The 144,179-nt window shown below is 38.3% G+C and overlaps 1 protein-coding gene and 1 pseudogene across 3 annotated transcripts; one reads left to right on the plus strand and one right to left on the minus strand.

The window, feature by feature from the left end:
• Positions 1 to 5,919: 5,919 nt before the first annotated feature.
• On the plus strand, positions 5,920 to 6,360 carry LOC136154453 (ubiquitin-conjugating enzyme E2 D3 pseudogene; annotated as a pseudogene).
• Positions 6,361 to 9,039: 2,679 nt separating this feature from the next.
• On the minus strand, positions 9,040 to 115,593 carry NBDY (negative regulator of P-body association). 3 transcript variants are annotated; one of them, XM_065915745.1, is made up of 5 exons: positions 115,245 to 115,593; positions 113,470 to 113,606; positions 39,081 to 39,217; positions 34,115 to 34,203; positions 9,040 to 13,320 (listed from the first exon to the last, which is right to left on the minus strand). In XM_065915745.1, the coding sequence occupies exon 1, from the start codon at positions 115,478 to 115,480 to the stop codon at positions 115,274 to 115,276; it is 207 nt and encodes a 68-aa protein (XP_065771817.1). In that variant the 5' UTR covers positions 115,481 to 115,593; the 3' UTR covers positions 9,040 to 13,320; positions 34,115 to 34,203; positions 39,081 to 39,217; positions 113,470 to 113,606; positions 115,245 to 115,273. The 3 variants fall into 3 exon arrangements, with proteins under 3 accessions (XP_065771817.1, XP_065771816.1, XP_065771818.1); XM_065915744.1 differs by lacking the exons at positions 9,040 to 13,320; positions 34,115 to 34,203 and having other exon boundaries at positions 38,964 to 39,217; XM_065915746.1 differs by lacking the exons at positions 9,040 to 13,320; positions 34,115 to 34,203; positions 39,081 to 39,217 and adding an exon at positions 105,241 to 105,310.
• Between the last annotated feature and the right edge of the window lie 28,586 nt (positions 115,594 to 144,179).

The raw sequence follows: 144,179 nt of genomic DNA on the forward strand, positions 1-144,179 counted from the left end.
TCTGAGTAACCTTTAACCTCAGAGAAGCTCTTGGAGCTAGAGCTCCATCTAGCTTCCAAACTTTCCATTCCTAGCGAGGCTAGGTGCTTCCTGACTACCAATCCAAGTTTGGGACCTAAGTCACAGGAAACAGTAAAAGCATAGATCACAAGTCCCTTGAAAGTCTACGATCCAGTAGATAAAGTTTGTACTTCTAATTCCCAAGGAGTTATGGAATGGTCAAAGAGACTGAAAAGTTTGACTGAGGAAGAAAAGTTTGGCCCACACGCTTTGCCCATTTCTGGTCGGTCCCCGAAGGAGACATTGTGTGCTTCTTGGCATTGGCAGGTCTGTATAAATGCCCGACAGGTTTCTGCCATAAGCTGTATAAGGTTGCTGTGGAACCCCAGGGCAGGGCTCCTCTCTTGCTTCATGCAGGGCATTTCATTCAGTCACACAAGCACACTGTAGAGTTAGTAAAGTACAGCAGAAAACGTGTTCGCTAGGAGAACAAAGAACTAAAGCTCCAAACATCCTTAGTGTCCTGAAGAATCCTGGACAAGCCCCCAAGATGAAAGGTTGTTGCTGAACCATGAAAAGACGCTGGGATTCTTGGTCTCCAGAGGAGAAGAATTCAACCTGGCCCCAGAGATGAGGCTTGATCTCTCAGAGCTTTTGTGTAATATCGTTTTATTAAGGTATAAAGGAGATAGAGAAAGCTTCTGACATAGGCAACAGCAGGGGGCAGAAAGAGTATCCCCTTGCTAAGGTTAGCAATGGAGTTATATGCTCTCCAATTAGTTATTAAGTTCAGTTCAGTTCACTCGCTCAGTCATGTCACTCATTGCAACTCCATGAATCGTAGCATGCCAGACCTCCCTATCAATCACCAACTCCCGGAGTTTACACAGATTCATGTCCATCTAGTAGGTGATGCCATCCAGCCATCTCATCCTCTGTCATCCCCAACTCCTCCTGCCCCCAATTCCTCCCAGCATCAGGGTCTTTTCCAATGAGTCAACTCTTCACATGAGGTGGCCAAAGTATTGGCATTTCAGCTTCAGCATCAGTCCTTCCAATGAACACCCAGGACTGATCTCCTTTAGGATGGACTGGTTGGATCTCCTTGCAGTCCAAGGGACTCTCAAGAGTCTTCTCCAACACCACAGTTCAAAAGCATCAATTCTTCAGTGCTCAGCTTTCTTCAAAGTCCAACTCTCACATCCACACACAACCACTGGAAAAACCATAGCCTTGACTAGATGGACCTTTGTTGGCAAAGTAATGTCTCTACTTTTTAATATGCTAATTCAAGAGTCATTGGTTCCATAATATCAATCTTGATTCATTAAAACTGTCTAGTCATATCTAATTCTATTCACCATTCTCAAATATCACATTTTAGTGAAAGTTTTGGTAATATAAACAATGTTTCCAATTATGTACTGTTACAAGGAGATTATAGGTGAGTAAGGAATGTTGTTTCTGGAAAGATATAGGAAACACAAGGTATGTGGGAAACTTCAAGAAGATAAGAACTCACTCAAATCTATAGGTATTGAAGATGAAATCTGGTGTTATATTCTTGGCTTGGCTTCCTACCATCAAGAGGCTTTTAAAAAGGCTAATTTGAGATTCTTTATAAATGCTCCAGTAAAGCAAACTCAAAAGGGCTTATGTTATCAATTACCATTCTTGCTGCACTTATGCAAATTCAGTTCAGTTCAGTTGCTCAGTCATGTCCAACTATTTGCAACCCCATGGACTGCAGCATGCCAGGCTTCCCTGTCCATCACCAACTCCCAGAACCTGACCAAACTCATGTCCATTGAATCGGTGATGCCATCCAATCATCTCATCCTCTGTCGTCCCCTTCTCCTCCTGCCTTCAATCTTTCCCAGCATCAGGGTCTTTTCCAATGAGTCAGTTATATGCATCAGGTAGCCAAAGTATTGGAGTTTCAGCCTCAGCATCAGTTCTTCCAATGAACATTCAGGACTGATTTCCTTTAGGATGGACTGGTCAGATCTTGTTGCTGTCCAAGGGACTCTCAAGAGTCTTCTCCAACACCACAGTTCAAAAGCATCAATTCTTCGGCACTCAGCTTTCTTTATAGTCCACCTCTCACATCCATACATTACAACTGAAAAAAAAACGATAGCTTTGGCTAGATGGACCCCTGTTGACAAAGTAACATCTCTGCTTTGCAATATGCTGTCTAGGTTGGTCATAACTTTTCTTCCAAGGAGTAAGCGTCTTTTAATTTCATAGCTTCAGTCACCATCTGCAGTGATTTTGGAGCCCAAAAATATAAAATCTCTTGCTGTTTCCATTGCTTCCAAATATATTTGCCATAAAGTGATGGGACTGGATGCCATGATCTTAGTTTTCTGAATGTTGAGTTTTAAGTCAACTTTTTCACTCTCCTCTTTCAATTTCAAGAAGAGGCTCTTTAGTTCTTCTTTGCTTTCTGCCTTATGCAGATAATCAGGTTAAATTTAATGAGACAACTTATTCTATAAACAAAATCAAAAGTGAGGTGACTGTACAGAGAAATTTTGTTTCAGTTGTAAAACTATATCATGCCCTGATGGGTTCTCAATTCTTCTGGTTTATTCCTACATTGGCCTACAACTCACTAAACTAACGTTTCCATATTTTCTCCCATCTTTTTGACTTAGCATCACTGATAACTGAAACGTGCCCATTTAGACACTTATGAGAACCACCTAAAGAAGCTCATTTGAACTGAAGTTAGAAACTTCCAAGCTCTGCTTCTACAAAAAATTATGACAACAACACTGATATTTTTGCCATTACCAAAGAAATTCAAACTGCAAATCAAGAAATTTACCAGAATGTCACTGCCATTCTTAATTCTATCATCAAAACATGCTTTCATCTCAAGTCGAGAAATATTCTGTATAGTCTACCTTCTGGACTGAGCAACTAGGTTTTCAACTCTTAAACTTTGGTTTTGTTTTCATAGACTATGCCTTCACTAAATACCTAACTGAGCCATCCAGCAAACACCTCTACTACCAAGTTGCAGTAAGTTATTCAGTTCAGTTCAGTCGCTCAGTTATGTCTGACTCTTTGCATCCCCATGAACCACACCACGCCAGGCCTCCCTGTCCATCACCAACTCCCGGAGCCCACCCAAACCCATGTCCGCTGAGTCGGTGATGCCATCCAACCATCTCATCCTCTGTCGTCCCCTTCTCCTCCTGCCCTCAATCTTTCCCAGCATCAGGGTCTTTTCAAATGAGTCAGTTCTCTGCATCAGGTGGCCAAAGTATTGGAGCTTCAGCTTCAACATCAGTCCTTCCAATAAACACCCAGGACTGATCTCCTTTTGGATGAACAGGTTGGATCTCTTTTCAGTCCAAAGGATTCTCAAGAGTCTTCTCCAACACCACAGTTGAAAAGCATCAATTCTTCGGCACTCAGCTTTCTTTATAGTCCAACTCTCACATCCATACATGACCACTGGAAAAATCATACCCTTGACTAGATGGACCTTTGTTGACAAAGTAATGTCTCTGCTTTTTAATATGCTAACTAGGTTGGTCATAACTTTCCTTCCAAGGAGTAAGTGTCTTTTAATTTCATGGCTGTAATCACCATCTGCAGTGATTTTGGAGCCCAGAAAAATAAAGTCAGCCACTGTTTCCACTTTTTCCCCGTCTATTTGCCATGAAATGATGGGACCGGATGTCATGATCTTGGTGTTCTAATGCTGAGCTTTAAGCCAACTTTTTCACTCTCCTCTTTCACTTTCATCAAGAGACTCTTTAGTTCTTCTTTACTTTCTGCCATGAGGGTGGTGTCATCTGCATATCTGAGGTCAGCTACCCTTAATGAAGAAAAGGCAACTTATAAGAAATGGAGTTATATTGTTCAGAGCAAAGAAGGATGTATTTTCTTTCTTTGAACAAGAACAGGGACTGACAAAAATCCTTCACCAAACTCTACTCTGATTCTCCAGACTTTCTTCCCTATTAGGCCCTGACTTTTGGGCTTCTGTGTTTGTCTCTGCATTGTCAATGTTAGAAAGATTGCAGTAAGCAAGATTAGCAAGATTAGCTAGAATTCCCCCATTCTTGATATCTGATCACCATTCATATCTAATTGGGTCCCTCATCCTCCACTGTCCCTCAGGTGATAGCACCCTCACCTGTCTTCACTAAGAATTCTGTTAGGTCAGTTTAACCAGACTATCCCCTTACACCTGATGTTTTCTCTTAGTAATTTTCCATCCGTAGACTTGCTAACTCACTTCTCAGTTATACCTTCTCAATTTTCCTTGCTTTATTTTCTCCCCCACTGCAAGAACCCATTGGCAGTGGCCCTGATACTTATCTCAATGGCTCTGCCTTACTGTCCTTAATAAGTGCCTTGAATGAATATTTTTTTTCCCTGTAACACAGGTCATCCACTTTCAGCACCCAGTCACATTGCCAAGTAAATCTAAATGGAAGCTCTAGGTAGGTAGGCCTAGACCTCTTCTGTGTGTCTTTCTTACTATGAAATTGGTTTCCCAGAGTGTAATTTCATATTGTACATTTTAAAAACTTCACATTATCTTGATTGCTCAGCATTGGGCTGTGAACATTTCTAGATGTTCGGGTGCACCAAAACTGTTTCTAGCTACAAGTTCCTCTTTTTGCCACACCCCCCCCCCCCCCCGTCTATTGTCTCAGGACATATAAATACACCAGTGAAATTTTCTCATGCCTTTTGCTTTTATACTCCACCTCGACCCTTAAAGGCACTTGCCCAGCAGTATTTACTCTCTCTCTCTCAGCTCCCTATCTGCTTAGTCGAGTTCTTTACTTTGGCACTCCTCTCAAATCCTGTGTGATGTGCCATACATCTCTTTTCTAGAACCTGTATGTAATAAGACCTTTATTTTTATACTCTTTTATGAGTGTAGTTTTCACTACCATGTTGGAATAATCCTTAAAGATCCTACAAGGGTGACTTGCCCATTTACAATCTAAATTCATCTCCAGTGGATTTCTCTGATTTTATCTCTAGATTTATGATAATCTAACCTTTATGTTCTAGACATTTCATATTCGTTTAATTCTTAAAACAAACCTTAGCTAGTCATAAGCATAGTTCTTAAAGTTTAATTCTTAAGTTTTTCTTACATTGTGATGTGCTATTAAAATTTTTAAAAGAAAACAGGCAGCCCAATAAAATTATGCAATATAAAATCATTTACAAAGGATATTCTTAGAGATAAAGAAGACTTAACAATATCTCAGTGTTCTATAATAGGCCTGAAAAGCTTTTAAAATGAGCAAATAGTAAATATTTTAAGCTGTGTAGGCTATATGGCCTTAGTCACAACTGCTCAGTTGTCTTTGTTGCAAAAGTAACTGTAGATACATGTAACTGATGGTATGTGACTGTGTTCCAATAAAACTTTATTTATGAAAATAGATGGTAGACAGGATTAGATTTATTGGTTTTATTTTCCGACTTCCTGTCTATAAATGTTTCCTAAAGAAGAAGACTATATACGGTGTGTGTTTGAAAAGGCTGGAGTGGTGGTGAAAAAAATTAAAAGGAGCATAAAAGAGATAGCATTATGAAATATAATTTTTCAAAAGTCAGATTTGATATTTGCTCATGTTTTTAAAGGCTACATTTTGAGAAAAAAGCTTAATACTTTCCTCAATTACTATAATAAAACTGAAGAAAGGAGACGGGCCCCTATCGGAATGCACAAAATTGCCCTTTAGTCATTGCAGCGCGACAGCTCCTGTTAACCAGCTTTGAGATTCTCGCGAGTTCCACCTCCTTAATACCAAGCGCCTGTGTCTGGCAGAACCGATGGGAGAGCAAGAGACAATCCTTCCCAGCTGCTGGTATAATCAAGGGTTTTGGCAGGACCTTTGAGCATGCACTGAGATAGTGAGGAGACAGACTATGGCACAGACTGTGGTACTGAAATGGATTAATAAGGAACTTAGTGATTTGACCCGTGACCCTGGAGCACATGCAGGTCCATTTGGAGATGGTACATTTCATTTGCAAGCCATGGTTATGGGACCTAATGACAGCCATTTCAAGGCGGTGTATTTTTGACAATTCATTTTCCTTCAGACTACCCTTTCACACCACCTAAGGTTGCATTTACAACAAGAATTTATCATCCAAATATTAAAGTAATGGCAGCATTTGTCTTGATATTCTAAAATCACAATGGTCTCCTGCTTTAACTATTTCTAAAGTTCTTTTATCCATTTGTTCACTGCTATGTGATTCAAACCCAGATGACCCCCTAGTGCCAGAAATTGCACAGATCTATAAAACAGAAATAAGTACAACAGAATATCTCAGGAATGGAGTCAGCAGTATGCCATGTGATGCTACCTTAAAGTCAGAATAACCTGCATTATAGCTGTAATAAACTTATATTGTTCCTTTTTTTTTTTTCCTATCTGACTGCTCCCCTTTTAGACCTCAACTTTTTTAATTTTATTTTTTGTCTACCTCCCTCCATTCATTCACATGCTCATCTGAGAAGACTTAAGTTCTTCCAGCTTTGGACAATAACTGCTCTTAGAAGCTAAAGTAGTTATAAGAGAACAGTTGTCCAAGATTCAGAATTGTCTTTATTTTTTTGGTGTTAATTCTTTCTTTAAAAAAAATATTTATTTTAGTTGGAGGCTAATTAATTTACAATATTGTAGTGGTTTTTGCCATACATTGATATGAATCAGCCATAGGTTTACATGTGTTCCTCATCCTGAACCCCCCTCCCACCTCCCTCCCCACCCCATCCCTCTGGGTCATCCTAGTGCACCTGCCCTGAGCACCCTGTCTCATATATCGAACCTGGGCTGGCAATCTGTTTCACATATGATAATATACATGTTTCAATGTTATTACCACAAATCATCACACCCTCACCTTCTCCCACAGAGTCCAAAAGACTGTTCTATTCATCTGTGTCTCTTTTGCTGTCTCGCATGTAGCGTTATTGTTATCATCTTTCTAAATTCCATATATATGTGTTAATATACTGTATTGGTGTTTTTCTTTTTTTTTAATTAATTAATTAATTTTTTTTATTAGTTGGAGACTAATTACTTCACAACATTTCAGTGGGTTTTGTCATACATTGATATGAATCAGCCATAGAGTTACACTTATTCCCCATCCCGATCCCCCCTCCCATCTCCCTCTCCACCCAATTCCTCTGGGTCTTAATATTACTCAGCCATTAAAAAGAATACATTTGAATCAGTTCTAATGAGGTGGATGAGACTGGAGCCTATTATACAGAGTGAAGTAAGCCAGAAAGAAAAACACCTGGCTTACTTCACTCTGTATAATAGGCTCCAGTCTCATCCACCTCATTAGAACTGATTCAAATGTATTCTTTTTAATGGCTGAGTAATATTCCATTGTGTATATGTACCACAGATTCCTTATCCATTCGTCTGCTGATGGACATCTAGGTTGCTTCCATGTCCTGGCTATTATAAATAGTGCTGTGATGAACATTGGGGTACACGTGTCTCTTTCTATTCTGGTTTCCTTGGTGTATATGTCCAGCTGTGGGATTGCTGGGTCATATAGCAGTTCTAATTCCAGTTTTTTAAGGAATCTTCACACTGTTCTCCACAGTGGCTGTACTAGTTTGCATTCTCACCAACGGTGTAAGAGGGTTCCCTTTTCTCCACACCGTCTCCAGCATTTACTGTTTGTAGATTTTTGGATAGCAGTCATTCTGACCAGCATGAGATGGTACCTCATTGTGGTTTCTATTTGCATTTCTCTGATAATGAGTCATGTTGAGCATCTTTTCAAGTGCTTGTTAGCCATCTGCATGTCTTCTTTGGAGAAATGTCTTTTTAGTTCTTTGGCCCATTTTTTGACTGGGTCATTTATTTTTCTGGAATTGAGCTGCAGGTATTGCTTGTATATTTTTGAGTTTAATTCCTTGTCAGTTGCTTCATTTGCTATTATTTTCTCCCATTCTGAAGGCTGTCTTTTCACTTTGCTTATAGTTTCCTTCGTTTTGCAAAGGCTTTTAAGCTTAATTAGGTCCCATTTGTATATTTTTGCTTTTATTTCCATTACTCTGGGAGGTGGGTCATAGAGGATGCTGCTGTGATTTACGTCAGAGAGTATTTTGCCTATTTTGCCTCTAGGATTTTTTTTTCTTAATGGAGCATGTGTATTATGTGGCCTGTGTCTTGGTTGTGAGACTAAAACCATTCCTAGTTGTTCTAACATGCTGAAGAATCATCTGAGAGGGAGGGAGAAAGATGCTGAGTTATCACATCATAGGAAGCAGCATTATTCTAGCAGCATCCATTTAAGCCTTCCATTGTTAAAGGTTTGAGGTTACATGATATACTTTATGCTCATAACTGATGTTGCTGGAGAATTGGTATTGAATTTATAGCATCAGCAAAACAGAAAATGTGATGTATTTTATGCATGTCAATAAAAGAATGACCTGTTCTTGTTCTACAGAGAATAGAAATTGGAAGTCAAACACCCTTTCTATTCCAAAATAGCATCTCAAACATTTTGTAATTTTCACTTAAATTGTTATGAGGCTTGGAGCTCTTATTTGATCTATCTTCCAATACACTGTTTAATATAGCACTGAATAAATGATGCGCGTTGTCAATGGATGAGTGATCAACTAATAGCTCTGCTAGTAATTGATTTGTTTTTCTTCAATAAAGTTGCATAAACCAAAAAAAAAAAAAAAATGAAGGAATATAAGTTTGGATTTTCACATGCATTGGCATACCAAATATTAATTTTATATAAGTTCAGGACAAATGTAAAGGAATGTATTCTATAATAACCCCTTCATTGTATCCTCATCACAAATGCAGATAGGACAATGGATCTAAGACAAAAGGAAATGCAGGTTATTACTGACTGCCCCTATAAAAGTGTTAAGACAATAAAAGAGGGAGCAAAGCAATTTCAAGTCAGTTTTAAAATACCAAACAATGTGTCTTGATAACTATTAAAGAAAATAATATTCAGTGACACTTGTTAAAGATGGTAAGACAGACTTTGTTCAGGAAAGTTGAGATAGGTATAGCAACAACTACAATGTGTTTTTATAATGGGGGACAGAGATTGGTTTCAACTCCAAACACAGGATAGAAAAGTGGGTATTTATAGTCAAGAAGTAGTCTGTGGAAGACAAAAATACTGTGAGGAAAAATCAGGTGTTCTGGTAAACTTTGAATTGTCCATACAGCAGTAGGCTCAAAGGCTGCCTATTTAAAAAATGGTGTGGCAATTATTTAACTTTATGACAAGTCATCAGTTTCACCTTGCAAGACTTTAAGCAAAGGTCAGTTTCAGTCCTGAATGATTCTAAGTCAGGAGGGGGGAAAAAGTGGAAACTTCAATTTGGACGGTTGTAGCAGGATACAGGAGAAAAGAAGGATTTGGTAAGGACTGACAAAATGTGCAAGATGAAATCCACATGGGTACACCATAGTTTTCAGTTTTAAAAAAGTTCCGCCATGGGTGTACATGTCAATGTATGGCAAAACCAATACAATGTTGTAAAGTAAAATAAATAAATAATTTAAATAGAAAAAAAGTAAACCACTGAGCCACCAAAAAAAAAAAACCTCCCTCTGCAATCACCTCCATTTTTATGAAAGATAATCAAAATATTCATAAGACTAATTTGTTTACAAAATGAGTTAGTTTCATTAGACTTGGTTTCACTCTTTACATAAGTGAGGCACAGCGATTGCCCACATGGGCCCTTTTTAAGTTTGCTTTACTGGAACTTTACATATGGAATCTCAGGTTGGGCTTTTAAAAGCCTCTTAAGACTAGGAAAACAAGGCAAAAACTCATCACCAGACTTAGCCTGAAATACCTATAGATTTAAGTGTATTTCTCTTTCTTCAGGTCTTTGAAATATCCTGAGCTTCCTAAACCTGCCAGAAAGTGATATTCCTTACTCATTTGTAAGGCAAGAAAGCCTACAGTCCAGGTATAGACAGTTTTTCTAAGGGGTGACTTCATAAGCATGCCTGTGTGCTCAGTTGCTCAGTCACTCATGTCCGACCTTTTGTAACTCAATGGACTGTAGCCTGCTAGGCTCTTCTTTTCATGGGATTTTACAGGCAAGAGTATTGGAGCTGGTTGCTGTTTCTTACTCCAGCAGATCTTCCTGACCAAGAAATCGAGCCCAGTTCTCCTCTGTCTCATGCACTGGCAGGTGGATTCTTTACCACTGAGCTACCTGGGAAGCCTGGCTTTATAAGCACTGGTGCCTTAAAGTCAGTGGTCATCTGATTTATTGTATATCATTCTAAAATATAACATTCCTTTCAAAGCATTGGTAATAAACTAATGTTTGCAATTGTGTTCTGTTACAAGGAGAACAGACTCTAACTGAATTGATGCAAACAACGATATTTCCATTAAAATAAGAATATTCACTAAGAGTTTCCAAATTCTTGAGGTATCAGTTAAGAGGAAATGATAAAAAGGTTGACTTTTGTTTACAAAGATATGATTTACCAAATTACTCTAAGTTACAGATAGCTTGGGCTTCCCTAGTAGCTCAGTTGGTAAAGAATCCACTTACAATTCAGGAGACCCCAGTTCGATTCCTGGGTTGAGAAGATCCCTTGGAGAAAGTATAGGCTACTCACTTCAGTATGCTTGGGCTTCCCTGGTGGCTCAGATGGTAAAGAATCCATCTGCAATGCAGGAGACCTGGGTTGGATCCCTGGATCAGAAAGATCTCCTAGAGCAGGGCATGGCAACCCACTCCAGTATTCTTGCCTGGGGAATCCCCATGGACAGATGAGCCTGATGAGCTACAGTTCATGAGGTCACAAAGCGTCGAACACAACCGAGTGACTAAGGACACCACAGCAGATAGATAGCTTAAGAAGAAAACATGTTTCCTTAAATCTGGAAAATAAAATATTTAATGTTTTAACCAGCAATATTTCAAACAAGAAGTCACATTCTAAAAATTCCAAAAATACATGTCAGTTCATTTAGTCAAATGTAATTAATTCTTATTTTTCTTGATCTCAGGCTGGAAAATATATGAATTCATGAGTTTCTTCATTAGTTCTGGAAATTCTTACACAGTTCAGTGGTATGGTCCTCAAGTTATTGAAGGCATGCCATCATGGAGCATTCTTATTTGCAGCTAATTCTAAATACTTTCAGAGAATAATTACAATATGGCAGTAACTGAAAATGATGAAAGATAAAAAAATGACCATGGCTAAAGATCTGATGTAAGTTAATTTGTGTAGGAAATTTAGTTATTTCTGTAGCATACAACATGTTAATGTACTAACTGAACAACAAGAATATCAGCATGCTTCTATGAACTTCATGTTAATTTTGAAATATCTACATTAAAAATATATATCTGTACACATATAATGAAAGACAGTTCATCATTACTTCCTTTTTGACAATGTTCTCCATGTAATTTGACATATCAGATAAACCTAAAACACCTCTGTTTTACAAGGTGAGAGAAAAATCCTTCAAGATTTTCTAGGGGGCTTCTGGGAAACCTCAAAGTTAGTTTGCAGATGAAAAGGCTAAATTCAGAATTTTATTTTGAGAAGTTTCAAAATTGTCAAAAAGATTGAACAGTTGACTAAATAGGATCACAGGTAGATGGCTATCAGTTTAATACAAGTTATGAAAAATTTCAAACATTAATATAGATGGTTGTTGTTATTCAGTCACTCAGTCATATCCGACTCTTTGTGATCCCATGGACTGCAGCACACCAGGCTTCCCTGTTCTTCATTGTCTCCCAGAGCTTGCTCAAACTCATGTCCACTGAGTCGGTGATGCCATCCAACCATCTCATCCTCTGTCATCCCCTTCTCCTCCTGCCTTCAATCTTGCCCAGCATCAGGGTCTTTTCCAATGAGTTGGCTCTTTGCATCAGGTGGCCAAAGTATTGGAGCTTCAACTTATCAGTCCTCCCAATGAATATTCAGGGTTGCTTTACTTTAGGATTGACTGGTTTGATCTTGCAGTCCAAGGGACACTCAACAGTCATCTGTAACACCACAGTTGAAAAGCATTAGTTCTTCAGCACTCAGTCTTCTTTATGGTCCAACTCTTACATCATACATGACTACTGGAAAAACCATAGCTTTGACTATATGGATCTTTGTCAGCAAAGTAATGCCTCTGCTCTTTAAAATACTGTCTAAGATTGTCACAGCTTTTCTTCCAAGGAACAAGGGTCTTTAATTTCATGGTTACAGTCACCATCTGCAATGATTCTGGAGCCCAAGAAAATAAAGTCTGTCACTGTTTCCATTTGTTTTCCCCATCTATTTGCCATGAAATAATGGGACTGGTTGCCATGATCTTAGTTTTTTGAATGTTGAGTTATAAGCAGCTTTTTCAATCTCCTCTTTCATTCATCAAGAAGCTCTTTAGCTCCTCTTTACTTTCATAAGGGTGGTGTCATCCGCATATCTGAGGTTATTGATACTTCTCCCAGAAATTTTGATTCCAGTTTGTGCTTCATGCAGCCTAGCATTTTACAGGCTATCCTCTGCATATAAGTTAAGTATCAGGGTGACAATATATACTCTTGATGTACTCCTTTCCCAACTTTGAAACAGTCTGTTGTCCAGTTCTAACTGCTGCTTCTTGACCCACATACAGGTTTTTAAGGAGGCAGGTTAGGTGGCCTGGTACTTCTATCTCTTTCAGAATTTTCCAGTTTGTTGTGATCCACACAGTCAAAGGCTTTAGCATAGTCAATGAAGCAGAAACAGATGTTTTCTGGAACTCTTGCTTTTTCTATGATCCAGCAGATGTTGGCAATTTGATTTCTGGTTCCTCTGACTTTTCTAAATCCAGCTTGAACAACTGGGAGTACTCAGTTCATGTACTTTTGAAGCCTAGCTTGGAGAATTTTGAGCATTACTTTGGTAGCATGTGAAATGAGTACAACTGTGTGGTAGTTTGAAAATTCTTTGGTATTTCCCTTCTTTGAGATTAGAATGAAAACTGACCTTTTCCAGTCCTGTGGGCACTGCTGAGTTTTCCAAATTTGCTGACATATTGAGTGCAGCACTTTAACAGCATCATCTTTTAGGATTTGAAATAGCTCAGCTGGAATTCCATAGCCTCAGCTAGCTTTGTTCCTAGTGATGCTTCCTAAGACCCACTTGACTTCACACTCCAAGTTGTCTGGCTCTAGGTGAGTGATCACACTATCATAGTTATCTGGGTCATGAAGATCCTTTTGGTATAGTTCTGTGTATTCTTGCCACCTTGTCTTAATATCGTCTGCTTCTCTTAGAAGGTTATGGGCTTATAAGGCAAACAAAAAAATCCTTAGTTCTTTTAATATTAAAAACACCCAATTTTCTTAAGTAATTAAAGACCTAATAAAGATTACGCCAAACACAGAAAACCATTCCAAATCATAAAAACTTGATTTCTCAGGCAGGCAACTTAAAAGATAAAGAAATGATTCTGAAGTAACAAATGCCACACCCCTGCATGTTGAACCTGTGAGCAAGTGAAACCAGACTGATCACAAAGGAAAATCACCTCAGCAGGTGATTAGAAAGGCACGGTAACATGCTCGAAGGAGAATTAGGCACCGAATGGCCCAATCTGAAAGAAAGATTCCAGTACACAACCTGAGAGTGAAGAGCGAGGGAAAAGTGACATCTGAGTACGAGTTCCTTTGGGGGTTCTAGGTTGTTGATTGTTGCTTTCACCACTAGTCTTGGGGTTTTGTCTTCTGTGCTATGTGGCCTGTGAAGTCTTGCTGCCACGGTAAGCAACTGGGCCTAAAACCCCAAGATGGGAGAACCAAGTCTAGGACCCAACCCCAAAGAATATTAATCAGAAAGACCTCTCCCAAAGGCCTCCATCTCAACACTAAGACCAAGCCCCATCCAAATGCTAGCAAGCTCCAGTGCCTGATGTCTCATGCCAATCTTTTAGCAAAACAGGAATACAAAACTGCACACTAGCAGACAGGTTGCCTAAAGCCATATAAAGCCCAAATACATCCCAAAACACACTACTGGACACAATTGTCCTCCAGAGAGACAAGATCCAGCTCCATCCATGAAAACAGTGGCACAAATCCCCCAAACCAAGAAATATTCACAATGCATTGGTCCAGCAGACCCATGGAAGGTAGACTACAATTAAGAGGAACTGTGGCCCTCCACCTTGCAGAAAGGAGACCTAAAACACACTAAATTATACAAAATGAAGACAATAAACATGTAGCAGATGAAGGAATATTGTAAAAACCCACAACATGAAACAAATGAAGAGGAAATAGGCAGTTCACCTGAAAAAGATTTTGGAGTAATGATAGTAAAGACTATTCAAAATCTTGAAAATAAAATGGAAGCACAGATAGAGACTGGAGACACGGATCAAGAAGATACATGAGGGAGAACAAGATGGCAGAGGAGTAGGTGGACATGGAGTACATCTATCTCCACAGATACATGAGGAATACACCTTCAGACACAGAAGTGCATACAGAACAACAGCTGAGAGAAGACAGGAGTACCTGACCAGTGGAAAAGAATATATGGAACCACGCAAAACTCGGTAGGATGAAGGAGCTAGGGGGAGAAACAGGAGTGTTAGTAAGGTTGTACTTGCCCTTGGCTGGTGGGGGAACTGAAGCAGGGGTCCGATCCCCATAGCGGAACAACTGTCTGAGTCAGACAAGAAACATTTAAGACTGAGAGTGAAATAGCTGATCTGTGGCAGTCTAAATGGAATGAGAATCAGACAGTTCTTGCCACAGCCATACATACACTATTCAGGAACATGGTCTCCTGGAAGGGGCAGCGGCTGGGAGCTGGAGTTTAGGGATTGTGGAGCAATCCCAGTGCAAGGGCTGCTGTTAACTGTGGAAAGACGGGTCGAGAGGATGTGAGGGAGTGGATCGTGGTGGGAAATGCATGTGGAGGAAAGCCAGGCATCCATGGAAGCAAGGTGATACTGCTGAGTCACGTGTAGGGAGTGGAGCCGTCACCATAGCCCCTCTCTCTCCACACCCCAGCATCGGGCAGCTGAACAATAGAGAGCCTGGCCCATCAAAGGCCTGATGCACTGAACTACAGAGTACGACCCCACCCAGGGTGACCTTTTAAGTGCCTGATGCACCAATCTACAGAATAGGACCCCAGTCAGAAGGGCTCCTTTATGTGCCTGAAGTGCTGAACAACAGAGAAGGACCCCAGGCAAGGGATCCCTTTAAGTGCCTGAACGGGCAGACCTACGGAGAAAGACAGGACAAAGAGGCCTTCTGATTATCAGCTACAAGAGGGTCGATAAAAGACTGATAGGGCCATAACTCCTGCCATGGAGGCAGCCTGTGTCCCCGAACACTTGATGCTGCCAAGGTCCCTGCAAGCCAAGCAACTGCACTACCTTCACGTTCAACTCTCACTGGGGCAGAGCTGCCACACGCAAAAAAGAAAGAACAAGTCTTGTATTTATGTGCACAGGATCGCTTCAGTCCTGTCCGACTCTTTGTGACCCTGTAGACTGTGGCCTGCCAGGCTTCTCTGCCAGATAAGGGGTTCTCCAGGCAAGAACACTGGAGTGTATTGGCCAATACTGGTTGCCATACCCTTCTAGAGCACTGTATTTCCTGCTGCTCTAACCGTCAACCCCCTGAGTACCTCGTGATGACAGAACCCCTGCGACCCAAGAAGCTGCACCACTTCCATACCTGGCCCTCACAGGGGAAAACCCAAGCCCTCCAGGGCAGCCTCAGGAGCTAAACCCCAGCAGACAACCCACTTGTAGGGGTGGAAATGAAACCACAATTGGAACCCAGGGGCAGTGTGACTAAGAAAGAAGACCCAAAACCTTCCCACGAACTGTACAAGCTGTAGATTAAATCCACAAGATCAACTAGGCAGACTCTGTGTCTACGGAATATATAAAAGGCCATTGAGAGCTCCCACAAAAGAAAACACACTAGCTCTGATAGCTGTGGACACTGGAGGCAAGAACATGTAGGAGTAGGATCAGATTAGAATCTGAGCAGCCCCCACAGCAGGTCCAGAGAGCAGTACAGTGTTGAAGGGCATTCTAGGGAGGTAAGGTGGACTGTGATTCCCAGCATGGGAAAGGACTCTGACAGCAGTGACTCAAGAAAAATATTTATTATTCTTATTTTTTGCCTTGTTCTGTAGATTATTTTGGAGTTTTTTCCGCTCTGTTGTAGTTGTCAATTTTATTGGCACTGATAAAACAAATTAAGCTTTTGAGCTTTTTTTCATTTTCCTCAGTCACATTTTTTATTGTTGTCATAAACCTCTGCCTATACATTGGGCTTTGTGCAGTTCTGTGGAGTTTTCCTCTTTTCTTTTCTCTTTTTTTAATTTTAAATTTTAATTTTTTAAACCTATTATTATTTTTTTCTACATTTATTCCTTTGTTTGCTTTTCTTACTGTTGTTTTACCCTTGCAGTTAATCTTTAATGTATATAAATCTTTATTTACTTCTATTTAACTTTGCATGTCTATTCTTTCTTTCCTTTCTCTCCTTTCCTCTCAACATATTTGTTAGTTTTATTTTCATTGCTTTATTCCCCAATTGTCACTTTGTTTTAATTTTATTTTCCAGTTTGTGCTTTAATTAGTTTTGTTCTGGTAGATATCATTTTTGGTTTCTTTTCTTCACCAGGTCAATCTATTGTACTTAATTTTTGTTGGACTGTTTTGATTTTGCTTATGGATGTATATGTAGAAGTGTATATTCAGTCACATTTTCTTTTCTTTTTTTTTACTTTTTTTTTTTAATTTTATTTAGTTATTTTTTTTTCAGTGGATTTTGTCATACATTGATATGAATCAGCCATAGAGTTACACGTATTCCCCATCCCGATCCCCCCTCCCACCTCCCTCTCCACCCGATTCCTCTGGGTCTTCCCAGTGCACCAGGCCCGAGCACTTGGCTCATAACCCTATATGCAAAACAGAGAAAGAGACACAGAAGTACAGAACAGACTTTTGAACTCTGTGGGAGAAGGTGAGGGTGGGATGTTTCGAAAGAACAGCATGTATATTATCTATGGTGAAACAGATTATCAGTCACATTTTCTATTGCTGTTATAAACCTCTGCCTTTCCATTGAGCTTTTGCAGTTCTGTGGAGTTTTCCTTCTTTTCTCCTTTTTTCTTTCCTTTTTTTTTCTCTTTTCTCTTTTTTATAACTTTAATTTTTAATTTTTAAAACCTATTATAGTTTTCTACATTTATTCCTTTGTTTGCCTTTCCTATTGTTCTTTCCCCCTTATAGTTAATCTTTAATGTATATAAATCTTCTTCATCTACCTCTATTCAACTTTGCATATCTATTCTTTCTTTCTTTTCTTTCTTTCCTTTCCTCTCAACATATTTGTTAGTTTTGTTTTCATTGCTTTATTCCCCACTTGGCACCTTGCTTTAGTTTTGTTTTCCAGTTTGTGCTTAAGTTAGTTTTGTTGTTAAATGGTAAATATAATTTTTGACTTTCTTTGTTCACCAGATCAATCTACTATACTTTATTATTGTTGGACTGTTTTCACTTTGATCATGGGTGTATATGTATATTTGTATATTCCATTACTTAACTTATTATATGCCTGACTTTGTAACTGTCATTTGTCTGGGGTTCATCTTTGGTTTCTCATTTTTTGATATTTGTTTTACTCTCCCTTAATGCCATAAAAAACTACTCTTGGAATCTTCATTCCTGAGCAGAGATCAAACCCTGAGCCTTTGGAGTGGGAGGACTGACTCCAAGATGCTAGACTCCCAGAGATCTAACAGTAGGGAGTATTAAATAGTGAGAACTCATACAAAGGAAACCACTTGAATACAAGACCCAGCATTACACAACCACCTGTGCAGGATGCTATATCTACACAACAAACAAAACAAAAACACAAGCCAAATCATTAGCAGACAGGAGTACCACCTCACTTAGCTTTGCCCATCAAAGGAAAAAACAAACAACAAAACAAAAACTCAGCATAAATCTCACCCTATACGAAGCTCACACAAACCACTGGACCAAACGTAGGAGGGCAGAAACAATAAAGAAGAAAAAATTCAACCTTCTTCATGGAAATGATTCAACTTTCCTTGAAGCCTGAGAAAAGGAAACCTCAGACACAATAACTTAGAAAAAATGAAAAGGCAGAGAAATACTGCACAAATGAAGGAACAAATTAGAAACACAGAAGTCCAAATAAATGAAGAGGAAATAGGAAAATTACCTGAAAAAGAATTCAGAATAATGATAATAAAGATAATTAAAAACCTTGAAAACAAAATGGAGAAAATGCAATAATCAATCAACAAAGACCTAGAAGAATTAAAGAATAAGCATATAGAGACAAACAACACAATTACTAAAGTTTAAAATACATTAGAAGGAGACAATAGCAGAATATCTGAAGCAGAAGAGTGAATCACTGATCTAGAAGACAAAAATCAGTGAGCTGGAAGTCAGTGAGCTGGAAATTACTTCTGAAGAGCAGAGTAAAGTAAAAAGAATGAAAAGAGCTGAGGATAGTCTCAGAGACCTCTGGGACCATATCAAATGCACCAACATTTGAATTATAGGGGTCCCAGAAGAACAAGAGAAAAAGAAGGGGTACAAGAAAATTTTTGAAGAGATTATAGTTGAAAAATTCCCCAACATGGAAAAGGAAATAGTCAATCAAGTCCAAGAGGCACAAAGAGTCCCACACAGGATAAGCCCAAGGAGAAACATGCCAAGACACATACTAATCAAATTAACAAAGACTAAAGAGAAAGAAAGAATATTAAAACAGCAAGGGAGAAGCAATAAGTAACATACAAGGGAAACTCCATATGCTTAACAGCTGATCTTTCAGCAGAAACTCTGCAGGCCAGAAGGGAATGGCAGGATATATTTAAAATACTGAAAGGGAAAAATCTACAACCAAGATTACTGTACCTGGCAAGGATCTCATTCAAAATTGATGGAGAAATAAAAAGCTTTTCAGACAAGCAAAAGTTAACAGAATTCAGTACCACCAAACCAGCTTTACAACAAATGTTACACGGACTTAATCAAGAAATACAAGAGAAGAAAAAGGATCTAAAAAATCAATCCCAATTAGAAAATGGCAATAAGAACATATACATCAAAAATTACTTTAAATGTAAATGGATTAAATGCTGCAACCAAAGACACAGACTGGCTGAATGAATACAAAAACAAGATCCATATATATGCTGTCTACAAGAAACCCACTTCAGACCTCAAGACACATATAGACTGAAAGTGAGAGAATGGAAAAATATATTCCATGCAAATGGAAAGCAAATGAAAGCTGGAGTAGCAATCCTCATATCAGACACAATAGACCTTAAAATAAAGATTAGAGGAGATAAGGTAGGACACTGGATAATGATCAAGGGATCAATCCAAGCGGATGACATAACAATTGCAAATATCTATGCGTCCAACATAGAAGCACCTCAATACATAAGACAAACACTAACAGACATAAAAGGAGAAATTGACAGTAACACAATAATAGTAGGAAACTTTAACACCCCACTCACACCAATGGACAGATCATCAAAAAGAAAATAAACAAGGAAACCCAAGTCTTAAATTATACATTAGATGAGATGGATCTCATTGATAACTTCAGGACATTTCATCCAAATGCAGAAGAATGCACCTTCTTCTCAAGTGCATATGGAACATTCTCCAGAAGAGACCACATCTTAGGTCACAAATCAAACCTCAGTAAATTTAAGAAATTCGAAATCATATCAAGCATCTTCTCTGAACACAATGCTATGAGACTAGATATCAATTACAAGAATAAAACTATAAGAAACACAAACACATGGATATTAAATAACACATTTCGAAATAACCAAGAGGTTACTGAAGAAATCAAAAGGGAAATAAAAAAAATTTTAGAAACAAATGATGATGAAAACACAACAACTCAAAACCTATGGGATGCAGCAAAAGCAGCTGTAAGAGGGAAGCTTATAGCAATACAATCCTACCTGAAGAAACAAGAAAAACATTGAATAGACAATCTAATTTTATACCTAAAGGAACTGGAAAAAGAAGAGGAAAAAAGCAAAATTAGTAGAAGGAAAGAAATCATAAAGATCTGAGCAGAAATAAATGAATAAGAAATTAAAGAAACAACAGTAAAGATTACTAAAACTAAAACCTGGTTCTTTGAGAAAATAAACAAAATTGACAAACCCTTAGCCAGACTCATCAAAAAAAAAAAAAAAAAAAAAGAGAGAGAGAGAGAGAAGTATCAAATCAACAAAATTAGAAATGAAAAAGAAGAGGTTACAACAGACAATACAGAAATACCACGGATTATAAGAGACTATTATGAAAAACTAAATGGCAATAAAATTGATAACTTGGAAGAAATGGACAGAGTCTTAGAAAAGTACAATCTTCCAAGACTGAACCAGGAAGAAATAGAAATTATGATCAACCCAATTACAAGCACTGAAATTGAAGCTGTGATCAAAAATCCGCCAAATGACAAAAGCCCAGGAACAGATGGCTTCACAGGAGAATTCTATCAAACATTTAGAGAACAGTTAGTGTGTTCTGTTCTAAAACTTTTTCAAAAACATTGCAGAGGAAGGAACCCTTCCAAATTCATTCTATGAGGCCATGAACACCCTGATACCAAAACCAGACAAGGACAACAACAACAAAAAAGAAAACTACAGGCCAATATCGCTGATGAATATAGATGCAAAAATTCTCAACAAAATTTTAGCAAAAGGAATTCAGCAACACATCAAAAAGCTCATACACCATGATCAAGTTGGGTTTATTCCAGGTATGCAAGGATCCTTCAGTATACAGAAATCAAACAATGTAATACACTATATTAACAAAATGAAAGATAAAAACCATATGATCATCTCAATAAATGCAGAAAAAGGCTTTGACAAAATTCAGCAACCATTTATGATTAAAACTCTTCAAAAAATGGGCATAGAAGGAAACTACCTCAACATAGTAAAGGCCATAAGCCTACAGAAAACATTATTTTCAATGCTGAAAAAATGAAAGCACTCCCCCTAACATCAGGAACAAGACAAGGTGCCCACTTTTGTCACTGTTATTCAACATAGTTCTGGAAGTTTTAGCCACAGCAATCAGAGAAGAAAAAGAAATAAAAGGAATCCAGATGAGAAAAGAAAAAGTAAAGTTCTCACTGTTTGCAGATGACATGATACTGTACACAGAAAACTCTAAAGATAGTATCAGAAAATTACTAGAGCTAATCAGTGAATTTAGCAAAGTTGCAGGACAGAAAATCAATACACAGAAATCACTTGCATTTCTATATACTAACAATGAAAAATCAGAAAGAGCAATTAAGGAATCAATGCCATTCACCATTGCAACCAAAAGAATTAAATATCTAGGAACTTAGCTAAGGCATTGCAACCAAAAGAGTTAAATATCTAGGAACTTAGCTAAGGAGATGAAAGAACTGTACACAGAAAGTTATAAGACACTAATGAAAGAAATCAAAGATGACATAAACAGATGGAGAGATATTCTATGTTCCTAGGTAGGAAGAATCAATATTATCAATATTGTGAAAATGACTATACTACCAAATGCATTCTACAGATTTAATGTGATCCTTATCAAATTACCAATGGCATTTTTCACAGAACTAAAACAAAAAAATTCACAATTCATATGGAAATACAAAAGACCAATAGCCAAAGCAGTCTTGAGAAAGAAGAATGGAGCTTCAGGAATTAAACTTCCTGATTTCAGGTTATACTACAAAGCTACAGTCATCAGGACAGTATGGTACTGACACAGAAACAGAAATATAGACCAATGGAGCAAGATAGAAAGCACAGAAATAAACCCATGCACCTATGGGTACCTTATTTTTGACAAAGAAGGCAAGGATATACAATGGGGCAAAGACATCCTCTTCAACAAATGGTGTTGGGAAACTTGAACAGCTACACATAAAAGAATTAAATTAGAACACTTCCTAACAACATACACAAAGATAAACTCAAAATGGATTAAAAACCAAAATGTAAGAGCAGAAACTATACAACTCTTAGAGGAAAACATAAGCATGACACTTTGACAAAAATCAAAGCAAGATCCTCTATTACCCACCTTCTAGAGTAATGGAAATAAAAACAAAAATAAACAAGTGGGACCTGATTAAGCTTAAAAGTTTTTGCACAGCAAAGGAAATTACAAGCAAGATGAAAAGACAACCCTCAGAATGGGAGAAAATAATAGCAAATGAACAACTAACAAATGATTAATTTCCAATATATACAAGCAGCTCATACAGCTCAATAGCAGAAAAACAAACAACCCAATCAAAAAGTGGGGAAAAGACCTAAATAGACATTTCTCCAAAGAAGACATACAGATGGCTAACAAACACATGCAAAGATGCTCAATATCACTCATTATTATAAAGATGTAAAATAAAACTTCAATGAGACATAACCTCACACTGATCAGAATGGCCCTCATCAGAAAGTTTACAACCAGTAAATGCTGGAAAGGGTGTGGAGAAAAGGGAACACTTTTGCACTTTTGGTGGGAATGTAAATTGATACAACCACTATGGACGATGGCATGGAGATTCCTTCAAAAACTAAGAATAAAATCACCATATGACCCAGCAATCCCACTCCTAGGCATATACCCTGAGGAAACCAAAATTGGAAGAGACACATGTATCCCATTGTTCACTGCAGCACTACTTACAATAGCTAGAACATGGAAACAACCTAGAAGTCCATCAACAGATGAATGGATAAAGATGTTGTGGCATATATACACAATGGAATATTACTCAGCATTTGAGGAATGCTGAGTCAGTTCTAATGAGGTGGATGAACATGGAACTTATCATACATAGTGAAGTGAGTCAGAAAGAGAAAGATAAATACCATATTCTAACCGTATTCTAACACAGATATACAGAATCTAGAAAAATGGTACTGAAGCATTTATTTACAGGGCAACAGTGGAGAAACAGACATAGAGAATAGATGTATGGACATGGGAAGAGGGGAGGAGTGAGTGAGATATATGGAAGGAGTAGCATAAAAACTTGCATTACCATATGTAAAAGAGATAGGCAACGGGAATTTACTGTATGGCTCAGGAAACACAAACAGGGGCTCTGCATCAACTTAGAAGGGGTGGGATGGGGAGGGAGATGGGAGGGAGTTTCAAAGGGGGGAATGTATGTATGCCTATGGCTGATTCATGTTGAGGTTTGACAGAAAACAGCAAAATTCTGTAAAGTAATTATCCTTCAGTAAAAAATAAATTAATTAAAAAAAGAAAATATATGAAATATTTAACAAGGATGTGGAAGTAAAGAATAGACAATAGCAATGAACAACACAATAACTGAGATTAAAAATACCAACCAAGGAACTAATAACAGGATAACTGAGGCAGGAAAATTAATAAGTGAGCTGGAAGTTGGAAATAACTGAAGCAGATCAGAGGAAAGAAAACAGAATAAAAAGAAATGACGACAGTGTCAGAGACCTCATGGACAATATTAAGTGCACCAGCATTCCAATTATAGGAGTACCAGAAGAAGAAGAGAAAAAGGAGAGGTATGAGAAAGTATTTGTGGAGATTGTAGTTAAAAGTTTCCCTAACATAGAAAAGAAAATAGCCACCCAAATATGAGAAGCCCGGAGTGTCCCATTCTCTGAATTGAATTCCCATCAATTCAGGATAAATTCAGGAGAAACATGCCAATACACATATTAATCAAACTAACAAAAATTAAACACAAAGAACAAATATTAAAAGCAGCAAGGGAAAAGCAACAAATAACATAAAAGGAGATCCCCATGAGGCTAAAGCTGATCTTTGAACAGAAAATCTGCAGATCAGAAGTGAGGGACAAAATATACTTAAAGTGATGAAAGGAAAAACTTACAACCAAGATTACTCTATCCAGCAAGGATCTCATTCAAATTCAAAGGAGATATCAAAAATATTAAAGATAAGCAAAAATTAAGAGAATTCAGTACCACTAAATCATATTTACAACAAATAATAAAGGAAATTGCCTAGAAATGAAACACAAGAGAAAGAAAGTCTACAAAAACAAACTCAAATCAATAAAATAAATTGCAATAGGATCATATATATCAATAATTACCTTAAATGTAAATGGGTTAAATTCTCCAACCAAAATACACAGATTGGCTAAATTGATGCACAGAAATAAGACCCCATATATGTTGTTTACAAGAGACTCTCCTCAGAAAAAGAGACACATGCAGACTGAAAGTGCAGGGCTCTAAAAATATATTCCATGCAAATGGAAATCAAAATAAAGCAGGAGTAGCAATATGTATAGGAGAAAATATAGACTTTAAAATAAAGACCATTACCAGAGACAAAGGAGTTTTGGGCAGCCCTAAGATGGCAGAGGAATAGGATGGGGAGATCACTTTCTCCCCAACAAATTCATCAAAAGAACATTTGAACGCTTAGCAAATTCCACAAAACAACTTCTGAATGCTGGCAGAGGATATCAGGCACCCAGAAAGGCAGCCCATTGTCTTTGAAAGGAGGTAGGACAAAATATAAAAGATAAAAAGAGACAAAAGAAGGTAGGGATGGAGATCCATCCAAGGAAGGGAGTCTTAAAAGAGGTGAAGTTTCCAAACACCAGGAAACACTCTCACCGGCAGGTCTGTGGGGAGTCTTGGAATCTCAGAGGGCAACATAACCGGGAGGAAAAACAAATAAATAATTCAAACCCACAGATTACCTGCCTAATGGCAACTCTCAGTGCTCATAGCCCTGACCAGGAAGCGGGGACTGAACAGGGAGGCGCAGGCTGCATTGCTTAGGGCCTGAATGCCCTGAGGGCAATCTGAGGGAACTAACATGAGATAGCAACCCAAACTGTGGGATAGCCAGAGAGCAAGAGAGAGAAAAGAGAGAGAGCAAGAACTATCCCACAAAAAATCCTAACCTAAGACACTGCCAGGCCCGCTACAGAACAAAGGACTGAGCAAATACCAGAGGAGAGCTAGCAGGCTCCGGACCAGCCCATCCCCCACCGGAGACAGGCAGCGGGGGCAGCCAGAGCCGGTAGGAGATAATTGGGCCCCAGAGAGGCATCCTCTACCAAACTGCAAGCAGGCTTCGTTGCTAACCAAGACTTCTTGGAATTGAAAACAATGAAATATCAGAAAGAGAAATTAAAGAGATAATCCTATTAACCACTGGAACAAAAAGAATAAGATACTTCAAAGTAAATTTACCTAAAGAGACAAAAGACCTGTATGCAGAAAACTATAAGACACTGGTGAAAGAAATCAAAGTTGACACAAACAGATGGAGAGAAATACCATGTTCTTAGACTGGAAAAATCAATGTAGTGAAAATGACTAAATTACCCAAAGCAATCTAGATTCAATGGAATCCATATCCAGTTACTAATAGTATTTTTCACAGAACCAGGAAAAATAATTTGACAACTTGAAATGAAACACAAAAGACCTCAAATAGCCAAAGCAATCTTGTCAAAGAAGAATAGAACTAGAGGAATCAACCTTCGTGACTTCAAATTATACTACAAAACAATAGTCATCAAGACAGTATGGTACTGGCACAGAGACAGAAATATAGACCAATGGAACAAAATAGAAAGTGCAGATATGAATACACACACCCATGGACACTTTAACAAAGGAGCCAAAAATATGCAATGGATAAAAGACAGTCTCTTGAACAAGTGGTTTTGGGAAAACTGGTCAAATCTGTGTGAAAGAATGAAATTATACCACTTCTTAACACCACACACAAAGATAAATTCAAAATGCATTAAAGACCTAAATGTAAGACCAGAAACTGTAAATCTCTTAGAGGAAAACATAGGTAGAACACTCTGTGACATAAACCCCAGCAAGATACTCTACGATTCACCTCCTAGAATAATGGAAATAAAAACAAAAATAAACAAATGGGACCTAATTAAACTTAAAAGCTTTTGCACAGTGAAGGAACCTATAAGCAAGGTGAAAAGACCCCCCTGAGAATGGGAGAAAATAATGGCAAATAAAACAACTGATAAAGGATTAATCACTAACATACAAGCAACACAAGCAGCTCAATATCAGGAAAAAAAAAAAAAAAGTCAAAAAGTGGGCAGAAGATCTAAAGAGGCATTTCTCCAAAGAAGACATTCAGATGGCTAGTAAACATATGAAAAGATGCTCAACATCACTCATTATTAGGGAAATGCAAATAAAAACTACGGTGAAGTACCCTCTCACACCAGGCAGAATTGTCATCATCAAAAAGAGTGCAAACAATAAATGCTGGAGAGAGAGTTGAGAAAAGGGAACCCTCTCAAATGTTGGTGGGAATGCAAACTGAGAGAGCCATTATGGAGAATAATATAGAGATTCCTTAAAAGAATTAGGATTAAAGATACCATACACCCCAGCAATCCCACTACTGGCCATACATTCTGAGGAAACCGAAATTGAAAAAGACACATGTAACCAAATGTTCAGTGCAGCGCTATTTACAATATCTAGGACATGGAAGCAACCTAGATGTCCATTGACAGAGAATGGATAAGGAAGTTGTGATACATATACACAGTGGAATATCACTCCGTTAAAAAAAGGGATACATTTGAGTCAGTTCTAATGAGGGGGATGAACTAGAGTCTTTCATAGAAAGGGAAGTAAGTCAGAAAGAGAAAGACAAATATTATATATTTATTCATATATATGAAACCTAGAAAGATAATACTGACAGTACTACTTAAGGGGCAGTAAAGGAAACACAGGCATTTTGGACACAGTGTGGGAAGGAGAGGGTGAGATGATATAAGAGGATATCATTGAAACAATTAATATATCAATATTTTATTTTATATGGAAATGGCTGGTAGCATGTTAGCTTCAGGTGTACAAAATATCTTTATAGATTATACAACATTTAAAGTTATTATAAAATACTGGCTAAATTTCCTGTGCTGAACAACATATCATTGTATCAATAGCTTCTTTATTTTATATATAGTAGTTTGTACCTCTTATTCCACTACCTTTAACTGACCCCTCTCTACTTCCATCTCCTGACTGGTAACCACTAGTTTCTTCTGTATATCTGTGAGTTTGTTTCTGTTTTGTTATATTCATCCATTTGTTTAATATTTTAGATTCCACATGTGAGGAATAGCATATACTGTGTGCCTTTCTCTATCTGACTTATTTCACTAAATATAATACCTTCCAAGTTCATCCATGTTGTTACAAATGTCAAAATTTCATTCTTTTTGTAGCTAAGCAGAATTCTATTGTATATATGTACCACATCTTCTTTATCCATTCATCTGTTGATTGATACATAGGTTGCTTCCATATCTTGGCTATTGTAAATAATGCTACACATATATCTTTTCAAATTGATATTTTTGTTTTCTTTGAACATATGCCCATAAGTGAAATTCCTGGATCTTATTGTATCTCTTTTTAGGTTTTTGAGGAAATGATACTATTTTCCATAGTGGCTACACCAATTTACAATCCCATAATTTAGCATATTTTTAAAGTTTCATAAGTTACAGAAATAAATTTGAACTATTTTACAGTACAGATATTATAAAATACAATTATTGCTAAAAATTCCATTTATAAACTTTTATATCACTTATATATCTTTACTTTATTTTTAAGAATTATGCCTGAATTGATCATGAAAATTTCATGAGATAGTAAAGACTGTCATCATCTTTAGTTACTTTTCTTGGTGGTAAATCAGGTGAACAATAAAACAGTTTTACACAACCAAAGAATTCGAAAGCTTAAACATATGAATTACCACCTTATTTTTTTCTTCTGTGCTTCATAGGCATCGAGCAATTAATTTTTATTGTACATTTGGTTCTTAGTTTATAACTTTTTAATCTTTTTCACATAGAGTAGGTTATACTGGGGTGATATAATATTACCCCAGATGTGAAATAATTTTTAAAATACTGGGATTATTTTTACCTTTCTGACAGTTTTAGGAAAACATAATTTATATAAGTTCTAATTTATTTGTAAACAAATTGAAACAGGTATTCATTAAGAGAATTTATACATTATTGTCACACTACCATCCAGAGACAGAAAAATATAATAAATACATAACATATATATGGACATATGTAAAAACATACACATCGATTCATGTTGACACCTTGTAGCTTTCATTATGAAATTTTAGTGATCAGTCAGCAAAATATAGTAACAAAAATTCACTAGTTTACATCTACCTTTTGTTTTTATTTGAATTGCTTTAAGAAAATAACAAAAAATTACATGTTTATCAAAAACTTTGGAGTAGATTTCACCATTTTCTTTTGCCATGGAGGGTAACAATATAGAGGATGTGGACTAAATTTTAAGAGACTGTAAGGAGAAATACATACCAGTTGCCTAGATATCTCCAAAGCTCATGAGTGAAGTAAACATCCAGTCCTATTTGCAGTTAACCTTTTTTGCTCTTTTCAGAAGCCTCAGATGATGTTTGCCAGCAGGGATACATGAATGCTTAGACAGTACCCAATGAAGAGTACAAGGCAAAAGTGATTGTAAGGATCTGAAGTGAGAAGGGAAAATTCTGCCAGGGATGGATGGATAAGAGAGATGAAGAGGGGAGGACTTCGAAGGCGAACATGTCAAAGGATTCAAAGGAATTGGAGGGGAGATCAAATGTGGTAGGAGAAAGAAGGAGCAGAAGTAACAGGAAGAGAAAGATCTTAGAAGAGAAATCTGGGGGAGATTGCAAAATTCCCAAGGAGGTAAAAAACTTCCAAATTATCATCAGCAAAATCATGCCAACAAGAAAGAGGTGGACAGAGTTGGTAGAACATATAGTGAACAGAGATTCAAGAAAGGGGTTTCAATTAACTGGGAAGTTCCCATTGGCAAAGCAGTATCAATGAGAAAACAGAATGGTTTCACAAAGAGTCAGGAAAAAATCCAACCCAGGAAGGAGGGAGAGAACTGAACTTGAAGTAAGGAGGTTAGAGGAAAGCCTTCTAGTCCAGGAGTCAGGGAAAGAACCCTAATCAAAACAAGGAGCCAGACACAAGGGGGAAAGGTAAAAGAATGAAGCTAACACTTTCTAACACCATACACAAAAATCAACTCAAAATGGATTAAAGATCTAAATGTAAGACCAGAAACTATAAAACTCTTAGAGCAAAACAAAAGCAGAACAGTCTCTGACATAAATCTCAGCAAGGTCCTCTTTGAGTCACCTCCCAGAGTAATGGAAATAAAAACAAAAAATAAACAAATGGGATGTGATTAAACTTCAAAGCTTTTGCACAACAAAGGAAACTATAAGCAAAGTGAAAAGGCAGTCATAAGAATGGGAAAAAATAATAGTGAATGAAACAACTGACAAAGAATTAATCTCCAGAATATACAAGCAACTCATGCAGCTCAATATTAGAAAAATAAATGACCCAATCAAAAATGGGCCAAAGAACTAGACATTTCTCCAAAGAAGACATACAGATGGCTAACAAAATACATGGACATCACTCATTATCAGAGAAATGCAAATCAAAGCACAATGAAGTACCATCTCTTGCTGGTCAGAATGGCCGGCATCAAAAAGTCTACAAACAATACATGTTGGAGAGGGTTTGGAGAAAAGTGAACCCTTTTACACTGTTGGTGGGAATGCAAACTAGTACAGCCACTATGGAGAACAGTGTGGAGATACATTAAAAAATTGGAAATAGAACTGCCATACAACCCAGCAATCCCACTGCTTGGCATACACACTGAGGAAACCAGAATTGAGAGACACATGTGCCCCAATGTTTATTGCAGCACTGTTTACAATAACTAGGACACGGATGCAACTTAGATGTCCGTCGGCAGACAAATGGATAAGGAAATTGTGGTACGTATACACAATGGAATATTACTCAGCTATAAAAATGAAAGCATTTGAATCAGTTCTAATGAGGTAGATGAAACTGGAGCCTATTATACAGAGTGAAGTAAGTCAGAAAAAGAAACAATAGTGCAGTATATTAACATATATGTGGAATTTAGCAAGATGGTAATGATGACCCTATATGCAAGAGAGCAAAAGAGACAATGATGTAAAGAACAAACTTTTGGACTGTGGGAAAGAGCGAGGGTGGGGTGATGTGAGAGAATAGCATTGAAACACGTATATTACCATATGTAAAACTGATGACCAGTGCAAGTTTGATACAGAAAGCAGGGCACTCAAAGCCAGTGCTCTGGGATAACCCAGAGGGATGGGGTGGGAAGGGAGGTGAGAGGGGTGTTCAGGATGGGGGGACACATGTACACCCATTGCTGATTCATGTTGATATATGGAAAAAACCACATTATTGTAAAGTAATTAGCTTCTAATTAAAATAAATTAATTTTTAAAAAAGAAGCCAGAAGAACTTCCAGTCCAGTGAGTGAGGGAATAATCCCCCAGTTAAGAAGAGAGCCAGGAAGAAAGACTTTTAGCCCAGCAGGTATCTTTTAAACAAAGAAGCCTGGGATTCTAACCTGTTTATTATAGAGATCCTCGTACTCTGTCTGGGACTTCTACCTCGACTTCTAGAGTATTACTCAGAATGCTAAGAATCAAAATCTGTCCTTACCAACTTCAACAGAGCAATGGCTTAGGAGTCAGGCTGACAATTGGACACCTGACCAGTCAGTCAGAAGTGAAGCCAAAGGCTGCAAACATACTCACCTAGAGTCCTGAGTAAGAGATCTGGGGATCCAATGACAAATCTGATCCCATCTGGGTTTGGGCACCATAACTATTAAAGGAAAAAATTATTCATGGCCCTTGTTATAGATGGTAAGAAAAACTTCATTCAATGGAGGACTATTGTGGTAAGTATAGGGATCATTGTAATGGTGTCTTGCAGTGGAGGAGGGACATCAGACTTAACTCTGAATACATCAAGGAAAAATGTGAATTTTAAGCTAAGGAACATGGTGGTGGTAATGATGGAAGGGGAGTGGTCAGTGGATGTAAAATCATTAAGAGGAAACATCAGAGGTAAGGAAAGGACTCTGGTTAAACTGACTGAACAGGATTCTTGTTGAAGGCAGGCCAGGGTGATCAGATAACATGTGGGAGATAGTGTGGGAAGAGGAACCCACTTAGATATTGAGGCTGGGAATTCTGGCTAAACTTACTTAGCAAGATTCTTGCTAAAATTGATAATACAGAGATGAATATGAAAGCCCAAATGTCAAGGTCTAGTTAAGAGAGATCAAAAGAGCCTGAGTAGAGTTTGGTCAAGGAGAGAATCTTTGTCAGCAGGTTAAAAGAGTGTCATGTTAAAGATGAAGTTACAAGTAGAAAATTTCCTTGCCAAAACTATGAAAGATAAAAAGCCTGTTAATTAGAGATAAACACCGCCGTATTGACACACATTTAACCCATGTGAAGTGTAGTGTAACGGTTTCTAAACTGCAGTACCAATGGTAGACTGTTAGATGATTGTAGATAATCTAAGGCATAAGGTATCTCAAAGATATCAGAGCAGTTGCCCACATGTCACTATATGGTGCATTATTCTGGGAGATAATTTAGTAGTTAAATGCATCTTCTAAAGAAAAACATGCAGTATAAGTAGTATAAGAGTATGGAAAAAATCATGAAAGGGGTACCCTAATGATGGGAATCATTATTGTATCAGAAAAAGTACTATTATATACATTGTTGGGATACATATGTAGTGAAATTAGAAACATTAGTAGAAAGGGCATTCACTGACTTCAGTTCAGGGTCAAAGGGGAAAAAAATGGGTAAAGGACATTATAATACATCTTAAACATTTTATTTCTTTTTGGGAAAAAAAAATTAGGGAGAAGAAAAGTAGCAGCAGTAGCATCTAGGCCCAGGAATCAAGAAATATTTATTTAAGGACTGGCTTAGTTGAATCTGCCTGCAGTGCAGGAGAACTGGGTTCAATCCCTGGGTTGAGAAGATTCTCTGGAGAAGGAAATGGCAATGCACTTTTTTTTTCTTAAAGGATAATACTATGTGCTCTAAATCCTTTTGCCTCTCTAGACTGGTTTAGTACTCAGTACAATAAGAATTTGAACAAGATAATTGCAAAGGCCCAAACAGCTCTAGAATTCTATTGCTCTGTTCTCATCAAGGGTCCTAGTTTGTGTATGCTTAATGCCTTAATTTCCATGTACCCAGTTAGTAATAATACTTTTGTATGTATCTAACTAACAAGCTGACATTTTATCCACCAGTTCAGAATGAGACAGGAAATTAAAGAGAAAGCAAAAAGGAAATACACTGTCAAAATATAAACACTGAGGTAACTTGGAATTCTGAGGGAAATGGCCTGTAGCATAAGAAGCAGGAAATGGTAGTAAATGGTTCAGGAGTAGTAAATAGTGAAGCTGGAAAGCAGGTCATCAAGAGCATTAGATGTCAGGCTGAGAAAGAGGTCTTCATTCAAGAGTGGGGGTGCCATTTTATGAGTGTCCTGCAGGTCAGAGTCCTCCTAAGCCACACTATCACCTAGAAACTGATTTCAAACATGGCACTTTCTCTTTTCTCTGTTTTGCCACACCATCTATTATTAGAATCCATATCAATAGAGTTAAAGCTTTTCCACAATTGGACGAATGTGAAAGAATGTACTTTAACTACTTCATCACATTTCAATCACAAGAGCAGGCAAGACAATGAATCTAAGATCAAAAAATGCAAATTACTGCAAACTAGCCCTATAAAAGTCTTAGGAAAATAGAGGAAGTTAAAAGCAGGCCTAGGTTAAAAGTACCCTGTAAACCAGGTACTTCAAAAATAATCACAGGCGTTTTCCCAATAAGGCCCACTAGAGAGTTCTATTTTACAGAAACAAAATGAAAACAAAAATCATTCTGAAAAGAACAACAGGTTTGTGCCCAAAGATACTCCACACAGTCATTTACCATGGTACTGCCTTGGGAAAGCTCAACACAAAGGAAGTCTCTAGGTAAACCAAGATATATTTTGTCTGCATTCAGATGGACTTCCCTTGTGGCTCAGCTGGTAAAGAATCCACTTGCAATGCAGGAGACCTGGGTTTGATCCCTGGGATGGGAAGAGCCCCTGGAGAAAGGAAAGGCTACCCACTACAGTATTCTGGCCTAGAGAATTCCATGGACAGTCCATGGGTTCGCGAAAGTGTTGGACATGACTGAGTGACTTTCATATTTCACTTTCACTTCCTTTTCTCCTTTGCCTTTCACTTCTCTTCTTTTCTCAGCTATTTGTAAGGCCTCCTCAGACAACCATTTTGCCTTTTTGCATTTCTGTTTCTTGGGGATGGTTTTGAGCCTGGACTGTAAGAGTGGATTCAGCAGAACTCAAGGCTGGAAAAGGGAGAGCTTGACCATTTGTCACATTAAAAAATGAGATATCTTGAAGCACTAGTCTTTTAAATGTGCCTTTTCTCACAAAGACTATTCAGAACCCAGTTGCCTTCCCCTGATTGCTCTGCTCTTTCCCCGGGATTTTGGCAGGCCCTGAAGTTCTCTTTTCCTACAAGTTCTTTCATCATGTCAGCACAGTGAATAAAACTGAAAATGCAGTGGTGCTTGGATGGGGGCCACCTGCAAACTTCCACTGGGGAATCAGAACCTGGGTGAAGTTTGGGCCTCCAAGGGGGAGAAGGGACAGGAGACATCCTTGTGAAGACGAAGCAGCTTGGGTGCTTTTCAAGGGGCAAGGTCCATGCTTTCCTTGGATGTTTTAAAGGAGTTCCTATTCCCAAAGAGTTAACAAAATAAGAAAACAATATATTTGCCCTTGAATCAATAGGTGGAGGTTGGGATGGCGGAGGTGGATGAGGACTAATAAACTTGCTTTGACTCTGACCTTCCCAAGCATTTTCCAGTTGAGAATCACTGGAACTGCCAGGCATGGGACATGGCCCCTAGACTCGACCCCTTCCCCAGGCTGAGAGATTGTCCATCTAAAACAGGCCTTCAGTTGGGAACTGGACTCTATCGTGTTGTAAATCTCCTACCTTAGGGAAAATGGCCACACCAACACCCTCAGAGACACATGATCTGATTGGCTGAGCTGCAACTTGAGCACAGGATGATTCGTCTGCTCCTGAATAAACAAACAAAATTAGACATATAGATACAGAGAACATACTAATAGTTACCAGTGGGGGAGGGGAGTGGGGGAAGATGAAATTGGTAAAGTGGTCAATTATATGATGGTAAATGAAAACTAAACTTTCTGTGGTGATCAGGCTATAGTGTATAAAGAAAAGTATACACTTCTTATATTGAAATATATTTCAATATTGTATACATGAAACTTACAGTGTTATAAACCAATGTTACTTTAAATACAAGAAATTTAGAGCTCTCCACAAGAAAAAAATACATATGCTCAAGGAATGCTACTCAACAATACAAATAATTAAAACTCACCAATAAAGCAGCAAAAAACTGATTAAAAAATGAGCCAAAAACTTTATCAGACATAGCATCATTAATGATATACACATGACAAAGAAGCATATGAAAAAGTGCTCCACATTATATGTCATCAGGGAAATATAAGTTTAAGCAACAGTTAGATACCACTACACCCCTATTAGCATGACCAAAATGCAGAACACTGAAAGTAGCTAATGCTGGCTGGGATAAGAGCAATAGGAACTCTAATTCATTGCTTGTTGGAATGCAAAACTGTACCACCACTTTGGTCAGCAGTTTGTGATTTCTTACAAAACTAATCCAATTCTTTTCCTACAGTTCAGCAATTGCACTCAATATTTACCAAAGAATTGAAAACTTATGTCCAAACAAAAAACTGCACAAGGATGTTTATGGGAGCTTTATTCATAATTGCCAGAACTTGGAAGCACCCAAGAAGTCTTTCAATAAGTGAATGGATTTATAAACTGTGGTACATCAAAACAGTTGAATATTATTCAGCAATAAAAATAAATGACCTATCATGCCATGAAGACATGAAAGAAACTTAAATGCATATTACTAAGTGAAAAAGGCCAATCTGAATGGAGTACATATTGTATGATTCCAGGGACATAACACTCAGGAAAAAGCAAATCTATGGAGTCAGTAAAAAAGATAAGTGGTTGTCAGGATTTGGTGGTAGGGAGAAGAGAGATGAATCAGTGGAGCACAATTTTTATTGTGGTGTAAATACTCTGTGCACTACTATAATGATGTATGCATATCATTATACATTTGTCCAAACCCACAGAATGTAAAACTTAATGTAAAACACCAGGAGAGAATCCTAGTGTAAACTGTGAATTACAATGGGTCAATTTAGGTTCATCAGTTGTGACAAATACACCACTGTAGTGGGTGATGCTGATAATGGGGGAGTTTATGCACCTATTGGGGTGGGAATGCATGGGAACTCTATACTTTACACTTAATTTTTCTGTGAGCCTAGAACTGTTCCAAAAAATAAAGTGTTTACAGAAAAATAACCTTTTAAAGAAGAAGCCCTGTCACATGGTGCAACATGAATTGAGGACATTATGCTAAGTGAAATAAGCCAATCACATCACAAAAATATATACACTGTATTATTATATTTATATGAGGTATCTAGAGTAGTCAGTCTCAAAGAAACATAGAAAGCGAAATGTTGTCTGCCAGTGGCTTGGTATAGAGGTAAATGAATTATTTAATGTGCATAGAACTTTCATTTTGCAAGATGAAAAGGGATTTGAGATGGATTGTATGATATGAATATATTCAACACTACTAAGCTGTATGTACAGTTAGAAATTTTAATTAATTTTATGTTCTGCATATTTTACCACAATTTAAAAAAGGGAAGGCTTTCTGATACGTTGCTACAACATGGATGAAACTTGAAGAGGTTATACCAAGTGAAATAAGCTATATACAAATATTGTATAATTCCACTGATATGAGGTACATAGAGTAGTTCAATTCATAGAAAAAAAGTAAAATGGTGGTTTTCAGGAAATGGGGGGAAGGAGAAATGGAAAGTTACTGCTTTATGAATACAGAATTTCAGTTTGGGAAAATGAAAAATTCTTGAGAATGGGTGGTAGTGACAATTGCTTATTAACTATGTATAAATGTACAATGTCTGATTTGTGTTGATGTATGGCAAAGACCACATTATTGTAAAGCAATTATCCTTCAATTAAAAAAAATGGTTAGGGCCTTCCTTGGTGGTCCAGTGGTTGAGATCCTATGCTTCCACTGTGGGGAGCATAGATTCAATCCCTGATTGGAGAACTAAGATCCCAGACACCACATGGTATGGTCAAAAACATTTTTTAATTGAAAAAGAGTTAATTTGAATGATTAAATGATACATTTTATATTATGCATATTTTATTGCAATTAAAAAAAAACCCATAGGTATTAAGTTTAAATTCTGTAAAACAGTTTATACAAATCCTCATGATCAACTCTACCTATCACTCCTGTCTGATTTCTCACCACTCCATCTACTTTATAGTTTAGCTAAATTGTTTTTTAATTTGTCAAGTAGGAAATGTTTTCATGCTTAGTGAATATATATATACTACTTTTAATCTGTCTTGTGTCTCTTTGTTTTGGAAATTGCCCCTTCCTCATTCAGTATGATTCTGGTGAGACTGTCAATCAGGAGGCCAACCTTCCTCTCCATAGAGGTAAGAATATAATCTTTAAACTGGCCAATCAGAGCACCCATTCTAGTGGATAGTGATTTGTCCATAAATTCATATGTGACCCAAGCAAGGTCAAACTGAGTACTTTTGGAGCTATTGATATGGGGACTTGGAAAAAAGATTGCTTCTCCTTCTGAGTGTGTGAGCTTAATGTAATATAATTCTGAAGGTACTGAGGTACCATCTTTCTCAGTATGAAGAAAAAGGCTGAAATTGAAGTAAGCAAAGGAATGCTGAACAGAAAGATGAGGAGAGATCACTGAAGGCAGCTTCAGTATGTAGATCCAGACTTGCTTTATAAATTTGTTTGATTACACATGAAAAGATGCTCAACATCACTCATCATCAGAGAAATGCAAATCAAAATCACAATGAGGTACCATTACACGCCAGTCAGGATGGCTGCTATCCAAAAGTCTACAAGCAATAAATGCTGGAGAGGGTGTGGAGAAAAGGGAACCCTCTTACACTGTTGGTGGGAATGCAAACTAGTACAGCCACTATGGAAAACAGTGTGGAGATTTCTTAAAAAACTGGAAATAGAACTGCCATATGACCCAGCAATCCCACTTCTGGGCATACACACTGAGGAATCCAGATCTGAAAGAGACACATGCACCCCAATGTTCATCGCAGCACTGTTTGTAATAGCCAGGACATGGAAGCAACCTAGATGTCCATCAGCAGATGAATGGATAAGGAAGCTGTGGTACATATACACCATGGAATATTACTCAGCCGTTAAAAAGAATTCATTTGAACCAGTTCTAATGAGATGGACGAAACTGGAGTCCATTATGCAGAGTGAAGTAAGCCAGAAAGATAAAGAACATTACAGTATACTAACACATATATACGGAATTTAGATAGATGGTAGCGATAACCCTATATGCAAAACAGAGAAAGAGACACAGAAGTACAGAACAGACTTTTGAACTCAGGGGGAGAACGTGAGGGTGGGATGTTTTGAAAGAACAGCATGTATATTATCTATGGTAAAACAGACCACCAGCCCAGGTGGGATGCATGAGTCAAGTGCTCGGGCCTGGTGCACTGGGAGGACCCTGAGGAGTCGGGTGGGGAGGGAGGTGGGAGGGGGGATCGGGATGGGGAATACGTGTAACTATATGGCTGATTCATGTCAATGTATGACAAAACCCACTGAAATGTTGTGAAGTGATTGGCCTCCAACTAATAAAATAATATTTAAAAAAAAAAAATTTGTTTGATTAACTGCCTTTTCTGTTAGACTGCAAGCTACAATGACTACTATCTTACTCATCCTCATATTTCCATAGTTTGTAGCATTTATTACATCATAAATAAACACCACCTTTGAAAAACTAAATTATTATCTATGGGGTATGCTAACTGCACAATAATATAAATATTCACCAAAGTTTTTTCTAATATTTTTGTGATTTGATGTATTTAATTTAAATTTGTGGTATGAGGGGGGAGATCGAATCTGTTTTTTCCCCATATGATCAGCCAGATATTCTTTACACAATTTAATGAATGATTCAGCCATTCCTCATTCATTTGAAATACTAACTTTAAAGTCTTATATGTGTCCATTTCTGGGGGTTTATATCCTGTTATATTGACTTGCGTACACATTTCTACATAAATAATAGATTTTTTAAATTACTGTATCATTTCTATATTACTTAATGTACATAAAGATCACCCAAAATGTAACTTTAATTTTTTCTATGATTTATGAAAAATACATGAACAATGTGAAAATACTAAAAATTGCTGACTGAAATTTTTCCTTTTATTTTTTATCATAATTTTTATTAATGTTTTTAATTAAGATAACCTATTTGTTTAATACTGTTTTAGAAGTATATTGGAAAATAGCAAATAAAAAGCACAGCAGCCATCTTGACCAAGAAAGCAGTTAAGATGTAGAAGAATAAGGAATACCATAGAATAGATAAGATACCATAAAAAAGTTGACAGTAAAGAGAATGTGCCGGGAATTTAATTATTTTTCATATTTCCCCTCAATCCACCCCCCCTTCATTCTTCTGGTATTTTCACACTATAAAGAATGAGTGAATTGTCATTCTTAGGAAGAAGGTCATACTTTGATGCCAATTTTACTGATACTTGGAATTACTATGAAATCTTTACTGAAAATTCACAATTTACTAGATTGTAGTCATATAGAACAAACAGCAAATGAGAGAAAAACTTTATTGGAAACTTAATGAATTTATAAGAATTCAAAGTTATACAGCAAAGACTTAGTGTCACCAAAAGAGAGCATTGACTGGCTGCTGCAAGGCCACCTCACAGGCATTATTTTCTTTGATGAGGTCACCACAATCCAGGCTGGGGTCTTCAGTTTTAGAGATCTACAGCTTGATACTGGTCATGTCCCAGAATCCATCCAAATTCAGGAGGTGAAGTTTTGCTGATTATATCATAAGACTGAAAGATATAAAAGAGGATAATTTATGCATTTATATTGAGAAATGCAATAATCATACAGACTAGATATGTCTCTTGAGAAGGTAACACCCCACTTTCCCTTCTAGGCAAATTATATGGGAAGCAAAATTAGTGTATTTCTTCATTAACATTAAATCAAAGTCATAAGATGCTGATAACTGGTATCTTATTTATACCTGATGTAAATTTGCCTGCACAATGATTTATCAGACACATAGACCAGATGTTTCCATTACCCAAGGCATTTTTTCCTGAGAAAAGTTCTAGGATGTCTACCTCTGTATTTCTTATTTTTCTAGACTGCCATAATTGATCAACTGGCCCGATTCTCATCCCATTACCCATCAACACGTTCTTTTATTCTCCAGAAAATCTGTATTTATTTACAGAAATAATACATGTTTATAATTGAACAGTATATAATTCAAACAACATAGACAAAATTATCCTTGTCACCAAACTTCTACTTTTCTTCAGTTCTATTTCTAAAGGAAATCACAGATACCAGTTCTTTCTAAATCATTTTCTATGCATTTAAATGTTCATACAGATAGTACTTACAGTAATATAAAAGTTTTGACAGAGTTTGAATATAAATTAGTTCATTCTGCAATTTGTTTTAATTCACTTTAATCCATTTAATAAAATATCAATGCTTTTCTTTATCAAAATAGATCTATCTACATATTTCAACAGCCTCACAATATTATACTGCATGACAGAATACTCATTCCTCTCTCAAAAGGTATTTCTTTGAAATTTTTCTTTATAATAAAGAAGCATATTTGTCCATATGTAAGAATTTTCCCATAGATTCCATAAGTAAATTATGTGTCAAAGAGTACACACTTTAAAGTTTTAATGCTGTTAATATAAAAATACATATTCTCATAACCAGTGTATATATCACCACATCCTCCCAAAATTACATAGATTTTTGATTGTTGCAAATGTGATGTGCTAAAAATGGTATCTTGAATTGTACTTCCAGGATTAATAAAAAAGTTGATTAATTATCATTATTGGTCATTAATATTTTGCCTTCTAAGAACTGTCTGTTCCTTTAACATTTTTCTATCAAGTTATTTGTATTTTTGTGTTATATATAAAAGTGTTCTAAGGACTCAAATCAAGATGGTGGAGTAGGAGGATGTGACCCTCTTCCCATGAACATATCAAAAATACATCTACAAGTGAAAAAATTCTCACTGAAAACTAACTGAAGACTAGCAGAAAGACTCCTGTACAATCAAGGTTGTAAGGATTGGGTAGAAATGATCAGACTAGGACTTGTACCCCTGGGAGAAGATTCAGAGGAAAAGGGAGACTATACAGGCATAGACATTCACTGGAAGTGCATAGTTTGAGCAACATATTGGATGACCCACCCCTGGAGTCTGACAAATGGAAGCGCCCCCTTGGCTGATTAGAGCTGGCAAATGGAAGCGTCTCCTTGGCTGATTGGAGGCTCAGTGGGACTAACAAGAGGGCTGTGGGAAGCCTTGACTCTCTTTGTGATGAGCACTTGAATGCCTGCTTGCTCCCAAACACAGACAGGGAAGGTTGAATTGAAACCACACAGGTAGTTGACTCATTTCCTGTGACCAATCTGGTATATGCCCCAGCCTGAATCAAGCAAACACTCTAGCCCTATTTGCCTCACACTGAAGCTCCCCACTAAAGCAAAAGCAGCCAGAAATGAAGAAAGAGCTCAGCCAAAAGATGCCACAGTGACTCAGACACTAAGGGTGTCTGAGCAGGGACTGGGCAGCCATTGTGGTTGATAGCACAAGCAGCACATCACAGGAAGACCAAATCTCTGAAAGTGGCCAGACTGTCATACCTTACTCTGTGCCCTGACCCTTGTTTAGTACCCACACCATTACCTCTTGCCCCAGCACTGCTCTTCTCTGGGGCTAAGGGAGCCCGTGCTGGAAAGCAGAATATACACTTCAAGGGAACTGAAGTATTTCAGACTCAACCCTCAGGGCTTCTGTTCCAGCAACTTGAGATCTGACCCAACCCCCAATAGGGTGGTGACAGTCACTGAACAGAGGGAGAGTCCCCCCTCGCATCTGCCCTCTGCCCTGGCCCCTAACTCTCCAGCCCCATCTACCATGATGATAGATGCTAGCACACCCTGAGGAAAGATGTGACTTGTGTTCACATCAAATCTAGCTCTATCACCGAAGTCACTGGGCACACATAGACTCACACATAAGGACATCCCTTCAAAATAATTGTTTTACTTAATTTCATAGAGACAGAGAAGAATAAGCAAATTGAGAAGACAGGAATTTTTCTCAACTGAAGAAGAAAAAAAAGAACCAATGAAACAGAAATAAACAATTTACTAGATAAAGAATTCAAAGCATTAGTAATAACAACGCTAACAAAATTATGTAAGAGAATAGATGAGCACAATGAAAATTTTAACAAGGAAGCAGAAAATATATATATAATATATATATTATATATATATATTATATATATAAAGTAAGGAATACGGTTTCCTTGGTGACTCAGTGGTAAAGTATCCACCTGCCAATGAAGGAGACAGGGGTTTAATCCTTGGTCTGAAAGGATCCCACATGCTGCAGGACGACTGAGCCTGTATGCCACAAACACTGAGCTTATGCTCTAGAAACCAGAGCCACAACTGTTGAGCCCACATGCTGCAACTACTGAAGCCCATGCACCCTAGAGCCCATGGTCTGCAACAAGAGAGGCCATGAAAATGAGAAGCCTGTGCACCATAACTAGAGTAGCTCCCACCCACCACAACTAGAGAAAAGCCTATGAAGCAATGAAGCCCTAGCACAAACAGAAATAAATAATTTTTTTAAAGAAGTAAAAATAAAATAAGTAAAAAACACACTAGAAGGAGTGAACATCAAGCTAGGTGATACAGAAGAATGCATACAGAAGAATGCACTCCTTCTAAAAGATAGAATAGAAATCAGCAGCACAATAGGAAAAAGAAAAACAAATTAAAAAATGGAAACTAATTAAAATATTTGGGGGGTAACATCAAGCATACAAACACTCGCACTATAGGGGTCCCAGAAAGAGAAGAGATAGATAAGGAGGTAAAAATGCATTTAATAAAATTATAGCAGAAAATTTCCCAAACCTGGTAAAGGAAAGATATTCACGTATAGGAAAACAAAGGTTTAGCCCAAACAGACCCACAGCAAGACACAGTCATAATTAAAATGGCTAAAGTCAAAGATAAATAATTCTAGGTCATGGAGTAGATAAAACTGTTGGAAGATCTTACTGGAGGCCCCTTCTTTCTCAATATCCCTGGAATATGTATCCACTTGTCATCCCTCCACTAGAAGCTACTCCAAGGATATGGTATTGTGGACACAATATGTTTCTGGGACTATCTGGATGATCTATATACAGGACTGAACCCAATTAAAACCTTTATATACATTATAAAATTCTGGCAGTCAGTGTGGTCTGTTCATCATATAGTGCCCAAGACAAGCCTCATATGTACTGCCAAAGTGACCTTGATAAAGGCTATGCAGATGGCTGACAAAATGACAGAGAAGAAGGACATAAGCAATGCCTTCTCATTAAAATATGAAAATCACAGCTACTTGCTAAAGAACAATCGACAAAAACAGGAATCTACCAAAAATTGATACCCAGTATCCAAAGACAAAACAGAAGTGGCAATGAGACAGAGTGAAAGTCCTGAGCCTCACGTCAGGATTCCCAGCCTGGGGTTCTGTCAACAAGAGAAGGAGACCCCAGAGAATCTGGCTTTGATGGATTCCTGATCACAGGAATTCCATGCAACAGGAGAAAAGAAAATCTGCTATTGGAGCGGGAAAACAAGACCCTGTGAGCATCAGGACACATGGGAAAAATACCTGTTAGTATTGAAGGGTCTGCTGTGGAACTTGGGGTGTCTGTGGCTCACTGCAGGGACAAAGACACTGGCAGACGACAGTTCTGGAAAGTACTCACTGGTACAAGCCTTCCTGGAGGACACCATTTTCTACTCAAGACCTAGCCTCACCTAACAGCCTGGAGGCTTCAGTGATGGGATGTCTAAGGCCAAACAACCAACAGGGAGGGAACAGAGCCCCACATATCAACTCACAGGCTGGGTAAAGCCTTCCTGAGCAGAGCTCTGCCCACCAGAGAGACAGGACCCAGCTCCAACCACCAGCAGGAAGGAACCAGATCCTCTCACCAAGAAGCCTGCAAAAGCCCCTTAGACAGCCTTATCCAGCAGAATGCAGACAACGGAAGCAAGAACTACAATCCAACAGCTTGCAGAAAAGAAACTGCAATTACAGAAAGTTAGACAAAAAGAGATGAAAGTGGAAAATATCCCAAATGAAGGAACAAGATAAAACCCCTGAGGGACAACTAAATGAAGTGGGGATAGGAAATATGGTGAAAATTAATTCAGAGTAATGATAGTGAAGATAATCCAAAATCTCAGGAAAAGAATGGGGGCACAGATTGTGAAGATGCAAAACATGTTTAACAAAGATGCAGAAGGACTAAAAACAAACAAAGGAAACTATAAGCAAAGTGAAAAGACAACCTTCCAAATGGGAGAAAATAATAGCAAATGAAACAACTAACAAAGGATTAATTTCCAAAACATACAAGCAGCTCATACAACTCAATACCAGAAAAACAAATAACCCAATCAAAAAGTGGGAAAAAGACCTAAACAGACATCTCTCCAAAGAAGACATACAGATGGCTAACAAACACATGAAAAGATGCTCAACATTGCTCATTATTAGTGAAATGCAGATCAAAACTACAATGAGATATCATCTCACTGGTCAGAATGGCCCTCATCAAAAAGTCTACAAACAGTAAATGCTGGAAAGGGTGTAGAGAAAAGCGAACACTCTTGCACTTTTGGTGGGAATGTAAATTGATACAGCCACTATGGAAGATGGCATAGGCATTCTTTAAAAAACTAGGAATAAAACTACCATATGACCCAACAATCCCACTCCTAGGCATATACCCTGAGGAAACCAAAATTGAAAGAGACACATGTATCCCATTGTTCACTGCAGCACTACTTACAATAGCTAGAACATGGAAACAACCTAGAAGTCCATCAATAGATGAATGGATAAAGACGTTGTGGCATATATACACAATGGAATATTACTCAGCCATAAAAAGGAATGCATTTGAGTCAGTTCTAATGAGGTGGATGAATCTGGAACCTATCATACATAGTGAAGTGAGTCAGAAAGAGAAAGATAAATACCATATTCTAACCGTATTCTAACACATATATACAGAAGCTAGAAAAATGGTACTGAAGAATTTATTTACAGAGCAACAGTGGAGAAACAGAAATAAAGAATAGACTTATGGACATGGGGAGAGGGGAGGAGAGAGGAGGGGGTGAGACGTATGGAATGAGTAACATAGAAACTTACATTACCATATGTAAAAGAGACAGCCAACAGGAATTTGCAGTATGGCTCAGGAAACTCAAACAGGGGCTCTGTATCAACCTAGAGGGGTGAGATGGGCAGGCAGATGGGAGGGAGTTTCAAAAGGGATAGGATATATGTATACCTATGGCTGATTCATGTTGAGGTTTGACAGAAAACAGCAAGATTCTGTAAAGCAATTATCTTTCAATAAAAAAAATAAATAAAAAACAAACAAAGAGATGAAAAATACACTAGAAAGTATCAATATCAGAGGAACTGAGGGAGAAGAACAGAAAAGCGAGCTGGAAGATAGAATGGTGGAAATGACTGCTGTGGGACAGAATAAAGAAAAAAGAATGAGAAAAAAAAAATGATGACAGTCTGAGACCTCTCAGTTCAGTTCATTTCAGTGCAGTCACTCAGGGGTGTTCACTGGAAGGACTGATGCTGAAACTGACATTCTAATACTTTGGCCACCTCATGCAAAGAGTTGACTCATTGGAAAAGAGACCTCAAGAACAACATTAAATTTATGAATATTTGCATTATAGGGATCCCAGAAGGAGAAAAGAGAGAGAAAGGACTTGAAAAAAATACTTGGAGGAACAGAGAGTTACATTTTAATCAAACTGACAAAAATTAAAAACAAAGAACAGATATTAAAAGCAACAGAGAAAAAGCAACAAATACCATACCAGGGAACTCCATAAGGTAATCAGCTGATTTCCCAGCAGAAGCTTTGCAGGTTGGAAAGGAATGGAATGGTATATATAAAGTGATGAAAGAGAAGAACCTACAAACCAAGAATACTCTACCCAGCAAGCCTCATATTAAGATGCAACAGAGAACTCAAAAGTTTAGAGACAAGAAAATGTTAAGAGAATTCAGCAACACCAGACTACATTTGCAACAAATGCTAAAGGAAATTCTGTAAGTAGAAAAGTCCACTACAAAAAAACAAGACCATTACAAATAAAAAAGCTGATGGATAAAGACAAGAATAAAGGTAGGAAATTAACTACACAAAAGTATGATATAAAAACAAGCAATTGTGAGGAGAGTACAAATGCAGGATACTGGAAATGCATTTAAAATTAAAACACAAACAGAATGATCATCATCAAAAAAAAATCTACAAATAAAAAATGCTGGAGAGGATGTGGAGAAAAGGGAACACTCTTGCAATTTTGGTAAGAATATAAACTGATATAGCCACAGTGGAAAACAGTATGGAAATTCCTTAGAAAACTACCATATGACTCAGAAATTCCACTACCAGGCATATACCCTGAGAAAATCACAATTCAAACAGACACATGTACCCTAGTGTTTACTGCAGCACTATCTACAATACCCAAGACATGAAAGTAACACAGATGTAAACTGACAGATGAATGGATAAAGAAGTTGTGGTACATATATACAGTGGAATATCACTCAGCCATAAAAAGGAATAAATATGAATCTGTTGAACTGAGATGGGCACACATATCATACAGTAGAGCATACATGTAGAATCTAGAAAACTACTGATGAACCTATCTTCATGGAAGGAACTGAGACACAGATGTAGCAAACAGACTTGTGGACACAGTTGGGGAGGGAGAGCATAGGACGAATTGAGAAAGTAGAATTGACACATATGCAATACCATGTGTAAAATAGATAGCTAATGGGAAGCTACTATATAACACAGGGAATCCAGTCTGGCACTGTGATGACCTAGAGGAGTGGGATGGGGGATGGGGTTGGAGGGAAGCTCAAGAGATTACACACACACACACACACACACACACACACATACACACACACACATTGCTTCAGTCATGTCTGACTCTTTGCAATCCTATGGACTGTAGCTTGCCAGGCTCCTCTGTCCATGGAATTCTCCAGGTAAGAATATTGGAGTGGGTTACCATGCCTCTCTACAGGGGATCCCCCCCACCCAGGGATCAAATCCAGGTCTCCTACATCTTTGCAGAAGTTATATATATATATATATATATATATATACACATACACACATACATATACACACACATCCATATATATATATAGTTAAGTCTCATTTGCATTGTTGTATGTTAGAAATTAACACAATATTGTAAAACAATTATCCTTCAATTAAAAAACAAATTAAAGATCAATAATTTAAAACAATCCCATTTATATATTGACAGCTATATTAATACTTCATGGCAACCACAAATTGAAAATCCACACTAAATATACATACAAAAAAGAAAACAAACACTCCAAACACAAAACTAAGTTTAAACATCAAATCAAAACAGAAGAGAACAAAAGAGGAAGGGAAGAAAAAGACCTACAAAACAAATTGAAAAAAATTAACAAAACTAACAAAATGGCAATGAAAACATATATATTAACAAAAGGGTGGTAGAAACATACATATCAATAAATACCTTAAATGTAAACAGATTAAATGTTCAATCAAAATATACAGACTGGCTGAATAGATTAAAAAAATAAAAAAGACCCATATATATGCTGCCATAAGACAAAATAGACCTTAAAATAAACTGTTTTAAGAAACAAAGAAGGAAACTACATAAAAATCAAGGGGTCAATTCAAGAAGAAGATTGTAAGTTGAAAACATATATGCACCCAACATGGGCTTCCCTGGTGGCTCAACATAAAGAATCCACCTGCAGTGCAGAAGACGCAGGAGACCCAGATTTGATCCCTGGGTGGGAGAGAGCCTCTGGAGAAAGGCATGGCAACCCACTCCAGTATTCTTACCTGGAGAATCCCATGAACAGAGAAGCCTGGCAACCTACAGTCCATAGAATCACAAAGAGTCAGACATGGATGAAGAAACTGAGCATGCACGCATGCACCCAACATAGAATCCCAATGTATGAGGCAAAACCTAACAGCCATTAAACAAAAAGTCAACAGTAACACAATAATAGTGGCATTTTCGTCTTTAACATCCCACTTTCATCAATGGAAGATTAGTCACACAGAAGATCAATAAGGAAACAAAGTCTTTAAATGACATTAGATCAGATGTACTTAATTGATATTTAGAGGATATTGCATCTAAAAGCAGAGGGATACACTTTCTTCTCAATTGTACACAGAACATTCTCCTGGATAGATCACATCTTGGAACCCAAATCAAGCATTGGTAAATTTAAGAAAGTTGAAATCATTTAAAAATATTTATTTATTTATTTTAATTATAGGATAATTGAAATAGTGTGATGGTTTTGTCATATATCAGTATGAATTAGTCATAGGTATACATGTGTCTCTGCCATTCTGAACTCCCCTCCACCTCCCTTCCAACCCTATCCTTCCAGGTTGTCATAGAGCACCAGTTTAGGGTGCCCTGCTTCACACATCAAACTCGCACTGGTCATCTATTTTACATATTGTAATGTCTATGTTTCAATGCTATTCTCTCAAATCATCCCACACTCTCCTTCTACCATTGAGCTTTTGCACAAAGAAGGAAACTACAAGCAAGGTGAAAAGACAGCCCTCAGAATAGGAGGCAATAATAGCAAATGAAACAACTGACAAAGAATTAATCTCCAAAATAAACAAGCAGCTCATGCAGTTTAATACCAGAAAAATGACAAACCCAATTAAAAGGTGAACAGACCTAAACAGACTTTTTTTCCAAAGAATACATACAGATGGCTAATAAACACGTGAAATGATGCTCAACAGCATTCATTATTCAGTTCAGTTCAGTTCAGTTGCTCAGTCGTGTCTGACTCTTTGTGACCCCATGAATCACAGCACGCCAGGCCTCCCTGTCCATCACAAACTCCCGGAATTTACTCAAACTCGTGCCCATCGATTCGGTGATGCCATTCAGCCATCTCATTCTCTGTCGTCCCCTTCTCCTCCTGGCCTCAATCCCTCCCAGCATCAGGGTCTTTTCCAATGAGTCAGCTCTTCACATGAGGTGGCCAAAGTATTGGAGTTTCAGCTTCAGCATCAGTCCTTCCAATGAACACCCAGGACTCATCTCCTTCAGGATGGACTGGTTGGATCTCCTTGCAGTCCAAGGGGCTCTCAAGAGTCTTCTCCAACACCACAATTCAAAAGCATCCATTTTTCGGTGCTCAGCTTTCTTCACAGTTCAACTTTCACATCCATACATGACCACTGGAAAAACCATAGCATTGACCAGACGGACCTTTGTTGACAAAGTTATGTCTCTGCTTTTTAATATGCTATCTAGGTTGGTCATAACTTTCCTTCCAAGGAGTAAGCATCTTTTAATTTCACTCATTATTAGAGAACTGCAAATTGAAACCACAGTGAGGAATCATCTTACACTGGTTAGAATGGCCATAATTGAAAATTCTATAAACAATAAATGATGGAGAGGGTGTGGAGAAAAGGGAAACGTTTTACACTGTTGGTGGCAATGCAAACTGATAAAATCGCTATGGATAACAGTATGGAGATTCCTTTAAAAATTAGGAATAAAACTACCATATGACCCAGCAATCCCACTACTGAGCATATACCCTGCAGAAACCAGAACTGATAAAGACATACGTGCCCCAATGCTCATTCCAGCACTATTTACAAAAGCTAGGACATGCAAAAAACCTAGATGTCCATTGGCAGGTGAATAGATAAGGAAGTTGTGGTACATATACACAATGGAATATTACTTAGCTACAAAATGGAATGCATTTGAGTCAATTCTAATGAGGTGGGTGAACCCAGAGCCTGTTATACAAAGTCAAATAAGTCAGAAAAAGAAAGACAAATACCATATATTAATACATATATATGAAATCTAGAAAGGTGGTACTGATGATCCTACCTACAGGGCAGCAAAGGAGACACAATCTAAAGAAAAAGCTTTTGGACTCAGTGGGAAAATTGAAATCTTATCAAGAATCTTTTTCTGATCACAGAATTATTGAGATTAGAAATCAACTGCAAGGAAAAAGATACTGTAAAAATTACAAGTATGTGGAGGGGAAGCAATATACTACTAAAACAACCAATAGATCACTGAAGAAATCAAAGGAAATTTTTAAAAATAAACAGAGACAAAAGGAAACGAAAGCACAATGATCCAAAATCTATGGAATGTGGCAAAGCAGTTCTAACAGGGAAGTTTATAGAAATACAACCTTACTTCAGGAAACAAGAAAAATCTCAAATAAACAACCTAACCTTATGCCTAAAGATACTAGGGGAAGAGAAAAAAAACAAAACCTCAAAATAGTAAAGGGAAAGAAACCATAAAGATTAGAGAAGAGATCAAAGAAATAGAGATGTAGAAAACAATAGAAAAGATCAATGAAAGTACAATCTGACTCTGAAAAGATAAACAAAACTGATAAACCTATAATCAGATTCATCAAGAAAAGAGGGAACGAGTTCAAATCAGTAACATTAGAAATGTTATTGAATATCATTAGAAATGAAAAAGGAGAAGCTACAACAGACATCACAGAAATACAAAGGATCATAAAAGATACAAGTAACTATAAGTCAATAAAATGGACAACCAGGAAAAAAGTGGACAGATTCTTAGAAAGTTACAGTCACCCAAGACGGAACCAAGAAGAACTAGAAAATATGAATAGACCAATCACAAGTACTGATATTGAAAGTGTGACTTTGAAACCTCCAATGAACAAAAGTGGCTTCAGAGGTTAATTCTCTCAAACATTTATGGAAGAGTTAACACCTACCCATCTGAAACTATTCCAAAAATTTGAAAATAAGTAATACTTCCAAATTCATTCTATGAGGCTACCATCACCCTGATATCAACACGAGACAAAGATAACACAAAAAAGATAATCACAGGCCAATATCAGTGATGAATATGGGTGCAAAGATTCTCAACAAAACACGGGCAATCCAAATCCAACAATACATTAAAATAATCAGACACCATGATGAAGTGGAATTTTCCTCACAGATACAAAGATTTTTCAATATTTGCAAATCAACCAGTGTGATATACTGTATCAATAAACTGAAAAGCAAAAACCATATGATCATGCAAATAGATAGAGAAAAACCTTTTGACAAAATTCAACACCCAATTATGATAAACTCTCTAGAAAGTGGACACAGAGGAAACCTACCTCAACATAATAAAGGCCATGTATGACAAACCTACAGCTAACATCATACTCAATGGTAAAAAGCTGAAAGCATTTCCTCTAAGATGAGGAACAAGACAAGGAGACCACCCTCATCAGTTTTATTCAACAGAGTTTTGGAAGTCCTTGTCAAGGCAATCAGAGAAAAAGAAGAAATAAAAGTACTGCAAACTGGAAAATCAGAAGTAAAACTGTCACAGTCTGTTGAAGGCTTTAAACCATACACAGAAAATCCCAAAAGATGGCACCAGAAAACTAGTGGAGTTCACCAGTGAATTGAGTAAAGCTGCAGGATTTAAAATTAATACAGACAAATCTGTTGCTTTTCTATACACTAACAGTTGAAGATCAGACAGAGAAATAAAAGAAACAACCCCATTTACCATCACATCAATAACAGTAAAATGTCTAGGATTAAACTGATCTAATAAGGTAAAGGCCAATACTCTGAAAACTATAAGATCTCAATGAAAGAAACTAAAGATGATACAAACAAATGAAAAGATACACCATGCTCCTGAATCAGAAAAATCAATATTGTCAAAATAACTATACTACCCAAAACAATCTACAGAATCATTGCAATCCCTATCAAATTATCAATGGCATTTTTCACAGAACTGGAATAAAAACATTAAAATTTGTATGGAGATATGAAAGACTCTGAGAGCCAAAGTAATCTTAAGAATGAAATTCAGAGCTGGAGGAAATCAGGCTCCCTGACTTCAGACTCTACTACAAAGCTACAGCTATCAAAAGAGTATGGTACTGACATAGAAACAAAAAAAAAAAATAGATTAATGGAACAAATAGAAAGCTGAAAATAAACTCACACATCTATGGCCAATTAATCTATGACAAAGGAGGTTAAGAATATACAATGCAGAAAAGACAGTCTCTTCAATAAGTGCTGGGAAAACTGGACAGCTACATGTAAAAGAATGGAATTAGAACACTCACTAACACCCTACACGAAAATAAACTCAAAATGGATTAATGACCTAAAGGTTGGGTGGAGTATTATAAAACTCTTAGAAGCAAACCCAAGCAAAACACTCTTTAACATAAACTGCAGTAATATCTTGGTGAACCCACCTCCTAGAAAAATAAAAAGAAAAATGAAAAGAAACAATTTGGACCTCATTAAACTCACGAACTTTTGCACAGATAAGGAAATCATTAACAAACTGTAAAGGAAAACCATAGAATGGGAGAAATATTTGCAAATGAAGCAAATAACAGGGATTATTCTCTAAAATTTACAAAGAGCTCATGCGGCTCAATAAATCTCATACACACACAACTCAGTTTAAAAAAAAAAAAAAAGAGCAGATGACCTTAAAAGATATTTCTGCAAAGAACACATACAGATGGCCAAGAAACACAAAAAGATGCTTAACATCACTAAAAATTAGAGAAATGCAAACCAAAACTACAATGAGAAAAACACCATTTATAGTTTGATAGAGTTTGCACTGTATCTGAGGATTGCTTTGGGTAGTATAGTCATTTTTGCAATATTGATTCTTTTGATCCAAGAACATGGTGTAGCTTTCCATCTGTTAGTGTTGTCTTCTATTTCTTTCATCAGTATATTATAGTTTTCTGCATACAGGTTTTTAGGTAGGTCCATTCCTAGGTATTCTATTCTTTTTTAGAAATGGTGAATTAGATTGTTTCCTTAATTTCTCTTTCTGATTTTTCATTGTTAGTGTATAGGAATACAAGGGATTTTTGTGGATTAATTTTGTATCTAGTGACTTTAATACATTCACTGGTTAAATCTAGTAATTTTTTGGTTTCCTTCATCTTTAGGATTTTCTATGCATAGTATTATGCCATCTGCACACAGTGAGAGTTTTACTTATTTTCCAATCTGGCTTCCTTTTATTTCTTTTTCTTCTCTAATTGCTATGGTTAGTGCTTTCAAAATAGAACTATAACAAAATTTTTCACAATTTGTATGGAAAAATGCAAGACCCCAGACGAAGCAAGGCATGCTGCAGTTCATGGGGCCACAAAGAGTCAGACAAAACTGAGCAAACGAACAACAGCAACAAAGCCAAAGCAATCTTAAGAAAGAAAAACAGAGCTGAAGGAATCAACTCTTTTGACTTCAGACTATACTACAATGCTACAGTCATCAAGACAGTAAGGTACTGGCATAAAAACAGAAATATACACCAATGGAACAAGATAGAAAGCCCAAAGATAAACACGCACTTATGGGCACCTTATCTTTGACAAAGGAGGCAAGATCATACAATGGAGAAAAGACAGCCTCTTCAATAAGTGGCGCTGGGAAAACTGGAGAGCTACATGTAAAAGAATGAAACTAGAACCTCCAAATATTACACCATACACAAAAATAAACTCAAAATGGGTTAAAGACTTAAATGTAAGGCCAGAAACTATGAAGCTCTTAGAGGAAAACATAGGCCATACATTCCTTGACATAAATCATGCCAAGATCCTTTATGACCCACCTCCTAGAGTAATAGAAATCAAAATAAAGATATACAAATGGGACCTAATTAAACTTAAAAGCTTTTGCATAGCAAAAGAAACTATGAACAAGGTGAAAACACAACTCTCAGAATACGAGAATAGTAAATGAAAAGAACTGACAAAGGATTAATCTCTAAAATATACAAGCAGCTCATCAGCTCAGAAACAGGATAACAGACAATCCAATCAAAAAGTAGGCAAAATCCCTAAGTAGATAAGCAAGCATTTATCCAAAGAAGACATATAGATGGCTAATAAATGTATGAAAAGATGCTCAACACTGCTCATTATTAGAGAATTGCAAATCAAAACTACAATGAGGTATCACCTTACACCAATAAAACTGAGAATAAAACTACCATATGAACCAACAGTCCCAGTACTGGGAATATACACTGAGGAAGCCATAATTCAAAAAGACACATGTACCCCAATGTTCACTGCAGCACTATTTACAATAGCTAGAACACGGAAGCAACCTAGATGTCTACTGATAAATGAATGGACAAGGGAGCTGTGGTACATACATATACAATGGAGTATTATTCAGTCATAAAAAAAATGCATTTGAGTCAGTTCTAATGAAGTGGATGATCCTAGAGCTTATTATACAGAGTGAAGTAAGTCAGAAAGTGAAAAAGAAATATTGTATATTAACACATATATGTGGAGTCTAGAAACATGGTACTCATGAACGTATTTCCACGGCAGCAATGGAGACACAGACATAGAGAACAGATTTTTGGACAGAAAGGAGGAAGGAGGAGGTAGGACAAATAAAGAGTAGCATTGAAACATATACTTTACCATATATGAAATAGATAGCCAGTGGGAATTTGTTGTATGACTGAGGGAGCTCAAACCTGGTGCTCTGTGACAACCTAGAGGGGTGGTATAGGGTGGGAGGTGAGTGGGAGGTACAAGAGGAAGGGGACATATGTAGGCCTATGGATGAAACATGATGATGTATGGCAGAAACCAACACCATATTGTACAGCAATTACGCTCCAATTAAAAATCAATAAATTAATTTAAAAAACTACAATGACATATCACCTCATATCATATCACATATCACCTCACAACAGTAAGAATGACCATCATTAAAAAGTCTACATCATTAAATGCTGGAGAGGGTGTAGTCAAAAGTCAACCTTCTTTCAATGCTGGAGGGGATATAAATTCGTTCAGCCACAGTAGAGAATAATATGGAAGTTCCTCAAAAAACTAAAAACAGAGCCAACACATGCTACTGCAATTCCACTCCTAGGCATATATCCAAAGAAAAACATGGTTCAGAAGGATACATACACACAGTGCTCTTTGCAGCCCTGATATGGAAGCAACCTAAATGTCCATCAGCAGAGGTATGGATAAAGAAGATGTGGTACACATATACAAGGGGATAATACTTAGCCATTAAAAAGCACAAAATAATGCCATTTTAAGCAACAAGACCTGGAGATTATCATACTAAATGAAGTAAGTCAGCCTGAAAAAGACAAATATATATTAGCATTATTGCTTATATATGGAATCTTAAAAAAAAATGATACAAACGAACTTATTTATGAAACAGAAACACACTCACAGACTTAGAGAACAACATTATAGTTATCAGGGGGAAGGGTGCAGGGCAGAGATAGACTGGGCATTTGGGATTGACATGTACACACTACTATATATAAAATAGATAACCAACAAGAACCTACTGTATAGCACAGGGAATGCTGCTGAATATTCTGTAATAAACTAAATGGGGGAAAATGAAAAATAATAACAGCATGTTTATATATAACTGAATCACTTTACTATCCAACTGAAACACAACATTGTTAATCAACTATGCTTCAATATAAAGTAAAAGTTTTTAAAAAAGAAAAAAATTATAAAGGTAGCAAGAGAAACAAAATAGATTTATATACAAGGGAACCCCTCACAAGGCTATCAGCTCATTTTTCTGCACAAACTTAACAAGGTGGAAAGGAGTGGCATGAAATACTTAAACTGTTAAAATGAAAAAACTGCAACCTAGGATTATCTACCCAGCAAGATTATAACTTAGAACTGAAGAAGAGATAAAGAACTTCTCTGAGAAGAAATAACTAAGATTTCTACTATACTAAACCCACCATAGAAGTATGTTAACATGTATTATCTAAGTAGAAAAGAAAAGTCTTTAACAAGAAGTACCTAGACAAAATGAAAAATCCCACTACTAAAGGCAAATATATGGCAAAGACTGAGATTCCATCTCTTAAATCAACCAGTATGAAAATTAAAAGTAAAAATAAAATGCAAAATCAAATATAACTGTAATAATCAGTGAAGGGACAAACATAAAGATGTAAAATGTAACATCAAAAACTTAAAGTATAATGGGCTCCAGTTTCATCGCATGAGTCAAGTGCTCGGGCCTGGTGCACTGGGAGGACCCTGAGGAGTCGGGTGGAGAGGGAGGTGGGAGGGGGGATCGGGATGGGGAATACGTGTAACTATATGGCTGATTCATGTCAATGTATGACAAAACCCACTGAAATGTTGTGAAGTGATTGGCCTCCAACTAATAAAATAATATTAAAAAAAAAAAACTTAAAGTATAGTGGAAGATAGTAATATTAATAAATTTATGTCCTTTAGTACTTGCTTCTAGTTCAAGCACTTCCTGTTTAAAACAAGTAGATATAGTAATAGATAAACACATATGAATCCCATGGTAGGCACAAATTAAAAATCTATGATACAAATGAGAAAAGAATGCAAGCATACCACTAAAGAAAATCATTGAATTACAAAATAAAGAAAAAGAACTACAAAAAACTGGAAAAACATGTAACTAAGTGGCAATAAGTACATAATATCAATAATTATTTTACGTCAAAAGACATACATGTGTGCTAAGTCGCTTGAGTCATGTCTGACTCTGTGTGACCCTATGGACTGTAGCCCACCAGGATCCTCTTTCATGGGACTCTCCAGGCAAGATACTGGAGTGGGTTGCTGTGCCCTTCTCTGGGGGATCTTCCTAACCCAGAGATCAAACAGTTGTGAAGGAATACGTTGGTGATGCAGGGGAGAAGAATAGATGGGTTAATGTTCTTACAATGTAAAATAGTTAGGTGAAGGGCAGGTAACAAAAGGACTTCAAAGGAGCTGCAGCAGCTACTTGAGAAAAGGTTGAGTCTGATTAGACTTCAGGAGCGCTTCTACTGCAAGAGGTACAAAAAAGGTTAAAGAAGAATTCACAATTTTCTCATTGGTGTTCAACAAAAAAGCAGTGACCATAATTCAGTTCAGTTCAGTCGCTCAGTCGTGTCCAACTCTTTGTGATCCCATGAATCACAGCACACCAGGCCTCCCTGTCCATCACAAACTCCTGGAGTTTACTCAAACTCATGCCCATCGAGTCGGTGATGCCATCCAGCCGTCTCATCCTCTGTCGTCCCCTTCTCCTCCTGGCCCCAATCCCTCCCAGCATCAGGGTCTTTTCCAATGAGTCAGCTCTTTGCATGAGGTGGCCAAAGTACTGGAGTTTCAGCTTCAGCATCAGTCCTTCCAATGAACATTCAGGACTCATCTCCTTCAGGATGGACTGGTTGGATCTCCTTGCAGTCCAAGGGACTCTCAAGAGTCTTCTCCAACACCACAGTTCAAAAACATCAATTTTTCAGCGCCCAGCTTTCTTCACACTCCAACTCTCACATCCATACATGACCACTAGAAAAACCATAGCCTTGACCAGATGGACCTTTGTTGGCTAAGTAATGTCTCTGCTTTTTAATATGCTATCTAGGTTGGTCATAACTTTCCTTCCAAGGAGTAAGCATCTTTTAATTTCATGGTTGCAGTCACCATCTGCAGTGACTTTGGAGCCCAAAAATAAATAAATAAATAAATAAAGTCTGACACTGTTTCCACTGTCTCCCCATCTATTTCCCATGAGGTGATGGGACCAGATTACTCTAACACAAATGGGGTATCCCTTTGCCACAGGATCCAGATGCTGACTATAACACACTGTGGATCTATGGTGAATCCTGTTTATAGGTGAGTACCCCAAGGGCATCCCCTATCTTTTCATATAGAGACAGGGGAAAATATGATAATTAGAATGCCCAAGTTTAGGTGGGTTCATCAAATTCTACCTTAAGGCCTTGAAAGCTTCATGATCCAGTTCTCCTATAAAACTAGTCCAAATTGTTACAGCTGAGTAAAAATGTGGACATTTGGCCACAAGAGAGAAACTGCAATCCAATATCAGCAACAACTAACCAGGGAAAACCTTGGTGTTGGTGCATTGTATGAGGTTTTAGAAAAATTAGGGCAACATAAAGTCTATCTAAATCTAGTTGAAACCCTTTTTCTGACATCAGAAACCCTTTCTGAGGAATTCAAGCCTCGGAGCAGCATTTAACATAGCTTTCTCAAACATGGATTTGGGAAAACTGTGGTTTTTCTTTCGCAGCATTATGACATTTTAAGGTTAAAAGCTTTAGCAAGTGGATGCTGTCTTTCTGTGAGGAGGCATGAGAAAGAGAGCAAAGAAGCATATCATCTATATATTAAAACAAAGTAAAACTTCTATGGAGAGGGGAGGAGCCAAGATGGCGGAGGAATAGGACGGCGAGACCACTTTCTCCCCTACAAATTCATCGAAAGAGCAATTCAACGCAGCACAAACTTCACAAAACAACTTCTGATCGCTAGCTGAGGACATCAGGCACCCAGAAAAGCAGCCCATTGTCTTCAAAAGGATGTAGGACAGAACATAAAAGATAAAAACAGAGACAAAAGAGCTAGGGACGGAGACCCGTCCCGGGAAGGGAGTCTTAATAGAGGAAGTTTCCAAACACCAGGAAACCCTCGCCCTGGCGGGTCTGGGGGAAGTTTTCGAATCTCGGAGGGCAATCTAACTGGGAGGAAAATAAATAAATAAATAAATAAATAAATAAACCCCACAGATTACGTGCCTAAAAGCAACTCCCAGCAGAAAAGTACCCCAGACGACCGCATCCACCACCAGCAAGTGGGGGCAGAACGGAGAGGAGGGGGCGGCATCGTTCAGGGTAAGGACTTGACCTGAGTGTCCTGAGGGCAATCAGAGGGAGCTTTTGTGAGATACCAACTTAAACTGTGGGACAGCAAAAGAGAGAGAGAAAATTAACCAGCCTGAACACACTGCCAGCCGTTCGCAGAACAAAGTTTCTGAGCAAGTCCAGAGGAGCTAGTCAGCTGCGGACTGGCCCAGCCCCGCCGGAGGCAAGAGGCAGGGGGGAGGGGAAAGGGGCAAACTCGGCCCCAAAGATGGCATCCCCTACCGCACTGCAAACAGGCCTCCAATTTCTAACCAAAGACTTCCTGAGACTCTGGATGGTCCACATCCGCTGGGAGGGTCACGGCTAAACACAGGGCGCATGTACCTGATTGGCACGGGGGAAACTAAGGCTGGGCCCATGGAGGGGAGAAGGCACACTGCACCCAGGGAGACTGCGCCCATCAAGCTCCTGGCTGCCTGAGCTGCTCAGGCGGGGAAGGCACAAAACACAGGCATGACCAAGTCCACGCTTTTGTGGAGTACCCGAAAACTGGAACCACACGCAACACAGGGCATGCTTCATAGAGAGCAGCCGAGAGCATGAGCAGTATAGAAGGGGAAAGCAGTGCCCCCCCACTGCCCGCAGCGCTACGGAACTAGCGAACCTGAACAAGAGACCACCTCCGCCCGCCTATGTCAGGGTGGAAATTTGGCACTGAAGAGACCAGCAAACAGAAGCCAAATAAACAAAGGGAACCACTTCAGAAGGGGCTGGTGCAACAGATTAAAATCATTGTAGAGAACACCGACTACACCGGAAGGGGCCTGTAGATATCGAGAAGTGTAAGCTGGAACGAAGAGCTATCTGAAATTGAACCGAACCCACACTGACCACAACAGCTCCAGAGAAATTCCAAGATATATTTTTACTTTTTTTTTTAATTAAATTTTTTTTTCTTTTTTATTTTTTCCCTTTTATTTTCTTTTAAAATTCCCTATTGCTACCCTATTACTCCTTAACTTTTATTTACATAGATTTTTATGATTTTTTTAATTAGGAAAAAATTTTTTTTCTTTTTTTTTCTTTTTCACTTCTTTTCTTTTAAAGTCCTCTATTACTCCTCTACTACTCCTTAAGTTTCATTTTAATTTCACTATAACATTGCAAAAAAAAGAGAGAGAGAGAAGCCCTATTTTTAAAATGAACTTCATATATATTTTTAAATTTTTTGTTTTTGTTTTTGTTTTTAACATTGTATTTTTAAGAGTCTAACCTCTACTCTAGATTTTTAATCATCTTTGTTTTTCAGTATGTGATATAAATTTTGGACATTTAAGAAGCCAATATTCAGTTCCCATTTTTACTCAGGAGGGTGTTGATTACTCTCTCCCACTTTTGACTCTCCATTTTCTACCTCAGAACACCTCTGTTTCCTCCTTTCCCCTTCTCTTCCCAATCCAATTCTGTGAATCTTTGTGGGTATCTGGGCTACGGAGAACACTTTGGGAACAGACAACTGTGTAGATCTGTCCCTCTCCTCCTGAGTCCCCCTTTTTTCTTCTCCTGCTCATCTCTATCTCCCTCCTCCCTCTCCTCTTTTTCATGTAACTCTGTGAACCTCTCTGGGTGTCCCTCACAGTGGAGAATCTTTTCACCATTAACCTAGAACTTTTATTATCAGTGCTGTGTAGTTGGAGAAGTCTTGAGACTACTGGAAGAATAAAACTGAAATCCAGAGGCAGGAAACTTAAGCCCAAAACCTGAGAACACCAGAAAACTCCTGACTACATGGAACTTTAAGTAATAAGAGACCATTCAAAAGACTCCATACCTACAATGAAACCAACCACCACCCAAGAGCCAGTAAGTTTCAAGCAAGACATACGATGCAAATTCTCCAGCAACGCAGGAACATAGCCCTGAGCATCAACATACAGGCTGCCATAGTCACACCTAACACATAGACCCATCTCAAAACTCATTACTGGGCACTCCATTGCACTCCAGAGAGAAGAAATCCAGTTCCACACACCAGAACACCGACACAAGCTTCCCTAACCAGGAAACCTTGAAAAGCCAATCGTCCGATCCCACCCACTGGGTGAAACCTCCACAACAAAAAGGAACCACAGACCTCCAGAATACAGAAAGCCCACTCCAGACACAGCAATCTAAACAAGATGAAAAGGCAGAGAAATACCCAACAGGTAAAGGAACATGAAAAATGCCCACCAAGTCAAACAAAAGAGGAGGAGATAGGGAATCTGCCTGAAAAAGAACTTAGAATAATGATAACAAAAATGATCCAAAATCTTGAAAACAAAATGGAGTTACAGATAAATAGCCTGGAGACAAAGACTGAGAAGATGCAAGAAATGTTTAATAAGGACCTAGAAGAAATAAAAGAGAGTCAATTAAAAATGAATAATGCAATAAATGAAATGAAAAACACTCTGGAGGGAACCAAGAGTAGAATAACGGAGACAGAAGGTAGGATAAGTGAGGTAGAAAATAAAATGGTGAAAATAAATGAAGCAGAGAGGAAAAAAGAAAAAAGAATCAAAAGAAACGAAGACAACCTCAGGGACCTCTGGGACAATGTGAAATGCCCCAACATTCGAATCATAGGAGTCCCAGAAGAAGAAGACAAAAAGAAAGGCCATGAGAAGATATTCGAGGAGATAATAGCTGAAAACTTCCCTAAAATGGGGAAGGAAATAGCCACCCAAGTCCAAGAAGCCCAGAGAGTCCCAAACAGGATAAACCCAGGGCGAAACACCGCAAGACACATATTAATCAAATTAACAAAGATCAAACACAAAGAACAAAGATTAAAAGCAGCAAGGGAGAAACAACAAATAACACAATGGGATTCCCATAAGGATAACAGCTGATCTATCAATAGAAACCCTCCAGGCCAGAAGGGAATGGCAGGACATACTTAAGGTAATGAAAGAGAATAACTTACAACCTAGATTACTGTACCCAACAAGGATCTCACTCAGATATGAAGGAGAATTCAAAAGCTTTACAGACAAGTAAAAGCTGAGAGAATTCAGCACCACCAAACAAGTTCTTCAACAAATGCTAAAGGATCTTCTCTAGACAGGAAACACAGAAAGGTTGTATAAACGTGAACCCAAAACAACAAAGTAAATGGCAATGGGACCATAACTATCAATAATTACCTTAAATGTAAATGGGTTGAATGCCCCAACCAAAAGACAAAAACTGGCTGAATGGATAAAAAAACAAGACCCCTATATATGCTGTCTACAAGAGACCCATCTCAAAACAAGAGACACAAACAGAATAAAAGTGAGGGGCTTGAAAAAATATTTCATGCAAACGGAGACCAAATGAAAGCAGGAGCCGCAATACTCATATCAGATAAAATAGACTTTCAAATAAAGGCTGTGAAAAGAGACAAAGTAGGACACTACATAATGATCAAAGGATCAATCCAAGAAGAAGATATAACAATTACAAATATATATGCACCCAACATAGGAGCACCGCAGTATGTAAGGCAAACGCTAACAGATATGAAAGAGGAAATTAATAGCAACACAATAATAGTGGGAGACTTTAATACCCCACTCACAACTATGGATAGATCAACTAAACAGAAAATTAACAACGAAACACAAACTTTAAATGACACAATGGACCAGCTACACCTAATTGATATCTATAGGACATTTCACCCCAAAACAATCAACTTCACCTTTTTCTCAAGTGCACATGGAACCTTCTCCAGAATAGATCACATCCTGGGACATAAATCCATTCTTGGTAAATTCAAAAAAAATTGAAATCATTCCAGTCATCTTTGTTGAACACAGAGCAGTAAGATTAGATCTCAATTACAGGAAAAAAATTGTTAAAAATTCAAACATATGGAGGCTAAATAACACACTTCTGAATAACCAACAAATCATAGAAGAAATCAAAAAAGAAAATATGCATAGAAATGAATGAAAATGAAAACACAACAACCCAAAACCTATGGGACACTGTAAAAGCAGTGCAAAGGGGAAGTTTCATAGCATTACAGGCTTACCTCAAGAAACAAGAAAAAAGTCAAATAAATAACCTAACTTTACACCTAAAGCAACTAGAGAAGGAAGAAATGAAGAACCCCAGGGTTAGCAGAAGTAAAGAAATCTTAAAAATTAGGGCAGAAATAAATGCAAAAGAAACTAAAGAGACCATAGCAAAAATTAACAAAGCTAAAAGCTGGTTTTTTGAAAAAATAAACAAAATTGACAAACTGTTAGCTAGACTCATTAAGAAACAAAGGGAGAAGAACCAAATAAACAAAATTAGAAATGAAAATGGAGAGATCACAACAGACAATACTGAAATACAAAGGATCATAAGAGACTACTACCAGCAGCTCTATGCCAATAAAATGGACAACTTGGAAGAAATGGACAAATTCTTAGAAAAGTACAACTTTCCAAAACTGAACCAGGAAGAAATAGAAGATCTTAATAGATCCATCACAAGCAAGTATATCAAAACTGTAATCAGAAATTTTCCAGCAAACAAAAGCCCAGGACCAGACGGCTTCACAGCTGAATTCTACCAAAAATTTAGAGAAGAGCTAACACCTATCTTACTCAAACTCTTCCAGAAAATTGCAGATGAAGGTAAACTTCCAAACTCATTCTATGAGGCCACCATCACCCTAATTCCAAAAGCAGACAAAGATGCAACAAAAAAAGAAAACTACAGGCCAATATCACTGATGAACACAGATGCAAAAATCCTTAACAACATTCTAGCAAACAGAATCCAACAACATATTAAAAAAATCTAACACCATGACCAAGTGGGCTTTATCCCAGGAATGCAAGGATTCTTTAATATCTGCAAATCAATCAATGTAATACACCACATTAACAAATTGAAAGATAAAAACCATATGATTATCTCAATAGATGCAGAGAAAGCCTTTGACAAAATTCAACACTCATTTATGATTAAAACTCTCCAGAAAGCAGGAATAGAAGGAACATAACTCAACATAATAAAAGCTATATATGACAAACCCACAGCAAGCATCACCCTCAATAGTGAAAAACTGAAAGCATTTCCCCTGAAATCAGAAACAAAACAAGGGTGCCCACTCTCACCACTACTATTCAACATAGTGTTGGAAGTTTTGGCCACAGCAATCAGAGAAGAAAAAGAAGTAAAAGGAATCCGAAACTCTCGCTGTTTGCAGTTGACATAATCCTCTACATAGAAAACCCTAAAGACTCCACCAGAAAATTACTAGAGTTAATCAATGAATATAGTTAAGTTGCAGGATATAAAATTAACACACAGAAATCCCTTGCATTCCTATACACTAACAATGAGAAAACAGAAAGAGAAATTAAGGAAACAATACCATTCATCATTGCAACAAAAAGAATAAAATACTTAGGAGAGTGTCTACCTAAAGAAACAAAAGACCTATACATAGAAAACTATAAAACACTGATGAAAGAAATCAAAGAGGACACAAACAGATGGAGAAACATACCGTGTTCATGGATTGGAAGAATCAATATTGTCAAAATGGCTATTCTACCCAAAACAATCTATAGATTCAATGCAATCCCTATCAAGCTACCAACGGTATTTTTCACAGAACTAGAACAAATAATTTCACAATTTGTATGGAAATAGAAAAAAACCTCGAATAGCCAAAGTAATCTTGAGAAGGAAGAATGGAACTGGAGGAATCAACCTGCCTGACTTCAGGCCCTACTACAAAGCCACAGTCATCAAGACAGTATGGTACTGGCACAAAGACAGAAATATAGATCAATGGAACAGAATAGAAAGCCCAGAGATAAATCCACGAACCTATGGACACCTTATCTTTGACAAAGGAGGCAAGGATATACAATGGAAAAAAGACAACCTCTTTAACAAGTGATGCTGGGAAAACTGGTCAACCACTTGTAAAAGAAAGAAACTCGAACACTTTCTAACACCATACACAAAAATAAACACAAAATGGAGTAAAGATCTAAATGTAAGCCCAGAAACTATAAAACTCCTAGAGGAGAACATAGGCAAAACACTCTTCGACATAAATCAGAGCAGGATCCTCTATGACCCACCTCCCAGAATATTGGAAATAAAAGCAAAAATAAACAAATGGGACCTAATGAAACTTAAAAGCTTTTGTACAACAAAGGAAACTATAAGCAAGGTGAAAAGACGGCCCTCAGATTGGGTGAAAATAATAGCAAATGAAGCAACAGACAAAGGACTAATCTCAAAAATATACAAGCAACTCTTGCAGCTCAATTCCAGAAAATTAAATGACCCAATCAAAAAATGGGCCTAAAAACTAAACAGACATTTCTCCAAAGAAGACATACAGATGGCTAACAAACACATGAAAATATGCTCAACATCACTCATTATCAGAGAAATGCAAATCAAAACCACAATGAGGTACCATTACACACCAGTCAGGATGGCTGCTATCCAAAAGTCTACAAGCAATAAATGCTGGAGAGGGTGTGGAGAAAAGGGAACCCTCTTACACTGTTGGTGGGAATGCAAACTAGTACAGCCGCTATGGAGAACAGTGTGGAGATTTCTTAAAAAACTAGAAATAGAAATGCCATATGACCCAGCAATACCACTTCTGGGCATACACACCGAGGAAACCAGATCTGAAAGAGACACGCAGCACTGTTTATAATAGCCAGGACACGGAAGCAACCTAGATGCCCATCAACAGACGAATGGATAAGGAAGCTGTGGTACATATACACCAGGGAATATTACTCAGCCATTAAAAAGAATTCATTTGAATCAGTTCTAATGAGATGGATGAAACTGGAGCCTATTATACAGAGTGAAGTAAGCCAGAAAGATAAAGAACATTACAGCATACTAACACATACATATGGAATTTAGAAAGATGGTAATGATAACCCTGTATGCAAAACAGAAAAAGAGACACAGATGTACAGAACAGACTTTTGGACTCTGTGGGAGAAGGCGAGGGTGGGATGTTTCGAGAGAGCAGCATCGAAACATGTATATTATCTATAGTGAAACAGATCACCAACCCAGGTTGGATGCATGAGACATGTGCTCGGGCCTGGTGCACTGGGAAGACTCAGAGGGATTCGGTAAAGAGGGAGGTGGGGGGGGTTCAGGATGGGGAATACATGTAAATCCATGGCTGATTCACGTCAATGTATGACAAAACCCACTACAGTATTGTAAAGTAATTAGCCTTCAACTATTAAAAATAAATGAAAAAAGAAAAAAAAAACCTCCATGAAACTTTATGTCTTTCAGAACAGTCAAGAGGCTGTGTGAGGAATAAGGACACTCAGTATAACCCTGAAGCATTACTGTCTAGAAAATTGATTCTGTTCCCAAGTAAAGGGAACAAAATATTGAGTACATACTTTCATTAGCTGGAAAAGTAAAGAATATGCTGGATAAATCCATTATGGTAAAGAACTTACTTCCAATAGGAATGGACTTTTTAATGTATGAGCATTATAGATCATAGGAATAACAATGTTGTTATCTCCATAAAGGTTGCAAACAAAGTTCAAGACTCAGCTCTTACGTTTTATCAACTGTAAAATGAGTGTTATCTTAGCAAGTGCAAGGGATAATGAGGATTTCAACACTGTAAACTTCTTTCAATGGCTTAATGGAGAAGGGATTATTTATAGGATATTAATGAATGCTGGGAATGGACGATAGAGTGTTCCAAATGAATTTCAAGGTGAAGTTCTCTGTAATTTTTATGAAAATCAGTTGAATATTTTGCCAAAAAGGAAAGTAAATAGCTGATACAATAGTGAATAATAATTAGTGTTTATGCAAAAAAATCCACAATAAATAACCTAACTTTATACCTGATGCAACTAGAAAAAACAACCAAAAAATGTTAGTGGAAAGAAATCATAAATATCAGAGCATATATGAAGAAAACAATACAAAAGATAAAAGAAACAGCTGGTTCTCTGAGATAAAAAAATAAGAATAAACCTCTGGTCAGACTCCTCAAGAGAAAAAAAAAAGGGTTCAAAAAATAAAAGTAGAAATTTAAAAAAAGAAGTTACAATGGAAACCACACAAATAAAAAAATCATGAAAGATTACTACAACCAAACATGGGAATGAAATACACAATCCAAAACAAATGAACAAATACTTAGAAACGTACTCCCTACCAAGACTGAAACAGGAAAACAGAAAAACTGAATAGGTCAATGACAAGTGAAAAATTGAAAATGATTTTAAAAACCAGCCTAGCTAGGCTACTGGATATGGAGGCAACAGTCTGTAAGTATACAGTGAAATGTGTGTTGTTCCCTTCACGCCCTTGGTCTTGGGAACCTAAAGGGAGCAGGGCATGACTCGAGGAGGCTCCTACTGGCTCACCTTTGGACTCCCATAAGCATGACAACTGTAAGGAATGCAAAATTAAGAGATGTTTTTCCAAGCCCTGAGCTCCTCTTGCTGTTTCATTGCCACGTAACTCGTGGAACACCTTCGGTTTTATTTATGTTTGGTTCTTGGAGTTTTTCTGGAGGATGGCAGGGATCTCCACCACCAGAGAAGGGAGGAGATGTCGATGATGCAGGGAGGAGTGGAAACTGAACCACACTACTTACTGCTTTCTCCTACACACTACTTACTGCTTTCTCCTACACCTGTACCTCTCCCTTAACCAAAGAGCAGAAGGGCAAGGACACTGAGCACACTAGTCAAGCTAAGAAGAGAAAGTGAAAGGCAGAGTGGGAAGCAGTAATTCACCACCACCGTAGCCATGCCACCTCCAAGCTCCAACCTGCAATGCTGCCTGCCCCTGGGCCCTGTGCAATGGCGCCTCATTGTGTCTCTCATGCAACATACACAAGGAGTGACAGGTAAACACAAGCTGCCTGGAGACCAAAGGACAGGCTGCCGGGCAGCCCCTTGTCAGGAGCAGTCCCTCTTGAGTCCCTTCCAAGGCTCCAGACCCACCGACTGACCAACAAACTAACCAAACAACTGGGCAGTAGGCCTGGCGGAACTCCAGAAGGCAAAAGGAGAGGTGTGGTCAAGCTCAGATGCCCTGAGCATGTCAGGGCTAAAGAGCCCGGGACATGCACGTGGGGCTCAGAAAGGCTAGGGAGGACTCTGGGAACTGTAGGTTAAAAGCGGGAGCTGAAGGGCACACACGAGAGGGATGAGGTAATAATCTCTGATGGCAATTAAGGGATGGTTGTGAGGGAATGCCCCTCACTCCCACAGGAAAAGTAAAATTGTTGGTGGGGTTGATGCTCCCAGGCACCCGCCTGACCCTGCCTTCAGGATACAGGGAAGAACTGAAAAGGAGCTGAAAGTGGAGAGCAAACTGAAAGCACAAGAAAGAATCACAGTGGAGGTGAAGTGTGAAGGGGGTCTCCAGTGCACTGTGTCCCAAGTAGGTAGGTGGAACCAGCTGTGGCCTCCTAAGAGACAAGCTTATCAGCCAGAGAAGAGCCATCAGCCAGGGCAGAGCCTCAGCTACGTAGGCAAGGGGCTGAACCCTGTCCAGAGAGAGGCCTGTTCTGCAATGCCCTTAGTGCCCAACTGGAAAGTGGAAAGACAAACAGAAAAGGGGCAAGGAGGAAAGACAGGGAACAAGGAAGGAAGGGAAACCATCAGGTCCGCTGAGACTTGGTGGAGTGGGTGCCAGCATGGGGGTTAGGGGTGTGGTGGGGCCTGAGCAGGTGTGTTTTCAGGAATGTAACCCTGTGTGTGGGTGTGTGCCCCAGTTCAGGACAGTAAGCTCGGGCAAAGGCAGGGGAAGGTGTGAAGTAATGCTGAGAGTAGGGATTCCACCACTTGCTGGTCCCAATCCCTGCCCTCCTTCCTTCCTCCCTGCATCTTCCCCAAGTAAGTGTCCCACGAGTCCTGATGTTTAATGCCTGGGAAAGATCCACCTCAGGTCCTACCTGACAGGAAGGTGGTGACTTTGGTTTTCGTGGGTTGTTGGCTGTGTGTTTGGTTTCTCTCACCAATTTTGAATGTTGGCCTACTTCCTGGGACAGCTTGGCATAAGTAGAAGAATGTCTGAAACAGCCACTCCTCAGTTCTAAGAGTCCTTAAGATACTTACAAGTGTGGGAAATCCCTGGGACGTGGATTTCCTTTCCTTTGGAGCTCCCTCCTGTTCGGGTTACACACCTAGGAAGACTTTAAAGGAGCAGAGAAAGGAACCATTGAGGAACTTACAAAAGAGACTCGAGATCACCTTCCACACTGATCTCTCGTGAGGCACTGGGTGGCATGGGCACGTCATCCTTAAATACTCACGCCACGGTGACCACTTGCTTTCCCTTGCACCCGCAGACCAAAAAAAAATGTCCCTGGCCTTTTCCGTGAACAAAGACTGTGGCCCTGCCCTCAGCCACTGCAGCTGCACCCAAAGGTGTCCCCCTGAGAGGGATTCAGGATGGGGAAGAGCAGGATACAGGGCCTGGATAGTTCAGATGTGGATCTAGCAATGATTTCAATGGGCCCAGACTTTGGAACCTTCCCACACAGAGAATGAGATGTCTGTCTGTTTTCTGTGTATATATGTATGTACGTATGTATGTTTGCTGGCTTTTGCTGGCCTGGGGTGGGGGGAATGGGGTGGGGGAGGGTTGGCATGGGGGGGGGTGGACTATCAGTAACCTTTTAGTGTTTCCCCACGTTTTAATTTTTTCCTCGCTGTTTTTTAACAAAAACTCCTAAAATAGGCTGGCTCCTTCCTCCCTTACCTCTGGGGAAACCCTTCCTCAGTTATTGGAGCGGCTGTGGCCCTGTGGCTGTACACCTCAGGAAGGTTTCCAAATGAAAGGAAACTGTCAGCTTTCAGGTTGTGTGTTTTCCTTCTTTGCACACATCCCAAAACTCTCTGGATAAAGGCCCTGATTCCCTTGTCATGCTTGCCGTGCCTGCTTGTGTGTGTGTGTGTGTGTGTGTTTAAGGGGGATCCATAATTCCCCTGGGGCAGGGGTGGGCTTCCAGGGTGAATACTAGGTTACTGTCAGGGTTAGGTTGAGAAGCTGAGAGATCTACATGGCAAACCAATCCACCAAGCTCCCTTATTGCCACCTGACCCCTCCAATCCCCAAGCTTGCCTCCTCTCTCCCTTCCCCCTAAACTCCACCTACTCCCCAGAGGATAAAAATTAATAAGATTGCTAGTGGGGGGAGGGCACCTGGAAAGATTGAAGGTGACATGTGGACGGGCTCCTGGTGCAGAAATGGAGCCTGTGAGAGCCTGGCTACCAAGGCCTGTGAGCAGTAAAGACTCAGATGGTAAACCTGTGGACAAATGTAGGCGAGGCCAAGTAAGGCATTCCCAAAGATTCCACCTGTGTGAACCATGCCATCCCCCAAAGTCCCACCCATGGGCACAGACTGAGTGCTCAGAGGTACCATGCAGGGAGGCAGCCTGGTGGCCTCTTCCAGACCCTCGAGACTCCTGGAAAGATTCCCCCTTATTACAGAAGGGGTCAAAAACTTCTGGACCTCCCTGGGACCTGCTTGCCTCAGTCCCACCAGATCCTCAGGAGAACAGGGGTTGATGCCTAGGAAGAGGCACGGTGAAGACAAGCAAGAGGCTGGGAAGAGCCCCAAAATACAAAGAAACTGTAAGCCTACCTGTGGGATCTCTGCAGGGTTGTTGGTGTTCATGTATAGGCAGTCAAGAACAGCCTAACTACACCTGCAGGTTATCCCAAAGTGGCCAAGGTTATGAGGAGCCCAGCTGAAATGGAGCTGGGTGCTGTGTGAGCTGGACTATCGACGGTGATGAGGATATTGGGATATCATTTCTGCTGCTGGTGGTGATGATGGTGATGAGGCGGGTGGGGAGGAGGAGGGGGGATGGCGGGAGAAGCAAGAAGAGGAGGAGGAGGAAGGTGACCTGAGCATTTCCCCATCTCCAACCCCATCCCATACTCTGGCTGCTAAAGTAAGGAAAGGAAGGCTTGCTGGGGGCTGGGAAAGGGGCGACTGCCATTTCTGGAGCCACAGTGCTATCCAGCAGAACGTGTATCTCAAAAGTCCATGCAGCAGACACCTGTCTTCTGCCAGGCCTCCAGGGATCAACAAGGCTGTGCTGGGCCTTCTGAGCTCTGCCCAAGCTGGAGGTTCTCTTCCTCCACCCCAACCCCACCCCCACAAGTTCAGAAGCCTAAAAGGACCCCTGTCCCGCCATGGCAAAGACAGGAGCTCTAGGATCCTTGGATCCTGCCTACAGCGCCGGGAACGACCAACTCAGAGGTCGGAGCTTCCCCCGTCCGCCATTTTGGGCTGGACCCAGAGGGATTCTGCAATTTTTCCTGTGGTGTCCCTCATTGGGAGTGACCGGATGCCCTGCCTGGGACCACACTGGGGGTCAGGCGTCCCCTTTCCTCACTGGGAGCTGAGGGGCTTAGAGGATTTGGAACCAGGGCCAGTTACACTTGGCACTCCCAGGGGCAGCCATCTCAGGCTGCCCCTGGGGCATCTGAGGGCCTTCCGCAGCTGTGGAACCATGGTCCAATTTCCCATGGAGGGACAGCTGGGAGCCCATTGCCCAGGCGCACCCTCAGGATGACAAAACACCCATTCCCAACCCCCGCAACTCCCACTGGGCCAGTTTCTTTCCACTCCATGGCTGTCTCCATCACATGAGCCCAGGTAACTGGCTTTGACAGAAACAATCTCCGCTTGATGGCAGTATGGCTCTGCAAATGCCAACCGAGGGCCGGACCCTGCTCCCATCATCCATCAGGCCTTGGTCCTCCTCCCCTTCCAAGGAAAAAACACTATCAGATCAACACAGACAACCCCGTGAAGGAGGGGACAAAAGGACAGAATGACCACTGGTCAGGAGGCTGGACGTTCTGCAGGCCTTTCCCCCTTCTTTGCCTCCAACCCGTTTTTTTTTTTTTTGTTTTTTTTGTTTTTTTTTTTTCTTCACGCCTGCTCTTAGGAGAAGTAAAAGCCTAAGTAACTTTCAGAAGCCTAAGGGGATCCCCTCCCCGCCATGGGGAAAACAGGAGGTCTAGGAGCCCTGGACCCTACTGGCTTTTACATAACTTTATATCTTTCCTACTTGCTTGTCTTTTCTTAGGTGTTTCGTAGAATGAGTCTCCTCTTCTCATGACTTAGTTTGTTAAATGTTACTTTTTTTTTCTTTTTTGACTTCTGATTTATATATGCATCTTACTTAAGAGTATTCTTTTCCAAATAGTTACTATTTTATTTCTTCTTTATTCAATTGTGGTTAAAATGCATGTATCATAAAAGTAACTACTTCTGAAGTGAACAGTGGCATCTATCACATTCACAATGTTGTGCGACCTCCACCTGTATCTAATTTCTTTTTTTTCTTTTTTTAAAAAATTTGTTTAAATTGGAGGCTAATTGCTTTACAATATTGTAGTGGTTTTGCCACACATTGACATGAGTCAGCCATGGGTGTATATGTGTTCCCCATCCTGAGTCCCCCTTCCACCTCCCTCCCCATCCCTACATTTTAGCAGGCAAAGGAAATTCCCTACCCATTAAGCAGTTTTCCACTTCCCTACTCACCACCCACCCCTGGTTGCATTCCATCTCTACAAATTTACCCATTCTGGACAGCTCATATCAGTGGAATCATACAGTAAGTGACCTTTTCTATCTACATCCTTTCACTTACGTTTTTGAGGTTCATCCATGTTGTAGCATGTATAAGAACATCATTCCTTTTTATGGCTGAATACTATATTTGGGTCTTCCCCAGTGGCTCAGCAGTAAATAATCTGCCTGCAGATGCAGGAGACATGGGTTCAATCCCTGGGTCAGGAAGATGCCCTGGAGAAAGACATGGCAACCCACCCCAGTTTTGCAAGAAAATCCCATGGACAGTGGAGCCTGGTGGGCTACAGTCCATAGGGTCCCAAAGAGTTGGACATGACTGAAGCAACTGACCACAAACTATAATATTTGATTTTATGGTATATACCACAATTTCTTTATCAATTTATTTCTTCATTTGAGTTGTTTCCACATTTTAGCTATTGTTAATAGTGATGCTCTGAACATTAATGTGAAAGGATTTATTTCAGTATCTATTTCAACCCTTTTGGGTTACATCTAGGAATGGAATTTCTGGGTTGAAAAGCAATTCAATGTTAACTTTTAGAAAAACAGGAAAAACTTTTCCCCTACCACCTGCATCATTTCACTTTTCTATTAGCAATTTTATCAGTATTCTAATTTCTCTATGTCCTCCCCAACACTTATTTTCTTTATTTCCCCCCAATTATAGCCATCCTAGTGGGTTTGTAAAGTTTTGGTCTAGATTTGTATTTCCTTTATGACTAATGATGTTCAGCATGTTTTAAAGTCTTATTGACCATTTGTATATCTTCTTTAGAGAAATGTCTAATTCAGGTGTCTCCATCCTTCTTAAAATTGTACTGTTCACTGCTCTGTTGTTGAGTTGTAAGTTTTTTATTTTTTTCATATTCTGGATATGGGCCCTTGCCAGATATATGATTTGCAAACATTTTCTGCCATTCTGTAGGTTGTCTTCTCTTTTTTTATAGACCTTTGCTGAACAAAAATTCTCAATTTTGATAAATCCATCTATTTTTGTTCTTTTATTGCTACTGCTTTTGGTGTCCTATTCAAACATTATCAAGTCCAAGGTAAAGAAGATTTATATTTGCTTCTAAAAATTGTATGTTTTAGCTCTTGTAATTAGGTCATTAATTCATTTTGAGTGAATTTCTTATATTCATCCGTACATGGATATCAAGTTTTCCCAACATCATTTGTTCAGCAGATTGTGCTTACTCCACTAAGTGGTCTTGGCACCCATGTTGAAGTTCATCTGACCCATATAGGTTTATTTCTGGACTCTCTAGTCTATACTACTAGTCTATTTGTCTATCTTTATACCAGTACTACACCATTTTGATTACTGTAGTTTTGTAATACATTTCAAAATCAAGAAGTGTGAGTCCTACAACTTTGTTCTTTTTCAAAACTGTTCAAGCTGTTTGGGATTCCTTTAAGTGTTCATAAAAATTTTAGGATGCATTTTTTTCTATTTCTACAAAAAAAATGCCATTCAAATTTGGATAGAGATTGGATTGAATCTGTATATCACTTTCAGTAGTATGACTATCTTAACAATATCAAGTCTTCCAATTCATGAACATGGAATGTCTTTCCATTTGTCTTTTTTAATTACTTTCATCGATAATTTGTAGCTTTGAGTGTACAGGTCTTTCACCTACTCATTTAAATTTATTCTATGTATTTATTTTTGGGGGATGCTATTGTAAAGAGGGCTGTTTTCTCGATTTTCCTTTTGGATTGTTCATTGCTGGCATATAGAAACGTAGCTTAATCTTGTGTGCTGATTTTGAATCCTGCAACTTTACTGAATTATTAGCTCTAGCAGGTTTTCTTTTTTTGTTTGTTTTTTGGGGGGTTTTTTTTGGTGTGAGAATCCTATGGGATTTTATATAGCATTATGTGATCTGCAAATGAAGACAGTCTTATTCTTTCTTTCCAATTTGGATTCCTTTTATTTCTTTTTCTTCACAAATGCTTTGGTTAAAACGTCCAGTGCAATGTTGAACACCAGTGGTGAAAGGCAGGATCCTTGTCTTCTTGATCTAAAGTGGAATGCTTTTACTCGCTCATCATTAAGAATGATGTTAGCACCTATCTTACTCAAACTCTTCCAGAAAATTGCAGAGGAAGGTAAACTTCCAAACGCATTCTATGAGGCCACCATCACCCTAATTCCAAAACCAGACAAAGATGCCACAAAAAAAGAAAACTACAGGCCAATATCACTGATGAACATAGATGCAAAAATCCTTAACAAAATTCTAGCAAACAGAATTCAACAACATATTAAAAAAATCATACACCATGACCAAGTGGGCTTTATCCCAGGAATGCAAGGATTCTTTAATATCTGCAAATCAATCAATGTAATACACCACATTAACAAATTGAAAGATAAAAACCATATGATTATCTCAATAGATGCAGAGAAAGCCTTTGACAAAATTCAACACTCATTTATGATTAAAACTCTCCAGAAAGCAGGAATAGAAGGAACATAACTCAACATAATAAAAGCTATATATGACAAACCCACAGCAAGCATCACCCTCAATGGTGAAAAATTGAAAGCATTTCCCCTGAAATCAGGAACAAGACAAGGGTGCGCACTCTCACCACTACTATTCAACATAGTGTTGGAGGTTTTGGCCACAGCAATCAGAGAAGAAAAAGAAGTAAAAGGAATCCAGATAGGAAAAGAAGAAGTGAAACTCTCGCTGTTTGCAGATGACATGATCCTCTACATAGAAAACCCTAAAGACTCTTCCAGAAAATTACTAGAGCTTATCAATGAATATAGTAAAGTTGCAGGATATAAAATTAACACACAGAAATCCCTTGCATTCCTATACACTAACAATGAAAAACAGAAAGAGAAATTAAGGAAACAATACAATTCACCATTGCAACAAAAAGAATAAAATACTTAGGAGTATATCTACCTAAAGAAACAAAAGACCTATACATAGAAAACTATAAAACACTGATGAAAGAAATCAAAGAGGACACAAACAGATGGAGAAACATACCGTGTTCATGGATTGGAAGAATCAATATTGTCAAAATGGCTATTCTACCCAAAACAATCTATAGATTCAATGCAATCCCTATCAAGCTACCAACGGTATTTTTCACAGAACTAGAACAAATAATTTCACAATTTTTATGGAAATACAGAAAACCTCAAATAGCCAAAGTAATCTTGAGAAAGAAGAATGGAACTGGAGGAATCAACCTGCCTGACTTCAGGCCCTACTACAAAGCCACAGTCATCAAGACAGTATGGTACTGGCACAAAGACAGAAATATAGATCAATGGAACAGAATAGAAAGCCCAGAGATAAATCCATGAACCTATGGACACCTTATCTTTGACAAAGGAGGCAAGGATATACAATGGAAAAAAGATAACCTCTTTAACAAGTAGTTCTGGGAAAACTGGTCAACCACTTGTAAAAGAATGAAACTAGAACACTTTTTAACACCATACACAAAAATAAACTCAAAATGGATTAAAGATCTAAATGTAAGACCAGAAACTATAAAACTCCTAGAGGAGAACATAGGCAAAACACTCTTCGACATAAATCACAGCAGCATCCTCTATGACCCACCTCCCAGAGTAATGGCAATAAAAGCAAAACTAAACAAATGGGACCTAATGAAACTTAAAAGCTTCTGCACTACAATGGAAAGGTGCACTACAGTAAGTAAGGTGAAAAGACAGCCCTCAGATTGGGAGAAAATAATAGCAAATGAAGCAACAGACAAAGGATTAATCTCAAAAATATACAAGCAACACCTGCAGCTCAATTCCAGAAAAATAAATGACCCAATCAAAAAGTGGGCCAAAGAACTAAACAGACATTTCTCCAAAGAAGACATACAGATGGCTAACAAACACATGAAAAGATTCTCAACATCACTCATTATTAGAGAAATGCAAATCAAAACCACAATGAGGTACCATTATACGCTAGTCAGGATGGCTGCTATCCAAAAGTCTACAGACAATAAATGCTGGAGAGGGTGTGGAGAAAAGAGAACCCTCTTACACTTTTGGTGGGAATGCAAACTAGTACAGCCACTATGGAAAACAGTGTGGAGATTTCTTAAAAAACTGGAAATAGAACTGCCATATGACCCAGCAATCCCACTTCTGGGCATACACACCGAGGAAACCAGATCTGAAAGAGACACGTGCACCCCAATGTTCATCGCAGGACTGTTTATAATAGCCAGGACATGGAAGCAACCTAGATGCCCATCAGCAGATGAATGGATAAGGAAGCTGTGGTACATATACACCATGGAATATTACTCAGCTGTTAAAAAGAATTCATTTGAATCAGTTCTAATGAGATGGATGAAACTGGAGCCCATTATACAGAGTGACGTAAGCCAGAAAGATAAAGAACATTACAGCATACTAACACATATATATGGAATTTAGAAAGATGGTAATGATAACCCTATATGCAAAACAGAAAAGTGACACAGAAGTACAGAACAGACTTTTGGACTCTGTGGGAGAAGGTGAGGGTGGGATGTTTTGAAAGAACAGCATGTGTATTATCTATGGTGAAACAGATCACCAGCCCAGGTGGGATGCATGAGACAAGTGCTCGGGCCTGGTGCACTGGGAGGACCCAGAGGAGTTGGGTGGAGAGGGACGTGGGAGGGGGGATCGGGATGGGGAATACATGTAACTCTATGGCTGATTCATGTCAATATATGACAAAACCCACTGAAATGTTGTGAAGTAATTAGCCTCCAACTAATAAAAAATTAAAAATAAATAAAAATTTAAAAAATGGTAAAAAAAAAAAAATGATGTTAGCTGTTTGTTGTTCTTATGTGTGTGCTTGCTCAGTCTCTCAGTCACTTCTGGCTCTTTGCAACCCTACAGACTGTAGCCCCCAGGCTCCTCTGTCCATGAGATCCTCCAGGCAAGAATACTGAAGTGGATTGCCATTTTCTTCCAGGAATCTTCTTTACCCAGGGATCAAACACAGGTCACTTGCATTGTCAGGCAGATTCTTTACCACTGAGCCACCTAGGGTTTGTAGATGCATTTTATTACATTGACAAAGTTCTTGATATTCCTAGTTTTCTGATTTTTTTCCAATCGTGAAATAGTATTGGACTTTGTCGAATGCCTTTTCTGCATCAACTGTGATTATTGGTTTCTTTCTTCATTTTGTTAGTGTGATGTGTTACAATGATTGACTTTCTTATAATGAACCACTCTTCTTTACTTCTGAGATAAATCCCACTTTGTCACAGTGTATTGTTGTTCAGGCACTCAGCTGTGTCTGACTCTGTGAACCTGTGGACTACAGCACACTAAGCTTCCCTGTCCTTCACCATCATAGCTTGCTCAAACTCATGTCCATTGAGTAGGTGATGCCATCCAAACAGCTCATCCTCTGTCATCCCCTTCTCCTCCTGCCTTAAATCTTTCCCAGCATCAGGGTCTTTTCTATTGAGTCAGCTTTTCGCATCAGGTGTCCAAAGTATTGGAGCTTCAGCTTCAGCATCGGTGCTTCCAATGAATAATCAAAATTGCTTTCTTTTATGATTGACTGGTTTGATCTCCTCCCTGTCCAAGGGACTCTCAAGAGTCTTATTCAAAACCACAGTTCAAAAACAGCAATTCTTTGGCACTCAGCCTTCTTTATGGTCCAACTTTCTCATCCACACATGACTAGATGGACCTTTGTTAGCAAAATAATGTCTCTACCTTTTAATATGCTGTCTAGGTTGGTCATAGCTTTTCTTCCAAGGAGCAAGTGTCTTTTAATTTCATGGCTGCAGTCACAGTCTGCAGTGATTTTGGAAGAAAATTAAGTTTGTCAGTTTCCATTTTTTCCCCTTCTATTTGCCATGAAGTGATGGAACTGGATGCCATGATATTAGTTTTCTGAAAGTTGAGTCTTAAGCCAGCTTTTTCACTCTCCTCTTTCACTTTCATCAAGAGGCTCTAGTTCCTCTTTGCTTTCTACCATAAGGGTGGTGTCATCTGCATATCTGAGGTTATTGATATTTCTCCCAGATATCTTGATTCCAGCTTTTGCTTCATCCAGTTTGGCATTTCTCATAATGTACTCTGCATATAAGTTAAATAAGCAAGGTGACAATATGCAGCCTTGAAGCACTTCTTTCCCAATTTGGAGCCAGTCTGGTGTTCCATGTCCAGTTCTAACTGTTGCTTCTTGACTTGTATACAAGTTTCTCAGGAAACAGGTAAGGTGGTCTGGTAGTTCCATCTCTTGAAACATTTTCCAGTTTATTGTGTTCCACACAGTCAAAGGCTTCAGCATAGTCAATGAAGAAGAAATAGATGTTTTTGTTTTGTTTTGCTTTTTCTGGAATCCTCTTGCTTTTTCTATGATCCAATAGATATTGACTATTTGATCTCTGGTTCCTCTTTCCTTTCTAAATCCAGCTTGAAAATTTGGAAGTTCTTGGTTCATGTACTATTGAAGCCTAGCTTGGAGAATTTTGAGCATTACTTTGCTAGCATGTGAAATGAGTGCAAATGTGTTATAGCTTGAACATGCTTTGGCACCGCCTTTCTTTGCATCATGGTGTATAATCAATCTATTTCTCTCTCTCTCTTTCTACATAAGTTTCCCTGTTATTGATTTCTAGTTTTATTACATTGTCATGAGAGAAGATACACTGTATGATTTAAATTTGTGAAGTAACACATGGCCGATCCTAGAGAATGTTCCTGGCACTTGAGAGAAATACATACACTGCTATTGTTGCATGGAGTGTGATATACTTGTCTGTTAGGCCTACTTGTTTATAGTGGTGTATAAGTCTGCTATTTCCTTATTGGTCTTCTGTCTACATGTCTTATTAATTATTGAAAGTAGAGTATTTGTCTCCAACTATTATTGTCTATTCCTCCCTTCTTCTCTCCTCTTACAGCATAATTTCCCATCTCCACTCTTGATCTCATATGATCTCACTTCTGTCAGACTATCAATTATTGCCACTTTCTCCCAGCTCCCTTTCTATTTAATCTTTCCCATAAACATTTAAATATGCTCGTCTTTTCCTTCTTAAAAAAAACCAAAAAACAAAAAACAAAAAAACAAAACTTCCCTTTACCTTATATTCCCCTTCAGTTATAACTTTCTCTCTTTCTTCCTATGTATCATAGCTCAGCTTCTTGAAAGCACTGTCAGCCCTCTCTTTGAATACTTTCTCACATTCCCTCCACAAATTCCTTACCTATTACAATCTGTCTCCTCAGTGAATCTGCTCTTAACAAAGAGCAGATTTGTCACAAACCTCTTGACAAATTCAGTGGTTGTTGTCTCCTTTCTTCCCCAACATCAATGGACACTTTTAAGTGGGCTTCCCTGATAGATCAGCTGGTTAAAAATCCACCTGCAATGCAGAAGATCCCCATTCAGTTCCTGTCAAGAAAATTCCCTGGAGAAGGGATAGGCTACCCACTCCAGTATTCTTGGGCTTCCCTGGTGGCTCAGATGGTAAAGAACCCGCCTGCAATGTGGGAGACCTGGGTTCAATCCTTGGGTTTGGAAGATCCCCTGGAGGAGGGCATGGCAACCCACTCCAGTATTCTTGCCTGGAGAATCCCCATGGACAGAGGAGCTCAGCAGGCTACAGTCCATGGGGTTGCAAAGAGTCAAACACGACTGAGTGACTAAGCAAAATGACAAAAATATTTGACATCGTTGATTATTTCTTTTTTCTTGAGATAATCTCTTCCCTCAGGTTTCAAGACACTTCATTTCCTGCTTTCCTTCCTTACTTCTTTGCCTATTCAGTTTCCTTTGCAGGATCTTCTTCTTCTGTCAGTCGTTTCATCATTGGTGTTTCTCAGAATTCAATTCTTGTGTTCTTCTCACAACATACATTCCTCATGACTGCAGCTCCCATATATATGCTGACAACTTCCATCATATGCTGATAACATCCAAAGATGCATTCCTTGTCTATAATGCTGACATTCTAATGAACATGCACACTTGAATATTCCACAGGTATCTCAAATTCATCATGGATGAAAATTAAATAACTTGTCAAATTTCTTCACCTGGGTGTCCCCCAATTATAAAGTAAGTTTAATTAAAACATTATCTCCTCCAAGAACCCTTCTCTTAGAGCTTATGATCCCTCCTTTGTGCTTCCTATCTTTATCTTCTCCCTTACAAGATGATTTTTTCTCCAGCACTGGACTGTGTGATCTTCAAGGCAGATGCATGGTTTAATGAGCTGTGTGCCCAACACACAGTAAGTTCTCAGTAAGTATTGATTAAATAGAATCAGTTATACCTCAGTGTTGTAGCAGCACTGTGGTGTCTGAAGAAAACGATGCTTTGACCTAATCGTACCCATTGTACTGACTGGAAAGACCTAAGCCTTTCTCTTTCTGAGTTTGAATCACAGCTTTGACGTGGTCTTTCTTGTTTTTTGTCCTTGTTCCTAAGGTAAAAGTGTTTAACTGCTTCTTGGTTGTATTGGGTGGCATTGGAATAAGATTTTAACTGAGTATTCTTGAATTGCTTTTACAATAAACCAATTTTATAATATTTAAATTTATCAGCTTTTTGCATTTGTATAAAAGAAAAATAGAAATAAAAAAATAGAACTCAATTAGCTTAAAATCAATATCTTCTCTACCCCAGAAAAATGCGAAGATCTCTTGTACAGTTTCTTCAAAATTTTTTATATTTAATTTTGCATTATCATAGATAATATATGCTGTGCTGTGATAAGTCACTTCAGTCATGTCTGGTTCTTTGCAACCCTATGGACTATAGCCCACCAGCCTCCTCTGTCTATGGGATTCTCCAGGCAAGAATACTGGAGTGGGTTGCCATGTCCTCTTCCAGGGGATCTTCCCAACCCAGGGATGGAACCTGCATCTCTTATGTTTCCTGCATTGGCAAGTGGGTTCTTCACCACTAGCACCACCTGGGAAGCCATGTACCAGATCGTTTTATTTCAGCATGGGGATATCCATCCAAATGTTCTTAGACTTTTTGATTCTTCTGATCGAAGAGTGGTTAAAGTCTTTGTTTCCCTCTTTGAACATTACCCTCATGGGCTATTTCAGTATATTGTGCCCTCATAGGCACCATTATGGTTTTTATAAGGCTTCACATAAAAACCTGTCAGACAAAAGAGCACATATTCTGTGATTCCATTTATGCAAATTTTAAGAACAGGCGAAAACTAACCAATGGAAATAGAAGTCACAATAATGGTTACTTCTCACGGATATTGACTTGGAACAGGCAGAAATGGGCCTTTAGAGTTATTGGAAATGTTCTATATTTTGTTTTAAGTGATGATATTTATACAAGTGTGTGTGTGTGTGTGTGTGTGTTATACACAAATTCACTGAACTACATACTTAAGATATATTACTTTACTATGAGTTATATCCCAAGTAATAAGTAAAACAAATACAACAAACCTATGAATTCCTGTTGTGTACTTTCTTTTTTACATTCCTAATCAACTAGATGACAAGATACTACACTGAGAATTTGATTGAAATCAATGTGCACCTACCAAATGTATATATGATATGTAGAGCAACGGACAAATACCAAGCAGAGAAGTAGCAAAGAATTAGTCACTTCTAGATGCAGAGGACAGGAAATGAGGAAATATTTCCCTGAGACTAGCACAACTGAGCAGAGCTTGAAGAACAAAGTCCATGAGGTAGACATGGGTCTAAAGGCATTGGAGAGAGTGAAATGTACAAAAGATTGAAATGAAATAACAAAATATGTTCAAGGAAAGCCTAGTGGAATATAATACACAAGAAGAAGGTTGGAGAAGTCTGAGATGGAGTATAGGAATTAAAAGCAACAAGCAAGGCTAGAGTAAGAGGCTTATCATAGAGAATCTTAGATCATGCTAATATTATATAAAACAGGAAGGCATTAAAGGATTTTGAGTAGGGAAAAATATGATTAGGTATTTATTCTAGAGGCTGTGCCTCGGGTCAACAAGCAGTAGTGGAACAGGCTGGAGATCAGTTAGAAAACTATTATTGTCATTTAGGAGAAAAATAGTAATGGTACAAACCAGGTTAAAGGAACGGAAATCTGAGAATGGAAAAGAAGACCAAATGGGTGGCTCCAAAAATAATCTAAAGCCCATCAATTCTTTTACCACTCCCAAAACCTTTCTTATTTGTCTTCAGAAGCTTGTAAGTATTCAACAAAAGAGGGACAAAATCATCAAGGAAGACCTTGCCTTTCTCCTCTCATGCTTTTGAAATGAAAATATTCTACCTGTTTTTCTAGAGGAACCCTTATCTCTGCCATATTTTTAAAATACAAATTTTGTAATGTTCTTTATCTTTCTGGCTCACCTCACTCTGTATAATGGGCTCCAGTTTCATCCATCTCATTAGAACTGATTCAAATGAATTCTTTTTAACGGTTGAGTAATATTCCATGGTGTAAATGTACCACAGCTTCCTTATCCATTCATCTGCTGATGGGCATCTAGGTTGCTTCCATGTCCTAGCTATTATAAACAGTGCTGCGATGAACATTGGGGTGCACGTGTCTCTTTCAGATCTGGTTTCCTCGGTGTGTATGCCCAGAAGTGGTATTGCTGGGTCATATGGTAGAGAAGGGGAGGGTGGGATGTTTCGAAAGAACAGTATGTATATTATCTGTGGTGAAACAGACCACCAGCCCAGGTGGGAGGCATGAGTCAAGTGCTCAGGCCTGTTGGGCTGGGGGGATCCAGAGGAATCGGGTGGAGAGGGAGGTGGGATGGGAGACCGGGATGGGGAATTCGTGTAGCTCTATGGCTGATTCATATCAATGTATGACAAAACCCACTGAAAAATAAAAAAATAAATTAAAAAAAAAATAAAATAAAATAAAATACAAATTTTGAAAAAGGGTAGGTTATTTGGAGCTTGTCGAGGACAAATAAGTCTTCAGTGTTCTTCATAAATGCCAGTAAAAAAAAGAGTTAACCGAGACAGGTGACCATGATTTGTATATAAATACTCATAAATATGAAGGAAACTAGTGAGAGTAAATTTCATGTTCATGTGATCTAGAAAATATTCAGTATTATATTAACATCTAGTATGAACTTTTTAGTTTGATTAATGTTTTTATATACTATCACGTGTAAAATAGATGGTGAGAAGTTGCTATAGAACAGATAGATCAGCCTGGCACTCTGTGATGACCTAGAGGGGTGGGATGGGCAGGGGAAGGGGGACTCAAGAGGGAGGAGATATATGTGTAATTATGGCTGATTTTTGTTGTTTTATGGTGGAAATCAACACAACATTGTAAAATCAATTTTCCTCTAATTAAAAAATAAAATGTTGTACCTAGGTTTACTAGAGCTCAAATGAGACCTTTCTATATCTGTTGCAAATCTGACAGTAAGAAAAATAACTTGGTATGATAAATTTTTTTTTTTTTTTGGGGGGGGGGGTGCCCGCCGCCGCCACCATGCTGCCGGCCAGCGCGCGCACAGCGGTCGGGGGCGGGGCCCCTTGGTATGATAAAATTTTTATAAGTGAATTAAATGCAAGTGAAGTAAGAGCTTTGAGGTGAACTTTTTAGAAGTAATTATGTTTTAGGAATAGCTACTTAAAAATAATCTCTCCTGGATGATAGGGATAGAATGTTGCAAAGAAGTCAATACTGACTCCATATTGGAACTGTTTCTTTGACTTGCTTTTGTTATTACAATCATACATAATGGCCTGCTTCAAAGGACCCTGTTATTCTGCCTGACTATAAACTAATGTGCCTTTGTTCAGCTCATAGAGAGACAATCAGACCCTGCCCACCTGTGAATTAAAGAGATTAACATATCCCTTCTAAAGGCTGACCCTTCCCGCAGATGCTTTCTAAGACTGAAGACCCTTTTTACTTTACTTCCTCACTGCCCCTCCCTCTCTATTCTGCCTTTTAACTTTAGTTCCTCATTGCTTCTCTCTGACTCTATAAAAGAACCTGGCATCCAGACACCAACAAAATGGTTACTTTGAGACATTAGTCTGCCATCTTTTTTGGTCAGCTGGCTTTCCAAATAAAGTTGTATTCCTTGCTTCAACACCTCTCTTGGATTCATTGGCCTGTTATGCAGCAAGTACAGTAAGCTTGAACATGGAAACAAATTTGGTGAGCCAGCACAGGAGCCTTACTACTCATGGCTAGCTGGTCCCGATCAGGGAATATTAAGACAAGGCCCTAAGCAGCTTCTAGGACCATTTATCCTGAGGATCTTTTCTTCAAGATTCCCTGAAGTGGCACCAGCTGCCCCAGCACTTGGCAGCTGAGACAAGGAACCAACAAACTTCTACAAGTCAACAGACTTGATTTTGTTTGAGGGTAAGTCTACCCAATTTGATAACCAGTTAAGCCAGTTAGCTTGTTTGCCGTTTTGTGTTGAGTCAGTGGGCTCAATTTTGGAGGTTAAGTCGCTCTGCTGTACACACCAGGAACATATCCCCCCCCCCCTTCAATTTGGGCTTTTCCTTTATGGGAAAAGCCAATTTGGTTGGGGTATCCTGTTGGAAAGGGGAAGTGTTGTTGGAATCTACCTTGAACCAGTTCATTGGGGAATTACTTCTTGTAAGACAAGCCTACCCTCATTGGAATTAGTTAATTTGTTTCATAGGGTAAATTTACCTACCTGATTTGGGAACTGGTTCATCTGTGCATCGATGCTGGAATTTGTTTGTGCTGTCTTTCTTGGAATTTGCACATGTCTTTTTTGTTTTGGTGTTACTAAACTTATAAAAATGGGAAATATTTAATCTATCCCTAAGGAAAGCTCTTTAGGGCATATATTAGAAATATTAAGATCAGAAGAGCAATGGTCCCAGAATGGCTCACAATTATACAGTCTCTCAGATAGAAGTGCAAAGGAGAGGAACACCTGTGAGGCTGCCAGGGCTAACACCATGACAGGCAGCCCAGACCTAAGTTTCGGTTTCCCCTGAAATGGTAAGATTCCCTACCCCCATCAGGCCTCCTGGAGCCAGCCAATCAATATGCACCCAGTTAGAAAAAGGGAATCTATCAGGGGAAAGTTGAAAAGCCCATGAACGCCCAAGTTTGAAAAAAGCCCGTGAAAGTTTGGACCAATAAAATTGCTTTGCAAACATGTAACCAATCTGCTTAAGCCAGCTACCAACTGCTTATGCTCACCCTATAAATTTGTGTAACAGCTTGGGCTCAGGGCTCTCTGACCCCACACCACTGCGTTGGATGCGGCAGAAGCCCTGACTCAAGTCAGCAATAAACTTCCCTTTTTGTGAGTTGCACTGTCTTAGAAGCCTTCTCTCTTCCCGCTTGGGGATTCAGACATCGGGCATAACATTTGGGGGCTTGTCCAGGATCCCTTGACCGGGGGAAAAGAACACTTCCAGGACAGAGGGGAAGGATAGATTATAGCACCGGTGCTCAGGCAGGACAAAAAGTCCAGTGCAAATCCGAGGCCCTGCTGTGAGGCAGGAAGGTATCTGGCACAGGAGAAAGCGTTCTATAAAGGGGGGAATGGATTGGATGTTCCAGCCAGCGTAAGACCGAGGCCAGAGGACACGCTGGAAGGCAGCCGGCTCTGCGGGAAGGAGAGTTCCTCTCCTGATCCTGAGTCTGGTGAGCAGTGGACGCCATTCGGTAAGGTGAACCTAGTACCGGGGAGCAAGAAAACTCAGGGGGCCCGAAAACCCAGCACTGTGTTGTCGGCCGATATTTGTCTGTTCTTGTGTTTGTCTTTGGCTCTCTGTGTTTTTGTGTGTGCCGGCATTGTCTCTGGTCTCGTTCTCTTCTGGTGCATCGTTCTTTTCTCTCTCTTCTGACTTATTCTCCTCTTCTTCTCTGATCTGCCCTCAACTCCTTTTCTTTTCGGGAGTTTCAGTGAACAGGCGAATGGTTGTGGGGCAATTGATGAGTCCCGGCCAAGGCTACACTCTGGCAGACTCTGAAGGCCCTACAATAAATGAGCCTCAGTAACTAGAGCCCCACCGGGTGAAACTCTCCTTTAACATCCCTAACTGAGGATGTGGCCTAAAATTTTTCGTGTGGGCATGGGTCAGGCACTTAAAGGCCATTAGGGCGCCTGCAACTTGAAGACTCCCATGAGAGGATAAGGGGGTCACAGAATGGGCTAGAAACCCCTAGGGTGCCCACCCCCAGCAAGAAAACTTCCATGCAACGACGCAGGCACATAAACAGTTCCAAAAGCATACCATAAGCCCAACCTCTTGGCCGCCACCACTCCCGCTAGGATTTTTGATGGTCGTTCTCAGTGACTTCCTCTCTCTCTCTCTCTTCCCTACCATTTATTCTTTGACCATGGGTCAGGGAGAATCCACCCCACTTTCCCTCATGACTGACCATTTTTCGGATATCAGGGCCAGGGCCCATAACTTGTCTTTGCTAGTCAAGAAAACTAAATTAATAACTTTTTGCACTGTAGAGTGGCCCGCCTTCCAGGTTGGATGGCCTCCGGAAGGCACCTTTCAACCGTCCATCATACAGGCTGTGAAGGAGAAGGTTATGGCTCCTGATCACTGGGGCCATCCGGGTCAGGTCCCCTATGTCATGGTTTGGCAGGAACTAGTGGAAAATCTGCCTAAGTAGTTAAAATCTTTCATTCACAAACCTCCTAGTTCTTCTAATTCACAGGTCCTGGTGATGGAGACTCCCCCAGAAGAAACCAAAAAGAAAGAGGACCCAAAACTAGTCTTTCAGGAATCATCTTATCCAAACCTGATAGATCTAAAAATGGAGATGAGGTCTCCGCCATATGTACCCCCCTTGCAATTCCCTCCGAGGAGAGAAGCTCCCACAGGTGAACCGAGAGGACTAAGAGGGCCAATGGGAACCGACAATGAGGGGGGACCAGCACTGGGGACCCGGGAGAGGACTAGGGGAGATAGGGGTGGGCAAGACCCTGGGGACCCAGAGTTACCTTCATCCACTGTTCAGACGCTCCCCGTCCAAGTGGGACCAGCTAACTCGGATGGAGAGTGAACCTATCAGTACTGGCTCTTTTCCACGAGTGACCTGTACAATTGGAAGACCCAAAACCCTCCTTTCTCAGAAAAACCCCAAGGCCTCATTGACCTCTTAGATTCCATTTTGTTCACTCACAACCCCACCTGGGACGATTGTCAGCAGCTGTTGCAGGTGCTCTTCACCACAGAAGAACAGGAGCGAATTCTGGCAGAGGCACGGAAACTGGTCCTGGGGGTCGACAGGAGGCCAACCTCCCAGCCTCATCTCGCGGATGAGTGGTTTCCTCTGTTGCAGCCTAACTGGAATTTTGAGCGAGCGGAAGGTAGGGAGCGTCTCCGAGTGTACCGCCAGACTCTGATGACTGGCCTGCGGGCCGCAGGAAGAAAGCCGACAAATTTGGCAAAGGTAAATTTTAGTAACGCAAGAGCCCACTGAGAGCCCGGCAGCCTTCCTAGAGAGGCTGATAGAAGCTTTTAGGCAATATACACCTATGGACCCCCAGGCTGAGGAGTCATGCGCTGGAGTTCTGTTAGCATTTGTAAATCAGGCAGCCCCAGATATTAGGAGGAAATTACAAAAGATAGAGGGATTGGGAGAACAGACAATACAGGATTTACTGAAAGCAGCTGAAAAGGTATTTAATAATAGGGAGACCCCAGAAGAAAGGGAAGAACGAATTCGACGGGAGGAAAGGGAATTAGCTGAGAAGATCAGGAAGGAAGATAGGGAACATGGGGTGAGGGAAAACTGGAAGAGCCAGAGGGAGCTAGCCCAGATTCTTTTTGCGGGGATAAAGGCCGGAACAGAATTGAGGGAACCTCGAGACCCCCGGACGGGAGAAAAAGAGAGACCAAAAAGGCAGGCCCTAAAGAAAGATCAGTGCACCTACTGCAAAGAACAGGGGCACTGGAAAAACGAGTGCCCTAAGAGGGATATGAGGGGAGGAACGACCCAGAGAGAGAGAATCTCCCCTGGAACTCGAGTTCTATATGCGGGGGAAGACAGTGACTAGGGGAGTCAAGACTCAGCACCCCTCCCCGAGTCCTGGGTAACCATACATGTGGAGGGGAAACCCGTTGGCTTCATGGTAGATAATGGCGCCCAAAACTCTGTTTTAAATCAAAAACTGGGACCAATGTCTAAGAAAACCAGCTTGGTGCAAGGAGCCATGAGGACAAAAAGATATTGTTGGACCACAGAACGAAAAGTAAATCTGGGGACCCACCAGGTGTCCCATTCGTTTTTGGTGAATACCAGAATTCCCAGCCCCCCTACTTGGAAGAGACTTGTTGACTAAAGTTAAAGCTCAGATTCATTTTGACCCTGGGGGAATGTCAGTCACGGATGGACTTGGACTGCCGATACATATCTTATCCCTAGCCTTAAGAAATGAATACAGACTTTTGTGCCTAAGCCCTCAGAGACCATAGCACCAGATGTACAACCGTGGGTCCATAAATAAACATTGGCCTGGGCAGAAACGGCAGGAATGGGACTGGCCAAACAGAGACATCCAGTCGTCATCGAGCTAAAGGCCGAGGCAATTCCTGTGAGGGTGAGACAGTACCCCATGAGCCAGGAAGCTCAGCAGGGGATCTCTCTCCACATTCGACGTCTCATGGATGCCGGAATTCTCAAGTGGTGCCAATCCCCCTAGAACACCCCCTTACTGCCGGTGAAGAAGCCAGGAGGGACAGATTACAGACCTGTCTAAGACCTGCGAGAAGTCAACAAATGGGTGAGTGACATACACCCCACTGTCCCTAACCCGTATACCCTCCTGAGCAGTTTGCTGCCTGAATACACTTGGTACACTGTGTTGGACTTGAAAGATGCCTTTTTCAGCCTACCCCTGGCGGCCCAGAGCCAGGAGATATTTGCCTTTGAGTGGACTGAGGGAAAAAGCCAGGGCAAAACTGGGAGATAGATTTCACTGAGGTAAGGCCAGGCAAGTATGGGTATCGCTATCTGTTGGCTCTGGTAGATACCTTCTCGGGGTGGGTGGAAGCTTTCCCCACTAAGGGAGAGACAACAATAGCAGTTGCTAAAAAGATCTTAGAGGAGATAGTGCCTAGGTACAGGCTGCCAGTGACTATGGGCTCTGATAACGGACCTGCCTTTGTGAGCCAGATTGTACAAGGGCTGGCCCAAGCTCTGGGGACGAAATGGAAGTTACATTGTGAATATAATCCCCAGAGCTCAGGACAGGTTGAGAGAATGAATTGGACCCTAAAAGAAACTTTGACAAAGTTGGCAATAGAGACTGGCGGGGACTGGGTGACCCTCCTCCCCTTCACACTCTTTTGGGCACGTAACCCCCCTTATAAGCTGAATCTTACCCCTTTTGAGATTCTGTATGGAAGACCCCCTCCTGTGTGTCCTATTTTCAAAGGAAAATGCCTGCCACCCCCTACTTTGGGACAATTCCAGCAAACTCTGATGGCATTAAGTAAGGTGCATAACCATGTTTAGAAATTGATTCGAGAGATACATGAGGGCCAAAATAAGAGGGCCATCCCCTCACATAATATTGGCCCAGGTGACTGGGTTTGGGTAAAATGACACCAATCTAAAGTATTAAAACCTAGATGGAAAGCCCCTTATGTTGTTCTCCTTACCACTCCTGTATGCTAAGACAAAAGAGAGAGCCAATCAGTGCGATCACCATGGCAGCCTTGTTCAGTCTTGGGCTGGCAGGAGCAGGGACAGGAATAGCTTCACTATCTCTGCAAGGCCAAGGGCTTTCCTCCCTACGAACTGCTATAGATGAAAATATAACTCACATAGAAGAATCAATCAGCCACTTAGAGAAGTCTCTGACTTCCTTGTCTGAGGTGGTCTTGCAGAATAGGAGAAGATTAGACTTGATTTTTCTCCAACAGGGTGGGGTCTGCACGGCTCTGGGAGAAGAATGTTGTTTCTATGCAGACCATACAGGAGTGGTAAGGGAATCTATGGCAAAAGTGAGAGAAGGACTGGTGCAATGAAAAAGGGAGTGGGAAGCCCAGCAGAGATGGTTTGAGTCTTGGTTTCAATGCTCCCCCTGGCTGATCAGCTTAGTTTCCACCCTCCTGGGCCCACTTTTAGTGCTATTATTAACACTCACGTTTGGCCCTTGCATTTTAAACCGGCTAGTGTCATTTATTAAAGAATGTCTAAACACCATTCAGATTATGGTATTGAGGCAACAATATCAGATGGTAGCCCCAGATGAAGAGAAGGATTCCTCTACAGAAACAACAAGACAGGGAGGAATGTGAGGCTGCCAGGGCTAACACCATGACAGGCAGCCCGGACTTAAGTTTTGGTTTCCTCCGAAATGGTAAGATTCCCTACCCCCATCAGGCCACCTGGAGCCAGCCAATCAATATGCACCCAGTAAGAAAAAGGGAATCTATCAGGGGAAAGCTGAAAAGCCCTCAAACGCCCAAGTTTGAAAAAAGTCCGTGAAAGTTTGGACCAATAAAATTGCTTTGCAAACATGTAACCAATCTGCTTAAGCCAGCTACCAACTGCTTATGCTCACCCTATAAATTTGTGTAACAGCTTGGGCTCGGGGCTCTCTGACCCCGCACCACTGCGTTGGATGCGGCAGGAGCCCTGACTCGAGTCAGCAGTAAACTTCCCTTTTTGCGAGTTGCATTGTCTTGGAAGCCTTCTCTCTTCCCGCTCGGGGATTCGGACACTGGGCATAACACACCCTGAAAATGAAGAGGCCCTAGGGCTCCTTTGGACTTCAGGCATCTGATTCTAGTTTCCCTACAGGAGCTCCAAGTAACTTTGACAGTGGGGAGCATCAGCTCCAGTTTAGGGAGCTCCCCCTGTGAGGGAAAATTCGGACCATTTGGGCAAAGGTCACTGGTCTAATGGGACTGGGAAGTCACATTAATGTGACTTTCTGGTTGACTAGGTTTTGGTTTATTCTGGTACTTTGGTACTGTTTCCTCTAAGGCTTCCTCTACATCTTCTTGCTTCTTTTTCCTCGAACCCTCTGCAAACAGGTGAGTGGCTATGGAAGCAATTGAAGAACTCTGGCCAGGGTTACTCTCTGGTGTGTTCTGAAGGCCCACAGGTCACTGTGCCCCAGTAGCTGTCACCTAAGTGGGTGAGGGCTCTTGTTTCCTCTCCTTCCCTTAAGCCAAAGACCAGGCCAATTAATATCATGTGGCACAAGTCAGGCACAGAAAAGCCATTAGGGTGCCTGCCACTTGCAGACTCCAGTGACAGGATAAAGGCATCATGGAACGGACCACAATATTAGAGTATCTGTCCCCAACAAGACGAATTCCGTGAAACTCAGATACATATTGGTTCAAGCAAAACACCGAGCCACTCCCCTGACAGACAAGTTCCCAGTAGGATTACAAGGCAGATTCCTCAGCCTATCTTCCCTGTTGCCTTCACCTCTTTCCCCCTCAGTCCAGATTAATTTTGCAGAAGCCTGAGTGTTGTCTCTCAGTCATCCCAGGAGGCCTTCCCTACAAGAGAGAAGGAGGGGTGAAACTTCCCTAAGGTAGCCACTCAATTCTTAAAAAAATAAAAATAAAAAGGAAAAAAACAAAATTTGTTTTACAATGTTGTCTTTATAGCACCAGAAGGGAGGCTCCAAAAAGTCCTTTTACCACTTCCAAATCTTGCCTGTTCATCTTGAGAGTCGTGTAAATATTTTTAAAAGGAGGAAACAAAGTCATCCTAGGAAGAAATTGCCTGTATCACTGAGAAGCAAATGTCTTCTTTGGTCTTCTCAAAAACCATTATCTGTTTTTTTTTTTTTTTTCTTTCAATGTAAATTTTAGAGTTATTCTTGTTCAGTCCCTAAGTCCTGTCTGACTCTGCAACCCCATGAACTGCAGCATGCCAGGCTTCCCTGTCCTTCACTATCTCTCTGAGTTTGCTCAAACTTATGTTCACTGAGTCAGTGATGCCATTCAAACATCTTGTCCTCTATGGCATCCTTCTCCTGCTGCCTTCAATGTTTCCCAGCATCAGAGTCTTTTCCAATGTGTTGGCTCTTCCCATCAGGTGGCCAAAGTACTGAGCTTTAGCTTTAGTATCAGTCTTTCCAATGAATATTCAGGGTTAATTTCCTTTAGGACTGACTGGTTTGATCTCCTTACTGTCCAACAGACTCTCTCAAGTCTTCTTCAGCACCACAGTTAGAAAGCATAAATTCTTCAGCACTCAGCCTTCTTTACAGTCCAACTCGCACATCCATGCATGACTATTGGAAAAACGATAGCTTCAATTATACAGACTTTTGCCGGCAAATTGATGTCTCTGCTTTCTAATACACTGTTCAGGTTTGTCACAGCTTTTCTTCCAAGGGGCAGGCATCTTTTAATTTCGTGGCTGCAGTCGCCATCTACAGTGATTTGGGAGCCCAAGAAAATGAAATCTGACGCTTATTCCCCATCTATTTGCCGTGAAGTGATGGGACCAGATGCCATGATCTTATTTTTTTGAATGTTTAGTTTTAAGCCAGCTTTTTCACTCTCCTCTTGCACCTTCATCAAGAGGCTCTTTAGTTCCTCTTCACTTTCTGTCAATAAATTGGTATCATCTGTATATCTGAGGTTGTTGATAGTTCTCCTAGCAACCTTGATTCTAGCTTGAGTCATCCAGCCCAGCATTTTGTATGAGGTGCTCTGCATATAAGTTAAATAAACAGAGTAACAATGTATAGCCTTGACGTACTCCTTTCCCAATTTGAAACCAGTCTGTTGTTCCATGTTGAGTTTCAACTGTTGCTTCTTGTCCTGCATACAGGTTTCTCAGGATGCAGGAAAGGTGGTCAGGTATTTCCATCTCCTTAAGAATATTCCACAATGTGATCCACACAAAGTCAATGAAGCATAGTCAATGTAGCAGAAGTAGATACTTTTTTGGAATTCCCTTGCTTTTTTCTATGATCCAGTTAACGCTGGCAATTTGATCTCTGGTTCCTCTGACTTTTCTAAATCCAGCTTGTACATCTGGCAGTCCTCAGTTCACGCACTGCTGAAGCCAAGCTTGAAGGACTTTGAGCATAATCTTGCTAGCATATGAAATAAGTGCAACTGTATGGTAATTTGAACATTCTCTTGCAATGCCTTTCATTAGAGAGGGTAAAGCAATTAAGAAGTTGTCTCATCCAAGGTAATTAGAAATTGCTTTTTATGCAAATATTAATATTTAGCCATCTAGCCAAGTGAGCTTGATTTGTTCCATCTGTGAGAAACCCAATTTTAATCCAACCTCTTCTGTAAGCTGGGTTTTACATTGCTGTACCTGATTCAGGACAGAAATCTTGAATAACTGAGGCCTCAATGTATATATACATATATATATATATATATATATATATACACACACACACATATATATACATATATATCTTTGTTTTTGGATAACATTGCTGCAGTTGATTTGTAAAAAGTGCTCTATTTTATTGACTTAAATAAAAGTAATAAATACCAATCAACTCTAAATACAAGAGAAATTAAATGACTTTCAGGCTCACGTGAACTGGGAAATATTTAATATTAAATTGGTAGCTGGTATTAATGTTTAAGTTTGTTGATCTAATTTTAATAATATAGATATGTCCTGAGTCATCACCAAATTAACTATAATATTAAGTGTAAGACTTTCATTGTGCCTAGGCTTAACATAAGCTAAATAAGGTATTATATCTATCAAAAATTTGTCAGCAAGAAAAGTACCTCAGTGTGGGGGAAAAAAACTTTAAGGAAATCAAGATATGTGTTTTCAGTAGAAAAAGGTGTGAGGAAATAAAAAAAAATACTGAAAAGAGTTATGTATGATCAGGATTTTCTAAGACTAGATTGAATTTAGTTGAGTAAATGAATCACATTGGGAGTAAGCTAAGACTTGGATTTGGCTTTTTCTTTCTGTTCAGAGAAAAAACTTTTCTTAGAATGCCATTTTGATAACACATTACATGAGTTCCTTTGCCTTTAAGTGCTTTGTATTTTCCGTTGAAATCTCAGGTTACTTTGCTTAAGGCATAAGCAACTTTCTTTTATCCAACTTTCTTTATCAATTAACCAGATGTTTAACTGACTTTTTTAAGCCTTTTGTCATTTATAGATACATCTGTACTCTGATGCTGCTACAAAATGGACTTTAGTATCAAGGAGATTCACAGGATGGCTATCAGTTCAGTTCAGTCGCTCAGTCATGTCTGACTCTTGGTGACCCCATGAATCGCAGCATGCCAGGCCTCCCTGTCCATCACCAACTCCCGGAGTTTACTCAAACACATGCCCATCGAGTCGGTGATGCCATCCAGCCGTCTCATCCTCTGTCGTCCCCTTCTCCTCCTGCCCCCAATCCCTCCCAGCATCAGGGTCTTTTCCAATGAGTCAACTCTTCGCATCAGGTGGCCAAAGTATTGGAGTTTCAGTCTCAACATCAGTCCTTCCAATGAACACCCAGGACTGATCTCCTTTAGGATGGACTGGTTGGATCTCCTTGCAGTCCAAGGGACTCTCAAGAGTCTTCTCCAACACCACAGTTCAAAAGCAGCAATATTTCGGCACTCAGCTTTCTTTATAGTCCAACTCTTACATCCATATATGACCATTGAAAAAACCATAGCCTTGACTAGATCGACCTTTGTTGGCAAAGTGATGTCTCTGCTTTTTAATATGCTATCTAGGTTGGTCATAACTTTCCTTCCAAGAAGTAAGCATCTTTTAATTTCATGGCTGCAGTCACCATCTGTAGTGATTTTGGAGCCCAAAAATAAATAAATAAATACATAAACTCTGACACTGTTTCCACTGTCTCCCCATCTATTTCCCATGAGGTGATGGGACCAGATGCCATGATCTTAGTTTCCTGAATGTTGAGCTTTAGGCCAACTTTTCCACTCTCCTCTTTGACTTTCATCAAGAGGCTTTTTAGTTCCTCTTCACTTTCTGTCATAAGGGTGGTGTCATCTGCATATCTGAGGTTATTGGTATTTCTCCTGGAATACGAAGGCTATGGAAGCACTTAAAATAGTTCCACATCAAAATGATGGCTATTCAAGAATTCCAACCCATATGGATTAAAACAGGGAGCTGTCCTGCCCCTGGGGCCCCTATATCAGTTATCCAAGACTTTTATTCCCTGACCAGCAGAGTCCATGCCACTACTCAGACTTGAAGCAGTAACAGAAGATAAGACCATCCCCCCTCTGCTTCCCATAAGAATATGGGAGTAAAGTCTCTGAGAGAGGAAATGAAACAGGAGGGAAGTGGGCAGGGAACAACGTTTGAAAGAATGACATAACCCTAGGACTAATTATAACAAGGCTGATTATAAACAAACAGGTCCAACACGGTAGACTAGTCCATTTCCCTTAGACCTTCAGTCGCAGTACATGTTCTTTGTAACACATCAGGAAGCTAAGTGAGGCACCCACAACTGGGTGGTGACCCAATTCAATGTAAAGAAACATTTAGATAAAGAAATGCAAATGAAACAACAGCTTTTTAGATAGACTTTAAAGAAAATATAAATGAGATAAGAGCTTTAAGTGAACTTTTAGAAATACATGTTTTAGGATCTCTTCAGATATTCTACAACTTAAAAGGAAAAAATTGTTAAAACAAGTAAAGTAATGAGAGGCTTATGGAAAATGGACCCCAAAAAGGGTTATGAACATGATCAATCAGGACTAAGTTTAAAACAAGTTTAACTGAGTAAATGAAACTTTTAAGTAAGCAAGTGCAAAATGTAAATTTGGCTTTTTTCTGTTAAAACAGACAAGTTATCTTAACATGCTAAACTGCCTTTGATATTTAAGTTTACCTTTTAAAGAATGTATTTGTCTTTGAAATTTTGTGTAGTAACTTTGGCTAAGTTTCACAGTGACCTATGGTCCTATTGTATTTAAAATAAATTGGCGTTCCTTTGATAGGGCTTCACAAATTAAATTATAATAAAGTTCCTTTGACCTCTAGCTAACTTTGGGGTGCTTCAAAGAGCCCCTGAGGCACCCCAAAGGGAGATATTAAACTAATTAGGTTCACTTGGTATGTTAATAGAGGTATTGTCAAATGAGTAATAAATTTTAAGTTGTATTATATGGTAAATGGTACAGATATTCTATAGATTATATGGAGTTCCTAAGAGTCTGATATGTTCAGGTGGAATAGTATCAGTCATAATTCTAGTTATTTTCTGAAAGTGTCATATGTCACAGCAGCAACTGGGTTGCTTTATCAACTGCATTGTAATTAGATTTAAATGTGCTTTCTTAAGTCTTTTTGAAGACAGCTATGGTTTCACTCTAATGCCATTGCAAAAATGCCTCCTCTTAAAAATTTATAAAAAGGACTTTTGGAGAAATACAAGTTTCTGACTTTTCGAACATAATGCTGAACTGAAAATTGAAGAATTCTACTAGAACACCTGATGACTTCATAAAGCCCTTAACAAAAAGGCTTAGTTACATAGGAATGAGTGAATAGGCAAGTATGGTTGTAATTTTTATGGTTTCTATCTAAAAGGACTACTGCTTTGTGTTTTCTAGGTATATGAAAAATTTTCTTCTTCCTTTAATTATGACTTGTAGCGTTCTTGCCTGGAAAATCCCATGGACGGAGAAGCCTGGCAGGCTACAGTCCAAGGGGTCGCAAAGAACTGGACGCGACTGAGTGACTTCACTTACTTTCACTTAGTAATTTGGTAGATTATGCCTTTTGTGAGCAAAATTGGAACATTTATCTTTTTCTCTCTACCTGGTTGATCCTACCAGTAACATATGCTTGTCTCAAAAGATTAAGCCAAGCATAAATGTGCATGGCCAGTACAATGGAACTGCAAATAGGTCATTAAATCAGTTATAGCTCCTTTGGTCACTCAATTACTACAACTGGATTACAACTAGTTATACAAATCATTGTTTAAATTTTTTGTTTTCAAATAGTGCTTTGTGTCTCCCTGCTGCACTATGTCACTGTCAATGTTGCTAGCTGCATTACTTATGTCCTCTCTAATTTATAAGACTGCTGTCTCTTGCAGTAACCAATGTGTAATCAGATCTCCAAAAATATTTGTGTGGTTAAATATTTTGAGAAAATCACATATATAACATAAAATGACTGTAATAGTGTGATTCTAGATATGGAAAGAAGCAATAAGGGAAAATGTCTCCTGGATTATAGTTAGACAGAATCCAGACAACTTTCAATTATTGATGGCGCCTGGCCCAAAACTTAACATCTGGAGGGGCATAACAAGAATTTTGCCTGAACTAGGATAAGCCTCCCAGTGCTGTAGGATAAAAGTTGATCATGAAATGTCTTCCAAACATTGGTCAAATTCATGACCAAGAAGAGAAGACCTGAGGAATTGATTTGGCAATTGCAGCCCTTCAACATGAGCCAGTGAAACCTGAGGAAGGAGAATACCTGCCATCTAGCAGTCATCACACTGCTGCCACTTCCTATGGTGAACTGTGAGGAAACTCTGAGAATACAGGATTACAGACTCCCAGGCAGTTGTGCTATGCTGTCCTTAGTCATTCAGTCCTGTCCAACTCTTTGTGACCCCATGGATTGCAGCCTGCTAGGTTCCTCTGTCTGTGGAATTTTCTAGGCAAGAATACTAGAGTGGGTATCCGTTTCCTTCTCCAGGGCATTTTCCCAACCTAAGGATCAAACCCATGTCCCCTGCATTGCAGGCGGATTCCTTACAGATTGAGCCATCAAGGAAGCCCCAAGATAGATGAGGTACATATAAAGGAAATAATTTTAATGAGCCCTGACTCTTGCATCTTCCCATATTTAGAATAGCAGTACATTCCTTTAATTTTAAACACTGCCTCCTGGATTTGAAGATCAGTATTTCTAAAGTCTACAAGTGTAAAGTAGACACTTTCCAAAGAGGAACAAAAGGAAGACAAATCTTAACAAGTGAAACATTGGCACTAGTGGCAGACACTCCCAGAAAGATCCACCTGATGAAGTAAAATGGTCGTCACCCCTTGTTTCCACAACATTGTGGAATGGACTTTGACAGTGTGGAATTGTTGCAAAGAAGCCAATTTTAACTCCAAAATGGAAATATTTATTTGACTTGCTTTAGTTATTATGATCATACATAACTGTTGTTGTTGTTCAGTTGCTAACTCATGTTTGACTCTTTGTGACCCCATGGACTGCTGCACGGCAGGCTTCCCTGTCCTTCACTATCTCCCAGAGTTTGCTCAAACTCAGGTCCACTGAGTGGGTGATGCCATCCAACCATCTCATTCTCTGTAGCCCCTTTCTCCTCATGGGCTTGATCTTTCCCAGCATCAGGGTCTTTTCCAATGAGTTGGCTCTTCCCATCAGATGGCCAAAGTATTAGAGCTTCTTCAGCATCAGTACTTCCAATGAATATTCAGGACTGATTTCCTTTAGGATTGACTGGTTTGATCTCCTTGCAGTCCAAGGGACTCTCAAGAGTCTCCTTTAGAACCACAACTAGAATGCATCAATTCTTCAGCACACAGCCATCTTTATGGTCCAACTCTTACATCTGTACATGATTACTGGAAAAAGCATGGCTACAACTATATGGACATTTGATGGCAAAGTAATGTCCCTGCTTTTTAACATGCTGTCAAGGTTTGTCACAGCTTTTATTCCATGGAATAAGTGTCTTTTAATTTTGTGGCCACAGTCCCTGCCCACAGTGGTTTTGGAACCCAAGAAAATAAAATCTCACTGTTTGCACTTTTTCCCCATCTATTTACCATGAAGTCATGGGACTGGATGCCATGAGCTTTGTTTTTTGAATGTTGAGTTTCAAGCCAGCATTTTTACTCTCCTTATTCACCTTCAAGAGGCTCTTTAGTTTCTCTTCACTTTCTACCTTCAGAGTGGCATCATCTGCATATCTAATGTTGTTGATATTTCTCCCAGCAAGCTTGATTCCAGCTTGTGATTCATCCAGCCCAGCATTTCACATGACAAAATCTGCATATAAGTTAAATGAACAGGGTAACAATATACAGCCCCAGTGTACTTCTTTCTCAATTTTGAAGCAGTCCACTGTTCCATGCCTGGTTCTAGCTGTTGCTTCCGGATCCACATACAGGTTTCTCAAGGGACAGGTAAGGTGGTCTGGTATTTCCATCTCTTTAAGAACTTTCCACAGTTTGTTGTGATCCACACAGTCAAAGGCTTTAGTGTAGTCAATGAAGTAGAAGTAGATGTTTTTCTGGAATTCCCTTGTTTTTTCTATAATCCAATGGATGCTGACAATTTGATCTCTAGTTTCTCTATTCTTTCTAAATTCAGCTGGTACATCTGGAATTTCTTGGTTCACATACTGTCAAAGTCTAGCTTGAAGGATTTTGAGCATTGTCTTGCTACCATATGAAAAGAGTGCAATCTTATGGTAGTTTGAACATTCTTTTGCATTGTCTTTCTTTGGGATTGGAATGAAAACTGACCTTTTCAAGTCCTGTGGCCAATGGTGAATTTTGAAAATTTGCTAGCATATTGAGTGTACCACTGCCTGACTGTAAACTAATGTGACTTTGTTCAGCTCATAGAGAGATAATCAGACCCTGCTGACCTGTTAAAACATCCTGATACTGAAGCTGAAACTCCAACACTTTGGCCACCTGATGCGAAGAACTTAGCCGTTGACAAAGACCCTGATGCTGGGAAAGACTGAAGGCAGGAGAAGGGGATGACAGAGGATGAGATGGTTGGCTGGCATCACTGATTCGATGGACAGGAGTCTGAGCAAGCTCTGGGAATTGGTGATGGACAGGGAAACCTGGCATGCTGCAGTCCATGTGGTTACAAACAGTGGAACACAACTGAGCTGAACACAAAATTCAAAAGAATTTTCCAGTTTGTTGTGATCCACATAGTCAAAGGCTTTAGTGTAGTCAATAAAGAAGTAGATGTTTTTCGGGAACTCTACTGTTTTTTGATGATCCAATGGGTGTTGGCAATTTGATCTCTGGTTTCTCTGCCTTTTTCAAATCCAGCTTGAACATCTGGAAGTTCTTGGTTCACATACTGTTGAAGGCTAACTTGGAGAATTTTGAACACTACTTTACTAGCATGCGTGGTGAGTGCAATTGTGCAGTAGTTTAAACATTCTTTGGCATTGCTTTTCTTTGGGATTTGAATGAAAGCTGACCTTTTCCACTCCTGTGGCCACTGCTGAGTTTTCTAAATTTCCTGGCATGTTGAGAGTAGCACTTTAACAGCATCATCTTTTAGGATTTGAAATAGCTCAGCTGGAATTCCATCACCTCCACTAACTTTGTCCCTAGTGATGCTTCCTGAGGCCCTCTTGACTTCACGCTCCAGGATGTCTGGCTCTAGGTGAGTGACCACGTCATCATGGTTATCTGGGTCATGACAATCTATTTTGTATACTTCTGCCACCTCTTCTCAATATCTTCTGCTTCTGTTAGATCCATATCATTTCTGTCCTTTATTGTGCCCATCTTTGCATGAAATTTTCCCTTGGTATCTCTAATTTTCCTGAAGAGAACTCTTAGTCTTTTCCATTCTATTGTTTTCCTCTATTTCTTTGCATTGATAACTTAGGAAGACTTTCTTACCTCTTCTTGCTCTTCTTTGCAACTCTGCATTCAGATGGATATATCAAACTAGGATTATCTTAATGCTGATTCAAATCAGTAGAAGGGAGTCAACATTTTTCTGTCACCTAATGGACTGGGGCATATCTCTTAATTTTATTTATGGTTTTATAGATAACAAAGCCTGCTTCATTCCACGACATTCCAATAGCTTTCCTGATCCATCATTAACTTACAGTGGTCTTCCAAAGTTTCCTAGGTTTCCCTCTCTATCTATAATCACCTACTGGGACCTGCATAACTATCTGGTTCTTGTTACTGACTCCACACTCATTGTGCTCGCTGCACAACAGGCCAGTGAATCTGAGAGATGAGGTATTGAGGCAAGGATTATGACTTTATATGGAAAGCCAACTGACCAAGAAGATGGCAGACTAATGTCTCAAATTAAGCATCTTGTTGGAGTCTGAATGCCAGGTTCAGTTATAGAGTCAGAAAGAGAAAGAGAGAGAAAAGCAATGAGGAACTAAAGTCAAAGGCAGAATAGAGAAGGAGAGGCAGTGAGAAGTAAAGTAAAAAGGGTCTTCAACCTTGCAAAACATCTCCAAGAGTCAGCCTCTGGAAAGGATGTGTTCAGTTCAAAATACCAGACCACCTTATTTGCCTCCTGAGAAACCTGTATGTGGGTCAAGAAGCAACAGTTAGAACTGGATATGGAACAACAGACTGATTCCAAATTGAGAAAGGAGTATGTCAAGGCTGTTAATTATTGTCACCTTGCTCTTTTAATTTATATGCAGAGTACATCATAAGAAATGCTGGACTGGATGAAGCATAAGCTGGAATCAAGATTACCAGGAGAAATAGCAATTACCTCAGATATGCAGATGACACTACCCTTTTGGCAGAAAGTGAAGAGGAACTTAAGAGACTCTTGATGAAGGTGAAAGAGGAGAGTGAAAAAGCTGGCATAAAACTCAACATTCAAAAAACTAAGATAATGCCATCCAGTGCCATTACTTCATGGCAAATAGATGTGTAAACAATGAAAACAGTGACAAACTTTATTTTCTTGTGCTCCAAAATCACTGCAGATGGTGACGGCATCCATGAAATTAAAAGACACTTGCTCCCTTGTTGAAAAGTTATGACAAACACAAGCAACACAATAAAAAGTAGATACATTACTTTACCAACAAAAGTCTGTATAGTCAAAGTTATGGTTTTTCCAGTAGTCATGTATGAATGTGAGATTTGGACAATAAAGAAAGCTAAGCACTGAAGAATTGATGCTTTGGTTTTGGAGAAGAGTCTTGGGAGTCCTTTTGACTGCAAGGAAATCCAACTGGTCAGTCCTAAAGGAAATCAGTCCTGAATATTCATCAGAAGGACTGATGCTAAAGCTGAACCTCCAATACTTTGGCCACCTTATGTGAAGAACTAACTAATTAGGAAAGACCCTGCTGTTGTGAAAGACTGAATGCAGGAGGAAAAGGGGATGACAGGGGATGAGATGGTTGGATGGCATCATTGACTTGATGGACATGAGTTTGAGCAAGCTCCAAGAGTTGGTGACTGACAGAGAAGACTGGCGTGCTGCAGTCCATATAGTCGCAGACTCAGACACAACTAAGTGAGTGAACTGTTTGATCTCATAGGGTCAGACACTTTTCTGCCTGTTACAACAGAGAAACTAGTGATATTATTCTCAGATCTACTCGAAGGCCATCTTTCTCTTCCCTACTTTCCTTTGATTATAAAATTGCAGCCCACACAATCCTCAGGACAGAGCATGCTCGCCTGTCAGCTTGTATCTCTCTCAAACCTTCTATAATAATAAACCTACTTCATGCCTATCACTTTGCCTCTTGCTGAATTTGTTCTGCACTGAGAAACAAAGAACCTGAGCTTCAGTTCATCCAGATACCAGGTGAGTGATTCTAATTAAAACACCATGGGGTCAAGTCTCAATTAGGGTTTTGGGCAGGTTCAAGTCCCAGCACATGGGATCAAGTCCCATTCTGAGGTGCACGGTTTCAAGGGTGTGGAAAAAAGGGAACTCTCCTACACTGTTGATGGGAATGTAAATAGGTACTGCCAGTATGGATATCAGTATGAAATTTCCTTACAAAACTAAAATCAGAACTATCATATGATCCATATGATAAAAACCATAATTCAAAATGATACATGCTATCCAGTGTTCACTCCAGCACTATTTACAACAGTCAGGATGCGGAAGCAACCTAAATGTCCATCAACAGTGGAATGGATAAAGAAGATGTGGTACATATGTACAATATGAATAATATTCACTCATAAAAAAGATTTAATGCCAACTGTAGCAACATGGATGAACCTAGAGACTGTCCTACTGACTGAAGTAAGTCAGACATAGAAAGAAAGATATCATAGGATACTGCTTATTTGTGTAATCTATGAAAATGGTACAAATGTACATATTTACAAAACAGAAATAGAGTCACATATGTAGAAAACAAACTTATGGTTACCAAGGGCTATGGGGGGAGAGTTAAATTGGGAGATTGGGACCGACACATACATACTACTATATATAAAACAAATAACCAGCAAACACATATTGTATAGCACAGGGTAATCTACTCAATATTCTGTAATGATCTATATGGAAAAAATCTATAAAAGAGAGGATATACGTGTATATGTAACTCATTCACCTTGCTATACATAAACTAATACAACATTTTAAATCAACTATACTCCAATATTTCTTTTTCAAATATAATCTATAGGTGTTTGAAAATTTAATTGATATTTAGAGTTGTTCTAAATTAAGTGATGGAAGTTTATTGAATAGCTAGATCATTCCCAAATAAAATAAGATATTGAAGTATCAATTACTAAACAGAGTTTGATGCCACCCTGAGAATATTCTCTTTGAGAAAGCACATGTTTTTAGAAATCATTGATATTTATGTTTACTAATTTCTAAAATACTGGTATAGAAGATAGTTTATGGTTGCTTAAGGAAAGTAGGGTGTGTGGTTTGAACAAAATCAACTAACTTAGCATCATCTATAATGAACAGGACCAAATGGCATTTTGAGTCTCCTGATGTGATGCAATAGCAAGGACACAACATCACCTATGTAGTCTTCTTACTAAAAATGTTCATATTAATCTTGGTAAAGCAGACACGTTCAGATTGTGGGATGAATGCAGGACAACTGCCTGGGCTTGTCAAAACTGCCAATGTTATGAAAAATATAAAGAAAAAAATTGCCTGTCTTAGTTGTTCAATTGTGTCTGACTCTTTGCAACCCCATGGACTGTAGCCCACCAAGCTCTTCTGTCCACGGGCTTGTCCAGGCAAGAATACTGGAGTGGGTTGCCATTTCCTTCTCCAAAAAGAAAAGAATGAGAAGGTGCTATTCTAGATTTTAAAAGACTAAAGAGGCATGACAGCTAAATACAGTGCATGATTCTTGACTGGATCCTGGATCGAAACAAATAAGAAGATATAAAGGATATTGTTAGGACAATTAGGGAACTTTGACATCAATGGTATATTAGACAATTGTATCAAAGTTGAATTTTTCTGAATGTAATGTCCTTGTTCTTAAGAGATACTCTTTGATGTGTTTAAGGCTTAAGTGTCATGATATCTGCAAATTACTTCCAAATGGCTTAGCAAAAAGTGTGTATATGTGTGTGTGTGTGTGTGTGTGTGTGTGTGTGTGTGTGTGTGTATACACAAAGAGAAAGAAAAACAAATGTAGAAAAACAAATGATGTATCTACATGAAGGATGTCTTCTGACATTCCTGAAGAGTTGGAGTTTTATAAAATTTTAAAAAAAATTGTGAAGAAAATAATGTTTGAAGCTATAAAGCTTATCCTTAATTCTAATTATAAATCCTGCTGGTAAATTCAGAAGTAAACCAGTGTATTCAATTTTTTGGTAGAACATTTGCTGAAAAATAAAAGAAAGGGAAAAAAATAATTAAGTAAAAGAATGGAAAAAAGAAATATCACCCAAAAGGAAGTCTATCAGACAAAATAGACTTTAAATTCAAATGAGCCACTAAACATGATAAAAAGGTGTATCTATTTTAGACTTGTATGCACATAATAATAAACCCTTGAATATATATAAAGTACAAGAATTTATACAACTACAGTGGAAGATTTTAAATTGGTTTCAATAATTGATAGATGTAGTAAACAGAATTAATAGTGATATAGAAGACACACAATACAATCAATAAGTTTAACAGACATTTACAGAATACTACATGAAACAATTAGAATACACAAAATATTTTCAAGCACACATGAAACAATAATTGATCACACTCTTTAAAACATGAAGCATATCTCACCGTGTACTAAATAATCAGTATCATGTAAACCATGTTGTCTGTATTAAGTGCAATTAAATGGAAAAGAGTAACTAAATGCTAAGCTAAAAAATACCCATGTGCTCTAAAGGAAGAAATAAAGCTATCCCTGTTTGCAGTTAACATGATACTACATGTAGAAAATCCTAAAGATGCCACCAGTAAACTACTAGAGCTCATCAATTGTCAGTAAAGTTGCAGCATACAAAATAAACATATAGAAATCTGTTGCATTTCTATACACTAACAATGAACTATCAGAAATTAAGGAAACAATCCCATTCACTATTGCATCAAAAACAATAAAATTCCTAGAATAAACCCACCTATAGAGGCAAAGTCAGGCTTCAGCAATATGCCAGGCTTCAGCAATATGTGAACCGTGAACTTCCAGATGTTCAAGCTGGTTTTAGAAAAGGCAGGGGAATCAGAGATCAAATTGTCAACATCTGCTGGATCATTGAAAAAGCAAGAGAGTTCCAGAAAAAACATATATTTCTTCTTTATTGGCTATGCCAAAACCTTTGACTGTGTGGATCACAATAAACTGGAAAATTCTGAAAGAGATGGCCATACCAGACCACCTGACCTGCCTCTTGAGAAATCTATATGCAGGTCAGGAAGCAACAGTTAGAACTGGACATGGAACAACAGACTGGTTCCAAATAGGAAAAGGAGTACGTCAAAGCTGTATATTGTCACCCTGTTTATTTAACTTATATGCAGAGTACATCATGAGAAACGCTGGGCTGGAAGAAGCACAAGCTGGATTCAAGATTGCCAGGAGAAATATCAATAACCTCAGATATGCAGATAACACCACCCTTATGGCAGAAAGTGAAGAGGAACTAAAAAGCCTCTTGATGAAAGTCAAAGAGGAGAGTGAAAAAGTTGGCTTAAAGCTCAACATTCAGAAAACTAAGACCATGGCATCTGGTCCCATCACTTCATGGGAAACAGATGTGAAAACAGTGGAAACAGTGTCAGACTTTATTTTTCTGGGTTCCAGAATCACTGCAGATGGTGACTGCAGCCATGAAATTAAAAGATGCTTACTCCTTGGAAGGAAAGTTATGACCAAACTAGATAGCAAGTTAAAAAGCAGAGACATTACTTTGCCAACAAAGGTCCATCTGGTCAAGGCTATGGTTTCTCCAGTGGTCATGTATGGATGTGAGAGTTGGACTGTGAAGAAAGCTGAGCGCCAAAGAATTGATGCTTTTGAACTGTGGTGTTGAAGAAGATTCTTGAGAGTCCCTTGGACTGCAAGGAGATCCAACCAGTTCATCCTAAAGGAGATCAGTCCTGGGTGTTCATGGAAGGACTGATGCTGAAGCTGAAACTCCAATACTTTGGCCACCTCATGTGAAGAGTTGACTCATAGGAAAAGACCCTGATGCTGGGAGGGATTGGGAGCAGGAGGAGAAGGGGACGACAGAGGATGAGATGGCTGGATGGCATCACTGACTCGATGGATATGAATTTGAGTAAACTCCGGGAGTTGGTGATGGACAAGGAGGCCTGGTGTGCTGCAATTCATGGGGTCGCAAAGAGTCGGATACAACTGAGTGACTCAACTGAACTGATGGAGGCAAAAGACCTGTACTCTGAAAACTATGACATTGGTGAAACTGAAGACAAATAGATGGAAAGATATACTATGTTGCTGGATTGAAAAAATAAGTATTATTAAAATGATTATACTACCCAAGGCAGTCTATAGATTCAATGCATTTCCCCACGAAAATATCAATGGCATTTTCTACAAAACTAGAACAAAAAAATCTTAAAATTTGTATGGAAACACAAAAGGTCCCAAATACCTAAAACAATCTTGAAAAAGAAGAAGAGTGAAGAACATGTTCCCTGACTTCAGACTATATTACAAAGCTACAATAATCAAAACTATGTGTTACACAAAAACAGATGTGTAGATCAATGGAAAAAGACAGAAAACCTCAAAACAAACCCACACAGTCACAGTCCTTAATCAATGACAAAGGAGGCAAGAATACACAGTGGAGAAAAGACAGTCTCTTCAATAAGCAGTGCTGGGAAATCTGGACAGCTACATTTAAAATAATCAAATCACAACATTCTCTAACACTATATACAAAAATAAACTCAAAATGGATTAAAGACCTAAATGTAAGACTGGATACTATAAAACTCCTAGAGAAAGAGTCAGGCAAAACACTCTGACATAAATTGTGCAATATTTTTTTATCTGTCTCTTAAAGGAAATAAAAGCAAAAATAAACAAATAGGACCTGATCAAATTTAAAAGTTTTTGTACAGCCAGGATACTACCAATAAAATGAAAAGACAACCCACTGAATGGAAGAAAATATTTGCAAATGATATGACCAATAAGGGATTAATATCCTACATATATAAACAGCTTATACAATTCAACATCATAAAAACAACCCAACTGAAAAACTGGAAGAATAAGATAGACATTTTTCCAAAGAGGAAATGCAGATGGTCAACTGGCACATCAGGGAAAGGGAAATCAAAACCACAATTATCACCTCATACCTGCCAGAAGGGCTATCATCAAAAAGAAACACAAATAAAAAATGTTGGAGAATATGTGAAGAAAAGGGAGCCTTGTGCACTGTTGGTGGGAACAGAAATTGGCACAGACACTGGAAAACAGTCTGAAAGTTTCTCAAAAAACTAAAAATGGAACTACCATTATTGCTGTTATTTAGTCTCTAAGTCTTGTTCTACTCTTTTGTGACCCCATGGACTGTAGCCTGCCAGGCTTCTCTGTCCAGATTTCCCAGGCAAGAATACTGGAGTGGGTTGCCATTTCCTTCTTCAGGGGATCTTCACAAGCCAGGGGTGAAACCAGTGTCTCCTGAATTAGCAGGAAGATTCTTTATTCAGCCACCAGGGAAGCCCACAATGGACTACTACTTGGCCATAAAAAAAGAATGAAATTTTGCCATGTACTGCAACACGGACAGACATGGAGGGTATTATGCTAAGTGAAATAAGTCAGACAGAGAAAAACAATACTGTATGGCATCACTTATATGTAGAATAAAAAAATTTAAAAAAACTAGTGAATATAACAAAAAAGGGGCTTCTCAAGTGGCACTAGTGGCAAAGAATCCACCTGCCAATGCAGGAGATGCAGGTTCAATCCCTAGGTCAGGAAGATCCTCTGGAGGAGGGTATGGCACCCCCATCCAGTATTCTTGCCTGGAAAATCCCATGGATAGTGGAACCTGGTGGGCTACAGTCCATAGGTTTGCAAAGAGTTGGACACAACTGAGTGACTTAGCACACATACATAACAAAAAAGGAATAGACTCACAAATATAGAGAATAAACTAGTGGTTACCAGTAGGGAGAAGGGGGAGGTACAAATTATTGGGTATAAGATAGGCTCAAGGATGTATCATACAACATGGCAAGTATAGCCAATATTTTGTAATAACCGTAACTGGAAAGTAATCTTTAAAATGTTTAAAGTTTTTTCAAAATATGTCCATGTACCCACATCTCGGTTTCCAAATACCATCTCCCACAAAAAGGTACCAGAGATCCATAGAGAAATTGGCAATGAAGCAGGGAATACAAAACAAGCATATAAGTTGAAAAGTAAGGAAATGGCTGAAGTCAAGTATGTATCAAAAAATCATGGGAATATGTCAAATGGACAGAGAATCCAGCTTGAATAGGTTGCCACTGGGACAATTTGAGCATTAAAAGAAATAATGATAGCAATAGCATACTCATGAAATAAAATAAAAATCTAAGTGTCCAAACCAATATAAATAAATAAATGGAGGAGGAAAAAAACCTCTTCCTTGAAGCAGAATACAAAATAATCAACATAGTGAAAACAATGACATTTGAAAATGATAATTTTAGGATCTCCCCAGCGGCACAGTGGGTAAGAATCCACCTGCCAATGCAGGGGACACAGGTTAGATCCCTAGTCCAGGAAAATTCCACATGCCGCAAAGCAACTAAGCTCGTGCACCACAACCACTGAGCCCATGCTCTAAAGCCCACAAGATTCAACTACCAAGCCCGTGTGCTGCTACTAGTGAAGCCCATGAGCTCTAGGGCCCGAGAGCTACAACTACTGAGCCTGTGTGCCACAACCACTGAAGCCCGTGAGCCTAGAGCCTGTGCTCTGCAACAAGAGAACCTACAGCAATGAGAAGCCCAGGCGCTGCAATGAAGAGTAGCTCCCGATCACCTCAACTAGAGAAAGCTCACGCAAAAGCAACAAAGACCCAGTGTAGCCAAAAAGAAAGAAAATGACCATTTTGCAGCCATTAGGGTAATAACTGATTCTGTCAAGAATTATCAATGGATATTAAAGCCAGTGGATCTTAGTTTGATGAGGAATAGGATACCTACACAGTTTCAAAGTACCCCAAGCAAATTTATTAACTATAAAGCAGAAAATGGAACCTTAGAGTAGATTAATCTAGTAAACATCATCTTAACCAAGTAATCAAGGTTAGCATTTCTTCTAAGGGATCAAATCAGCATTATGTGCCATTGATATGCTGCCCTGAGAACAATACATTACTTCTCTGACATTCCTGCCAAACTCCATAATCTAAATACAATAAAGAGGAATGGGCACACAGATTTAAGTTTAGGAGCAACCTATAAAACAATTGTCTACAATTGTCCAGAAATCTTTAAACTGTCATTGTCATTAGAGACAAAGAAAGGTTGAACTGTTCCAGGTTAAAGAAAACTGAAGAAACATGGAAACTAAATGCAGCACATCATCCTCGATTGAAACTTTGATCAAGAAAATAAAATAGCTATAAAACACATTATTGGAACAAACTGGTCAAAGTGCAATATGGTCTAGATAATAATACTGGAACACTAATTTATTATATACTACAAAGCTATAGTAGTCAAAAGAGCATGGTGCTGACATAAAAACAGACACATAGACCTTGGAACAGAATTGAGAACCCAGAATAAAACCTTGCATATACAGTCAACTAATGTTTGACAAGGGATTCAAGAGTACTTAATGGAGAAAAGATAGTCTATTTCATAAATAATGCTGAGAAAATTGAATATTCACATGAAAAAGAATAAAACTGGAGCCCAATCTTACACCATTGGCAAAGATTAATTCAAAATAGATTAAAGACTTAAAGGAAAGACTTGAAGACTTAAAATTCCTAGAAACAAACAGGAAAAAAGCTTCTTGACATTTTTCTTTGCAATGATTTTATGGATATGACACCCAAAACATAAGCAACAAAAGCAAAAAATAAACAAATGGGACTACATCAAACTAAAAAGCTTCTGCACAGCAAAAGAAATGATCAAAACGAAAAAGCAATCTGTGGAATGGGGAAAAAACATTTTAAAACATATATCTGATAAGAAATATCAAAAATATATAAGGGACTCATACAACTCAATATCAGAAAAACAAATAATCTAATTGAAAAAGGTGCAAAAGACCTAAATAGACATTTACCCAAAGACATACAGATCGCCAACAGGTATGTGAAAAGTTACTAAACATCATTAATCATCAAGGAAAAGGAAATCAAAGCCACAATGAGATATCTCCCACTTTTTAGAATGGCTATTAACAAAGACAGGAGATAAAAAATGCCTGTGATGATACTGAGAGAAGTGAACCCTTGTATATTCTTTGATGGGAATGTGAAGTGAAATATCTACTATGGAAAGCAGTATGGAGGTTCCTCAAAGAATTAAAAATAGAACTACCATATGATCCAGCAATTCCACTTCTGGGTATGTCTGAGGAAATGAAATCACGATCACAAGATACTTGCAATCCCAATTTTACTGCATCATTCTTTACAATAAGCAAGATGTGGAAACAATCTAAGTGTCACTGACAGATTAACGGACAAAGAAAATGTGATACATACACACACACAGGAACATTATTCAGCTATAAAAAGAAGGGACTTATGACATAGTGGATAAACCTTGAGGGTATCAGGCTAAATGAAGTAAGTCAGGCAGAAAAAGATAAATACTGAATGCTCTTACTTATACATGGAATCTAAAAAAAAAAAAAAAAAAAAAAAAAAAAAACTGAACTCATAGAAACAGAGTAGATTGGTGGTTTCCAGGGATGGGACAGTAGGAGAAATGTATAAAGGTGGTCAAAGGATATAAACTTTCAGTTGTAACAAGAATAAATTCTGAGGAGCTAATCTGCAACATGATGTACATTATACTACAACACTATAGTTATAGTATCAATATATAGTTACATAACTATAGTTATAGCATAGTTATACTATAGTATAGACAGTATAGTTAACAATTCTGTACTGTATACTTAAAAGTTGCTAGGACAGTAGATCTTACAAGTTCTCATCACACAAAAATATTAATTATATGATTGATGTCTTACCTAATCTTATTGTGGGTAATCATTTTGTAATATATACATTTAGCAAATCATCACACTGTACTGTGCACTTTAAACTTACACTGTTATATGTCAAATATATTTCAATAAAGCTAGGAGAAAAAGAACTATAATAGAGCTTACATTGTCCATTTGAAATATATGTTCTCCCAAAGTCAACCTTTTTTCAATAAGTATGAGTGGATAATCTTAACAATAAAGGATTATGAAACAAAAAGTTGGAACAAGGTCCAATTTCTATTTTGATACAGGTACCGAGGTTATGTAAGAAAAAGGTATTATTCTGAGAAAATATACACTGAAGAATTTACAAGGAAAAGAGCTTGAAGTCTCCAAGTTACTATTAAACAGTTCAAAGAGAGAGAAGGAGACAGGAAGAGGGGGAGGTAGAAGACAGGCTAAGGGGCAGGGGAGGTAGACAACAGTAAAGGGAAAGAGAAAAGGGGAATGAGAGGGAGAAACAGAAATAGAGAATTATAAAGCAAACATGGCAAAATGGTAATTGGTGAACCTGGATAAAGAGTGTATGGGAGTTCTTTGTAATATTCTCACAATTTTTCTTTAGGTGTAGAATTAGATCAAAATAAAAGGTTTAAAACCACAAGTATAAATATCAGCAATAACTCCATCATTGAACAGCATAATCACAGTTTTCCTATGTATTTAATGAAAGGAAAAGTTTTATATTGCTGAAATCTTTCGAGATGAGGAGCCAGTGTATAATTTTGCTTTTTGTTACCAGAAGAATAAAAAACATTAAATATTTTTAAATAGAAAATAAAATGAAGTTTAACTGTAATTGGATTAATGATTTAGCAGTATGATTTCTAAAAAAGAGATTCATATTTATAAATTTAAAAAACCCAAATAACTCATGAGTCAAAAGTAAATCTTAAGAGCAATTATAAAATAATAATTGAATAATAATAAAATACTCCATATAAAAACCTATGAAATTCTTCTAAAGTAGTACATAGTAGAAAACTTATGGTTATAAATTATTTTAGGAAAGAAGATTTAAAATTACTGAGTTAATGGCCCAAATAAATTAGAAAAAGAGCAAACAAAAAGAAAATAAAAGGAGAAGTTATTAAAATAAGAGACAGAATATTCAATGGTAAGGCCTGACGAAACCAGAAGCAAGAAATATATTAGAAAACTGAATACCATAATTTATCACATAGTCTCAGTGTCTTGTTAATGAAGAAAAAACTCCATGTGATCAGTATTTGGAGAAGAAGTTCCATACTCATCCATAATAAAAGCTCTTAGAAAACTAAGAATATAAAGGAACTTACATCACCTGACAAAGAAAATCTACTAAAAATGGTGAAACATTTATAAAAATTCCCTTGTAAATTCAGGAGCAAAAGAATCCCCTATCACTGCTACTATATTTCCTTATACCAAAGATCCTAGCTAACACAGTAAGACTAATTAAAAAATAAATATTGGAAAGGAAGAAATTTCCATTATTTACAATATAATTAATTAACAGACAATACAAAGAATCTACAAATATTAGAACAAATATAAATCAGAAAGTTCACAGCATATAAAATCAGTGTGTTACAATATCAATCACATTCCCATTTACCAGCAATAATCTGAAAATGTGGTTTAAAAGATACATTTCTCCATGATACAAGAAACTATAAGGTAATTAGGAGTGAATATAACAAAACAGCTTATAGATAGCATTATTATTATATGGAATATATGGTTTCATATAATGTAGAAAATGGTTTCAATTTATCATTGGTGCTAGCATTTTGTTTGGCTAACTGTTTTAATGTGTTATAATCAACTCTTATTCCTCCTCCTTCTTTAATAAGTTTTTAGTAAAGAGATTCAGAGAGGTAATGGCAACCCACTCAAGTACTCTTGCCTGGAAAATCCCATGGACGGAGGAGCCTGGTGGGCTGCAGTCCATGGGGTCGCAAAGAGTCGGACACGACTGAGCGACTTCACTTTCACTTTTCACTTTCATGCATTGGAGAAGGAAATGGCAACCCACTCCAGTGTTCTTGCCTGGAGAATCCCAGGGACGGCAGGGCCTGGTGGGCTGCTGTCTATGGGGTCGCACAGAGTCGGACACAACTGAAGTGACTTAGCAGTAGCAGCAGCAGTAAAGAGATTACCTTAAAAATCACAACTTCCTGGTGTAGGACATCAGAAAAAGCAGGGTGGCAATGTCAATAATCTTCATTGTCTTCACTGAGTGAACTATTTTACGAATACACCAAGGAAATGGAGTCATACTGCAATCCCTCATAGACTGAAAAATAATAAAATAAGGTTAAATCATTTCTTCTTTTACTGTTCCTCTCTTTCCCATGGCCTCCTCGAGTTCTTATGTTCTACCATACCCCCATTTCAGTTATTTCAGTTATATATTCCTGAAAAAGTTATACAGACAGTATTAGAAGGGATCTATTGCACAGCAATTAAGAGGATAGGCTCTAGGAAGTTTTGTAGAACAGTGTCTGGCACATAAAGATGTTCAGTAAATGTTATTATAATTTCAATGATTTGAATCACTGGAGGAAATTACATGTTTCTTGCATTTTTTGCCCTATACAACCTCCTTTGTTTTCTGTTTAAGCACTCCTATTCCTATGGTTCCCCTTTACCCCAACTCTACCCCTTTGAACAGAGAGGTAAAGTTGAGGGAAATCAGGCAGTAAGGAATGACTGAGTGAAGCTTTCAAGCACAATAGAGCTCATTCTTTTACTATGCACTACCACCAAGCCCCAAGTACAGAACTTCTTAGTTGCCACTGTAATCCCACCAATCATTGACGGATTCATTCCATATCTGTTTCTCTCCTATGTGCTTTAGTTATCGAACCCCTACAGTTCCCAGCATAATTCTTAGTCCATTGCAGCAGTCCTTTAAAGGTTTATTGTATAAATGAAGAAAGTATGCCATGTCTCATTTGGAGTACAAGAATCTATGAGTTGTGAGTCAGACCTTATTTTTTGCATTCTGTAAGCTCATCTAAATGAAGATTGTTTTCCTGATAGTAAAAACCGGACTCCTAAAATATACCATTTCCTTGAAAATCTTCAATGGTTTCCACTGCTTATGGATTAAACTGCCTACTCCTTACCATAAATATTCAACCCCTGCAACATTATTTTACCTCCTAGTTTTTCTCATACACTCAGAATTATAGACAAGCTCTTCCTAGCACAAACCTGCCTTGGGGCTTTTGTTCTGGAAAAGCTACGCCAGAAAAGCATTCCCGCCCCCTCCACAAGGCAGATGTCACTCATTCTTTAAGGCCCACCCAAAGTTACCCCTTCCTCTTTGATGGCTCAAAGTCCATCCCCCAAGCTTCCTGACTACCTTGAGCAAGCAAATATTATGGTACTTGGGTTTGATTTACCATATTATATATTTTAAATCATTAAATTCTCCTGTTATACACAGAGAAATACACAACTCTGAAGGCTCACTTTAAAATACTCTGTTGGCACAAAGCTATGGCTATAGGAATTAGGCCTTCAATACAATGATGTTATTGATCTTGAATCAGGCATTTTTTGAATGGAAAAGCTTTAAATATACACAAAAGCAGCAAGAACAGTTTAATGAATCCCCATGTATATATCACTCAGCTTTAATAATTATCAAGTCATTAACATTTGTACCCCTCACCTGGACCCAACTGACTTTCAAGCAAATCAACAGATACCTCTACTGAAAAATATATTTAAAAATAATTACTTAATGTTATTAAATATTCATAAACTCATCCCCAGATATTTTGTGAAAGAGCTATTTACTGCCTGCATTTTTTTTTTTAATTTTGAAATCGTGAAAAGAATAGGGAAAGGGAGAAGGAGATCTGGGGAGATGCATAATTAAGTTTGAGAGAGCCTGGTTGTCCCATATGAGAAAGAATCTGACCTGGTTTAGGGTGGAAGAAGTATATTGTACTACTTCTCCGGAGGAGGTGGATGCGACTTCAGGCCCGGTGATGCTGGAGGAGGTGTGGAAGGGAGAGTGGTGTTACCTCCGTTCGGGGTTCCTTCTGGATAATCCCAACGTGGAGCTAGGAGGCAGCGCTTTTTTGGAGGCTTCGTTTCCCGCGTGTTTCCAGGTGGGAGCGTGGATCTCCCGGAGGTACAAGGTTGGTCCCCCATAAGGATTATAGGACCTGGGTGTCAGCTCTCTCCAGTGGGCCCTGGCGAGGGCAAGAGACCTGAGATGGCGGCGGGTCCCCTCCAGGCAACAGAGCTTCCTCTGGGTTTCGCTCTTTCCGTATTTCCTGTATCCTGAGACGTATATCCCCTCTCTGCCTCCGCCCTCGCTCTCTACCCCACCCTTATTTTAACGTTTCTGCGAGGATGGGTCTTAAAAAAAAAGAAGCGTTTATTTAATGGAATGTCTCCCCCGCCCCCAGTGTAACTAAATCTGTGGACAGTCTTATACTATCTGTGCAATTCTAAGATTAGAACAAATTCAGGTTTAGTCTTAAACGGCAATATCTGCATAGATTGTGGAAAGGCACTGAGGGTGGGGGCGGGAGTGTTTGTGTGGAGAACAAAGAGGTGATTGAAAAGCCAAGAGCTTTACGTTCTAGTTGTATAAACACAACAGAGTCATGAAATTACCTAGGACCCTTTAGAAAGCAATATACAAACGTCTTACTTGACTGAAGTGCAGATAGCACACAGGCACCGACCATGGAAATTGAATGTGGAAAACAAATTCACCGTATGTCATAGAATCTAAGATCACGTTTTTTCTTCATATTTTAACAAATTAGAAATCTCTGAAGGCTTATCTTTTTAAAAATATTTCTACACCTAGGAAATCTCAGACAATTGGCAGTATGTCATACTTTCATTGCCATTTTTTTCCTTCTCTACAGTTAAGGAAAATAATAATTCATCCTACTATGGCTGGTGTATTATATTCTGTGATATATGGTAAGTAACTGAAGCCGGTACACTGTGGCTTAGAATAAAAGGCTACTAGAATGTCTTAGGGATTCCCTGGTGGTGCAGATGGTAAAGAATCTGTCTGCAGTGCAAGGGACACTGGTTTGATCCCTGGGTGGGGAAGATCTCCAGGAGAAGGGATTGGTTACCCACTCCAGTATTCTTGCCTGGAGAATCCCCTGGTCAGAGGAGCCTGGGGGCTACAGTCCATGGGTTCACAGAAAGTCAGACACAACTAAACAGGCAGGCAAAACTTCTTAGACCTTCATCATTCACATCCACCTCCCTGACTATGGACACTTTTCCAGCTCTGTTCCAGTGTTTTTTAATGGAGAGAGTGCAATCCTTAATGTCAAATAGAACTGACTTTTAAAATACTCTGCTATTTACAAACACTGTTATATTTAAGTAGTTAAACACTTGCACCTTTCCTTCCCAGGAAATAATAATTTTTTCCTTGTAAAACTATTGTCATAATCAGGGATAATACATTAAAGCTTTTTTTTCTAATTGATGGATAATTGCTTTACAAGGATAATGCATTTAAAACAATTACCATGATTACCTCTCATCAGCATCACTACCTTACTCTGAGTACTAGTGTTGTATTTTGCACAAAGTAGATACTCAGTTTGTGAAATAAATGACCCTGTGGTTTTCTATCAGATGCTACTTATAAAGACAAGAGATGTAGCACTAAATTAATGAAAAAATGTAAAGGGAAATCAAAAGAAACAATGCTCTAGAGCTAGAAGAACAGTTGGGACTAGACAAAGTTGTGGGTATCAGTAACATAGATGTGGTAGTTGATGTTATGGGTGATATTCTGAAGAGAAAATGTAGAGAAAAGAGAAGTGTGCTTGCTAAGGACAGACTACTGAGTAATTAGGGTTAGAAGAGGAGAAGCCTGCTGCAAAGGCTGAGAAAGAATGGACAAATTCAGAAGAGAGGATTCCAACCCAAGGTTTCTTGCTCTTGGCACTATTGACATTTGAGGCCAGATCATTCTTTGTGGTGAGACCCTGTCCTGTGCATTGTGGGATGTTTAGCAGTATGCCAACCGGGGCCAGTAGCATGTCCCCCAACCTGGCCACAACTGCCTCCTGGTGTGATAATCAGAAATGTCTCCAGGTACTCTCAAATATCCCCTGGGCAGGGTGGGAGAGTGGCAGGGGGTGGTAGGATAATACCTCTTGAGAACAGTTGGTCTATACCTGATCCTCCAAACTTGCTCCTTACCTAGTCTTCATTTCAGTGAATGTTAAACCTTCTATCCAGTTGTACAATTCAAACCTTGGAGTGTGTGTGTATATTTCAGTCATGTCCAACTCTTTGTAGGCAAGAATACTGGAGTAGGTAACAATGCCCTCTTCTAGGGGATCTTTCTGACCCAGGAATTGAATTGGAGTGTCTTAGGTCTCCTCTATTGGCAGACAGGTTCTCCAGTATTCTTGCATGGAGAGTCCCATGGACAGAGGAGCCTGGCAGAGTACAGTCCATGGAGTCACAAAGATTCAAACATGAATGAAGTGACTGAGCATTCACGCATATACATATATATATATATATATATATATCACTATTTTATTATTTCCTGAAATAAGTGAAGTAGTTCAGTTCAGTTGCTCAGTTGTGTCCGACTCTTTGCGACTCCATGGACTGCAGCATGCCAGGCTTCCCTGTCCATCACCAACTCCCCAAGCTTGTTCAAACTCATGTCCATCGAGTCAGTGATGCCATCCAACCATCTCGTCTTTTGTTGTTCTCTTCTCCTCCTGCCTTCAATCTTTCCCAGCATCAGGGTCTTTTCCAATGAGTCACTTCTTCACATCAGGTGGCTAAAGTATTGGAGTTTCAGCTTCAGCATCAGTCCTTCCAATGAATATTCAGGACTGATTTCCTTTAGGATTGATTGGTTTGATCTCCTTGCTGTCCAAGGGACTCTCAAGAGTTCTCCACCACCACAGTTCAAAAGCGTCAGTTCCTCAGTGCTCAGTTTTCTTTATAGTCCAACTTTCACATCCATACATGACTACTGGAAAAACCATACCATTTTCACAATCTTTTTATCTTGAAGGATTAGAAACTTCAAGAGTTAAAGTGGAAATTAAGTTGTCTTATAGCTATAGTCTCAGTAAGTTAAGAGAAACACGTGCCTATTTTAGTAAAATGACTGGAATTAAAAATTGTATCAAATCCACACGGGTTTGGTTTATGGTAAAGATTTAACTTGGGGTGAAAACAGTCTCAACTTAGAGCTGCTGACATCAACCCAAACTACTTATACTTCAAATGGATTTATTTATTTTTATTTTAAATTGTGTTAAAATGCATATAACCTAAAATTTACCAACTTAACCATTTTAAGTGTACAGTGCAGTAATGCTAAGTATATTCACAGTGTTGTACAACCAAAGTCCAGAATTATTTATGCCCATTAAACAACTTTCTGGGATCTTCCTGGTGGCTCTGATGGTAAAGAATCTGCCTGCAATGCAGGAGACCTGGGTTTGATCCCTGGACATGACTGAGCAAGTAGCACTGCAATACTACTGCAAACAACTTCCCATTTTCCTCTCTCCCAGCCCTGTCAACCCCCATTATACTCACAACTGGATTTTTGTTTATTTTTGTTATATTAGAATAGAAAGCTAAAACCTTTTACTTCTAAGTTTCAAAATGGTTTTTCTCAAACATCTTTTCCAAGTTCAGCCCCCCTCCCTTTTTATTAACATTGATTAAGTAGCTGCTGAAGAAGAAAATGGCAGCCCGTTCCAGTATTCTTGCCTGGAGAATCCTATGGACAGAGGAGCCTGGAGGGGCAACAGTCCATAGGCTGGCAGTCAGCCACCACTGGCAACTAAACAAGTAGCTGCATGTGAAACATGGCACCAGAAGAGGGCACTGTTAAGTTGGACTATTGTATCAAATTTGAGTAGTGTAGATCTGAATTCCTTTCATAATTTCAAGAGCTTAGATGACAACAGAGCTGGGTAGTAGTAATCTGTTTTCATTTAGTGTTTTTTAATTGAGAAGTTGGTTGATTCACTGTGCTTCTTCTGGAAATTAGCTTTCATTTAAGGCCGAGAATTTTTCTCGTCCTTGTACAAATATAAAGGATTTCTGTGTTAATTGTTTTTAACTACAAATCTAAGGATAAGAACCATGGAGTTCCTATAACATTCTCATAAAATGAAAATAAAAATGATTTGGAGGAAGATGACATGTATTTTTTTTAATGTGTGTTTTACTTCAGGTTTTTGATGTAATATTTCACTAAGAATTTTTTTAGAATTCTATGAAATGCAAAGGAAGTAAGAAGATCTATTATCTCTCTGCCTAGATAGGCTCTAAACATTCAAAACATTAAAGTATAAAAGATAAAATAGTATAAATTTAGAAAAAATAATACTTATGAAATATCAAATAAAAACTAAAAATATCCAAAGTTGGTCATTTTAGCTGCATTTAAGTAATTACTAGGTGGGAGAGGGGCAGAATATAAATTTGTATATGATTGCACAAACATACACATACACACAGATTTGTATGAGAGTTGCATCTACTTGCATAGCTGTTGTTTTTCATTTCACAAAAGTGATCATATAGTCACCATTTTTGTAGTTTTTTATTTCTAACTTAACCATGTAGCTTGGTGACTTTTCCATATAACATGTTCTTTGTTCTCATTTCTAAATGTCCTTTTAATAGCTGCACACAATCCTATTGTATGAACTTACCATATTTTTTTAACTATTTAATCCTCTATTTGTGTATGTTTGTGAACACTTTGGTTATTCCAATTCTTTAAATTAAAAATTACTCCATATACCATGAATTCACCTTTTAATAATATACAGTTCAGTATTTTAATGTATGTTCACAAAATTGTGCATCTGTTACCACTAATTCCAGAACGTTTTCATCACTCCAAAAAGAAACCATGTACTCATTAGCAGTTACTCTCAATCCTCCCTCACCACAGTCATTAGAAACAACCAATCTATTATCAGTCTCAATGGATTTGTCTATTCTGAACATTTCATACAAATGAAATCATACAATATATGGCCTTACATGCCTAGATTCTTTCACCAAGCACAATATTTCCAAGGTTCATGATGCTATGCAATGTACTTCATCCTTTTGTATTTTTATATTTTTATTATGATAAAAAATACACATAACATAAAGTTTACTATATATTTTTTCTTTTTCATTTGAGGTAATGTTTGCCATCTTGACCATTTAAAAAGTATTAGTGTTAAGTACACTCACATTGCTATACAACCAATCTCTGGAACTCTTTTCATCTTGCAAAACTGAAATTTTACATGCATTAAACTACAACTTCCCATTCCCTACTGCTCACAGTCCCTGACAAACACCATTGTATTTTCTGTCTACATGCATACAACTACAGTATTAATTCATATAAATAGAATAATAAAATATTAGTCTTATTGAATTATTTTACTTAGCATAATGTTCTCAAGGTTCATCTATGTTGTAGGATGTGTTTAAATTTCCTTCCTTTTATATACTGTAAACATATTTTTATTTTTATTTATTTTGTTACTGAAATGTAGGTTCAGGTGTATGATATAATGATTTATTTGCATGCATTATGATATCACGGGGCTTCCCAAGTGGTGCTAGTGGTAAAACATCTGCCTGCCAATGTAGGAGATGCAAGGGACATCAGTTCAATCCCTGGATCAGGAAGATTCCCCGGAGTAGGGAATGACAACCCACTCCAGTATTCTTGCCTGGAAAATTCCACGGACAGAGGAGCCTTGCAGTCCATGGGGCAGCAAAGAGTTAGACACAACTGAGTGACTGAGCACACACACACATACACAGAATTGGTCACAAGAGTAAGTCTAGTAACCATCTGTCCCTATACAAAATTTGTTGTTGTTCAGTTTCTAAGTCATGTCCAACTCTTTTGTTCCCATGGAGTGCAGCATGCCAGGCTCTTTTGTCCTCCACTATCTTCCAGAATTTGCTCATATTTATGTCAATTGAGTTGGTGATGCTATCTAACCATCTCTTCCTCTGTTGCCTTCTTCTCTTTTTGCATTCATTCTTTCCCAGCATCAGGATCTTTTCCAGTGAGTCAGCTCTTTGCATCAGGTGAACAAAGTATTGAAGTTTCACCTTCAGCATCAGTCCTTCCAGTGAATATTCAGGGTTGGTTTCCTTTAGAATTGACTGGTTTGATCTCCTTCCTGTCCAAGGGACTCTTAAGAGTCTTCTCATCAAGAGTCTCTGGTGTATTCTTCTAGGTTTCTTATGGTTTTAAGTCTTACATTTAAGTCTATAATCAATCTTGAGGGCTTTTTTAGTATATAGTTTGAGGAAGTTGTATAGTTTCATTCTTTTGTATGTGTCTCCCAAAACCATTCATTGAAGAGAGTGTCCTTTCCCTATTGTATAATTTTCTTTTCTTTCTCAAAAATTAATTCACTACATATGGGTGGGCTTATTTCTGGGCTCTCTATTCCATTTTATTGATCTATGTGTCTGTTTTAACATCAATGCCACGCTATTTTGGTTACCTTAGCTTTGTAATATAGTTTGAAATCAGGAATTATTATGCCTCCAGCTTTGTTCTTTCGCAAGATAACTTTGGGTTTTGTGAGTATTGTTTGGTCATGTATTAATAAATATTAGGACTGTTTGTTATTTCTGTGAAAATGCTATTAGAATTGTGATAAGTATTGCATTGAATCTGTATATTGTCTTGAGTAGTATGGACTTTTTAACAATGTTAATGCTTCCAATACATGAACACAGAATAACTCATCATTTATTTGTGTTTTTTTTTCTCAATTTCTTATATCAGTACCTTACGATTATCAGTGTACAGGTCTTAAACCTCTCTGGTTAAACTTATTCCTAGGTATTTTATTCTTTCCAATGAAAGTGTAAAGGGAATTTACTTAATATCTCTTTCCAATAGTTTATTTTAGTGAGTAGAAACACACCAGATTTCTATATATTGATTTTGTATCTCACAACTATTCAGAACTCACTTATTAGTTCTATTGGCTATTTTGTAAAGTCTTTAGCATTTTCTATATATTATATGTCATCAGCAAATAGTGGCAGTTTTACTTATTTTCTTTAAAATTTAGATTCTTTTTGTTGCTTTTTCTTCTCTATTTTCTGGGGACTGTACTCCCAATACTATGTTGAATAAAAGTGGTGAGAATGTGCATCCTTGTCTTGTTCCTGATATTAGACAAAAAGCTTTCAGTTTCTTATCATTTAGTATGATGTTAGCTGTGAGTTGATTGTGTGTGAAAGTATTATGTTGAGGTAAATACCTCCTTCATTGAATTTTTTTGTCGTAACCACATGGTGAATTTTGTCAAAATATTTTTCTGCATCTATTGACCATATAAATTTTATTTTTCAGTATGTTAATGTGGTGTATCACATTGCCTGACTTTTGCATGTTGAACCATATTTGCATCCATGGAACAAATCCCACTTGATTATGATACATGAAACTTTTAATGTATTGTTGAATTTTATTTGCTGATATTTTATTGAATATTTTCGCATCTATGTTGATCAGGCATACATGCTAAGTCACTTCAGCTGTGTCTGACTCTTTGAAACTCTATGGACTATAGCCCACTAGGCTCCTCTGTTCCTGGGATTCTCCAGGCAAGAATACTGGAGTAAGTTGCCATGCCCTCCTCCAGGGGATTTTCCCAACCCAGGGATAGAACCAATGTCTCTTGTCTCTTGCATTGGCAAGCAAGTTCTTTACCACTAAACTAACTGAGAAGCCCAGTTGATCAGGCATATTGACCTATTTTTTTTCTCATAATGTCTTTGGTTTGGTGTCAGAGTAATGCTGGCCTCATAGTATGAGTTTGGAAGCATTTCATCCTCTTTAATTTTCTGTAATGGTTTAGCAAGGATAGGTGTTACCCGTTCTTTAACTATTTGGTAGAATTCAACTATGAAGCTGTCACAACCTGGACTTTTGTTTCTTGAAAATGTTTTTTACATTACTGAATCAATTTCATTACTGGTAACTAGTATGTTCATATTTTTTATTTCTTTGGTATTTGGAGATTGCATATTTTTAGGAATCTATCCATTTCTTCTAACCTGTTCATTTTAGCAGTGTATAACTTTTGGCAATAATCTGTTATAGTCTTTTTTATTTCCATAGTATCAATTGCAAATTCTCTTTTATTTCTCATTTTGTCTACTTGAATCTTTTCTCTTTTTTCTTCTTGAGTCTACCTAAAGTTTTATCTTTTGTTTATCTTTTCAAATAACCAAGTTTTAGTTCCATTGATCTTTTCTGTTCTTTTTAAGTCTTCGTTTCATTTATTTCCACTCTGATCTTTATTGTTTGCTTCTTCCTAGAAAGAATGTTTATTGAGATTTTTCTTGTTTTTCTGGTAGGCCTTTACTACCATTAGTTTCCCTCTTAAAACTGCTGTTGCTGTGTCTCCTAGATTTTGTAACATTGTGTTTATGTTTTATTTATCTCAGGTATTTTTTGTCAATTCTTTGACCCATTAGTTATATAGGAGCAGATTATTTAGCCTCTCTATGATTATTTCTTCCAGAGTTTTGTTAAAAAATAATTTCTAGTTTAATACTTCTGAGAGAGCCAATTCCTAGTCAGGTTGATAAGAAGTCTAGGGGTCCCCATGGAGAGAGGGATCTGGAATTCTCAAGGAGGAAGAAAGGACAAACGTTTTTTTCCCCTTTACATTCCCTAGGATTATATAACAATGTATCCTACTTGAGGGCAATCTCTGGAAAAAAAAAAAAAAAAAAACCTTCTGACTAATTCTGTTATCTCAAATTGGAAATTATGGGAGTAGGTTTGGTGAGGTCTTTACAACCTCCAGACATTCTTTTGATTCACTGTAATAACTAATTTGAGAGTATATAATTCCAGTGCTAAGACTAGCAAGAGGGTACTCTTTCTACCCACTTCTGATGTCTATGTCAGAAGCTTTCTCTATCTCATTTATACTTTAATAAAACTTTATTACACAAAAGCTCTGAGCGACCCAGCCTCATCTATGGCCCCGGATTGAATTCTTCTCCTCCAGAGTCCAAGAACCCTGGTGTCTTTGGTGATTCAGCAACAACCTTTCACTTCCTTGGTCAGAAAAGATACTTAACATGATTGCAGTCTTATTCAATGTATTTAGAATTCTTTCATGTCCTAAATATGATCTATAATGGAGAGTACTCTATGTGCACTAGAAAAGAATGTGTATTCTGCATTTGGGGGGTGGAATGCTCTTTATATATATATTAAGTTCATATGCTTTAAGGTATCATACAGTGCCAATGTTTCCTTATTGCTTATCTGATTCCAGGATTCATTAATTGATTAAAGTGAAGTGTTAAAATCTCTTGTTAATTATTGTAGTATTGTCAATTCCTCACTTTCTGTCTGTTAATATTTTCTATGTATTTAGGTGCTCCTATAATGAAGAGATATATGTAATTGGCACATCCTTCTGCTTAATTGATACCTTTATTTTTATGTATGGTCTTTTCTTTTCTTTGTCTCTTGTTACAGTCTTTGTTTTAAAATCTATTTTGTCTCATATACGTACTGTTATCTCAGACCTTTTATGTTGTTGTTTTCACCTGCATGAAATGTATTTCCATCCCTTCACTTTCAGATTGTGTGTTTCTGTAGATCCAAAGTGAGTCTCTTGTAGGCAGCATAAATATATGCCTTGAGGAAACCTTTAGTGCATTTATATTTATCATAGTTATTTCTAGGCGTGTATTTTATGTATTGTGATTTTGTTAATTGCTTTCTATTTTTAGTAGTTATTATATGCCCCTTTTTTCTCTTGTGTTCCTTTGCCTGTGATTTGATGAATTTCTTAACTGCTATGTTTTTATTCTTTTCTCTCTAAGTTTATGTGTCTCTATTATAGGTTTCTTTGCTTTGTGTTTACCATGTGGTTTATATATTGATATAATGATCTAGTTATATAGCAGTCTATTAGAAGGTAATGGTCTCTTAAATTTGAGTGCATTCTAAATGCATATTATTACTTCCTCATATATATGGTATTTCTTTCACTTTTGAAATTGAAGTGTAGTTAATGTACAACATTATATATTTCAGGTAAACATGTAGTGATTCACACTTTTTAAAGGTAATATTCCATTTCTAATTATTATAAAATAGTGGATATATTCACTGAATTCTACAATATATCCATTTTAATTGAAGTATAGTTAATTGGCAATATTGTATTAATTTCAGGTATACAGCAAAATGATTTAGTTATACACACATGTATGTATATATTTTGTATTGGGGAGTTCTTTTAGTTTTTACTTTTTTGAAGAAATTCATTTTCTCAAGCATTGATAAATTTAAGAAAACTGAAATCATATCAAGCAACTTTTCTGATCACAATGCTATGACATTAGATATCAATTACAGGAAAATAATGTAAAACCACAAGCACATGGAGGCTAAACAATATGCTACTAAGTGAGCAAAAGATCACCGAATAAATCAAAGAGGAAATAAATCTAGAAACAAATGACAATGAAAACATGACAACTCAATACCTATGGGATGTAGCAAAAGCAGTTCTAACAGGGAAGTTTATAGCAATACAATCCTACCTCAAGAAACAAGACAAATCTCAAACAACCTAAGCTTACACCTAAAGCAATTAGAGAAGAATGACAACAACAATAAAATGCAAAATTAGTAGAAAGAAATTATAAAGATCAGAGCAGAAATAAATGAAAAGGAAATAAAGAAATTAATAGCAAAGCCCAATAAAACTAAAAGCTAGTTCTTTGAGATGATAAGCAAAATTTATAAACCATTGGCCAGACTGATCAAGAAAAAATAAAAGGAGAGGACTCAAATAAACAAAATTAGAAATGAAAAGGAGAACTTATGAACTTACAACCATACTGCAGAAATATCATAAGAGAGTACTATTAGCAACCATATGCCAATAAAAGAAACAACCTGGAAGAAAAGGACAAATTCTTAGAAAAATACAACATTCCAAGACTGAGCCAGGAAGAAATGGAAAATATGAAGAGACTAATCACAAGCACTGAAATTGAAACAGTGATTAAGAATCTTCCAGCAAACAAAAACTCAGGGACAAATGGCTTCACAGGTGAATTTTATCAAATATTTAGAGAAGAGCTAACACCTATCTTTCTCAAATTCTAAAAAAACGGCAGAGGGAGAAACACTCCCAAATTCATTCTACTAGGCCACCATCATCCTGATGCCAAAGCAAGAAAAGATATCACAAAAAATAAAATTGCAGATAAATATCACTAGAGAACATAGATACAAAAATCCTCTACAAAATACTAGCAAACAGAATCCAACACACTAAATGTATTATACAACACGATCAAATGGGGTTTATCCTAGGATTACAAGGATTCCTCAATATATACAAATTGATGAATATGATATACCATATTAACAAATTGAAAGATAAAAGGCATACCATCTAAATATATGAAGATAAAGCTTTCAACAAAACTCACCATCCATTTATGATTAAAAACTCTCCAGAAAATTCACATAGAGAGAGCCTATCTAAGATAGTAAACGCCTATATGACAAACCCACAGCAAGCATCCCTACATCATCATCTCGACTGATGCATAAAAAACATTTCACAAAATCCAGTATCATTTCATGACCAAAACACCCCACTAATAAACCTGTATAAAAAGGACATGCCTCATTATGACATAACACACATATGGAATTACCTATGGCTGACATTATACTGAATGATGAAAGAATGAAAATTTTCCCCTCAAGATCAGGTACAATGGTGTAGCTCCCACCACTTATATTCATTATAGTACTGCAAGTTCTTTCTAAGCAGACCATTTTGACAAAAGAAAGGAGTAAAAACACTTACTTTTGAAAAGAAATATAATTATTTCTCTCTCAGATGCCAAGGTTTTATGTACATAAAATCATAAAGAATTACAAAGAAGATATTAGCATTAATAAATCAATTTGAAAAATAGAATATTGGACAAAAATCAGTTGCATTTCTATATAACATCAATAGACAACCCAGAAAAAGTAATAAAACAATTCCATAACATTAAAAAGACTGAAATGCTTAGGAATACATTTAACCAACGAAGTTATTTGTGCACTGAAAGTGATTTGTGCAAGATTTGTGCATCACCAACTCAATGGACATGAGTTTTAGCAAGCTCCAGGAGTTGGTGATGGACAGGGAAGCCTGGCGTGCTGCAGTCCGTGGAGTTGCAAAGAGTCAGACACAACTGAGCGACTGAACTGAACTGTGCATTGAAAACTACAAAAACATTTCAGAAAGAAATGAAAGAAGAGCCAAATCCGTGGAAAAACATCTCATGTTCATGAATTTTAAGACATAATACTGTTGAGAAAGTTCTAGGACCCATACAGACTCCCCAACCTGGGGATCTGGCAAAAAGACTGAGAACCTCCAGGGAATTTGACTTTGAAAGTCAGTGGAATTTGATTACAGAACTTACACAGGACTGGGGAAACAGATTCTTGGAGGGCACAAACAAAACCTTGTGCACACCAGGACCCAGGAGAAAGGAGCAGTGACCTCACAAGAGACTGACCAAAACTTGCCTGTGAGTGTCCAGGAGTCTCTGGAGGAGCTATTCATCAACAGTGGCCTGCTGCAGGGTTGGGGACACTGAGTGCCTACATGGGACATTTTGAAGGAGGTTGCCATTATCTTCATTACCTCCACCACAGTTTGGTCTCAGGTCAAACAAGAGGGCGGGAACACAACCCTGCCCATCAACAGAAAATTGGATTAAAGGTTTACTGAGCATGGTCTTTCACTCCCTGCAATCAGAACAAGAACCAGTTTCCCCCACAGACAGTCTCTCCCAACAGGAAGCATCCATAAGCCTCTTCTCTTTTTCCATCAGAGGGCAGACAGAATGAAAACCACAAACACAAACAGTTAATCAAACTGATCACATGGATCACAGCCTTGTCTAACTCAATGAAACTGTAAGCCATGCCATGTAGGGCCACCCAAGATGGACGGGTATGGTGGAGAGTTCTGACTAAACGTGGTCCACTGGAGAAGGCAATGGCAAATCACTTCAGTATTCTTGCCTTGATAATTGCATGAACATTATGAAAAGGCAGAAAGATATGATACTGAAAGGTGAACTCCCCAGGTCGGTAGGTGCCCAACATGCTACTGGAAAAGAGTGGAGAATTAACTCCAGAAAAAATAAAGAGACAGAGCCAAAGCAAAAACAATACCCAGTTGCTGATGTGACTGGTGGTGGAAATAAAGTCCGATGCTGTAAAGAATAATATTGTATAGGAACCTGGAATGTTAAGTTCATGAATAAAGGCAAAATGGAAGTGGTCAAACAGGAGATAGCAAGAGTGAACATCAACATTTTAGGAATCAGTGAACTAAAATGGGCTGCAGTGGGCAAATTTAACTCAGATGACCATTATGTCTACTACTGTGGGCAAGAATCTCTTATAAGAAATGGAGTGGCACTCACAGTCAACAAAAGAGTCTGAAATGCAGTACTTGGGTGCAATCTCAAAAACGACAGAACGATTTCTGTCCGTTTCCAAGGAAAACCATTCAATATCACAGTAATCCAAGTCTATGCCCCAACCACTAATGCTGAAGAAGCTGAAGTTGAATGGTTCTATGGAGACCTCCAAGATCTTCTAGAACTAACACCCCCAAAAGATGTCCTTTTCATCATAGGGGACTGGAATGCAAAGGTAGGAAGTCAAAAGATACCTAGAGTAACAGGCAAATTTGACCATGGACTACAAAATGAAGCAGGGTAAAAGCTAACAGAGTTTTGCCAAGAGAATGCACTGGTCATAGCAAACATCCTCTTCCAACAACACAAGAGATGCCTCTGCACAAGGACATCACCAGATGGTCAGTATCAAAATCAGATTGGTTATATTCTTTGCAGCCAAAGATGGAGATGCTCTAAATAGAACATCAGCAAAAACAAGACCTGGAGCTAACTGTGGTTCAGGTCATGAACTCCTTATTATGAAATTCATACTTAAACTGAAGAAAGTAGGGCAAACCACTAGACCATTCAGATATGACCTAAATCAAATCTCTTATGATTATACAGTGAAAGTGACAAATAGATTTAAGGGATTAGATCTGACAGAGTGCCTGAAAAACTAAGGACAGAGGTCCATGACATTGTAAAAGAAGCTGTGATGCAGACCATACCCAAGAAAAAGAAATGCAAAAAGGCAAAATGGTTGTCTGAGATCTTACAAATAGCTGAGAAAAGAAGAGAAGCTAAAGGCAAAGGAGAAAAGGAAAGATATACCCAACTGAATGTAGAGTTCCAAAGAATAACGAGGAGAGATAAGAAAGACTTCCTCAGTGATCAGTGCAAAGAAATAGAAGAAAACAATAGAATGGGAAGACTAGAGATCTCTTCAGGAAAATTAGACATACCAAGGGAACATTTCATGTGAAGATGGGCACAATAAAGGACAGAAATGTTATGGACCTAACAGAAGCAGAAGTTATTAAGAAGAGATGGCAAGAACTATACAAAAAATACCTTCATGATCCAGATAACCATGATGGTGTGATCATTCACCTAGAGCCAGACATCCTAGAATGAGAAGTCAAGTGGGCCTTAGGAAGTATCACTATGAACAAAGATAGTGAAGGTGATGGAATTCCAGCTGAGCTATTTCAAATCCTAAAAGATGATGCTGTGAAATTGCTGCAATCAGTATACCAGGAAATTTAGAAAACTCAGCAGTGGCCTCAGGACTGGAAAAGGTCAGTTTTCATTCCAATCCCAAAGAAAGATAATGCCAAAGAATGTTCAAACTTTCACACAATTGCACTCATCTCACACATTGGTAAAATACAGCTCAAAATTCTCCAAGCCAGGATTCAACAGTATATGAATTGTAAAATTCCAGATGTTCAAGTTGGATGTAGAAAAGGCAGAGGAACCAGAGATCAGATTGCCAACATCCACTGGATCATCCAAAAAGCAAGAGAATCCCAGAAAAACATCTACTTCTGCTTTATTGACTAGGCCAACGCCTTTGACTATGTGGATCACAACAAACTGAGGAAAATTCTTTAAGAGTTGGGAATACCAGACCACATTGCCTGCCTCCTGAGAAATCTGTATGCAGGTCAAGAAGCAATAGTTAGAACTGGACATGGAACAACAGACTGGTTGCAAATTGGGAAAGGAGTACGTCAAGGCTGTATATTGCCACTCTGCTTATTTGACTTATGTGCAGAGTACATCATGCAAAATGTGAGGGTAGATGAAGCACAAGCTGCAGTCAAGATTTCTGGGAGAAATAGCTATAACCTCAGATACAGATGGCACCACCCTTAATGGCAGCAAGTGAAGAAGAACTAACGAGTGTCTTGATGAAAGTGAAAGAAGAGAGTGAAAAAATTGCCTTAAAACTCAGTATTCAAAAAACTAAGATCATGGCATCCAGTCCCATCAGTTCATGGCAAATAGATGGTGAAACAAAACAGTGACAGACTTTATTTTCTTGGGTTCCAAAATCACTACAGATGGTGACTGCAGCCATGAAATTAAAAGATGCTTGCTTCTTGGAAGAAAAGCTATGACCAACCTAGGCAGCATATTAACAAGCAGACATTACTTTGCCAACAAAGGTCTGTCTATTCAAAGCTATGGTTTTTCCAGTAGTCATGTATGGATGTGAGAGTTAAACTATAAAGAAAGCTGAGCACTGAAGAATTAATGCTTTTGAACTGTGGTGTTGGAGAAGACTCTTGAGAGTCCCTTGGACAGCAAGGAGATCCAACCAGTCTATCCTAAAGGAAATCAGTCCTGAATGTTCATTGGCAGGGCTGATGCTGAAGCTGAAACGCCAATACTTTGGCCACCTGATGCGAAGAAGTGACTCATTCTAAAAGACCTTGATGCTGGGAAAGATTGAAGGCAACAGGAGGAGGGGATGACAGAGTATGAGATAGTTGGATGGCATCACCGACTCGATGGACATGAGTTTTATCAAGCTCCGGGAGTTGGTGATGGACAGGGAAGCCTTGCATGCTGCAGTTCACAGGGTCGCAAAGAGTTGGACATGACTGAGTGACTGTTTGAACTGAACTGTTGATATGGCAATACTCCCCAAAATGATTTATGGATTTAATGCAATTCTTATAAAAATCTTAACAGCCTTTGTTTCCCCAAGAAATGTAAAAGAATTCTTTAGATTTGTATGGATTTGCAAGGGACCAGAAATAGCTACAACAAACATTAATAAGCAAAACAAAGTTGGAGTAGTCACACTTCAAGATTTCAAATCATAATACAAAGAAAGTTACAATAATCAAAAAAATGTAATAAAACATAATGATAGGCATATGTACCATGTGAATAGAACTGTGATTCTAGAAATAACTCATACATTTCTGGTTATTTGCGTTTCAATTTTCATTCAATTGAATAAGAATTTTCTTTTTAACAAACTGTGTTGGGACAACTGGATATCCACATTTAGAAGGATGAAATTGGACTCCTACCTTATACTGTGTAAAAAATTAACTCATGTTGGCAAAGATCTAAGTGTAAAAGCTATAATTATTAAAATCTTATAAGAAGCCTGAGGGGTAACTCTTCATGAGCATGGATTTGGCAATGGGTTCATAGATGTGATATCAAAAACATGCAAAAAAATATATATGAGATTTCCAATATTAAATACTTTTGTGTATCAAAGAACATTCTCAAGAAAGTGAAGACGCGGGGGAGGAGCCAAGATGGCGGAGGAGTAGGACGGGGAGACCACTTTCTCTGCTAGAAATTCATCAAAAGTATAACTGTACGCAGAGCAAACTTCACAAAACAACTTCTGATCGCTAGCAGAGGTCACCAGGCGCCCAGAAAAGCAGCCCATTGTCTTCGAAAGGAGGTAGGACAAAATATAAAAGATAAAAAGTGAGACAAAAGAGCTAAGGACGGAGATCCGTCCCGGGAAGGGTCTTAATAGAGGACGTTCCCAGACACCGGGGAACCCTCGACCTGGCGGGCCTGGGGGAAGTGTTTGAATCTCAGAGGGCAACCTGACTGGGAGAGAAACAATAATAAAACCCACAGATTACGAGCCTAAAAGCAACTCCCAGCAGGAGAGTACCCCAGACACCCGCATCCGCCACCAGCAAGTGGGAGCGGAACGGAGAGGAGCGAGCGGCATTATTTGGGGCAAGAAAGTGAAGACGCAACTTATGGAATGGGAGAAGATATTCACAAATTATATGTCTGCTAATACTTAAATGCCCACCTTCTATAGTCAAATATACAGAGTACATCTTACAACTCAACAGCAAAAAAGACAAAGTTAACTACCACAATATAGTAAAGTATTTATCCTCTAATTAGAGTAAATAAATGCATTTGAAAATTAAACTATATAAACTTAATTTTAGATAAAGTACAGTAAAAATAAAGATAAATACTCAAAACTCAAAAAATAACCAATTAAAATATTAGCAAAATACTAATATATATAAGAATTTTCTTTGGTGGTCCAATGTTTAAGTCTCCATGCTTTAAAGGGGACAGAGATTTGATCCCTGGTCAGGTAACTAAGATCCCACATTCCAAAGGGTGCAGTCAAAAAATATAAATAAAAAGAAGATACACAAATGGCAAACAAGCACACGAATAAAAATCTCAATATCATCAGTCCCTAGGGAAATGCTAATCAAAAGCACAATGAGATACCACTTTATACCCACTAAGATGGTTATATAATAACAATAAGAACAAAAAAGAAAAAAAAGAAAAATGGCTACTGTTGACGAGGATGTGGAAAAATTATAAGCCTTATAAATTTCAGATAGGAATGTAGAAAGGCATATATGTGTGGAAAATGGTTAAGAGCTCCTCAGAAGTTTAAATTTGGTATTATGGCATGCAAATCCAGCAATTCCACTTCTAGGTATGCAACAAAAATAATTGAAAGCAGGTGTTTATATAAATAGTTGCAAATTTTAATTGTAGCACTATTTAAAATGGCCAAAATGTGGAAACAGCTCAAATGTCTATCAACTAGTCAAGAATGATGTCAGTGAGATGGGGTAATAGAGAGAAATATATTATATTGTTAATAATAAAATTACTAGTAGTATTAATATCAACATTACAAAAAGAAATATCTCAAATAAACAACCTAAATTTACAACTCACAGAACTAGAAATAAAGAACAAACTAAGCTCAAAGTTAGGAGAAGGTAAAAAATAGCAAATGTTAGATAAGAAATAAATGAAATAGAGACTAGAAAAACGGTATAAGATCAGCCAAAGTAAGATCTGTTTTGTTTTTTTTTTTTTTTAAGGACAAAATCTACAAACCTTTAGCTAGACTAATTGAGAAAATAAAGAAGACTCAAATATATAAAGTCAGAAATGAAGAAGATATGTCACGGAAATACAAAGAACCATAAAAGACTACTATGAAAATTTATACACCAACAAAATGGATATCCTAGAATTAAAGGATGAATTTCTAGAAACATACAATCTACAAAGACCAGATCATAAAGAAACAAAAGATATTCACAATTTTCACCCAAAGGAGAAAGAATAATTTTCTTTCTTATGGATTTATTATAGACAAATATTGTAAATTTATATAGAGCTTGTAACAATACCAAGAAAGGAAAGCAGGAGAGAGTGTTCTCTTAGCTTGCTGGATCCATACAGATAGCTCACAGATATCACTGGCCCTAGCTCTCCAGCCAATAAAAGCTGAAAAATGTAAGAATGATCATAAAAAGGAAGGATACATAAACACTGTACTTTTATAAACATAATTCCTTTCCTTCTTACTGGCATTTTCCTAAGCCTGCAGTTACAGGTTTTCATAGTTTTTATTTTTACAGATGTTAATTTAACTTGTGGGGAAAACTAAGCCATTGCTCTCACTTTTAAGAAATGAAAGTCTGAGTGGACTAGTCAGTAAGGAGATTGAATCACTAATCACAAACCTTTCATCAAAGAAGTCTAGTACCAGATGATTTCACTGGTAAATTCTTCCAAAACTCTTCCCAAAGAAACTGAAAAGGAGGGAACACTTCTCTTGTATCCTGATGAAGGCAGATATAAAAATTATCAAAATACAAGCAAACTGAATTCAACAGTACATAAAAAGTATTATACACTATGATCAAATGAGATTTATTCTGTGATGCAAAGATGATTTAACACACACATACCAACCAAATGCAATATATTGCTTTAATAGAATAAAGATAAAATCATATGATTATCTCAATATATGCACAAAAATGTGACAAAATTCAACATTGATCTAAGATAAAAATATCATACAATATCATACAATGTTCATTGCAGCTCTATTTACAATAACTAGCACATGGAAGCAACCTAGATATCCATTGACAGATGAATGGATAAAGAAGCTGTTGTATATATATACAATGGAATACTCAGTTCAGCTCAGTTCAGTCGCTCAGTCATGTCCGACTCTTTGTGACTCCATGAATCGCAGCACGCCAGGCCTCCCTGTCCATCACCAACTCCCAGAGTTTACTCAAACTCATGTCCATTGAGTCGGTGATGCCATCCAGCCATCTCATCCTCTGTCGTCCCCTTCTCCTCCTGCCCTCAATCCCTTCCAGCATCAGGGTCTTTTCCAATGACTCAACTCTTCACATGAGGTGGCCAAAGTACTGGAGTTTCAGCTTCAGCATCAGGCTTTTTCTATTTCATGCCCTACTAAATGGAATTATTTCCTTAATTTCTCTCTCTGATATTTTGTTGTTAATACACAGGAGTGCAAGTGATTTCTCTATATTAATTTTGTATCCAGTAGTCACGTACTGTGTGAGTTGGACCATAAAGCAGGCTGAGCACTAAAGAATTGATCCTTTCAAACTGTGGTGCTGGAGAAGATTCTTGAGAGTCCCTTGAACTGTAAAGAGATCAAACCAGTCAATCCTAAGGGAAACCAACCCTGAATATTCATTGGAAGGACTGGTTCTGAAAAAAAACTGAAGAATAAAAACCCATGGTCTATATACACTATTATGTATAAAATAGATAATTAGTGGGAAGTGGCATATAATACAGGAAGCCTAGCCTGGCACTCTGTGATGACCTAGATGGGTGGGATGGGGAAGAGGAGGAAGACTCAAGAGGGAAAGGATTTTATGTGTGTGTGTGTGTGTGTGTGTGTGTGTGTGTGTGTGTGTATAAAATACATACTCCAATTTATAAAGCCTAGAGTCATATCAATCAACACAGGAAAATCTTTTGATAAAAATCAAATTTTACTTATAATGATAACTCTTCAGAAAGTTGTCATAGCGGAAGCATATCTCAGCAAAATAAATCCAAATATGACATACCCACAATCAATGTGATTGATTTGGTGACATTTAAATATCCTTCTATCCCTGGGATAAATCTCATGTAATCATAGTGTATGATCTTTGCAATGTATTGTTGCTTTCAGCTTGCTAGTATTTTGTTGAGAAATTTTTCATCTGGGTTCATCAGTGATAGTAATCTGTAATTTTCTCTTTTTTTTTTTGGTTATACTTTTGTGTGGTTTTGTATCAAAGTGATGGTGACCTCATTGAATTATTTCAGAAGTGTTCCTTCCTCTTCAACTTTCCGGAATAGTTTCAGAACAATAGGTACTAACTCTTTTCTAAATGTTTGGTAGAATACATGACTGAAGTCATCTGGTCCTGCACATTTGCTTCTTGGGAGTTTTTAAGTTAATGACTCAATTTCAGTATGGGTAATTAGTCTCTTCATATTGTCTATTTCTTCCTGGTTTAGTGTTGGGAGATCCTACCTTTCTTAGAAGCTGTCCATTTCTAGTAGATTGTCCGTTTTATTGGACCATATTAATAATAGTCTCTATGAGTCTTTGCATTTCTGTGGTGTCAGTTTAACTCCTCCTTTTTCACATTTCTGATTTTACTATATTTTGCCCTCTCTCTCTTTTTTTCATTCCACTTCATGGATCACTGCCTTGTTGTGGTGAAGGAGTTTGCATAACTCAATGAAACTATGAGCAATACTGTGCAGGGCCACCCAAGACAGATGGGTCATAGTGGAGGGCTCTGACAAAATATGATCCACTGGAGGGGGAAATGGCAAAACACTCCAGTATACTCACTGTGAGAATTCCATGAACTGTATAAAAAGGCAAATAAGTTATGGCTGAAAGATGAGTCCCCCAGGTTGGAAGGTGTCCAGTATGTTACTGGGGAAGAGCAGAGGACAACTACTAATAGACCCAGAAAGAATGAAGTATCTGGGAAAAAGAGGAAATGATGCCCAGTTGTGGATGGATCTGGTGATGAAAGTAAAATCCTAAGCTGTAAAGAACAGTATTGCATAGGAACCTGAGATGTTAAGTCCATGAATCAAGGTAAATTGGACGTGGTCATGCAGGAGATGGCAGGAGTAAACATCGACATCTTGAAAATCAGTGAACTAAAATGGATCAGAATGGGTGCATTTAATTCAACTGACCATTATATCTACTACTGTGGGCAAGAATCCCATAGGAGAAATTAAGTAGCCCTCATAATCAACAAAAGAGTCAGAATTGCTGTACTTGGTTGCAACCAAAAATGACAGAATGATCTCACTTCATTTCCAAGGCAGATCATTCAACATTACAGTAATTCAAGTCTATGCTCCACCCACCAATGCTGAAGCTAAAGTCGGTCACCTCTATGAAGACCTGAAAGAACTCCTAGAACTAACACCAGAAAGACATGTCTTATTGATCATAAGAGATTGTGATGTGAAAGTAGGAAGTCAAGAGATACCTTGAGTAACAGGCAAGTTTGGCCTTGGTGTACAAAATGAAACAGGCCCAAGGCTAACAGAGTTTTGCCAAGAGAATGCACTGCTTATAGCAAACACCCTCTTCCAACAACACAAGAAAAGACTCTACACATGGACATCACAAGATGGTCAATACTGAAAACAGATTGATTACATTATTTGCAGCCAAAGATGGAGAAGCTGTATGCAGTCAGCAAAAACAAAACCTGGAGGTAACTGTGGTTCAGATCATCAGCTTCTCATAGAAAAATTCAGGCTTAACTAAAAGAAGCAAGGAAAACCACTAGGCCATTTAGGTACAACTTAAATAAAATCCCCTATGAATATACAGTGGAGGTGATGAATAGAATCAAGGGATTATATCTAGTCATCAGAGAGTCTGAATAACTATGGACAGAGGTCATTAATATTGTACAGGAGGCAGAAACAAAACCATCCTAAAGAAAAAAAAGCAAGAAGGCAAGGTAGATGTCTGAGGAGGCTTTAAAAACAGCTGAAGAAAGAAAAGAAATGAAGAGCAAGGGAGAAAGGGAAAGGTAACCCAACTAAATGCAGAGTTCCAGAGACTGACTTCTTCAAGAAAAGGCCTTCTTCAGTGAATAATGTAAAGAAATAGAGTGAAAAAGCAGAAGGGAAGAGACTAGAGATCTCCTCAAGAAAATTGGAAATATCAAAGGAACAATTCATCCAAAGATGGGCACAATAAAGGATAGAAATGGTAAAGACCTAATAGAAACAGAAGAGATCAGGAAGAGATGGAAAGAATACACAGAAGAACTATACAGAAAAGATCTTAATGATCTAGATCATCATGATGGTGTGGTCACTCACCCAGATCCAGATATTCTGAGTGTGAAGTCAAGTGGGCTTTAGGAAGCACTGCTGCCAATATAGCTGGTGGAGGTGATGGAATTCCACCTGAGTGATTTCAAATCCTAAAAGATGATGCTGTCAATGTGCTGCACTCATTATGTCAGTAAATCTGATAAACCCAAGTTGACACAGGACTGGGAAAGATCAATCTTCATCCCAATTCCCAAGAAGGGCAGTAGTAAAGAATGTTCAAACCACCAGACAATTGCATTTATCTCCCATGCTAGTAAAGTTATGCTCAAAATCCTGTGTGCTAGGCTTCAGCATTACATGAATCAAGAATTTCCAGATGTCTAAAATGGGTTTAGAAAAGGCAGAGGAACCAGAGTTTAAATTGCCAACATGCCAATCCTTGCATGAAATATTTCCTTGTTATCTCTGATTTTCCTGAAGAGATCTCTAGTCTTTCCCATTCTATTGTTTTCCTCTATTTTTCATTGTTCATTTAAGGAGGACTTTTTATCTCTCCTTGCTACTCTCTGGATCTCTGCATTCAGTTGGATATATCTTTCCCTTTCTCCCTTGCCCTTTGCTTCCTTCTTTCCTCATCTATTTGTAAGGCCTTTTCAATCACTTCACCTACTTGTATTTATTTGTCTTTGGGATAGTTTTGGTCACTGCCTCTTGTACAATGTTATGAATCTCAGTCCATAGTCCTTCTGGCATGATGTCTACCAGATATAATCCCTTGAATCAATTCATCACCTCTACTGTATAGAATTTCTCCATTATTGGCTGCAAAGAATGTAATTGAAATGATTCCATTATTGATCATTTGGTGATGTCCATATGTAGAGTCATCTCTTGAGTTGTTGGAAAAGGGTGTTTGCTAAGACCAGCGTGTTCTCTTGACAAAATTATTAGCCTTTGCCCTCCTTCATTTTGTATTCCAAGGCTAAACTTACATGTTATTCTAGTATCTCTTGACTTTCTACATTTTCATTACAATCCCCTATGATGGAAAGGATACCTTTTATGGCTGTCAGTTGTAGAAGGTGTTGGAGGTCTTCATATAACTCATCAGCTTCAGCTTCTTTGACATCAGTGGTTGGGGCTAAACCTGGATTACTGTGATGTTGAATGGTTTGCCTTGGAAAGAAAGCAAGATTATTCTGTTGTTTTTGAGGTTGCACCCAAACACTGTATTTTCAGAATCTTTTGTTGACTATGAGGGATACTCCATTTCTTCTATGGGATTCTTGCCCACAGTAGTAGATATAATAGTCATCTGAATTAAATTCACTCGTTCCAATCTATTTTAGTTAACTGATTGCTAACATGTCAATGTTAACTCTTTCCTTCTCCTGCTTGACCACGTCCAATTTACCTTGATTCATGGACCTAACATTCCAGGTTCCTATTGCAATTCTGTTTTTTTTATAGCATCAGATTTTACTTTCATCACCAGACACATCCACAACTGAGAGTCTTTTCTGCTTTGGCCCAGTTGCTTCGTTCTTTCTGGAGCTATTAGTTGTCCTCCTTAGGTATGTTTTGCCTCCATCGGTATGTTTATTCCTAGGTATTTTATTTTTTGATATGATGGTAGTGAGATTTTTCCTTAATTTCCATTTATGATCGTTTTCTGTAAGAATATACAAATAAGAGTCCCTTGGACTGCAAGGAGATCAAATCAGTCAATCCTAAAGGAAATCAACTGTGAACATTCATTGGAAGGACTGATGCTCCAATACTTTGACCACCTGATGCAAAGAGCTGACTCATTAGAAAAGACCCTGATGCTGGTAAAGATTGAAAGCAGGAGAAGAAGGGGATGACAGAGGATGAGATGGTTAGATGGCATCACTGACTCAACGGACATGAGTTTGAGCAAGCTCCAGGAGATGGTGAGGGACAGGGAAGCCTGATTTGCTGCAGTCCATGGGGTTGCAAACAGTTGGACACAACTGAGCATCTGAACAACAGCAATACAAATTCAAGAGATTTCTGTGTATTAATTTTGTATCCTGCAGCTTTACCAAATTCCTTGGTAAGCCCTAGTAGTTTTCTGGTAGCATCTTTAGGATTTTCTATGCATGGTATCAATCATATGTAAACAGTGATAGTTTTCCTTCTCTTCCATTTTTGATTCCATTTTTTTTCCTCTTTCTTCTCTGATTGCCATAACTGGGACCTACAAAGCTATGTTGAATAAGAGTGGTAAGAATGTATATTCTTGCATTGTTATTGATCGTAGCAGAAATGCTTTCAATTTCTCACCATTGAGAATGACATTTTCTTTGGTTTTGTCATGTGTGATTTTGTCACTTCAGTCATGCTCAACTCTTTGTGATCCTATGAACTGTAGCCCACCAGGCTCCTCTCTCCAAGGGATTCTCCAGGCAAGAATACTTGAGTGGGATGCCATTCTCTTCTCCAAGGAATCTTCATAACCCAGGGATAAACTGCAATTCATGTCTCCTGCATTGCAGGTGGTTCTTTACCATTATCTCCAGAGAATCCTGGTTTTTGTCATATATGGCTTTTATTATGTTAATGTAATGGCCCTCTGTTCTCACTTTCTGGAAAGTTTTTTTTTTTTTTTTTATCATAAATAGGTGTTGGATTTTGTTGAAAGGTTTTTTCTGCATCTATTGAGAGTATCATATGGTTTTTGTTCTTCAGTTTATTAATGTAGTGTATCACATTGATTGATTCAATATCACATATATTGAAGAACCCTTCATTCTTGGGATAAATCCCATTTAATCATGGATTCTGATCCTTTTAATGTATTGTTGGATTTGGTTTGCTAGAACTTTATTGAGGATTTTTGAATCTATGTTCATCACTGATATTGACCTGTAATTTTCTCTTCTGTGTGATATCTTTGTCTGACTTGGATATCAGGGTTATTGTGACCTTGAAGAACGAGCTTGGGAGTGTTCTTTTCTCTGCAATTTTTTTGGATGAGTTTTAGAATGGTAGGTGTTGCTTCTAAATGTTTGATAGAATTTACCTGTAAAGCCATCTTGTCCTGGACTTTTGTTTCTTGGAATATTTTTAATCACAATTTCAGTTTCAGTACTTGTGGTTGGTCTGTTCATGTTTTCTATTTCTTCCTCATTTAGTCTTAGAAGGCTGTACTTTTCTAACAATTTATTCATTTCTTCTACATTGTCTATCTTATTGGTGTATACTTGCTTATGGTAGTCTCTTATGATCCTTTGTATTTCTGTAGTGTCAGTTGTAACTTCTCCTTTTTTCATTTCTAATTCTGTTCATTTGAGTGCCCTTTTTTCTTGACAAAGGATAAAAACTTTTCTGCGTAAAAGTTTATCAATGTTGTTTATCTTCTCAAAAGATCAGCTTTCAGTTTTATTTATCTTTGTTGTTTTTTATTCATCTCCATTTCATTTATCTCTATTCTGTTCTTTATAGCTTCTTTTCTTCTACTAACTTTGGATTTTGTTTCTTCTTCTTTCTCAAGTTGTTTTAGGCATAAAAGATTTTATTTTAATATTTTTGAGTATTTTTTATTATTATAGATTTTTTTCTGGTTTCTTGAGATGAGATTTTATTGTTATAAATTTTCCTCATAGAAGTACTTTTACTGAGTCCCATAGATTTTAGATAATTGTATTTTTATTGTTTTTTGCCTCTTGATATTTTTTACTTTCTTCTTTGATTTTGTTTTCAGTGATCCATTGGCTGTTTAGTAACATATTGTTGAGTCTTTGTGTATTTTTCACTGTAATTAATTTCTGATCCTTTGTTGTGGTCAGAAAAGATGCTTGATAATATTTCAATTTTCTTAAATTTACTGAGGCTTGATTTGTGGCCCAAGGTGTGATCTATTTTAGAGAATGTTCCATGTGCACTTCAGAAGAGTATTCTGATACTTTGGGACTGAATATCCCACAAATATCAATTAAGTCTATTTGGTCTAATGTGTCATTTAAGATTTTTGTTTCCTTAAAACTAGGGAATACTTAATGAGTTTGTATGGTCATCCTTGCAGAGGGGCCACACTACTGTCTCTTTCAAATTTTAGCATATGTGCTGTTAAAGCATGTGCTCTATTCATTTGTTGATGGATACTTAGGTTATTTCCATATCCTCATAATTGCAATTGATGCTGCTGTGAACATTGGAGGGCATGTGCCCACTGAAATCAGATTATGAAAATTTTTTTCAAACATATACCAAGGAGGAGAATTACAGAGTCACATTATAGCCCTATTTTAATTTTTTTATGGAACCTCCATACTGTTTTCCACATTGTTGCACAAATTTATAATCCCAGCAACAGTGTACAAGTATTCCCTGCTCTTCACATCCTTACCAATGTTTGTCATTTACGTTCTTTATGATGGTAGCCAATTTGAGAGGTGTGAGGTGATATCTCATTGTGATTATTATTTGCATTTCCCTGATAATTAGTAACATTGAGCATCTTTTCATTTGCCTGATGCCATTTGTATGCTTCTTTGTAAAAATGTCTTCTTTGCAAAAAAGTCTTCTGCCATTTTTTAGTCTGGTTTTTCATTTGTTTTTAAATAAATACAATCTGATATTTTTCCTAGATTTTTTCCATATTAGAAAAATTGAAGTATAGTTGATTTATAATGTCATGCTAATTTCTGTTGTAGAGCAAAGTGACCCAGTTGTTGTTGTTGCTCAGTCACTAAGTCGTGTCCAACTCTTTGCAACCTCATGGACTGGAGCACACGAGGCTTCCCTGTCCTTCACCATCTTCTGGAGTTTACTCAAATCATGTCCACTAAGTTGGTGATGCCATCTAACATCTCATCCTCTGTCATCCCCTCCTCCTCCTGCCTTCAATCTTTCCCAGCATCAGGGCCTTTTCTAATGAGTCAGCTCTTTGCATCAGGTGGCCAAAGTATTGGAGCTTCAGCTGCAAGGTCAGTCCTTTCAATGAATACTCAGAGTTGATTTTCTTTAGGATGGAAATATCCATCCTTTTGGATCTCCTTTAGGAAGAGACTCTCAAGAGTCCTCTAGCACCAGAGTTCAAAAGTATCTGTTCTTCAGTACTCAGCCTTCTTTATGGTTCAACTTTCATATCCATACATGACTACTGGTAAAACCATACCTTTGACTATATGAACATTTGTGGGCAAAGTGATGACTCAGTTATTTATCTATCTATCTATTCTTTTTAAAAATATTCTTTTCTATTATGGCATATCCAGGAGATTAATAGTTCCCAATGCCATAACAGTGGAACCTTGTTGTTTATTCATGCTAAATCTAATTGCTTGCATCTGCTAATGCCCACATTCCCGTTCATCCCTCCCCTCTCCCTCCCCTGTATGGTTTCTCTATTTTCATGTTCATGTATGAGCTGTTTATATATTTTTCAGTGCCAGTCACATAATTTGCAAATATGTTCTCCCATTCTGTAGGTTTTCTCATTTTGTGAGTTATTTTCTTTGCCATGGAAAAGCTTTTACATTTAATTAGGTCCACTTTATTTTATTACCATTGCTTTAGGAGACAGGTCCAAAAAATATACTGATAAAATTTATGTCAAAAAGTGTTCTACCTTTTCCTTTAGAGTTTTAAGGTTTCTTGCCTTACATTTAGGTCTTTAATCCATTTTGAGTTTATTTCTGAATTTGGCATTAGATACTATTTTAATTTCATTTTTCACATGTAGCTGTCCAGTTTTATTAGTAACTCTTTTTTTAAATTAATTTATTTATTTTACTTCGAGGCTAATTACTTTACAATATTGGAGTAGTTTTTTCATATATTGACACGAATCAGCCATGGGTGTACATGTGTGCCCCATCCTGAACGCCCCTCCCACCTTCCTCCCCATTCCATCCCTCAGGGTCGTCCCAGTGCACAGGCTCTGAGCGCCTTGTCTCATGTATCAAACCTGGACTGGTGATCTATTTCACATGTGGTAATATACATGTTTCAATGCTATTCTCTCAAATAATTCCACCCTCTCCTTCTCCCACAGAGTCTAAAAGTCTGTTCTTTATATCTGTGTCTCTTTTGCTGTCTCGCATATAGGGTCATCATTACCATCTTTCTAAATTCTATATATATGTGTGTTAATATATTGTACCAGTGTTTCTCTTTCCTTTTTTAAAAAATTTTAATTAGAGGTTAATTGCTTTACAATATTGTGGTGTTTTTTCGCCAT

This window comes from Muntiacus reevesi, chromosome X (genome assembly GCF_963930625.1).
Source record: "Muntiacus reevesi chromosome X, mMunRee1.1, whole genome shotgun sequence".
Lineage (NCBI taxonomy): Eukaryota > Metazoa > Chordata > Mammalia > Artiodactyla > Cervidae > Muntiacus > Muntiacus reevesi.

Coding starts and splice junctions, on each gene's coding strand:
- NBDY (XM_065915745.1), bottom strand. CDS start 115,480: ATGGGGGACCAACCTTGTACCTCCGGGAGATCCACGCTCCCACCTGGA.